Source organism: Sceloporus occidentalis, unplaced genomic scaffold (genome assembly GCF_023333645.1).
Source record: "Sceloporus occidentalis isolate IW3139 unplaced genomic scaffold, rSceOcc1.0.p SCAF_7, whole genome shotgun sequence".
NCBI classification, from domain to species: Eukaryota; Metazoa; Chordata; class Lepidosauria; order Squamata; family Phrynosomatidae; genus Sceloporus; species Sceloporus occidentalis.
The window spans coordinates 86419056-86563234 of NW_028316987.1; the positions used below are offsets into that span (position 1 = coordinate 86419056).

General features: G+C 39.6%; 2 protein-coding genes across 3 annotated transcripts; one reads left to right on the forward strand and one right to left on the reverse strand.

Annotated features, from left to right (window-relative positions):
- The first annotated feature begins 7201 nt into the window (after nucleotides 1–7201).
- LMBR1 (limb development membrane protein 1) lies at nucleotides 7202–80707 on the forward strand. 2 transcript variants are annotated; one of them, XM_089533565.1, is made up of 17 exons: nucleotides 7202–7589; nucleotides 25297–25369; nucleotides 29352–29391; nucleotides 32079–32218; nucleotides 34731–34834; nucleotides 50138–50264; nucleotides 50645–50713; nucleotides 51443–51507; nucleotides 52915–52987; nucleotides 58275–58355; nucleotides 59748–59824; nucleotides 60099–60176; nucleotides 62772–62845; nucleotides 63057–63147; nucleotides 64364–64430; nucleotides 76054–76215; nucleotides 77571–80707. In XM_089533565.1, exons 1-17 carry the CDS (start codon nucleotides 7527–7529, stop codon nucleotides 77654–77656), a joined length of 1470 nt encoding a protein of 489 aa, XP_089389691.1. In that variant the 5' UTR covers nucleotides 7202–7526; the 3' UTR covers nucleotides 77657–80707. The 2 variants fall into 2 exon arrangements, with proteins under 2 accessions (XP_089389691.1, XP_089389692.1); XM_089533566.1 differs by lacking the exon at nucleotides 7202–7589 and adding an exon at nucleotides 26281–26393 and having other exon boundaries at nucleotides 25299–25369.
- Nucleotides 80708–81688: 981 nt separating this feature from the next.
- Nucleotides 81689–104904, reverse strand: RNF32 (ring finger protein 32). Its single transcript, XM_089533568.1, has 8 exons — nucleotides 104787–104904; nucleotides 103974–104238; nucleotides 98960–99102; nucleotides 95871–95903; nucleotides 93375–93499; nucleotides 92403–92511; nucleotides 83627–83794; nucleotides 81689–82608 (listed from the first exon to the last, which is right to left on the reverse strand). The coding sequence occupies exons 1-8, from the start codon at nucleotides 104805–104807 to the stop codon at nucleotides 82372–82374; spliced, it is 1101 nt and encodes a 366-aa protein (XP_089389694.1). The 5' UTR covers nucleotides 104808–104904; the 3' UTR covers nucleotides 81689–82371.
- Between the last annotated feature and the right edge of the window lie 39275 nt (nucleotides 104905–144179).

Here is a 144179-nt window from a genome sequence, read left to right on the forward strand (position 1 = left end):
TTGGAGAGGTATTAAACTCATTTGAATTTAATTAGAAAGGAGCACCCTTGATTTAAGAATAAATCTTGCCTCTATTAATTGTAAGAATTAAATTGATTTATGGCCTTTAAGATTTCAAGCATTTTTTTTAAGGCGGGAAGGCTTTAATAAAAATGCATGGCTTATTCTCAAAAAGAAAATGGCAAAAAGATATTATGTAAACCCATTGGGGAAAGTACATTTTAGTTTTGTGTGTAGTGTCAAAGTCAGTTCTGAGTAATGTAGTTGTGTGAGTCGTATGTAAAGTTGGAATTGAAATTGCTATTATATGGGTCCCTGGAGAAGCACTTACTCAGATGGTAAAGGTAGTTAAGCAGGATGGGTGCACATGAAACATAAACACTTAGCAAGAAAATGATGTTATGGGCCTTTTTGCTAGTAATGCTGCCATCCCAGCAATTGCTGCTCCAGGTGGATGCAACTGTGGCATGATAATTACAGAACAAAAACCCAAATTTGGAATCTCCACCAAACCTATACCAAACTTTTGCAAACTGTTTTGCAGCAAAAAAAACCCTCAAATCAAAGCATTTTGCAATGCTCTCAAACAAAGTTTCCATGTAACCTTCCCATCTAGCCTTGTCTGATTCACTCCAAATCTGGGGCAGGTTTTGCAATGAAACATCCACACACACATTTTGCAATGCCCCCAAAATTAAGAACTTAGCATTTTAGGCCAAGATGATTAAGCTGAGGCAGTTCTACTTTGGCCACATCATGAGAAGGCACAGCTCATTGGAAAAGACAATAATGCTAGGAAAGGTGGAGAGATATAGAAAGAGAGGAAGACTGCATGGTAGATGGATGGACTCTATTAAGGTGGTCATGGGTATGAATTTGCAGGACCTAAGCAGAGCAGTGGAGGATAGGGCAACTTTGAGATGTCTCAACCACAGAGTCACCATGAGTCAACTCACAGGTGGTCAACAACAACAAACAAGATCCCTAAAGACAGCCAGCTTGGTGTAGTGATTTGAGCATTGGACTATGTTTCTGGAGATCAGGATTCGATTCTCTGCTCAGCCATGGTGCTGGGTGACCTTGGATGAGTCATACTCTATGATCCCCAGAAAACCCTGTGATAAGGCCGCCTTAGAGTCAGAAATGACTTGAAGACACACCACAACAGCAAAGCATATACTATAGCCTGATACAAAACATCCAAAAACCATTTTACAGTGCCTTGTCCTCCTTTGCAGTTATGACATCTGGTCACCCTGTCTGAAGTGGTTTTGCCAGTTCCTTCCTCTGAAATGTAGCCTAAAGCACCTGGCATTTGTTGGTGGTCTCCTATCCAAGTACTAACCAGGTTAGCTTTCATGATCAGATGGGATCTGGAGCCTTGAGAGTAGATCTGGTTAAATAGTTTACCTCTGCTGGAAATCTACAGGGGACAGAATCTTATTTATTATATTTATTTATTTATTAATTTAAAATTTAGAATCTTTTCTGTCTCTACTATATTTCTATTGTGGTATTATGCATTCAGAGGAACAGCACACCCTCACCAATACTATTTAATATATACAACATCTATTCTCAGTATTTTCCCATTACAACTTAACAGCTTGGGCCTATGTATTTTTACACAAAATACATATTTTTTTATATTTATGCATTATGTATTTTTAATACTGGATTCAATAAGATTTACTTCCTAGTTTGAGTGCTTAGTACTGCAGTCTTTAACATATGCTGAACCTACATAGGGATTGTTGGCATGGTTATTTTTTAAGACTACGGTCTAATACCTAGAGATAAGGCCCACTGAACATAATGAGAATTACTTAGGAGTAGATATAAATTGTGTTGTAGGTTACATAATGTACCAGTATATATTAGAAAAAACAGTGTGGTCATATTTAATAGCCAACAGATGAGATGGGCAGAGAACATAATCTCACAACACCTTTACCCTGATATAAAAATTTCATTGCCACATTGAACGTTTTCTCATACACTTCAGGGAAAAAACAGATTTCACTTTTTGCTGGATAATTCTGGCTCTCCAGCTGTTGTGAAGCTGCAGCTCCCATCAGACTTAGGACCATTTAGGCTAGTGATGGCGAACCTTTTAGAGCCTGAGTGCCCAAACTGCAACCCAAAACCCGCTTCTTTATTGCAAAGTGCCAGCATGGCAATTTAACCTGAATACTGAGGTTTTAGTTACATTAACATCTTTTATCTTAAAAACACAATGCAAACAGCTTTTTATTGAAAGGTCAAAGTTTGCACTTGGCATGCTTTTGAACAATTAACGAACAATTAATGGAAGGGGAAAAGAGTAATTGGAGGACAGGAGAGCCACAACAAACTGGAGCAATGGTGGGCGTGCCAACAGAAAGCGCTTTGTGTGCCCTCTCTGGCACGCATGCCATAGGTTCGCCATCACTGATTTAGGCAATGATGAAAGATAATGGGATCTGCAGTTGAGCGATATTTGGAAGACTATATTTGCTCACCCTTGCACCAAAGGATGTTCTTATGCAGTTCACTTCCCAGTTGAAGTTAATGGGGCTGGACAATAGTATGTTGTACCTAAAGAGCAGCAAATGAAGAAAAGGGGGTGCATTTTTTAAGAAATCACACTTTGGTTCCATTGACATTCAGTATGAACAATATGGAGGGAAGACAAAAATGCAGATATAAAAGATAAAGTGCTGACAGAAGGTACAGTGTTAAGTATGGTGAAGCTTTTCAGTTGCATCTTATCATGCAGCAGATTCAGGTGAATGCATAGGCCATGATGTGCTATCTATTAACCCAATGAAAATTAGTGGTTTTGGTGTGCTAATGGGAAACTTCCCTTAAAAATGTCACAAAAGCAGAAGAATGAGTAATGGGCACCTAAATGACAGATACAAACATCCCTTTTTTGAATCAAGACCAAAGATTGATTCCTCTCTCTTTCTCAACTTAAAATGCAATTACCACTATAGCAGCTGCCCACAAAATCTGAGACTTTAAAATTATTGGCCCATAAAAAATATTTAATGCACATGATTAGGATAGTGGAGAATAACTCAATTATAATTTGATATAAATTTAAGATGTTTCCTATTTGGCCATCTTTATGTATAATTAGGAAGATAATTCTTCTTCAAGGACTGAGTGCACGAATACAGTAATATACTACTTAAACATGCCATCACATATTCTAAAACAAAAGTGGGCTTTAGGAACATTTCAAGGTTCTAGTCCATTTTCCATATCAACCGGGGTTTATATGAAGCAGGGCTACATCTGCTTAGGGTGAGTGCTCTGACTTATGTGATTCTGCCCACTGGAGCACACAATAAGTATGTAAACAGTAAATAATAAATATGGATTTCTTCACCAAGGGCTATTTTCAACATCTGTTGGAATGTTGCCTGTATCTATATGAACATGTTACTACATGAGATACACGGTTAAACTGGAATCTTGTCCAGACTAGGGCAATGACTGAGAGCAAATCTGTCTGTGGTTCTCAACTTGTCCTCTAGACTAGAGAAAATGATGAAACACAGCTCCTAGTACAGTTGGCCCTCTATATCCACTGATTCTTTATCTACGGATCAAAACCATCCATGGCTTGACAATATATTTTTAAAAATATAAATTCTGAAAAACAACCCCTGTTTTTGCTATTTTATATAAGGGACACCATTTTACTACACCAAAGTATTTAATGAGACTTGAGCATCCATGCATGTTGGTATCCACAGGGGTTCTGGAACCAAACCCCAGCAGATACCAAGGGTCCACTGTATATATTGCAACATGAGTAATAACTATTCAGTGTTATGCACTCAGGAAGTGGATAGCAATAAGTTGGGCATTTTGCACTAATACTCTTCAAGTAAGGAGATTACCTCTAGTTGGTAACTGTGAATCTAGGAGGTGATAGCCATACTGAAACCGTGAATACCTCAGGTTGTTGACTATCGAGCCAAGCACTCCGTAGTGTCTCCTTCAAGTGAGGGCTAGTTTCAAACTTCGCTTCCTTTTGGGAGTTTTATCACATAAAGCCAGTACTTATCACACATCATTGGAGTTTATCCCATGGGAGGAATTTCTCTTAATTTCGAATGAAAAGAAAGTGGGGCCAGAACGCATTCACCTAAAGTTGCTAGTTCAGTGAATTTATGTGAACTTGAATTGTGTTCGAACTGACTTCCCATTGCCCGAAAATAGCTTGCCGTTGCCCGAAATTGCGTGTGGCAGTCTATCACGCAATAACGTTAAACCCCATGATTGCGTTTGGATTGCCATTGGATTATACTTCCAGTTTCCCTTGTCTGATAAACTCCATTGTGTCCATCCTGCTGCTGCTGCCTTGCATTCCATTCATTACTGTAGCGCATCTTTTGATTGATGGATAAAACCTGTCAAATAGGCTCTCATAAGACCTACCAGGAAAGTCAAATACTTAACAGTACTATAAAACATAGTCATCGGGACTGTGTTTGAGCAAAAGAAAAAGAAAGAAAGTATAAATCAAAAATTTAAATTTGGGGTTTGGTTCAGGGTTTGGGGGTCTGCAGTGGGGCGGCATGTGGATTATGGGCCATATTGTTCCCACCCCATACTACTGTAATGTGTGCTTTATGGGGCTCCCTTTGGGAAGCATTTGGAAACTTCAGCTGGTGTAGAATTCAGACTGTTGGCCAGAACTCACACCATCCATCAGCTCCACTTTAGTAGGGACAGTCCTATTGAATCTTCTGCTGTTCCACTTCTCTAGTGCTTTTAAAGGGTCTGCCCACACTGCAGAAATAAAGCAGTTTGACACCACTTTAACTGCCATTACTCTGTTCGACAGAATCCGTCGATTTGTCGACTGGTGAGCCACCATCACTCTTTGACAAACCAGACCGAATACCTTGCTGAACTACAAATCCCAGGATTCCACAGGATGGAGCCATGACAAACTGGCGTCAAACTGCCTTGTTTTTGCCGTGTGGAATTGCTGCTGGTTTCTGAGTATCAACTCTGGAGAATGTTACTGCGAAGTTTCATTAGCACATTAATTAATTGCAAAGGTATTGTGTTTTAATTACTGGGTAAATGAAGTGTTTCACAGAATATGTTAAAGGACCCTGAACAATGACTGTGAAATCTATCAAAATCATGGTGACGGCGAATGGAAAAGATGCCAGTACTTAGTAGTCTTATGGAGTAAATAAGGATACTACAAATGTACAGCGAGATAGGAACCAGTGTCCTCTATCTACTCAATGTAAAAATGATCACAGACCAATTCTGGGCTCAATAATTAGTAATCCTTGCTGGATGGTCCTGCGGCCCTTGAAAGAAAACCAGAACCAAAGGAATAAAGGGACATCTCAGGCAATCCGAGTTTGTCTGCCTGGAAAACCTCACTTTTACGTAGTAATCCAAACCCGTCCTTCGTAAATGTGTGAATGTGCTAAATTGTGACTGATAGGAATGTGACACAAACAGAAGCGCTTGATCCCAAGTGTCCCAGGGAGGAACAACGGGGAAACACTTAATGGAATGGGTTTTGTGGGGCTTGAGGGCTTTGGAAGAGCTTGTTCCTGACGGTTCCTCAGCCTCTGTCTCAGAGAGTTTCATTTAATGTTGTGTTAAACACACAGATTGTCATAGAGAGCAATGCGGAGCCTTGTTCCTTCAGGACAAGACAAATCAGCCAAACAGCAGGATCTGATGGTTTGTACTATTGAGACTCACAGAGACCTGAAGGGCCCAGGTCCAGCCCAGCCCCCTTCCGCCATGCAGCAGCTCTCAACCAAGGAAGGCACTTCCTGAGTCCCTCCTCCTCCTCCTCCTCCAGGGCTTCCTCTGGGCGCTGGGCTCCAGCTCCTCAGCCTCCTTTTTGAACTGCTTTAATTTGTGGGAAGCCGCTTTGAGTCCCGAACTGGAGGAAGCCCAAGGGCCCACCGCAGCCCCAAAGGCACCGCAGACGCCTCTTAGCCTTGGAGGCTAAGCAGGGCCAGCCCTGGTTGGCGCTGGGATGGGAGACCGCCAGGGAAGGACCAGGAGCCGTCATTGGACCCTTGCGGAAATAAAATGCGTGTATCTATCTGATATTTATGACGCCTTTCTCCCGAAAAGGGGCCCAGGCGGCTCACAGAATAAAAGCGTCTTCTAAAAACTTCACATTTAAAAATTAAAAAATAGTTAAAATTATCCAATTAAAACAATATCAAATTAGCATTAAAAATTAAAGTGTAATTAACCCCCCCGATATAGACCTTAACTGCGCACCTTTTGAACCCAGCTCCCTCCTGCTCTGTCAACCTTTCCCTTGAACCCCGCCCCTTGCCTACTTTACATCGCTAGCCCCGCCCATTTCCCCAAGCGCCACGCCCACTTCTTAAACCGAGTAGCTACGCCCCCAGGCTCGCGTGGCCCCGCCCCCAGTGTTTATTTACCGCCCACTTTCCCCTCATTTCAGGCAGGCGAAAGGGAGATATTTGCATAAGCTGCGCCCCCTCACTCTTATTGGTCAAAAGAGGCCCTCCTGTGAGTAGGCCCCGCCCCCTCTCAGGCGCAAAAGCACTTCGCTCAGAGACGCTGTTTCTCTTACGTCACGCAGAAAGGGGGGAGATGAGAGTTAGTAAATTGAGCCTCCTCACTCTCATTGGCCAAAGGCGGAGTGGGCCCCGCCTCCTTTCAGGTGGTGACGCAGGCGCAAAAAGTGTCTCACTTCCTCTCATATCATGCAAAGGGAAGGGAGAGGGGTGTGATTAAGCCACGCCTCCTCACGCTCATTGGTCACAAGCCGGGTGGGCCCAACCTCCTCAGGCAAAAAGACCTCTCTCTCTCTCTCTCTCTCTCAGACGCTAAGTGATTAAGGGAGATGTGGGAGTGATTAAGCCACACCCCGTCACGCTCATTCGTCAAAAAAGGAGTACGCCCCGCCTTCTTTCGACGAGTGGCGCAGGCGCACAAGGGACTCGCTGCCTCAGGAAGTCTGTTTCATGACAGGAAGAAGGGAGGGAGATGGGAGATATTAAGACACCGGCCCCTCACGCTCATTGGTCAAAATGAGTGGGCCCCGCCTTGTTTTGGTTGGTGGAGAGAAAGGAGGTAGACGGGAGAAAGGCGTGAGACGGGAGTGATTAAGACACGCCCCCTCACTCTCATTGGTCAAAACCGGAGTGGGCCACGCCTTGTTTCGGTTGGCGGCGCAGGCGCAGAAGGGCCTCAGGGTTTACCTCAGAGAGGCTGGGCCTTGTTTGGTTCCAGAGACGCGCTGACAGAACTAGAGCGAAGCGGAGGGAGGCGGAGTCGCTTTCGTCAGCGCCTGGAAGCGGTGGTTGTTGTTGTTGTTGTTGTTCTTCGCTGCTTTCGGTCTGCAGCGGCGGAAGGGTCAGGAGTGTCGGGCGCGCCCCCGGCCATGGTCCCCCCGGGCCCCTCGTGGCCTCGGAAGCAGGAGCGGCGAGGAGGGGAAACGGAGGAGGGGGCCGCGTTGCGTCGGCCGCCATTGCCTGCGGGGGCTGCGAGGCGGTTATGAGAGGATGGAGGCGGACGAGGTGACCATCCGCGAGCAGAACTTCCACAGCCAAGTGCGGGAATACACGGTGCGTAGCCGGCCTTCGGGAATGCCCCCCCGGCTCTCATGTAACATCACAGAATAATTACCCATGAAGTCAAAACATCGTTGATGACAATGGCCAGATAGCACCGAGGGCGATGCTAATAGTTGGGATGAGATAGTGATTCGTATCTCGTATTGCTTTATTATTGCGATTGTAAGCCGCCTCGACCCTTTGGGAAGAGGCGGGATATAAATAAAACAATAATAACAGTAATAATGATTATCATTGTATTCATCAATTTGATAATTATTATATTTATTCATTTAATCCATTTTATAATTATTATGTATATAAGTATTTATATTTATAAATTTAATAGTTATTATATCTGTTCATTTAATTCATATTATTATTTATATTTATCTATTATTAATTTATTGTTATTTTTACATTTATTAATTTAATTTTTATTATTATTGTTAATTTGTTATTATTTAATTATTTAATTGTTAATTTATTATTGTTGTTAATTTATTATTATTATTTATTAATTCATTATAAACAACTAGCAAAATTAAAATTAACATCATCAAATTAGAGTGTCGCTCACACAGCCTAAATGTGTTTATGTAAACGTAGTGAAGATTCGGTTATAACGTGATGATGTTATTTTTTTAAATTAAAATGTTTCAATTTTTAAAAATTTAAATTTAATTTTTAAAAAAGTTTCAAATTTTCAAATTTTAAATGTAAAGCTTTGAAAGAAATTCTGGGTCCTGTCCTTCCCCCCGACTGCCTCCGTGTGGTAAAGCATTTCAAAGGGAGGCAGGTGAGCCCTGGGCAGAAGGCTAAAGGCCTGCTCTGCAGCCACTCACTCAGAACCATCAGCTTCCAAGTTCAATACTGCTGTGTTTCCCTGAAAATAAGCCACTGCCTTCTATTTATCTTTCCTCAAGAAGACTCGCTATGGCCTATTTTCAGGGGATGCCTTATTTTTATTAAGTATGGCACAACAATCTACATTTATTCTAATATAGTTAAGTCGTCTTCTTCTGGAACATCGTCATAACTCTCCAAACCCGGAATTCCATCCTGACTTTCTTGCGACTCCATTCCCTTTAGAACCATTGGCTCCAATCTTTCTGCTCCCTTCACGCTGCCTTCCGTTCTGCGCTGGGTCTGTTGCTATGTCCTAACTTCGGGGTATGGCTTATATTGCGCAAATGCTTTGAAATCCTGCTACGGGTTATTTTATGTGTATGACTTATTTTCGGGGAAACAGGGTAGCCAGGGCTCAACCTTGACTCAGGCTTGCATCCTTCCAAGGAGGTCGCTAAAATGAGTACCCAGCTTGTTGGGGGCAGTTAGCTTACAGTTGTAAACCGCTCTGAGACTGCTTAGTTCAGTATGAAGCGGTATATAAATGAAGCTGTCTGTCTGTTTTTTTGAGTGCCACAGCCTGTTTCTGCTAAAAGGCAGGTGTTTGAGGAGCAGTGGTGTCACCCCCCTTAAGATGTCACCTGGTGTGGTCTGCACCCCCTGCACCCCCCAGAGATGCCTCTGCCCTTTGGCCCGTTGGGTATATCGCTCCCCCCTCAACAGTCCTGTTTTGGGGAGCAAGGTGGGATATAGATCAAATGAACAGTGGTGTGGTAACAGTGGCGTCCCTAGGGTTGGTGTCATCTCCTCTTCCCATTTCTCACCTTACAGAATCCTTAGCAGCACTTTTTTTGCACTAACATTACTCATAAATCTCAGTTCCCACATAATGCTGAATGTCACACTAATAATAGTTGTGACATAAACAAGTAGCAAAATTAAAATTATACCTTCAAATTGCATTATCATACGCACAGTCTAAATGTATTTACATATACGTAGTGAAGATAGACAGTCTTTGCCCCTCAGTGGTCAGAGCCACCTCTCCTCCTCCCCACTTCCACCTGCTCTTGGCCCGTTGGGTTTATCGCTTCCCCCCAACAGTCCCGTTTTGGAAGAAAGGTGGGATATAAGTAAACCAATAAACAGTGGCACTATAAGCTGTAGTAGCTCATGGTGTCACCTCTTATTATTATTATTAACCTTTATTTATATAGCGCTGTAAATTTACACCTCTTCCCCAACTGACCTCTTTCTGTACCACACCATACACAATCCTTGTGTGTGTTGTGTGCCTTCCAAGTAGATTCTCACTTACAGGTCCAAAACACACTGCAGAAATAATCCATCAAGAGACCACTTTAACTGCCCTGGCTTAGTGCTAGGGAATCCTGGGAATTGTAGTTCATTGTGGCACCAGAGTTCTCTGACAGAGAAGGCTCAATGGCTCACAAAACTACAGTTCCCAGAATTCTCTAGCACTGAGCCAGAACAGTTAAAGTGATCTCTAAATGGATTATTTCTGCAGTGTGTTTTGGACCCTGGTGAACCTAAGGCAACCCTATCATATAGTTTTCTTGGCAAGTTTCTTCAGAGCAGGTTTTGCCATTGCCATCCTCTGAGGCTGAGAGAGTGTGACTTGCCCAATGTCTCCCAGTGGGATTCCATGGCCGAGCTGGGAATCGAATCCTGCTCTCCAGAGTCATAATCCAACACTTAGAACACTGCACCAATAGGCAACAAGCAAAATTAAAATGGGAAGTGCAGCCATGAAAGAACTAGATAAAATCCTAAAGTGTAAAGATATACTGTACAACTGAACACTAAAGTTAGGGTCTTCCAAGCTATTGTATTGTCAATCACCATGTTAAAGGTGGACAGTGAAGAAAGCAGACAAAAAGAAAATCAGCTCATTTGAGATGTGTGTTAGAATACTGTGGACAGCAAAAAAACCCAAACAAACAAAATGGACCTTTGAGAAGATTAAACCTGAACTCTCCCTGGATGGCGAAACTGAAGCTGTTGTACTTTGGCCACATGATGAGAAGGCATGAATAATCGGAAAAGTCAATAATGATAGGGAAGGTGGAGGGAAGTAGGAAGAGAAGAAGACCCTGCACTAGATGGATAGACTCAAATAGGGAGGTCATGGCTATGAATTTACAAAAGAGGGCCATTTTAGTGGTTGCTCCCAGGCTCTGGAACTCTCTTTGTGGAGTTTATTTTACTCCTTGCTGTCTTTCTTCAAGCAGATGAAGGCTTTTTTGGTTTGGCACAGCTTTGAAGACTGACAGTGCAAGGTCCTTTCCCCTTGAGTCATGTTGTATTGTCTATTTGTTGCTTTTTTAAAAAAAGTGTATGTTTTTAATTGCTTTTAATTTTATTGATAGTTTAAATACAGTTTAGTTTTTGTATGAGGAATTGTTTTGGCTGTGTCTGTTTTAATTGTAAACTGCATTGAGTCCTGAAATGGGAAAAAGCCAGGAAATAAATATGTATTGACAATAATTCAGGCATGTTGGATCAATTGAATTCCATGAGATGCTTTGGCATTAGTCTTTAAACTGTCTAGTTCAGAGAATAAAATGTTTGAACGACTGTCATTTTATTCATTAAGTTTTTGTTTCATTTAGGAAAGCTTAGCATCTCTTCTTCATGTAATTGGTGGATAGATTAGGCGAAAAGACTTGCCGAGTAAGTTGTGGTTTCCAGGTACTAAGTTGGTACTAACTTATATTATCTCAGCTTCTTCCTCACATCTAGAATATAAGCTAGTAAATCATACTTGCCTTAAAACCTCTGGATAGGTATGCATTTATGTTTGATTTAAGATTATATACCTGGATTTACTTCATTCCCATATAATTACAACAATTGTACAATTTTAACTGGTAAGCCGCCCCGGTTGTCTCTGACAGAGAGGCAGGATGTAAATAAAATGTTTATTTATTAATCTTACATAGGTGGCATGCATCATAGGGTGTGTCTGTGGTACGTGTCAAACAGGAGAGTGTATACTGTACTTAAATGTCTTGTACTTCTCTCTCCCAAAACAGCAAGAACAAAGCGTGTCATGAAACTGTAGCCTCTCTAAATTCTACTCCTGAACATTTCCAATTAGAAGTAAATTTCATACATATTAGTTCTATTTATAATTTGTTTTATTTATATACCGCTATTCCAAAGATCATAGCGGTGAACAGCAAGTAAGCTAATTAGCAAGTAAGCTAATTTGCCCCCCCAACAGTCTGGGTACTCATTTTAGCGACCTCGGAAGGATGCAAGCCTGAGTCGAGCTTGGGCCCTTTTGCTGGTCCTGAACTCGCAACCTTGTGGTTTTGAGTGAATGGCTGCAGTACAAGCATTTAACCACTGCGCCACCAGGCATGTTGTTTTGTTGTTTTGTTGTGTGCTTCCCACATCATTTTTGACATATGGCTACCCTATCATAGGGTTTTCCCAGCAAGTTTCTTCAGAGGGTGTTTGCCATTTCCATTTTCTGAGGCTGAGAGGATGTGACTTGCCCAAGGTCACCCAGTGGGGTTTTATGCTTGAGAAAGGAATTGAACTCTGAGTCAAACCCTGAGGATGGCAATGTTGAACCTCCAATAAAACCATTAGAGATGCTGATTTATAAGTAAAATGGCAGCAATGTTTTGCCAAAACCACATGTTAAGTTTTATCGGCCCATATGTTTTTTCTGTAACTCTTGTCAAATTAACAGTATAGTGTGTTTGACTTAATCTTCATGACTCTTCTTGCATTTTAAATACACTGCTTGTGTATAGCCTGTGCCATCCAAAAAGTGTTTCCTAGCTCCTGACCACCATAGTGACTTTAACGCCAGTCCTTCTGTGTTGCTATGACTGTGTTATACCATATATACTCGACTGTAAGTCGACCTCATGTATAAGTCGAAGGCAGGTTTTGGGGTCAGAATTACAGATTTTGATATGATCCGTGGATAAATTGAGAGTAAAACCTAGGGATATGTAAGAAAAGATCTAAAGGATGAAGCAAAGGAAAACAATGTCAAATAACTGTAAAAATTCCAGCAAGCATAACGTTTGTGCTCACACTAAAGGCTGGATGGATGAAAGAACAGGGCGATGGGTCAGTGTTCCAAGACGGAGTGCACTCTTGCCTTTTCCAGGAGATGATTCCCTTTGCAATAAGAGTTCGACCCGTGGATAAGTCGACTCAGGCTTTTTTGGGTCAATTTTTTGACTAAAATTTCTAGGCTTCTGCATGAGTATATACAGTAATTGCTGCTTTTTGCTCACCCATCGTAAGACCAGCAACTACTGCACAGGCTGATTATTATTGTTGTTAACAGCCATTGGGTCAATCCTGACTCATGGCAACCCTGTGTATGAGGCATCTCTAAGGCCTCATACAGACAGGCCAAAATAAAGCTGCTTCAGGTCACTTTGGAGGTATGCTGTTTAAATGATGCATGCGTCCTAAGAGTCCAGAAACCTCGCCAAAGCCATGATCCTGTCCTAAATAAAGCAGCTTTATTTTGGCAGTCTGTATGGGGCCAAAGACTCCCTGTCCTCCACTGTTCTACTTGGTGATGTAAATGCATGCCCATAAACTCCTGAATAGAGTCTATCCATCTGACATGCAGTCTTCCCTCCAACTTTCCTAGTATTATTGTCTTTTCCAGTTAGTCATTACTTCTTATGATGCAACCAAAGAATGACAACCTCAACTTTATCATCTTGGCATCCAGGGAGATTTCAGGCTCGATCTGTTCTAGGACCTATTTATTTGACATTTTGGCTGTCCATGGTAGCCTCTGCATTCTTCTCCAGCATCAAATCTCAAATGATTTTTGTCCTATCTGCTTTCCTCACTGTACCATACATGGTAATAGGGAAAATAATGTCTTGTACAGTTTTAACTTTCATGCTTAGATGTATATCTTTACATTTTAGGATCTTCTCTAATTTTTTCTAAAGGAGGTTTTGGAGGAAAGTTGAGTAGTCCTGTTTTTGCCGTGTTAAATTTTAGGCAACATTGAAGCATCCATATTGAGATAGCTGAAAAACGTGTTGTACAATGTTCAATGTCAGAAGAGAATTCTGGAATGGAGAAATACAGCTGAGTATCTTTAACATGAAAATGATATTGAAAACTATACGAACTGATAAGATTAACCAAAGATAATGTTGTAAAGAGAAAATACTGTAACTAAGGGCCCAGAACAGGACTCTGTGGAATCCCATTCAAAAAGGGGAAAAAGAAGCGACATGAGCACCAGCTACCATATTGAATGACTTAGAGATAAGATGTGAACCATCTGAGGACCGGACTAGTAGATCATAAGTGAATCCAGCAAAAGATCATGATCATCTGCATCAAAGGCTGCAGAGGGGTCAAGAAGAATTAAGGACTGAATGTAGGCCTTTTGACTTGGCCTGAAAGAGATCATCAGGGATCTTTGTAAGAACGGTTTCAGTAGAGTGCAAGGGGCGAAATTTAGATTGGAAAGGATCCATTACAGAAATATGAGAAATAAAGTTGAGGCAAAGTACGGTATATAAATATCATGTTCCAAAACTTTCAAGAGGAAAGGCGACAGTGAGACAGGGCAATAATAAGAAAGAGAAGGTGGATCAAATGAAGGTTTCCTAAGAATTGGAGAAACAGTAGCATGTTTAAACTCAGAAGGAAACGAGCCAGTAGAAAAGGACAGATTAATAATATGGAGAAAAGAAGGGAGACTGGGTGGGGCAATAGTAATTAAGTGAGGAAAACAGGCTCAAGAGAGCAGGTAGAAGGATTTGAAAATATCAACATTGTGGATAGCTCATCTAACAAGATGGGGGGAAAGTAGAAAACATAAAAACAGGCATTTGATATGCTGGTAATGAAGATGGTTCAGAAGCAGCAAGATCAGAACGGATAGTTTCAATGTTAGTATTAAATAAAGTTGCAAATTCATCAGTGGAGAATGATGGAGAAACAAGTGAAGGACAGGGCTGTAAAAGAGAATTAAAGGTACAAATGAGATGCTGTGTGTTAGTAGGAATTGATGAAGTATAGTATTTTTATTTGACCAAAATGATAGTGTAGGAAGAAGAACTAAGAATTAATTTATAATGAGTGCAGTGTGCCCAATACCTGGTCTTCCTCCAAAAATGTTCAGCATACTTTCCCATATCAATTGGTAGGAGAATGCATAGTCGTGACATCTTTTATAATTACTGTATACAGTCATCCCTCCATATTTGCGGCTTTGATATTTGTGGATTTGATTATTCACGGATTTCATTAATATGTTCTCTCTAGGGATATCTAGGTCCTCCAGTGCAACTCTGTGGTCAACTTTAACTAAAAGTTGCACCGAAAGACCATTTGTAGCTACTCCAGTGCCATTTTATCTATGGTCAGTGTATGTTGGACATTGACCACAGAGTTACACTGGAGGACCTAGAGATTCCTAGAGAGGTGTCCACTCAGATAAAAACAGTGTTTTTGTTATTTGCGGTTTTTCCATATTCACGGGGGTCTTGTTCCCCTAACCCTAGTGAATATGGAGGGACAACTGTATACTCAACTATAAGTCAACCTCATATATAAGTTGAGGACAGGTTTTGGGGCCAAAATTATGAATTTTGATATGACACGTGGATAAACTGAGGGTAAAACTTAGAGGCATGCAACAAAGGATGCAAAGGATGAAGCAAAGGAAAACAAGGCAAAGAACATACAAATTTCCAGCAGGCATAACTATATGTGCTCATATTAAAGGCTGGATGGATGAGAAAGTAGAAGGGGTAAGTGCTTCCAGGGCACATTAAACTCTTGCCTTTCACCATGAATTAAAATACAGTCCTTACTTTGACCCATGGATAAGTCAACTCAGGCTTTTTGGGTCAATTTTTTAACCTAAATGTCTAGACTTATACATGAGTATATACAGTAACTTTGTTTTCTCTGAGCTCAAGGTAGTGTACATGACACCCCCCCCCCCCCCCTTATTACAGAAGTTTCATCAACTTTCTGAGGTAGTTTAAACCACTGCTCCTTAAAGTAGTGGTCTCCAGAATGGGGTTGGTGAATGAGCCATTGCCTACCAGTCTGCAGCAGTTTTCAAGAAACTGCAAATATGATAATATGGCACAAATATAGTACCAGTCCCTGGCTTGTAGGGAAGAAAATGCCTAGTCTTCTGCTTTAAATAACTTGAAACGCACGAAGAGAGGGACAGGTATGAAGTTACAGTGAACTTCTTCGTTCAGTGGGAATTTGAATGTGTGTCTTCCCAATTCTAGTCCGGTACACTCACTTCTAGAGCATACTAATGTTCTTAGGAAGATGTGAGTGCTCCTCCTCTTCTATAGTTGTATACATAGAAGAGAAGAAGAGGGTTTCTGTTATGGTAGAGTTTTTACCCTTTCATAAAAAAATACTTCCAAATTTTTCTGGACAAAGGATGCATTTATGCTTTGCTTCTTCCACTATGGAATTGCACACTTTGGCATGTTGTGTATGAGTCCATTTCCTTCCTCTGAATAAAATGGGAAGCAGAGATTTCCCTTTACCTCCAAAGGGACTGAAGCAGAGGAGAAATTGACGCTTAGTGGAAGAAGTGTTTGAGCTATCTCCCTTTCTCCCAACAAATGGTGCATTCTGGGGACAGAAAGGGGGTAGAGTGTTTCTAGCCCCCCATAACACCTTATAGTAGTGATGGCAAACCTTTTAGAGGCCAAGTGCCCAAACTGCAACCCAAAACCCACTCATTTATTGCAAAGTGCTGTATCCCTCTGGCTTTCTAGTAACAAACTCTTGGCAAACTCTGTGTTGGGGTGATGACACATGTGCCCACAGAGAGGGCTCTGCCACCTCTGGCACACGTACCATAGGCTCGCCACCACTGCCTTATAGCTTTTTAAAATTTATTAATTCATTTTATATTTATCTTTTCCAATACTGTGACCCAAAGTAGATCATAGCATGGTTAAGTAAAGGATACAATTAAAAATGCATTTAAGGAAGTAGATGAAGTCTACAAAAGCTTATGCTGCAACTTCTTTCACACAGTTAGTCCAAAAGGTGCTACAAGATCCTTTTCCATATTGATATTCCAGACTAACATGGCTATATCTCTGAATTAAATATGCAGTAATTTATAGTACTGTATTAAAATAGTGGTTTTCCACTTTTAATTTTTAGTCCTATATCTGGGGTAGGCTTCTGAACAGGGGTTTATTGCCATATGACAGTTTTTCTTTGGATTTAGTGTGAATTACCTTGCCTCATCTAATTGTTCGCTACAGCTGGGTTTTGTATAACAGATTAGTTGAAATCTTAAATTCCCAGCATGTGTAGGGAATAAAATTGCATATGAAATTGCAGTGAGGGAAGCTTCCCACATACCTTTTTAATTGTAGCATTCTTTTTGTAGCATTACTGTGAAATCAGCTCTTTAAGTGATTCCATGCTGAGGAAATTATTAAAAGGATGTTCTGAATCTGCCACTTTAGCATTTTTAAAGGATACATGATTATTAATTATGCATATTATGTTGTCAAGATGAAGCTTAGTTGCATTAGAACTGGAAGATGAAGATGAAATTGTTTCAGTAGATGAGTACAGTAAGATATTTTTCATTGTTGGTAAGGTTATTTTAAACAAATGTCTTGAGTTTGAGTATTGTCAAAATGTTGTTCTGTTGTTGTTGTGCACCTTCAAGTAGTTTCCAGTTTATAGTGACCCTAAGGCAAACCTATCATGGGGTTTTCTTGGCAAGATTTGTTCAGAGGAGAGCATGTAACTTTCCCAAGGGCACCAGTGGGATTTAAGGCCAAGTGGGAAATTGAACCCTGGTCTCCAGAGTTGTAACCCAACACTCAAACCATTACACTATGCTGACACTTATCTGTGTAAGTTAGTAACTCTGTGCCCTGAAAAGAGAATACAGTGGACCCTTGTTATATGCTGGGGTTTGGTTCCATGATCCCCCATGGATAACAAAATCCATGTATGCTCAAGTCCCATTAAATATAATGGCATAGGAAAATGGTGTCCCTTATAAAAAATGGAAAATCAAGGTTTGATATTTGAAATTTATACTTTTTTTTAACATTTTCAAACCATGTATGCTTGAATCCATGTACAGTGGTACCCCGGGATACGAATGCGCCGCCTTACGAAATTTCCGGGTTACGAAAAAAATCCATTCAATTAAATAGTTCCGGGTTACGAAGGTTATTCCGGGTTACGAAGAAAATTTTTGGTGCTTTTCGGCGCGATTTCGCACGAAATCGCGGCTTTCGCTATTAGCGCCTATGGGCTTTTCGGCTAGCGAAAGTTTCCGGGTTACAAAAGCGGCGGCGGAACGAATTAATTTCGTAACCCGGGGTACCACTGTACTGTATAAAAAATCAGTGTATAAGAAGGGCTGACTGTACAGTAGAATATATATACTGTATTTTTAGTGATTTCAATGCCTGCTGTGGGATAGATAACTGTCTGTAGATACTTGGTGCATAAAATCTAAAGTTTAGTTTCTTCTTTGTTCTAAGGCAGGGGTCGGCAACCCCCGGCCCGCGGGCCACATGCGGCCCGCCAAGGCCAGGGGACCGGCCCGCGGCCAGTGCTGCTGCCTTGGCGGCAGCACCAGGCCCTTGGGGGGGCGCCAGCCTCCTCCCTCTCAAGCAAGCCGCTGCTCGCGCGAGAAGCCAAAGGCGCCGCTCGCTCGCGTGAGCGGTTGGAGCCTTTGGGGGGGCCCGCTGGCCTCTTCCTTCTCGCGCGAGCCGCCGCTCTCTCGCGTGAGCGGGTGGAGCCTTTGGGGGGCGCTGGCCTCTTCCTTCTCGCGCGAGCCGCCAAAGGCGCCACTCTCTTTGGTCTCTCGCGCGAGCGGGTGGGGCCTTTGGGGGGGCGCTGGCCTCTTCCTTCTCGTGCGAGCCGCTGCTCGCGCAAGAGGCCAGGACTTTTGGAGGGGCCGCCGGCCTCTTCCCTCTTGCACGAGCCACTGCTCGCGCGAGAGGCCAAAGGCGCCGCTCGCTCGCGCGCGAGGCCAAAGATCTCGCGCGCGAGCGGGCAGGACCTTTGGGGGGGTGCTGGCCTCCTCCCTGTCGCGCAAGCGGCCGCTCGCGCGAGAGGCCAAAGGTCTCTCACACGAGCGGGCAGGGCCTTTGGGGAGCCGCTGGCCTCCTCCTTCCTGGACCTCTGCCTCCAGCAGGTGAGGGAAGTGAGGATAGGAAGGAAGGAAGGAGAGAGAGTGGAAGGGTGAGAAAGAAAGGGAGAAAGATAGGGAAAGAAGAAGAGATGGAAGGAAGGAGAGTGGAAAGGAGGGAAGGAAAGAAAGAGGTGTGGAGGGAGAGATGGGGAGAAGGGAGAATGAGAAAGGAAGGGTGGGAGGAAAAGGAAGAGAGAGACGGATGGAAGGAAAGAAAGGAAGGAAGAGAGGTGGAGGGAGGGAGAGAAAGGGAAAGGGGAGAATGAGAAAGGGAGGGGGAAGGAAAAGGAAGAGAGAGATGGGTGGAAAGAAGGAAAGAGATGAAAAGAAGGAGACAGAGTGGAAGGGAAAGAAAGAAAGAAAGAGCTGTGTGGAGGTAGAGATGAAGAGAAGAGAGCCAGGAAGAAAGAAGAAAGGAAGGGGGAAATGAAGGCGAGAAGGATTGAAAGATGTGTGGAGGGAGATATGGGGAAGGGAGGGAGGAAGACAGACATGAGGGAAAGGGGGATGTGAAGGGAGACATAGGGAAGGAAGGAAGGAGAAAGAGAAGGGGAGATGGGAAGGAAGAAGGGATGGACCTCTGCCTCCAGCAGGAAGGGAAAGAAGGAAGGAAGGAAAGAGGTGTGGAGAGAGAGATGGGGGAAAGGGAAGGGAGCTAGGAAGACAGGAGGGAAGGAAGAAGGAAAGAGGAAGAGAAAGGGAGAGGGAAATAAAGGAAGAGGTGGAATGGAGGGAAGGAAGAAAGGGGAAATAAAGGAAGAAAGATGAATGGAAGGAAAGAAAGAAAGAGTAAAAGGGAGAGTGAGAGAGGGGGAATAAAGGAAATGGAGGAAGAAAGGCATGGAAGGGTAGTAAGAAGGTGAAAGGGAAATAGAAAGGGAAGAATAAGGAAAAGGGAGGAAGAGAGAGACGGATGGAAGGAAAAAGAGTGGGAGTGAGGGAAGGAAGTGGGAGAATGAGAAAAGGAGATGGAAGAAGGAAAAGGGAGGAAGAAAAGAGAATGAATGTGAGATGGGGGGTGGCAGGTCTGGCAAAGAGGGCCAGGCCTCTAGTGCTGGTGCCCGCCGTTGGCTTTTTTGTGGGCCCCTGACAGGGCCTGGGGCCCGTCAGGGGCCCGGAAAGAGGGCGAGGCCTCCAGCACTGGCCCCGCCCCTGGAGGGTGGAAGCTCCACCCCCAGTGTGTGGCACCGCCCCTGGAGGGTGGAAGCTCCACCCCCCCCGGCTTCGGCCCCCCAGTTGTCTGAGGGACAGAAACCCGGCCCCCGGCTCAAAAAGGTTGCCTACCCCTGTTCTAAGGATCCCTCCCCACATAGTAGTAATTTAATGCGTTTAAAGATGTAATAAATCATATCAAAAATATAAAAAAAATCAGTACATAATTTTTTGATGATTTACAACTGTAAGCTTGCATGAAAATGAAAATATATGAAGGTGGTCTTGTACCTGAGAATAGTATGATGAAATATAGAAAATTAACATTTTTATATTAAAATGAGACCTTATGAAGCCTACATCTATACCGATCAGCAGTTGAAATGCCTATCTTCTCCCCTTTCTGTATCATAAAGTAGTTCTGTATCATAAATCAGTGCCTTAATAATTTTAATAATAAAGCTCTTAACATTAAAAAATGAATTATTGTTGCACCCTAGAGTTTGCATTTTTTATCAGTTAGCATATTCTTATTACAGTTTTATAAATTCTAACTGCTCGTATTATCAGTGATAAAGAGCAGGTAAAATTGACTAATCTTGTAAAGGCAGTATTCAGTTGCAGTAAGAAGAGACTAGAGATTCTTCCCAGTCATTTCTCAGGTTTTAGGCTTGGGACAGGTGATCCATTTACTCTTGTGGTATTGATTGCCCTCTTTCCTTTTGGGGGGATTTGCAGGAGGATCTTGTGAAGGGTAGAGTGCAGAAGGAATATATTTGGCATTTGTACCATGAGAAAATTCACTGTTCTGTGCTCTGGAGCAGAAAATATATTTAACTACCTGTATCTTACCTTTTATCCAACATCTCAAGAAGACTTCAGCCATCCTTTTATTGAATCCTAACATCAGTTCAGAAAATTGGAGCGACAGCATCCATGAGAAATCTTTCCTCTTCTACAAAATGTAACACAGTACTCAACTACACTTTTACTGCTATGGCTGCCTCCTATAAATTCTGGGGTTTGTAGTTTAGGGAGGCCTAAAAACACTCTGGCTGAGAATTTTAAATGCCCTTCCTTAAACAGCAAATCCCAGGATTCCACAGGAGGCAGCCATAGCAATAAAAGTGGAATAATAATACTCTAATAGTGTAGTACGGCACTGTCTGTAATGCAGCAGCATTGTGAGAACTCTACTCAGAGTAAAAAAAAAAAAGTCTTACAGCTCATGTATATCCAAATATGCCAAAATCCGAAAGAAAAAAAAGCACACTTCTGGTCCCATGAATTTCAGGTAAGGGATAGAATCATAGAGTTGGAAGAGACCACAAGGGCCATCCAGTCCAACCCCATTCTGCCATGCAGGAAATCCAGATCAAAGCATCCCCGACAGATGGCCATCCGGCCTCTCTTTAAAGACCTCCAAGGAAGGAGACTCCACTACACTCCGAGGAAGTGTGTTCCACTGTCGAACAGCCCTTACTGTCAGGAAGTTCCTCCTAATGTTGAGGTGGAATCTCTTTTCCTGTATCTTGCATCTATTGCTCCGGGTCCTAGTCTCTGGAACAGCAGAAAACAAGCTAGCTCCCTCCTCAATATGACATCCCTTCAAGTATTTAAACAGGGCTATCATATCACCCGTTAACCTTCTCTTCTCCAGGCTAAACATCCTCAGCTCCCTAAGTCGTTCCTCATAGGGCATGGTTTCCAGACCCTTCACCATTTTGGTCGCCCTCCTCTGGACATGCTCCAGTTTCTCAACATCCTTTTTAAATTGTGGTTCCCAGAACTGGACACAATATTCCAGGTGGGGCCTGACCAAAGAAGAATAGAGTGGCAGTATTACTTCCCTTGATCTAGATACTATACTTCTGTTGATGCAGCCTAAAATTGCATTGGCCTTGTTAGTTGCCGCATTGCACTGTTGACTCATGTTCAATTTATGGTCTACTTGGACTCCCAGATCCCTTTCACGTTTAGTCTTCTTCAGCCAGGTGTCACCCATCCTATATCTGTGCATTTCATTTTTCTGCCCTAAGTGCAGTACCTTACATTTCTCAGTGTTGAAATTAATTTTGTTAGCTTAGGCCCAGCTTTCTAATCTATTAAGGTCATTCTGAACATTGATCCTGTTCTCTGGAGTATTAGCTACTCCTCCTAATTTGGTGTCATCTGCAAATTTGATAAGTATGCCCCCAATTCTGTCCTCCAAGTCATTAATAAAGATGTTGAATAGCACTGGGCCCAAGACAGAAACCTGTGGGACCCCACTGGTCACTTCTCTCCAGGATGAAAAGGAGCCATTGTTGAGCACCCTTTGGGTTAGGTCTGTCAACCAATTACAAATCTATGTAACAGTTACGTTGTCTAGCCCACATTTCACTAGTTTGTTTGCAAGAATGTCATGGGGAACCCTGTCAAAAGCCTTACTGAAATCAAGGTATATTATATCCACAGCATTCCCTTCATCTACCAATCTGGTAATTTTATATAAAAAAAAGAAATTAGATTTGTCTGGCATGACTTCTTTCTCTGAAACCCGTGTTGACTTTTTGTGATTATGACAGTGCTTTCTAGATGTTCACAGAGTCTCTGTTTAATGATCTGCTCTAGAATCTTTCCTGGTATTGATGTCAGACTAACTGGACGACAATTGTTGGGATCCTCTTTTCCCCCCTATTTGAAGATGGGGACAACGTTTGCCCTCCTCCAGTCTGCTGGGACTTCTTCTGTTCTGCAGGAGTTTTCAAAGATTATTGCCAATGGCTCTGATATTACACTTACCAGTTCTTTTAATACCCTTGGATGTAGTTTGTCTGGTCCTGGAGATTTATATTCGTTTAGATTAACCAGATATTCCTGTACTAACTCTTTACTTATCCTGTATTGTATTCCCCTATTCTGTCCTCTGCTCCATTTTCCTCAGGTTGAACACCCTTTGCCTTCTCTGAAAACACTGAGGCAAAGGAGGTGTTGAGTAATTCTGCCTTTTCTCTGTCCTCTGTTAGCATTTTGCCATCTTCTCCACGCAGTGGCCCTACCATTTCCTCCTCCTTCCTTTTGCTGCAGACATATCCAGAAAAGCCCTTTTTATTGTTCTTACCTCTCTAGCAAGCCTGAGTTTATTCTGTGCTTTAGCTTTTCTGACTTTACCCCTATACATGCTAGCTATTTGTTTGAATTCGTCTTTGGTGATTTCCCCATTTTTCCATTTTTTATACATGTTCCATTTAAAACTTAGCTGAATTGAAAATTCCTTAGTCATCCATCCTGGTTTCTTGAGACAGCTCCCATTTTTCTTCCTCATTGGTACTGTTTGAAATTGTGCCTTCAGTATCTCCCTTTTTAGAAACTCCCATCCATCTTGAACTCCCTTCTCTTTTAGTATTCTTGACCGTGAGATCACCCCCAGTATTTCTCTTAGGTTTACTAAAATCAGCTTTTCTAAAGTCTAGAATGTGTGTCTGACTATGCCTGGCTTTTCCTTTCCACTGTGTAACAAACTCCAGGAGAACATGGTCACTTCCACCTAATGATCCCACCACTAGCACCCCATTAACCAAGTCATCCCTGTTGGTTAGGATCAAATCCAAAATAGCGGATCCCCTTGTTGCCTCTTCCACCTTTTGGACAATGAAATTGTCTCCAAGGCAAGTGAGGAATTTGCTAGACCTTGAGGATTTGGCTGAGTTTGACTTGCAGCAAATATCAGGATAGTTGAAATCACCCATCACTACTACAACTCTCCTTTCTGAGTGTGTGGTCATCTGTACTCAACCTGTACATGATTATTGAAATGATGGGGGAGTTACCTGAGGTCTATCCTGTTGTTTTGGTTCTTCCCCCATCTCTCAAAATTCAGTTTGCCATGTTAGCTTTTCCTCTGATCAATTGGTATTGTTTCTGAATACCTGGTCAGCCTGTAATAAACAACTACTGTTTGTGGATGAATGGGCCAATCTGGTGTGTATCTGGGTGGATGAGCTTGGAAGAATTGATCTCTCCCAGCGTTGTGCATCTGGATCCTTGATGCATTGCCCGCGGGGGGGGGGGGGGAGAGGAGTTGCTCTCATCCATAAGAATGCCATCCTTCTCTTGAGGAAACGTATTCATCAAGGCAACACTGTTGAGGGTTTGCATTTTGTGTTGGGCCAGACTAGTAGGTTTGTGGCTGAAATGAGATCTAAACAGAATGCCAGCGCACATGCACCAGCATATTTGGTGGCTAGCACTAAAGAAAAGTCCAAGTTCTTGTTTGTGGTCTCTGTGCCACGGACAAATGGATCTAGCACCTGCTATGGCAATGTTCTAGAGCTGAGTAGCCTTGGCAGATACCCTTCTCTGTCTTCTTGACCAGACATTCTTTAGTGCATCAAAGCTATTTTCTCCTCAGTTTTTCTCTTTGTCTACTGCAAGAGCAACAACGAATTGTTGTGTTCTTTTCACATTTTTTCTCAGTGCTTAAGCATCGTCCTCTCTCCATCTCGTTTCTATTTGTATTTTTCTCTCTTCTCTTTTCTTTCCATAGTCTAAAACACTCTGGTGAAATAATCTAGTATGAGACTGCTTTAACTGCCCTACCTCAGTGTTAGGAGATCCTGGAAATTATAGTTTATTGTGGCACCAGAGCTCTCTGACAGAGAAGGATAAAAGTCTTACAAAACTGTAGTTCCCAGAATTTCCTAGCACTGAGCCAGGGCAGTATGTTTTGGACTCTACCCCCCCCCCCCCCTCAATAAAATAAACGTAAAAACAATTTAAAAAATCCTTTCCAGTGTCCCATCTGGAGGGTGCTACAAGACAGGTGTAACAGTTCCTATCAAAGCTGGATTGAATATCATATTGTAGTAGAAGTAAAAGAAATGCAATGCTTTAAACATTTGAGTGATTTATCTTCATTTTTTTTAAAACTTCAAATATTTTGCTTCACTTTTTGTAGTACATTCTTGGTATTGTAGTTACATATTCATGTTTAATATGTATGTGTTTCTATAATTAATAACATGGTGTATGATTTAAAAAACAAGCCTCCTGCAAAAAATACATGTGCTTTTGTAATGAATTATGTGTCCATGTGTTGCATGATAGCTATGGTACCATCATTGCAATTGCCAGATTTGAATATCTGGAAATACGTTTTACAAACAAAATTAAAGTATTCTGGAAACCTTGGAAAGGGGAAGTTTTTTGTTTTGTATGTACATATACAATAGAGTTTATGAAAATTCTGATGCCTTTTCAGCTTGAGTCACTATATTAAATATATTTGTAGCTAATGAATTTTATTAAATATATTCACTGTAGTATCTCCTTGTCTGTGGTGTTTGAATTGATTGTCTTGTCACAGAAAAGCGGGATACAAATAACAGTTTTATTATTTATTATTTGAATGCAGTTAGTATTTTGGGAGAATCTCAGAAATAAAGTAAAATAGATTGTAACATGTCTCATTTTATATGTTTAAAATGTAATTGTTCCTTGTTATATGATGTAAATATTTTCAATTCTGAAACTTTTCTCTTTCAGATCTGTTTTCTTCTGTTTGCTATTCTGTATATTGTTTCCTACTTCATTATCAGAAGATACAAGAGGAAAGGAGGTATCTAATTTTTGTATTCATATCTTCATTGACATAAAAACGAGAGATAAGCAGTTGTGATGTGATGCAAAGTATGAAAATGGTGATTTGAGGTGGGAGGGTATGAGTTAGCTTGTGCAAAAACAGGTTACCCTAATGGAGATCTTGAGCAATTTGTAGCACTACTTCCTTACCTTTTTCACCATTTCTTGCTTGCATTATGAATATTTAATTGATTTGCCCACTGACCTTTCTATTTGTAATAGCTTGAATGCCAATAGCATAAGAGGGCTTGTACCTTTATGTTCTGCCTGTAGCTCTTCTTTTAGCATCTGGTTGTCTGGTTTGGGTAAGAATATGCACGACTACATTAGTTTGAATCAGCAAGTCTCTTCTTTTGAAACTAATCTGGTTTTCTTGGCTTGGTTCACAATTTCACAGAAATGCATTTGAATGTTTATTGATCTTAATTCTTTCTTATAGGCCATTAAACATATTTAGTTATAAAAGGCCTCACCTTCAAGCACTGGGAAGACTCTGTAACAGAAATAACCCCCTGACTTCCATTTGCTTTTATGTCTACAGCAGACAGACAGATTTCCTGTAGGGTGACTTGAAATTTGAAAAAGAAAGGAAACTTTGAAAAAGGAAAAAAAGGAGGGAGGGAAGAGATGAATGACACTCCTTATCTAGTCGACATTCAGCTGTTTTCAGCCCTCCTTGATCCCTCTTTTTTGGAAGGAGTAGACCAGGAAGCCCATGAATGAAGTGATTTCTTCAGTTGTTCTGTTAGGGTCATAATGGACTTTTCTATCCTACTTGTCAGTGCATAGCAGCAAAGGGATTCAGCATGTGACTAGGCAGATGTTATGGTGCAGAAGAATATTTTGCCATGAAATATATCTGGTCTCTTTGCTGTGCTTTCTTCCTAGGTATGTGAGCTGCTGTCATTTTCACTTTCTTTCTACACTGAAGCTCACTACAGCTTCTGGTGCCAAGAAGTCACTTCATCAGTGGAGCGCGAGGTCTTTCCTTCCCTTGGAAGGTGAAATAGCAACTCAGCTTTGTTGGATGGCTCAAAGCCATGCTTAATCATAGGTTTCATTTTAGGATAGAAGGAGAACCTACTCCCACTCATGAAACACTCATGTTTTATTGCATTGCTGCATTAGTGGGTGGCAACCCAATGCCTCCAACATTTCCCTTGAGCTGGAATGAGAATTGGTAGATTGATAAGGGATCCCACAGTAGTTTGGGAAACCATAGAGCTCCTGAGGTGTGTCATTCCATCACCATGAGATGAGGGCACTTCTCTGACCGTCTTTTCAATTTTAGTCATATTTAAAAGGCAGATGTCAACAACTGTCAGTCATGAGTTTCTTATTTCTTCCTTATTATTGTCAGACACAAGATAGGACACAGCAGTACTTCTGGCATTCAAAAGCAGTGGTACATGATAGTTCATGGTACATTATAAAACAACAAGAGTCCCAGTGATCATAGTCCTAGGTATTTAATATTGTGTGGCATCTTGCATTTGTGGCATAAATTTTATGTAGCAAAGATGTTCTTTTTCAGATGACTGTTCTTCAACTGGAGGGATATGTTTTCTCTTCTTTCTTCTGTAGCTGATAGAGATTAAAGTGTAGCTGGATGTTATTTCAGTATGGTGACCTTTTTGAACTTAAGATTCAATGCATGTTCCTGTCTCTCAGGAGTTATCTTTGAAATTATCTTCTTGATCCATGGGGAATGGAATTTGCCCAGTGCTAAATTACATATCCATGGAACAAATAGAAATTCACTATAGAAACATCATCATCAAGTCCTGCTTCTTGCTGTGAGACATGGCCTGTCAACTAAGTTTACTTCTGAAGGCTATCATGCAATTTTGTGACAGCATATAAAAATCTCATCCTGGAAGGCTCCTTACAGATATTAACATTTATTAGAGGATTTGGGGGCATGCCTGCCATTTATTATTAAATTGGAAGTAAATTCAACTGATTTTTTCCTTTATAATCTTCCTCTTATTGCCAAAAAATATAGCTGATAGTCTGTGTCATGCTGCCACCTAGCTGCCAGATTGCAACCATGTTGTCTGTGGATGTTTAATGACTGAGATTCTGCTGGTACTAATGGGTTACAGTCCAAATATGGCATGATTTAAGTTTATGGCTGTTGGATAGCTAATATACTTCTTACTTCTGTGACAATTACTGTGGGTGATATGTTACTGAAGATTTCAGTATTAATTATTATTTATTTGTTTACACTGGCCTGATAACTGCTTTGATGAAGGGCAGTTTTAAAAATCTGAGTAAATGTGCTAGTGAAGACTGCCCAGATGTAGATGTGGAGATCCATATGCAGATACAGGATTCCATGCATGTTTATTTGCTGGATTAGGAACTACAAGAATAAATTAGTTGTATATGTGAATGAGCATTTAAATCTAGATTTCTGACTGTATCCCATTACTTTCATTTGTATAAGAATTAAAATTTACATTCCTGTTTGCATTCTGATGCAATTAATGTGTAAATATGCATAATTATTTTATGCATAGTAGAGGGTGATGACTGTTGTAACCCTTAATTGATCCAGTGTTGAAAGGTTTTTTTCTCTCTGTTCATTATATTTCCACTTTTCCACTTTTTCTTAAATGGCTAAATTTAAGAGAAACCCTTTCTTTTACTTCCACATTTCCTAAGTAACTAAAAAATGGCATTTGTGCAAAGTGGCTGATAAACTTTCTTGGTCTGAAAGGAGAGTATCACATTTATATGAAGTGAAGCAATGCATTTTACGGAAAGTAATATTAGATTAGTGAAGTTTGATCAAAAATTATCTATTGCTCATATTCCCATCTTCCTCTGAATTTGTGCCTCTTTCCTCCAACCAATGGCTGAAAGGTTTCTGGAGATTTTTCTTTTTGGTGTAATCAAAATGTTAGGTTGTTATCATCATGTGTCTATAAAAGAATGTAGAAACTATAGAAGATTCTTTGGGGAGCTTTCTTCTATCATGTGGGAATACAAGGAGTGGCTATTTTGTTCTACAGTGGGCCCTCTACATATCGCTTGTGGTTAGGGGCACAGGACCTCATTAATGTGGAAAAAATAAAAACAAACAAACATTTTTTTAAACTTGAGAGAACACCTATGAACCTGTAAGTCCTTCAATGCAACTCAACATCATGCTGCGGGACCTACAAATGCCTGGAGACATGTTTTCTCTAGGAATCTCTGGGTCCTCCATCATGATGCTGGAGGACCTGGAGATTCCTAGAGAGAACATATCAATTAAATCTGCAAATAATAAAATCTGTAAAGGTCAAAGTCACAAATGTGAAGGACTGACTGTATGTTATAAATACAGGGACATCCAATATTTTAGCAAATTAGCAGGGAGGGAAGCATGAGTCAACTGTGCTTCCTCTGGTGTTTATGGATCTGAAGAGCAATTGAAAAGAGAGATGCCAATACTGTATGCTTAATGCTGAAATATATATTTGGTTCATGAACTAGAAATACATAGTATGCATCTTGGCATGAGAATATTTGTTTCCTTTTGTCCAAGTGTTAGAAAAAGCTGAATGGGAAGAGTGAGTGGCTCGCTGTCACTCGCTGCTTTGTAGATTAGTGTTCCCAATTTAGTGCTCCTTCAGCTTTTGTTCAGATTCCCGTTATTCCCAGCCAGCATGGTAATTGGGTGGGCAAAAGCTTGGGAAAGATTGTAATATGCTCTCTGAAGCATTGCTAGTTTATCAATAAGAAGAATACATACAAGCAAAGATTTGAGATTTGTAAAGGAAAGGATATGTAGTAGGCTTGAATTATAGCAGCACAAATACAGAGATCCCAGAGTAGAACAGTCATGTTCTGTATTGCCATATCTTTACAAAACTTCTATCTTGTCCTTTTACAAAACTTTATAAGATTGAAAGGTATCAAAGGTCTTGGTAGAAAAATGTACTATAAAATTATGCATTGTTTTTCAGATGAGCAAGAAGATGAAGATGCAATTGTCAACAGAATTTCGTATGTATATTTACAAGTTTTTATTATAATGTACATTGCAAATATAGAACCATTAATTATTATGTAGATATAAGCATCCAATTCTGTGAACTGGAATCCTGAAATGCATCTACTACAGGTTGAGTCTCCCTTATTGGAAATATTCCAAAATCTGAAATTTTTGGAGCTACAGCATAAGTCGTGTAATAGGTACATTTGCAAGGCAAGAGAGGGATGTGAGGCTGTAGATAGATGGGAATGGCTTACCAGGAGCATTGCCACCAGTCCTTCAAAGATGGTAGTGGTTGACTGGAGGGCTCCCTGGAGATCTCCTGTACAGTAATCAGGTCCCGAATAGAAAATAAAATGGTGTAGTATTTGGGCTGCAGGGAGACACAAGAGATGTAAAACTGCAGAGAAACACAGCTGGAGACAGATGTGAGGAGATTTCAAAAACCTGTTTTTAAAAAAATGCATGACACTTTTTGGTGACTGGGGTGGCAGCGGTAGCAAAGGAGGCAGTGGGAGTTAGGCTTGGAGGAGGCAAGTGGCACCAGAAACTGATAGGCAATAGGATTCAGGAAGAGCGGCCTTGGCAGTAGTGGTGGCCTGTTAATGGATTGGCAGCCCAAAATTCAAGTTGCTGTCTCCCGCTGTGTCTCTCTGCAGCCCACAAATACTGCACCATTTTATTTTATGTAAGGGACCTGATTACAAGAAATCTTCAGGAGGCCCTTCAGCTACCTGCCTCTGCCTTTGAGGTGGTGATCGTGGTATTCCTGGTCATTCATTTGCAGGGTAGAAGCAAGTGGCTGGCAAATACTCCAAAATCCAACAATATCCAAAATACAGAACACTTCTGGTCACAGGCATTTTCTATAAGGGGCACTTAATCTGTATAGTCTTGTATTTGGTGCAGAGGTTGTACCAGCAACCTCAGGATCTATTTGTACCACAGTCTTTTGTACCACAGCTATTTTCATGAAGGTTTGAATCATAAACACATGTGAAACGTGTAAGTAGCTGCATCTTGTGGAACACTTCATATCATTTGACGTTAATAGCTGACAACAAACTTGGATTTTGAAGATTTTGCTTTGCAGTAATGTGAGATGCTGTTTGGGAAATACAAACCCAGAGCTTCTTGTGTATGTCAAGCTGGTTACACATTTCTCTGGATACTGGTATATGTGGGACTATTTCTCTTGATTTTCATTTACCATACTAATGAAGCTTTTTCTGCATTGGTTCAGTTAACTTTTTTACCACATTTACAATACAGTACTTCTTTTCTGCAGCAGAGGGAGCACATTCATTATGGCTAATTTTACTTGCACTTTTTGGGGCTGAGACATTTTGTTTGGTTAGACAACATGTTTGGTTAATCAACATATATTATCTATGTAGAATGTAATGTTACACCACATATTGAGTTCTATATGTAGTAATTTGGTACTATGACTAAATAGTAAGATTCACTGAAATACTGGCCTCACAGCAAGGTTTTAATTTTAACCACTTTTGTAAATAGCAAGTAAGTGTGATCATATATCCTCTCACTTAACAAAATGTGCTGCAAGTATTCTTGAATAAGTGGAAATATGCAAGTATTGAGAGATCATACAAGAATTTATAAATTATTTTTGTTTTATTTTATTTTCATTATAAATTATTTTTGATACATTCAAAAATAATATTTTATTACAGTTACTTATGTGCTGCCTTTCAGGATACAAATTTATTTCAAGTCACATTGAAATAATAAAATCAGAATAATATTTTAAATAAAACACAAACTGTAACCAAGGATACAGATTACCTTTTAGTTGCAAATATTTTTTATTTAAAATATTGTTTGTTATGATGTAATTATTTTCTACAAGGTAACTGGTGGCAAATTACTTTGTTCAGTGGTATATCCAGCTTAAACAGCCTCCAGGTTCATCCTTATCTTTTGTTAAAATTCTGTCCTAGAATTCTCTTCTGGTGTGTTTAGGCATTCTAATTACTCTTTAGGCATTCTAATTAGAGTTTAGTTTAGGAGCCCATGGGATCTTCTTTCATTCTAAATTGTGTTTATGTGACACTTGCCCACCTTTTAAATCTTAAAAAAAAGTTGATATATTTTATAACACTGTTCTATTTTAAATCTAAAATGGCTAAAAACCTTGTCCTTACCTGTTAAGGCTCAAATTTGATGTCTTAGGTTTTCCATTAATGAAATGGCTGTGCACCTCAAATTTGTTCAGTGCTTTGCAGTGTACAAGAGGAAAACATCAACTATGAGGGGCTTCTGCTCAACACAGTGGTGACAATAGAAGCAAAAAAAGAAAGTAGAAATAAACAGGGGAGATATGTACTTAGTTCAGTTAGATATAGACATGCTTTTAAAGGATTGCTTTTCTTAATATTTTTCATTCCTAATAGTAATTTCCCCTGTTCTCCTTCACATACTCTTTAATTAAAGCTTTAACAAACTGTATGAAAAGTTGCATTGGGTGCTAAAATCAAACATTTCCTCCCCTCTGTTCTGTTTCTTAAATTAAACTTGACATGTTGGATGTAAAAAAATGAGAATAATTTATTCGTGTGTTGCTAATCATGTATTTAAGCTTTTTTTTTAAAAAAGTGCTGTTTTGCATTAAATTAATTTTAGTTTTTGAGCTGTTGCATCAACAATAACAATCATGCTTGTTTTTGACTTCCAGACTGTTCTTGAGTACATTTACTCTTGCAGTTTCAGCTGGTGCCGTCCTTCTTTTACCTTTCTCCATAATCAGCAATGAGATCCTACTCTCTTTTCCACAAAGCTACTATATTCAGTGGTTAAATGGCTCTCTAATTCATGGTTAGTACTGCATAATTTTAATATTGGTAGTTGAATTTATAATGAACAGTTTTTCATGGTTGTAGTGGTTTGAGCATTGGACTATGACTCCAGAGACTGAAGTTGGAATCCCAACTCAGCCATGAAAACTCACTTGGTGACCTTGGGCATGTCACACACGCTCAGACCCAGATGATGCAATTGCAACCCCCCCCCCCAAAAAAAAAAAAAGAAAAAAAAAAGAAAGAAACTTGGCAAGAAAACTCTGTGATAGGTTGCCATAAGTCGGAAATGACTTGTCAGGTACACAGCATCAGCAATAAATGGTGCAGTATGCAGTGTGGTATGAAGACTATTTTATTCATCATGGAAGGCAGGGTGGGAATGTTTTCCTTAGGAGAGTGATAGCACTAATGTCTTGTGGTGGTTAGAGTTTGTACATATAAGCTCTTAGATTCAGTTAAATAGTATTTTAAGTATTTTAAAATTGAAATCTATATAATACTGAATGCCCCTCACCGTAGAATTCTTACTGGATTTGTGGGGATATGGCATCACTAGTATACTATATTCTGGTTTCTTATGGGGAAAGAAGAACTGGTGTTTTGTTCTAATAATAAATTCCTTGGTTAAGTTTTATGAATCCACCAGAAGTATTTTGGTTTGCTGCTTTCTCAGTTCTACTGGTTTAGTGTGTTACTTCATCTCACAGGCAGCCCTGGATAACACATGTCTGCCTTTGAGAATCCTTATGCTGTGACATGTAAAATAAAGTACTGGTGTTGAGTTGGGAGGAGGAACATAAAGAAGGTGAACTTAGTTCAAAAAGGTTGAAACATCTTCTTGACGTGTGTTGTTTAATGAAGGATGTATGGCAATGCATGTAGAGACTGCTGTCACATTTGTCACTTCATGTTGCGGTGAGGTATTATGGTTATTTTACTCACTATGTAAGGTAGAAATTGTCTTCCTTGTTTGAAAGGTGATAATGTCAATGTATTGCAGTGGTTAGAGAGTGGGATTGGGATGGGAGACACCCAGTTTCAATACCTACTAAGCCAGTTCAGCTAAGTACAACTTGAAGTATTGTTGTGGAGCTAAAAGTAAAGGTGGAGGAAAGCGAAAGTGTATGCTCATTGAACTCCTTGAAATACAATAGTTTACTTGTGTGATAAATAAATCAGTGACTTGTAAAGAATAGCATCCAATTATTTCTTAGATCATGAAAATCATATTGTCAGCATATAGTTATGTGAATTAGTTGAATCACTAAGTATATTTCTACTAACAACTTGGAATTTCAGTGTAATGAGTCCCAGTCCTGGGAAAAGAACAGGATACAAACAAACAAACAAACAAACAAATGTGAGATGTCTCATCATTTTAATTTATATTAAATTATTTAAATGTTGAATTTGTCTTTTTGGGGGGGAGTCGTTAGTCATTCAGAGGTGGTAAAATTGTGGCATGCTATGTTTAATAATTATAGCCAAGGCTAGCATTACTGTTGTAAATGTTTGATATTTTATATCAAATGATGCTAGGACTATGTGCTTTCTTCCTGACACAATATTGTTGCAACTTACTTATATGGAAACGTTCTGTACAAATTAGCTGTTTCTGAATTTGTCATTGTTTTTAGCACATCTAGGCTTCTTCCCAGTGGAAATATCTAGTGGAGATTAAGCTTAACACAGTAGTGACTGTAAATCAGTCATTCCTTTGTAATGTTTCTGAGGTCCAAAATGGATAACCTTTTGAAGTGAAGAATAATCTTTAAAACATGTCTGACACCAGATACACTTGGCTCAGTTTCAAAACTGTAGGAAATGAGAAGTAGTTGAGGCATCCTTCAAGCAAGCTTGTCAAATGTGAAGGAGGCATTTGCGGTGTTGTGTGTGACCAGCAGGTGGTGGTAGAATATAGTGTAAACGACACACATACAAGACAACACAGGACTTGCTTTCTGTTCTTCAAAGTACTAAAGGCAAGGGTGAGGCTTTATCAGACTTGGGAAAATACTTAATTGCAGTTTTCTTAAATGATTTAAAACTGAGATAGTGTCCAAGTTAGGCTGACAAAAGTAGTGTTGTTGCTAATGAAATACCTCATACATTGTAGCTTCTTTCATCAGCAATAGAAAGAAATACTTAAGGCATGATTACTCACTCTTCTGTGGCAAATCCAAGCGAGGGCAGTTATTTGCCCATGTTCCAAAAGAGAGAACATGTTTGCCTTGTTTCAGAGGTCTTTCATATTGGCTGGCAAGGAAGAAAAATTTAATTACTTTTAAAATCCCTGTGCTGAAAATGTACCTCTTTTTCACCTATTGCAGACTTAATACATTTTAGAAATAAATATGTTACTATAGTTGAATGATGGTTTTGTGGAAATATCCTCTTTCAGAATCCTTTAATGCCTAATAATAATACTAATAATGATGATGTTAATAATAAGATTATTTTTCTATTATGCTTTAAAGGTTCTACAGCCATCAAATGTAACATGTACCTTTTTGTTTTGTTTTGTCTAGGTTTATGGAACCTCGCTTCCCTATTTTCCAATCTTTGTTTATTTGTATTGATGCCCTTTGCTTTCTTTTTTCTGGAGTCAGAAGGTTTTGCTGGCTTAAAAAAGGTACGTGGAAATAAAATTTACAAATGTGATGCCAAAACACAATGAGCATTCAGCAAAGCTGTGTTTATAATGTGAATGGTTGCTTTAAAAACCTATGCTAAAGCTGTTGGATGTATGCTAAATGATTATAGAAATTGACTTGGCAATAACAATAGACAAACAGGCATCCCATTTATCATTTTTTCAATGTGTGTTTAAACATTGTTGATTAAATACCAAGAGCTTTCATTGTGAATGCACTTTGACCTGAATAGCTAGTACCTGATCCTGCCTCACATGTAACTAGTACTTAATAATTTGGACCAGAATTTGGCATTGGGTTCACTTTGGCTTTGCCTTCTTTGGCCAAGGATTTATTTAGCTGAAGCTATTGTGTGTGTATGTACTTTTAAGTCACCCGTTGACCTATGGTGACCCAATGAATTTCATAGGGTTTCTTAGGCAACAAATACTCAGAAATATGGCCACCAGTGCCTGGGATTCTTTGGCAGTGTCCCATCCAAGTACTAACCAGGGCCAATCCTGCTTAGCTTTCAGGATTAGATTGGATCTGGTGCCTCTACAGTGGATAGAATCTTATTATTTTTATTTATTAAGATATTCAAAAGTTATATTAGGCCCTGCCAACATATTACCAGGCTGTAGCTCTGTTGCCTGGTTTATCTTGAGTTAGTTTTAATGACCCATGTGGGTGAGGTTGCCATAATTTGCTACCACCAAACTGGAACAAAATGTAGAAAAATGTAGGACAAAAATTAGGTCAAAATGTAGGACAAATGTAGGATAAAATTAGGCCAAAATGTAGGACATTCAGGAAAAATGGAGGACACAATCAACTAGAAGCCAAAAACATTAATATTTTGTTTTAAAAACCATTAATATAAATGCTTATATTATAGAGATCTTGTTGCACCTCTGAGACTAAATGCATTTGAGGAAGCAGACTTTAGGAAAGGTCATGCTGCCAACTTCTTTCTTTCAGTTAATAATAATAATAGAATTCAAAGACACAGAGATTTTGCCTTACCTCTGAGACTAAATGCATCTGAGGAAGCACAGCAGAAGGCAGCGGTGGAGGAGGACCACGGTTGATCCCTTTCTTGGGCATTAAAAAACCCACTGGGGTAGTCACACTCTCTCAGCCTCAAGGGAAGGCGAAGGCAAACCCTCTCTGAACAAACCAAAAGAAGAAAACCCTTGAGCAAGTCGCACTCTCTCAGCCTCAGAGGAAGGCAAAGTAACCCTCTCTGTACAAACTTTCCAAGAAAACTGAGCCACGCACCTAGATTGCCCAACGCTGCACTGAAAGCTCGGCAAGCTGTGACGGCGGAGGCCCCAACCTTCCCCCAGCCCAGATCTCCCCAAGCAGCCAAGAGAGGCTTCAAGGCTCAGGCCTTCTGCTGCCACGCCAAAAGCATGGCAAACGGCGGAGGCCCCAACCTCCCCACCAACAGAGAGAGGCCTAGAAGGCCTCTCTCCTCCCGCCGCCACCACTGCCGCACCAAAAGCACAGCAAATGGCGGTGGACTGGAGGCTCCAACCTTCCCCTAGTGTAAACATTCCAGTTTCTTTTTAGTTATCCAGCTGATACTTAATTGTGCATTGCAGTGGCGCAGTGGTTAAATGCCTGTACTGCAGCCATTTACTCAAAACCACAAGGTTGCGAGTTCAAGACCAGCAAAAGGGCCCAAGCTCGACTCAGGCTTGCATCCTTCCGAGGTCGCTAAAATGAGTACCCAGACTGTTGGGGGCAAATTAGCTTACTTGCTAATTAGCTTACTTGCTGTTCACCGCTATGATCTTTGGAATAGCGGTATATAAATAAAACAAATTATTATTATTATTATTATTATGTAAATGGCAGTGTGTATTCAGGGCCAGTTGTGGTGGATTCTGGGAAGAATGATCAGGTCTGTATATGCAGTGCCATACTGTCTTTGTGGTCAAGTATTTTCTGCAGTCCAACCCATTTAACCATGTTCTGTCTGGTATATACTTGGCAGTGTTTTGGATTTGGTGGTTCTGTAACTGCCCCCCCCCCCCCCCTTTTCTGGCTCTGTACATTGACTGCCTATCAGTTTGGAATAGTAGTTAATGTTTAGATAAATTGATGAGTAGACATCAGTGAATTAATTCATACACTAAGATGTATTGAGTTCTTCTTTGGTTTATTTTAGTGGTCTTCCTTTAAAATGGCAAAATAAAGGAAACTGTGATCTTGTTTTTTTATCATTTTAGTAATGTAAGATCGCATGCCTGGATTTATTTCTATTGTGTTCATCCTTGGAAAACTTGGAATGACTAATACAGGGGTCCTAGAGGCCTCTAACTCAGGTATTTTTAAGGTGTTACAGTATTAAGCTCTCCTGATCATTTGGAAAATGCTGCCACAGAATATATAGAAAACATTTTGAGATATAGTGTTGAAATGAATGACTTTTGAACTGACTAGATCAGAACATGATTTACTTTATTATAAGTAGCTTGATAACATTTGAAAAGCCCTTTATTCCCCTCTTTCTTCTCCTCCCCACCTTTGATTAATAGTTTGTAATCCCAAAACCTAGTATGCACTTTCCTTCAGGCTGACTTCTTTCTGACTCACTCTTTCTTCCCATTCAATGAAAGTAATTAACATAATGATAAAAATGATTCAAATCTGATAAGTGTTAAATGATAGGCAAAAGAATTAAGTCAGTTTAGAAAGCGTAATGCATTTGGCAATGTGGTGTTTTGTTAAAGGAACATCTTTATAGGCCTGAAGTGTGAAAATGTACAAAAAAATGAGATTTGGCACAGGGTTATGCTTTTGGAAAATATCTGAATAATCTAAAAGCCAAGACTGGGCTTGAGGAAAGCATCACTAGGTCTTGTACACTCCGACAAGAAAACTTGGCAATCATTATGAATATGAAAATAAGTATGGGTTTTTTTATCTGTGGAGTCAACTATCCATGGCTTGAAAGTGTGTGTGTGTGTGTGTGTGTGTGTGTGTGTGTGTAGTCCAAAAAGCAGATGTTTGTTTTCACATCATTTTATTCTGCGATTGCATTTAATGGAACTTGAGCATCGATGGATTTTGGTATCCACAGTGGAGTCCTGGAACCAAACCCCAGCAGATACCAATAGATATAACTGTAATTCTCCAGTTATATCTATTGCAAATGAGTCTCAAAAGTCTCCTGTTCTTCAATCAGGAACAAAACAGGCAGGCAGGCAGGAAAAAGCAGCTTGAAGCTACCTTTGAAAGTGTTCAAAGTCCCCACGAACCACACTGTCGGCTCCCAAGGCGCCTGGAGTGCGCATGTCATGACTGCACGGCATGGCTTCAAGCCACGCCACTGGGTACTTTTCTTTTACTGTTCCCCTCACCATCCCTGCGCACCATTGCAGGAGCAAACCACTGGTGACTGCCAGCCCATTAGACTGCCAGCCCTGTGAACCTGCACACATTTGCATGTGCAGTGCTCCACTGGGACAGGGAATTGGAGCAGAGGTGTGCCCATACAGATGCTGGCAAGGTAGAGTCATGCCTCTCTTCATCCCTGATTCACCCCATGCCCCCTCTTTGACTGTTTGTTTGTGTATGTTTTACTTATCTCCATGAGAGGTGTCACAGTTTCTCTTTTGGACATTGCCAACTTCACCACTTGGGTACGACGGCTCCGTCCCTTCTAAATGCACTTCTGTGATGGGGTGTTTATGTGCACAATTTGTGTTAGGGTTTGCATAGAGCCGCTCTGGCGCCGCAGAATTTATACGTATGAGCAAAGGCATGCACTTTCCGGGAAGAAACGGAAAAGTCCAGCTCCTTTTTAGTCTGGCTTTTCTCCCTGTGGCCTGGCTTGGGAGCAGTTTCTGTTGAGCTTGGAGGTGTGCGTCTTCTAAATGCCTCACCTTGAAACCGGCCAGAAACCTGCTTATTTTGACCACCTGTTTCACCCCTCAGTTTCTCAAAACTGAGGTTGAAACATATGTGACAAGGCTGATCCTCTAACCATGAATATAGAGAAGAGATCCTATTGAGGAATGTACATTTCCTGCAGAATTGCAGATTCCATTGCTCCTGCCTTATCATGAATGAACTTGCTCTTGCTCTTATGCTGGCTGTAAACATTGTCCCCATAGTGGCATCCAGAATGTCTCCTGGATAGTTAAGTATGGCTATATCTATAATGTTCAAGTTAGAATTAAGACTGGCAGAGACATTCACAACTGGTGAAGACTTAGGGGAGAAAATGTTTATCTTACAGACTTTTCTTAATCCCTTTACCATTGTTATTCAATAGGCAATGTTAAATTTGCAGTCGTGAAGGGATGTACTTTCTCTCCTTTGATTACTACCCAGCTACAGTCCTGTTACATTTTATTATTTTATTTCCCTGTAAATGTAATATACAGTATTATATAAGAAGCTGTAGCACAACTTGCCTACTGTACAGCCAGCCTTGGTAAAGTTTATGCCAATTAGACTAATATTTTCTGTTCTTTTTAATAGGATTAATCCCCCCATTTAGCTGCTTGTAACTTTATTGTTTTCTTTTTCTTTTTTCATTCTAATTGATGGCATTCATTCTTGATGGCATATGGCTCCTCTAGTAGGCTCCCATTTATACCCTTGGGCAAAAGGTTTGTTTAAGCACTTGAATATTACACAGAGATACAGATACGGAAATTGGCCATTCACCACGGATGGATTCAGCTCTTGTTCTAAAATTCAAACTAAACATAATTCGCTGTCTAGGGATTTAATTAAACCATTCTGTTAATTCAGACAGGATATTTTAGGCCCAAGGGGGTTAACTGCACCCCTTTAAAAGGGGGCTTGCTTAAATGGCCTTTCCCCATAGTCCACTGTTTAATTTTTTATTGGGTCTGCACTTTTCTCCATGTTCCTTAAACTGTAAATATAGACAGATCAATCTTCACTCTGAATGTTTATTTTCAGTAGTCATCTACCTTGTTAACAGTTTTGGAGTTTGTTATAGTCTTGGTGATTAGCCGCTGTCTTGATGATTGAAAGTTATCCAGTTATTTTACTTTGACTTATTTGTAGAATTCATCCTTTCACTTATTCATACACTTAGAATGATGCACAAAGCTTAAAATCCCATAATACAAATAAGGAGGAACTATATCCTGAAGGTCTAATATTTGCTATTCTAATTCTTTAGTTTATATCTGATATCTAATTCTTTAGTTTATATCTAATGATTATACAGTATCTGTATGCTGCAAGATTTTTTAAACAACTGCTCCTGTTTGGAAGAGTCTGCCTGTTATGTGAAATGACTGATTCTTGGTGATGAGTTGCAAGGTCCCTTGCAGAAAATGTCTTCCACAAATACTTCCACTTTTGCTAGAGTCAGAAAAGTGAAGATAAACCAAAGAGATTATGAGAGTAGAAAGACGTGTGACAACTGGTATAGACTCTTAATTATAATACAGTAATTCTTTGTGCAGTCTTAAGCAAGACCCTATGGAAGACAACTAGCAGCATGGTTTGTTTTGGTTGTCTGGATCCAGCACATTGTCCAAAATCCATGTTATAAAGATATGTAAAATTTCTTGATACAAGCATGTGAACAAACATGTTTCTCAAGCAGCAACAATCCTCCCTTCAGTCAACTATGCTTTATGGCAATTTAATTTTGAAACACCCTTCAATTTTAAAAATAGCTTATGATCAGTAGACCTGTAACAAAATATAGCAGATGTCCTTATTACCTGACACCAGTTCTTCTGTTTATAGATCCAACCAGTTACGATCTCTTCAACATATTATAAACTGTAAAGGGCTCAAGAAGGCCAGTTAACATCCTTGTTTGTATTCCTCCCCCACTTTCTTTTGCATTGCATTCTATAACTTCTGGAGTTATAACTCCTAGCTTATTGGAGTGTCATAGAGATGGTTTGTTTTGGGGTGGGGGCTCTTTTTCTGCTTACCGTATATACTTGACTGTAAGTTGACCTCATGTGTAAGTCAAGGGCAGGTTTTGGGGCCAAAATTATGGCTTTTAATATGACCCATGGATAAGCCAAGGGTAAAATTTAAGGACATGCAACAAAAGATGTAAACGATGATGCGAAAGGAAATGAATTCTGTCAGGCATAACTGCTCATCCTAAAGGCTGGATGGATGAGAGAGCAGAGGGGATGCATGCTTCTTTTTGCTGGTCCCAGGATGGACTAAGCTTTTGCGTTTTACCACTATTCAGAGAAAGGGAATGGCTCAAAAGTTCAGTACTTATATTGACCTGTGAATAAGTTGACCCAAGTTTTTGGGGTCAATTTTTTGACTAAAATTTCTAGACTTATTCATGAGTATATACAGTACAGTACTTCCTTTACTCCTCATATTTCTGCATATTTTGGGGTCCTCCAAGCAAAATGTTATGCTCTCCATATTTCTGAATATCTGTATCTCTGCTTTTTCTCTCCAGTCTTACTGACTCTCAATGACTTGAGTTAGCTGCTAGTGGGAGTTGTGATGTCAGGAGATGTGGATATGTTCTATCTGTTTAAAGGGAATAAAACATTACAAACCTACTGTGTTGGCTTAAGTAGCTCTTTGGATTGCAGCCTGTGTGTTGAAATCTCAATGGATAATAAAATAAGAAGTCTGTACATTCAGTTTGTGTATTATTTAGTTGTGGGACAGCTGCCATGCTTATACATAGCCTGGTTGTGGTTATACTTGAAATATTAACAAAACCATTACTCCTACAGTATTTTTGAGCTTGTTTTGCTGAAGATGTAAAGCCTATATTACCAGAATGTCAAAACTGATAAATAAATTTTACAAGATCATAGACCGTTATTTTTTTAAAGGTTTTATTCCTTGCTGTTGCTTTAATATTGATTTCTTTTTTGTTGTTGTTGTTTTTCTGGCATAAAATTTACTATGTGCGACAGCAACATCCTGAGCAATTATGTAAAGCATCCAGACATTTCAGTGTTTGGAACACACCAGAAAAAGTCTGTGGATTAAGAGGTTAACTTGGAGAACATCAAAAGAGATTCTTTGATAATAAAAGCAAATGGTAGAAAAATTTGAGGTAACTTCCTTGCTTAATTAATTAGGTAGGCCAGGTGGAAGTGAAGAGGCCCGTGTTGCTGCTCAGGATATCTATAAAGCTGAGCTACATGACAGCACAATAGAGGAGGAACAAAGATTGTTTTAATATACTTCTATCCTGTGTCACAGTTTGAAATTGTCCTGGTTTATGTCCCTTTTGGCAAACTTACATAAAAGTGACCATGTACTGTATTTTATGACCAGATGACTTCCCCCCTTGTGACTAATTTGTATCAGGCCCCCAATATTAGACACAGAAATGAGTAGGAAGTCTAAACCAGTATGTCTCAAGAACGCTTCATTGCATTCTTTCATTATTTTTTGCTTGGTTTTGCCACTGATCATCCATAAATTGTTGGAAATAAGTGATTGAGGAAGTGCTGCTTAGTGTTAGTGGCACATGGATATTCTGGGTGAGACTTTTTTTGTGGGTGAAAGGAAATCAAGCTCTGTGCAAACCAAAAGGAAGACTCCTGCTGGGAACCTTTCAAGGAAATTTAACTTGCATAATGTTTGATCTTGGTGTTCCTTACAAAAAATTGAGCAATATGTCACTTGCTGTTGTGTGTCAAGTAGTAACCTCATCACTACTTCTATCTCCTCCTTCCCGGCACAGAATTCTTTTAGTAAGAAAACTAAGTTTAACAATAATACAGGTTAGTCATATTTTTTAAGTAATAAGTGATAGAGTACTGTCCAAATACTTGTTTATGGCAGCAAAATAGATCAAATTACATTAACATTTCTGTAATTCCACAAAATATTCTTGTTTATATCAGACGTAACAGAAACATTCGCAGTGTAAGACTGCAATACCACGTGAGAACATACACCAATCAAAATGTTCTCGAAACTAACATTAAAATTGCCAGCTTCAGTGTAATCCCATTTTTGTTAACAAGAAAACTTTTGAATGCAGATTTGTTTTGCCTGACTTTCATGGTTCTACTCTTATTTTTAAAATCAGTATAATTAATTAGTATATTTTGTTAATATTTAATATATGCGAACAATGCACCATAACCTCTTAGAGGGTGTTTTCTGACCTTTCATGGAACTTATAAACTAGTTTATTTGAAAGTTTGGCCATGTCACAGAATGACAGATTTAGAAATGAAAATAGCACTACTACAGGAGAAGGTAATTCTTTATGGGGAGGCATCGCTTGATTAAAATGTGTCTCGTTGTCAAGAAGGATTTTTTGCAAGATTACCCAGATAAATAGTTAAATAGAATGATATTGGCTTTTAAGCTCATTTGCTTATTTTATATCTGTTTAAAGTATGATGCTAAAATAACCACAAACTACTGTGAATATTGGCTCTGCAAATATTCTTTGGAATGTGGTTAAATGTGTGTATTTATTTGGCATTTACGCTCATATTTATGTGTCTATAAAAATCATTCAGCACAGACTGACATTTTAGTGCCTGGATCTCAGTGAACTATTTATTGGTATGTAACTGAATTGTGCTATGTTACAGTCCACTTATTCTTTCATTAGAAAAACCAGAAGCAAAAGTTGTTTAATCAGTGACATCAAAGGCCATGCAGTTTTTTTCACATGTACCAATACCTGAAGTTAATATTTTCTTTAAAATTCTGCATATTTAAAACACATTACCATAACTGATGTCCTCCTTGGCTTAGAATTTTATTTGCAAATACTAACTAATGGATTTTATTAAACATATATTTGAAAAGCAACAAAAGACAAAATATGGTATTACAGCTGTATTAGTGCCCTGATGTTGCAGTCAGTAAGCATGATATGTAAATATTGTAATTCCCAAAGAAACATGCCTCCTCCAACATGGATAAATTATTTATTTTTTAAAAAACCAGATCAGTTTTGTCTTGTTTCCAAATCATCAAAAGGTGAGATGGGCTGGAGTTTCAGATGGTCTGTTTTTGTGCATTAAACTGTGCCCAGAATGAACTAGTAGCCAGTGAAGAAGCTGTGTCAAGAAGGGGATTATAGACAGGTTTTGTGCCTGCTCTACAGTTTCCAAATGCAGCCCTATGTACAGTGTGCTACAGTAATCCAAATTGGATGTAATGGGGCTTGCCTTTGCCGTCTTCTGAAGCTGAGAGTGTGTGACTTCCCCAATGGCACCCAGTGGGTTTCCATAGCCAAACAAGCATTCAGAACATGGTCTACAGAGTTGTAGTCCAATGCTCAAACCACTACACTAAACTATGATAATTCATATCCCCCCCCCAAGCAACATGTCACGAACACATTATTTCTATAATATAGAGTAACATATTACAGGCATACCTCAATTAACAAAGCCTCTGAGAAAGAAGGTTTTTTCATGCCTTCTCAGCCCCCTTTCCTCCTTGTCTAGCTAGAAGCAGCATTGGCATTTGGATGATGATGAAGGAGGACTGGAGAAACATAAACTTTTGGTGTTCAGTTGTAGATGTCTGTATTAAACCATGTAATAAAGCTTGAGCAGGGAAAGGGCAGCATTCTAATCTAACCAACCCAATTGTAGCCATGTATGCCCCTTACAACAGGCAAGATAGAAAAGTAGCTGCCTTTGGAATCCCTTACTGAGCTTGATTAACAGGAAAAGAGAGAGAAAATGGAAGAATAGATAAGCCTCAGCAGCTACCCAAGCATATTAAAAAAAGAAGCATACACCTATAAGTATGGCCGCTAAAATGGAAAATTAGACTGGTGAAAGAGAAAAAAATCATACTTGGAAGTATTTTGGAAGAAGCCTTGAGGTGCTCTCTTGAAGATTCCCAGTGTTTTTGTTTACTTATGCAATGTTTGTTTCATTTCATATGTGTATATCTTTAGTTCTTTAGTAAAAAGTCTGCTGAAACATAAGGAAACAGCTCTTTTTTATTTTATTTTTGTGATGTGATGTAGGAACCTATCCCTATTCGTTCCATGCTATTTCTCCCTCTGGTACCTACTTTTGTATTAAGGATTTAATGGCCAGAAGCATTTCTATTTCATTAACAATGGTATATCTGAGGAAATAAATTCTTTCCATTTCATGTAAATTAACAGTTAATTTGTTGCTTTAAAAAATAAAATTGCAGCCTCTGGAGGAAACTTAACTTTTAGTGTATCATTTTACAGACCTAATTTTGTAATGTTTTGCATTAGAGATGAGATCAAGTGTCAGTTCCATCTGATTTCTGTCTCTCCCTCTTTCAAGTGCTGGGCCTTCCCATTGCAGATAGGATCCAGATAAGATGAGAATGAGTTAAAAATAAAACAAAAATAAAAACGCCAAAACCTTTTTGGACTGGCTTCATAAAAGCTACACTTTCTTCTGAATGGACAAAGTTTATCTTTTACAAACAGCTTCTGGAGTGTTGTTGAAATGTTAAATTATCACGTGATATTCTCAGTAAATAATATTTATTTCAGTCTCTTCCCCTTTCACGTCTACAGAGATTATAAAAAGTAGTCAATAGATGTTAAACGTTTGAGTTAGATCTCCTTCACAATGGCTTTTCTAGGCATTTAGAATCATAGAATCATAGAATCAGTGATGTCGCTGTTTATTGCAATTGGAATAGCTTGTTGAACATTTTTTGGTTAAAATTACTAAGCACCACCTCTTTGTCAAATGAAAATCATGGGCTTTGTGTGCCATGAAAATAGAAATGTTTTCCAGGCCTGCCAGTTGCATTCAAAGGCAGTGCCTGTAAAAGGTAATGTTGACATACCTTGAAAGAGGGGTCAAGATGTTCTGTAGAAATCATGTATTATTAATTTCAGTTATGTGGAAACATGTCAGTTTATTGCTGTGCCCTCCTTACACCTGATCTACTTTTTTTTATGAACACAGTTTTAGGTTCACTGACACATAGTGTAGTTTAACTCTTGAAGTCCTGTTTAAAATTAGGAAAGTTAATATTAAAGAAAATTCATTAAATTTACAAAGCAACCTAATTAACATTTCAGTTATATGTCCTAATAACTAATGTTTTTACAAGCATTGTAATGTGATATAGGTTTGCTAATTTTTGTTTGTTTAGTAAGTTACATAAATCCAGTCTCACAGTAGAGTCTGTGTTGGATGGGAGGAGAAAACTTTGAAGTGTCCATTAAGCTAATATTCCAAAAGGGCTTTTTTCCCCTTCCAGCAGTATGTGAACATAATATGGAAGCTGTATTCATACTTTTAAAGTGTAGAGATTGTATAGTCTATTGGCTTTAGCCAGCCAACAGAGCTCCTTAGACATAATTGTTTTGCAGGCATTGCCATGAGGCAGCGATATGGGCTTGTATGAAAAAATTGCTTTCCTTTGCTATTAATACACACTTTCAGCTGCCTTCATAATATGTCTAAAATATATTTTTCACTTGACTCTTTTCATATAGCAAAATTTGGAAGCTGTAACTGTGACACTTGATATGAAGGCTTAGAGCAGGGGTAGGCAACCTTTTTGAGCCAGGGGCCGGGTTGCTGTCCCTCAAACAACTGGGGAGCCGAAGCTGGGGGGGTGGAGCTTCCATCCTCCAGGGGCGGGGCCGCATGCCGGGGGCAGAGCTTCTACCCTCCGGGGGCCAGGTCTCCTCCTCTTTGCCAGCCCCTGACGGGGCCCCAGGCCCTGTCAGAGGCCGGCAAAAAAGCCGGCGGGGGTTGCCAGCACTGGAGGCCTCCTCCTCTTTGCCGGCCCTTTTGCCATCGCTGGGGCCCTCCAAGAGGGCTCCGGCGGTGGCAGCGGGCCTCTGGGAGGCCCTTTTGCTGTCACCGGGGCCCTCTTGGAGGGCCCCAGCGACGGCAACCGGCCTCCCAGAGGGCCGCCGCCGCCGGCAGAGCCCTCTTGGAGGGCCCCAGCGAAGGCAACCGGCCTCCCAGAGGGACGTCGCCATCGCCGGGGCCCTCTTGGAGGGCCCCGGTGAAGGCAACTGGCCTCCCAGAGGCCCACTGCCGCCGGGGCCCTCTTGGAGGGCTCCGGCGGCCACATTGGGCCTCTCAGAGGCTGCCGCCAATGGCAGCAAAGTCTTGCACAACCTTTCTTGTGGTCGCGCGAGACTTTGCCTCTAGGCCGCCGCCATTTTGTTTTCAAAATGGTGGTGAAGTCTCGCGCGACCACAGGGGGGGTCGCGTGAGACTTCGCCACCATTTTGAAAACAAAATGGCAGCGGCCGGGAGCGGCGAAAAGCCGCAACCAGCATTGGCGGCGTCAGCGTTGGCGGCAGGGGCAGGCAGGGGGCGGTGGAAAGGCTTACAGGCAAAATATAGGTTGTTGTATTGTATAGGTTGGCACTGTGTATTAGGACAGTGGTGGCATTTGGCTGCCTAAAGAGAATCTAGTGGATTCTTCTGCCACTGTGCCTTTATGATAGGCCTTAGCTCATGCTGTGAAAGCTAGATTGAGTCTAATAGAGTCTGGTTTCATTGGATTACAAGCATGTGGATTTCAACCAGCAAATAAGCTGGTTCACAAAACGTCAGATGGAGAAACTGAATCTATTATGAGGCAATGGACTTATATAAATGGGCATAGTGGTCAGAAATTTTGTTAACTTTGTTTTGGTAATTTGCTTTCATAAACCAATGACTCATCTGAAATGTTTGTTTCCTGTATGTTGTTCAAGGTTTGAATAAGTGGGGAAATAAAAACTGCTTCTGTATTTTTTCCTAATTTACTGACAGCGGTACTACTGATACATCAGTTTAGCACTCCGAGGTGCATGTGCAGTTTACATGCAGTTTACCTTTGTTCTTTTCTCGTAATCAAGTGATTTAATTTGTTCTCCTTTAGTTCTTGACAGCCCAGGTTGTTTCAGGTACTTAATATTTGTAGAATTCTCCCTTGAGTTGTGCATTGCTGTTACTTATTCTAAAGTTTTCTGAACGTACACACTCCAAAAACTTTAATTCAAAAGAAGATGATCCAGCATCAACAAGGAACTGTCATCAAAAAACAAAACACACTCCATGCACAGAGAGAAACTATCCTCTAGGTATGAGTTGTAAACACATTTATTGTAGAGCATGTCTTAATGTGTTTCAATTGACATAATAATAATCTCCTTTAATACAGATTTATTGAGGAGGAGAGATTTTTTTCTTCATAATTATGCTTCGTGGCTTCCTTGTCTCTCATTGCAACAAGATTGTAAAGTCAGCTGTCATTCATACATGAACAGGGTTTCCTGCTGGAGAGTTACTTTACAGGCATGCTCTGTTTTTCAGGACGGTTAATTATTGCAGCAGATTGTCAGTAATGATGAAAAGAAACACAGCAGACATTTGGAAAATGGGTCTAGTTGTAGAAAAGAAGCTAAAGTGTATCCATCTTTTAACATTTCCAACACTTTTAAAGGTTTGTTTGGGTACATGGTTTTCTGTCTAAGATCAATTTAGAAACAATGAATTCTGTTTGATAGAAATGATGTTTCAGCGTGTTCGAGTCCCTGTGGTAAACAAAATTAATTACACGGAGTGAAATAGATTGCTGCGGAGTGTGTAGATTATACTTCTATGGAGGTCTTTAAACATGTTGGATGGCCATCTTTTGATGGGATTGGAATAGATGGTGCTTGTGGTTGTTTCTAACTCTGGATTCTTTGATTGTAAATGTCTCTAGATCAGGGTGGGCAGACTTCAGGGGTGTAACATCTACTGTCTATCCTAAAATCCCCTTCTGCTAGCTTTCTTCATTTCAGAAATATAGAATTATATATGTGTAATTATTGTTGCTATTGCTAAACAATTGAGAATTGGTGATCCTTACTAGCCACCCAGAGATCTATCTATACAGCTCATCCAGAAATTACATGACTGTCTTCTTGTATTTCTTGTCTTTTACCATATACAGATACCAAACTCTGTGCTAAATATATCATACTTTTTACTAAAGAGTAGAGATATACAACTGAACACCAAAGTTAGAATCATCCAAGCTATAGTATTCACCATCATTATGTATAGATGTGAGAGCTGGGCTGTGAAAAAAGCAGATAAAAAGAAAATAAACTCATTTGAGATGTGGTGCTGGAGAAGAGTGCTGAGGATACCATGGGCAGCCAAAAAGACAAACAAATGGGTCCTTGAACAGATCAAGCTAGAAATACCCCCAGAAGCCAAGATGACTAAATGGATGTTGTTGTACTTTGGCCACATCATGAGAGCACGGCTCATTAAAAAAGTCAGTAATGCTGGGTAAGGTTAAGGGTAGAGGAAAAAGAGGAAGACTGTACACCAGATGGCTAGATTCAGTTAGGGAAATGAAGGGCATGAGCCTGCAAAACTTAAGCAGAGCAGTAGAAAACAGGGAGTCTTATCTCCAGGGTTGCCATGAGTCGAGGTTGACTCGAGGGCAGTTAGCAACAACAGCAACCATATGTAGGGTCAGATTTAGAATGCCAGTTTCCTTTTTCAAATGGGATGTATTTTGTACTGAATGGCTTTTCCCTTTTTCACATGACTAATGTCCCAACTGATAATTTTGTTTACTGGTCTGGACTATAAGCCTGTTTGGGAAGCTCGAAACTGTCAACAGTTATTAAAATAGAAATATTCAAGCGTATCCGATTTTTATTATGAGTCTTAAAATAGACAAAGCTTTGTAATGTCTGTTTTCCCAGTTGCGTGATTATTTTCACTGAGCATATGAATGTCCTGAATAAAATATCAAAAGTCCTGAATGTCTGAATGGGTTATTTTGCAGTGAAAAAAAAAATCCTGACAGTTTGAAGAAAACAATGTCTGTCTCTCTGTTATAGAGTATAGAGTTGCAAGATTTCAAGGAAACGTTCTAAGACCTTTATTGCTGGGTTTATCTCTCCACCTACATGTGAAGTATCTGAACTTGTGTAGCATACTTGGAAACATCTATGTGTGCAAGTATATTATTAGTGTGTTATGCTGTTCAGAACATTCTAGATTGTAAAGAACAGAATTTGAAACAGTGGCAATGGAAACTGTATTTGAATGGGATTTAAGTTTTGTTACTTATACCTAAGCAAACTCTAATTTTTTGGAGAGGTATTTACCATAACTAGCTTTCTATTCAATTGGTTGGAACTGGAGATAAAATTTCCTAATAGTCTTTCTCAGTTGGGTGTATTAATAAAAATAATCCTTCTTTTTAAAATGTTGCTGTAGATAATATGTAAAGGTATTTGTGTAAAGTAGCTGCTGCTACAACTTCTAATGTAGATTCTCAAAAACACACTTAATATATAAGTGCTAAACAGTGGTATTTCTCTCTGTAATACAAATTATTATTTCTTCTAGGGGATCAAAGCACGCATTCTGGAGACCGTTGTAATGCTCATTCTTCTAGCACTGCTCATCCTTGGAATAGTGTGGGTAGCTTCAGCTCTCATAGACAATGATGCTGCGAGTATGGAGTCTTTGTATGGTATGAAATGTTTATAACATAATTTATTATCTTTTAAAATGTTGATATGGATAACTAGCATCTAAAATTTCTATCCCAATTATATGTTATTTTTTAAAATGTGATTTGCTTAAAGCAACACTGATTGTCTTTAGTTAATTGGGTTTGCTGACATAATACCCAAGTATTTTTCTTCCAGAAAATCATAAGGATTGTTGTTTTTATTAAAATTAAGAATAAGAGAAGATTCATTTTATTAAGATTTATTACCAGAGAGATTGTATATAGTATTCAATTTTATATTGATTATAGCAATAGACATTGCCCTCTCGCTTCCCAATTCTGCTTTGGTTTGACAAGATGGTGCACTGACTGAATCCTTGTTACATTTTCACTTGCAGATCTTTGGGAATTCTACCTCCCCTATTTATATTCCTGTATATCATTGATGGGATGTTTGTTACTTCTGTGTAAGTTTTTGAATATATACTAGAAGAAGAAAAAATATTTAACAAATATTGAAAGTATTGTGGCCCTTTTAGTTCAGATGTCTCTCTTCATGCTTGGCTCTTTGCATTTGTTTATACTAGTTAGATATGTATAACAGCTATGACCACCTTTCAAGACTACATGTTATAAAAGGACTCACTAGTTTTGAAAATTACTATGTTGGATTAACTCTCTTTTGGCATTCATAAGAGCCTCTTCCATGTGTACATGATACAGTATGTTTTTAACGTCTGATCTCTAATAATTAAAGATAAGGTAACCACTACTCTGTTTTTTTAAAATGTTGTACATTTTACAAAAAGGGAAACTGAGGGCCAAATGACTGAGAATCAGCTAACATGTCTTAAAAATATTCTGTAACTTGAATACTTATTTATACCTTGCTTTTTCCTATATTGATTGTCCATACTAGAAATCCAGCAGAGACATATCTATTGCCAGTGTACAGCATTTAGTTATTTCTGGGGGCATTTTGTAGAATATGTTAATAGAGGCTTCAGTAGTCAGCTAAAAACCTAAACTAGCTGTAGTTTGTAAAGTCTGAGTCATTTTGATTCAACCATTACCTTATTGAGACAAAAATACCCGATTTTAGTCTCTTTGGTAAAAATTAAAATTGTTGAAATGTAAAAATTTTTTTTGATAAAATCTGTGCATCTAGGTTGGCTGACATGTGTCTTCCTCCACAGTATGTACGCCAGTGGGACTTTCACGAATGTTTACAGTAATGGGTCAGTTGCTTGTAAAGCCAACGGTAAGGGCTGCATTATTCTAACAGAACAAGTCCAAACTAGCAGGTGATATACACCAACAGCCTATATTTGATGTGATCTCTTAAGGAGGCTGAATTGTAATACCACTGTAAAAACTCAGCCTTACTTCTCTGAACAAAAATATGGCATTTAAAAAAAATCTTAAGAGAAGATTTTAAAGGTTTTTTTATTATGTTAGCAATAAGGAATATGTTACCAGATGTTGTTGGACTCAAATACCTATCAATTTCAGCTAGTATGATCAGTGATATAATAGCAGTTGTAGTCCAGTACCAACAGGGGATCATCCTAGTTACCCACCTTTGCCTTAAATGCTGTAAATACAAGGCTACACTTCTGGTCAGTGGTATACCAAATGAATGAATTTAACCTGATTTATTTACTGTTACTGACTTTAGTCAGTTATAGTAAAGTGTAAACTAATTGACAATAAAATAGTGGGTGCATTTTATTTTGAATCCCAGGCTAAGAAAATACTTGTTTAGATACATTTACCAGCATGCAGATACCTTCCCATAACCCCCCATACCTAAAAGTATAACCTTTTAAGTAACTATTGTGTAATAGTTTTTGTGGGTTTTTCAGGCTATGTGGCCATATTCTAGAAGAGTTTCTTCCTGACGTTTTGCCAGCATCTGTGGCTGGCATCTTCAGAGAATACTTGCCTAGAAAGGACTTGGGTATATATATTGTGTGACCTGGAAAGGCAGGAATGATTTGCATGTGTATTGTTCTGTTGCTAATGGCAGGCCTCAGGGTGAGTCTTGCTATTTTTCAGGATTGGTAGCCAAACCTTGTTTACTTTCAGGGTTTCTTTTAAGGGTTTGGCTACCAATCCTGAAAAATAGCAAGATAAAGACTCAACAAATGCAAATGAGAAATCTCCCAGCAAACAATGAGCACTATCAAGCAGACATTAATCCTCTTTTGCAGACCCTCTCACCCTGAGGCCTGCCATTAGCAACAAACAATATACATGCATATCACTCCTGCCTTTTCAGGTCACACAATATATAGTATATACCCAAGTCCTTTCCAGGCAAGCATTCTCTGAAGATGCCAGCCACAGATGCTGGTGAAACGTCAGGAAGAAACTCTTCTAGAACATGGCCACATAGCCGAAAAACCCACAAAAAACTATGGATGCTGGCCATGAAAGCCTTTGATTTCACAACTATTGTGTAACATTTGAGACAATTGAGGGCTAGTCCACACTTGGTCAGTTGTGTATGTTAATTAGCATGTGTATCTGTAGATCCATTTGGGTCAGTTGTATAAGTTCATTAGTGTGTGTATCTCTGTAGATTATAGGTATGGCATACTGTATGTGAACTTGTTGCATATTTCCTAGTAAATGTTTTATTCAGTTTCAGTATTTTTGAACTTAGATCCTTGAAGATCTGGATGAACAAATATATATTATCACCCTAGAAGAAGAAGCTATCATGAGGAGGCTAAACGGTAAGTACAGACAGAGGATGATAGTATATTTCAAGTGTGGAGACAAAAACCTGCTCCAGAGGGTTTCCCCGCCCTTCAGAGCATGTAACCTGTAGTCATATTTTCGTGGGGAAGAGGGTTTCACCAATTCTGCTTCTGATGGAAGCAACGGGAGTAGTGGAAGTATACAATTAGATTTTAGCTCATGTTTGATATTTATTGTGATTTTTATTGTTCTTGCTGCATGTGGTCATCAACTAACTTGCTCAGGCCTTGCAAACTCAAAGCTGTGACTTTCTTCATTGAATCGATCCACCAGTAATGCAGTCTTCCTCTTCTCCTACTGCCTCCCTTTTAATATTCCTTACCATGTTTTCTAATGAGCCATGCCATCTCAAGATCTGGCCAAAGTATGATAGTCTTGGTTTGGTCATTTTGGCTTCTAGGGAGAGTTCAGGCTTAATTTACTTTTGAACCCATTTATTGATCATTTTGGCAGTTGGTTGTATCCATAGAACTCTTTCCTGGCACTGCATTTCAAATGAGTTGATTTTCTTTCTGACAGCTTTTCTGACTGCATAGCTTTCACAACCATACATAGAAATCGAAAATATGGAATGAACAATCCTGATTTTGTTATTCAATGATATATCTTTACAGTTGAGGAACTTATCTAGTTCCTTCATAGCTGCCATTATCTGGATGGCACGGATAAGCAATCCACAAATTTGGGTTATTCCCTTTGTGTCACTGGTATGGTAAGTACCAGTATCTCATTCTCTGAGTGTCACAAATAAGCAATCTACAAAGTTGGGATGTACCCAAGCTACCTCACTTTATGAAGGGAAATGGTTTTCCTATCTTACAAATTGCAGCACTAGTCTGCCCAAAAGCAGCTTTGTGGGTTGCTTATCTGAGCCATCCAAGAATAAATGCTCACAGTAAGTATAAAACTCTCATTCCAAATTATAGTCTTCTTTTGATTTCTTGACTACACTCTCCATTTTCATTTATGACTGAGCCTAGGTATAAAAAGTACTTTTAAAATTGGATGGTTTAATTCTTGTTCATGATTGGTTTAGAATTATGACCTCCAGGGAATACAATGGATAATTGAACTATATTTCTGTTATGTTTACCTGTACACCTGAGTACTTCTGGGATTTATTTTAAATTTCTGTAGCATGTTTATTTCATGTGCGACTTGCAACAGTCCCCCCCCCCCCCCGAAAGCAGTTCTCCTTTACAAGGTTCAAACCCACAAACCATAGGGAAGGCTATTTAAATTTTGTTTCGTGAATACTAAATAGATACTATATAGTATATATGATTTACAGTGGGGACATTTGTTGCCTGCCAGTAGTTTAATAACAGCAAAATCTGTTGCTGGCTTGAAGTGGGAGAGGAGAGGACACCATGCAACTAATACGCTGCAAAACTATCACCCAAAAACCACTGGAAATAATTCTTCATATGATGATCTGTTCCCACCATTGCTATTAAATATAAAATTAGTCCTCATTCCATTCTAATGCAGAGTTTTCAATACCAACACTGCCATTTTTGGAAAAAAAATATTCTTCTTCTATACTATGGTATCAGATATTTCAAATTATGATACTGCTGATGTAAGTCAACATGTGAAGGCCATTTCCAGCAGGCACTACGTCATGTGTCTATGCTTGAACTATACTATATATTATACTGAATGCCCGACTGCATTTCATTTATCCCCATATCTTTTAGTTAAACAGCAGCTGAGGGAGAAATGTTTTCTTTAGTTTATTTTAACAATTGGATAGCCTGGCATAGAGCCTCTTCAGAAGCTTCCTTAGCCCGTGGAACAATTATTTCAGTGATGCTATTGCATTACATCTGTCACTGATTTATTCAAGAAAAGCAATTCTACTTTAAAATGAGAATTTGGCTGGTGTTTGAGTGGCTGTAGTAGCACTTGGGCAAGCTCCTAAGTAAGCAGCATAATGAAGTCATAATGACTTGTGAAAGTTCTTGTACTAGTACAATCAAAATATTAACACTGACAAAAAGATGACAGGGGTGTTTTTGGAAATTAGAGATGACTTGTGCTAGTGGAATGATATAGTATGCGACCTATAGTGTATATCAAGAGACCTTGTGTGGTTTGAGCATTGGACTATGACTGGAGATCATTTCGCTGCTTGGCCATGGAAACCCATTGTGTAAACTTAGCCAAATCACTCACACTCACCTGTAAGATAAGTTCGCTCTAGGATCTTCATAAGTCGGAAACAACATGAAGGTACACAACAACAATAAAAATCAAGACATATTAAATAATGAATGTCTAGGATTATACTGGAGAAAAGCACGATGTGTTAATCACAGTTTTGGTAGATAAGTGCTACCAATTAGGGTTGGCCAAGTGAAATGAGGGACAAAGCTTCTGTTGCTTTGATGGTTGTGTAGAAGCAAGAATTTCAGCAGGAGTTGCTTGACATGCAAACACCTGATAAAACTCCTGCTTCTACACAACCATTAAAAGGACCATTAAAACGCTTGGCAACCCTTCAACCAATTGAAGAGTCATGCAGTTTATCCCTAATCTTGAAATGCAGGAAAAACCTTGGCAGTTTGAACATTCATGCTTTCTTAGGTAGAAGATCTGAATGGGCAATATTTTTATTTTAGGGTAGACTTAATAGTTGCTTCTAGGAAACTACAAAAAGGTTACTATTCATCTTTTGGTTTTTCCCATTCCTGATTTTAAAAAGATAGCATAAAATATTAAAAACACTCATACCATTGAATTGTAAATTTTATATAACTTTTATTTGTGCAGGATGTGATGGTCATTCACCCTGCATTTTCATTGTTTTTATTTTGGAAAGAGACAGTGAGATGGAAATAGTGTTTCTGGCATATTGTATTTCAATACCCACATCATTCCTGCAGCAAAAGAATAAAGCTAGGACCTTCTTTATATTAAAAAGGGAAATCTGCCGTTAGCTATTAGTTTTCCTGAATCCAAGGAGACGGGTGGGGCAGGATCAAAAATACTTATTTGATCAAAGTTATTGGCTCTGAAGGTATTCTAACCTATGCGAGAAAGATGAAAGGTGTTGTTTTTATTGGACACTAGTAACAGTGTAATTTTGAACTAATTGGTGTTGAACTGCCAATCACCTACAGGGAATGCAAATAGATACTCCTACAGTTTCCTTTGAGGTACTGAAATATTATGTTGGGGCTGGAAGAAAAACAAAATAATACTGTTAAATTGACCTTAAATGAGCTGTTTTGTGGTTTTCTTGGAGAATCCCTTCTAACTTTTCATGACTAGTATGAACAAGTTCTGTCAAACAGTTTGATTTATTGGCTAGACAATGCCGACATTAAACTTTTGTGCTTGTTTGAAATAAAGTTGAGAGGCTATGGTGCTTTGAATAGTTTGTGCTGTCTTTCAGAGATCCAGTTTGATTGCTCTGAAATGTTGCCTTGCTCTTTGGGAAAAGTATTGGGATTAAGGTTACCCTGTTATCATCTTGGAGGAAGTTGTAAGAGTTGTCATTTCCTTGTCAGTGCAAATATTAAACGATTTTATGTATTTCCTGTCAACATTGATGTGAAAATTACTGCAGATGTAGTGAAAGTGAAGTGCATCTAAATTCCTGTACTGAGGATGTACAAAGGAGCCTTAAGAAGCCAGTTGGTCCTTCTAGCCCACTTCTCTGTGCTTAGAGTAACAGCCGGTCTTTAAAGTTGTCTGATAGTTCTCATAGTTTCAACTGGAGATGCCAGTTGTGAGTGAGTAAACATGGTCCATCTGGATTCATAGATGGTTCTGTAGCTGCTGATCTATGGCCACTTAAAAATATAAAATCTGGTTGAATCTGATTTTCATTACGTTTTGATTGCTTAATTTTATTTTAACTTTTGTATCTTATGGATTTTAACAATATGTATTTTAATTTGTTGTAAGGTGCTTTGAGTCTTAAACTGGAACAAAAACAGGAACAAACAGGCAAATACGTACAAATAAAAATAAAAATATGATTGTGGATGCATTTAGTTTTATCCTGCTACTGCTGTAAATTCGGAATACAGTTCCTACATTTTTCCATTACATTTTGTAATCATTTTTGGGAAAACCTGTTGAGTAGTTTGGGCAGCGCTAAAGCATATAGCTTTGTGGACACTAACATTTCACTATACTGAATCAGAAGTTCACAAGAGGCCATAATAACTTGTACTTGAGACACAGTCACACCTTAATCAGTCTATGCAGATCATTCCACTGGTAATCAAGCCCAATGGAGAGTAAAGAAAACTAAACCACGGGTATATTTCATGTAACCTACAAGAAATCATAAAGGAATAGCTCTCTTCTTGATTGCATAAGCAACGAAGAAAGATACATTTTGAAGATAATCAATAAAATGCTTTGATTACAACTAAGTTTTCAAAGTCTTATATACACAAGTAGGCAAGTCTTTCTTGTTGCCTCTCTTTTTTCAGTTCTGGCAAATTATAGCGTGACCTTGATCCTCACATAATAAATCATGATGCTTTCTTTTACAAGAATATAAACCTAATTCACACCTATTTTATGGACTTCAAGTAAAAATGGAATTGGAGTGCTTTCAGTTTAACAATATCTAGATGAACAATTGCTTCTTTTGTTTAAAAATAGGCTATTATTTAAATGCTAGCAAAGCAGAGATTTGTATTGCATTTCTGGACTTCTAGAATCTGTGTTTTAAGATACAGTCATTACTTTTGAGCAGTGGGAAATTTGTGGCTTTCTGAATGTTGTTGGGCTGCAATTCTTTAAAACCATTGTTATGGTCGGTGCAGGCTAGGCCTGCTGGAAGTTGCAGTTTATCGACACACCTGCTCTGCAGAGAACAAGCATCTTATCTAATTGTCTTTAGAGGTTGCTTCATTAAATCATATATCAATCCCTTGATTATAAAGATAAAGTGGGTTAAGGTTTGGTAGCATGCTGTTGTTACAGTGTAAAATTTCTTTGCCATGCAAAGACACAGTTTATTCAGGGGAATGAAGTTGTGGCATAGTCCATCTTGTGGTTTCTTTCAGCATCATTGAACACTATTTTTACTTCATACATGCTTGGAGAGGCAAGAAAAAATTTCATGGGGCATTCAGTGTTATGGGACAGTTCTACTGTAGAAGCCTTTATATTTTATAATAACATTTGTCTTAATTTATCTGGCTCGGACTTTGCAGCTTGTAAAATAGTAGCATGTTACATGAGGGTTGTTTTAATAGTCCAAATCCAAATGACAGTATCTTTGTCCTTGAACAGGGATTTCTTCCCCAGTGGAGAATAACACAAAACAGCTGGAACAGGAGCTGAATAATGTGAAGAACATGAAGACAAAACTGGGTAATTACATCAGGTCTTTTGTGTATGTCCTGGAGCTCACTTCTAGATGGTGTAAGCAGCATTGTGTATATATATTATCAGAGGTGGTTACCAAATCTCTATTGATATATACAGCAGGAGATCATATTAGCAACACAGAAAATTTGTTTGCATTTTGTGAACTTCCACCAAGTACTTAAACATAATTGTGAGCTGTTTTCTTTAGTTTTTAAATTAACATTTCATCTGATTATGGGTGGGGAAAACAGTGAAGAAGGTAAAAAGAGCCCTTTTGAATCAGACCAAAGGTTATTTGAGTTAACATTCTGTTTCCATATTGAAAGTAGCTTTAACCTTTTGTTCTCCAGCCACTGATATCCAGAGGCATCTTTCTTCTGAGCCTTGAGGTAGCATCCAGACATCCTGACATGTAGCCGTTAATAGCCCTATTCTAGCTGTGGCTGTGTCATTGTTTTCTTCTGTATTCTATCCTTTCCCCAAAACTGAGAGTCAAAGAAAAAATTATCTGTTGTTTATTTATGCATCTTACCTGGACTTTCCCTGAAAAAGTGGCCCTCAGCATGGTTAATCAGCATAATTAAAACAAATTAGACAATTAAACATTTGAAGTCCTCATAATAATCTCTGCAGTAGGTGAAGGCATAGTTTCTTTTGTTCTAATCTCTTATTCAGGTAAATTGAATGACTGTGGGTTCTAGAATTAGGAATGAGAGAGAAGTCTACTTTGATAATTTATATTTACATTGAAATTTTAGATGGCTTAAGTTTTTTAGCTTACTTGCCAAGTAGTTGGTTTTTGGAAGGTTTTGTGAAAATACAAATTTTACAAATAGAAATCTATATAATTTACTAGGGATGGACCCCCCCCCCTTTTTTTTTTACATTACCGACATTTTGCACAAATGTTGACTGCCATGAAAATCTTGTATTATTTCAGACTCCAATTGACAGATGTTTGGATAATTGCCCACACGTATTCACCCCCCCCCCCCCCCAGTATATCTTTCAGCCTTTTCCTAGTCATGGCAGGAACCAATTCAGTACTTGTAGAAAATGTCTTTGCAGTTTGTAGCTGGCAGGGTAGGATCTGTAAGTTCCCTCAAGAAAGCATGCATATACTAAGAAGTTGCTTTGAAGTTTTCTGCAGTGGAAATTCATACAGCAGTGCCTCTTAGGTTGCCTGATGTAGGAGACTGTCACTCACCCTAGAGTTGGATACCAAATTTGCGTCCATTTGTTACAACTGTTTTCTTTCCCAGAAACTCACTGTGGACTGGCTCATTGACTGGCATGGCCTATGGACCTTGTGTGGCTGCACTTATAGAGCTTCTGATATTCAAAATGTTTGTCTGAAGTCGCTTTACCTAAGTTTTGTTATTTTCCTTTTAAAAGAGCGGCGGAAAAAGGCTTCTGCATGGGAGAGGAATCTGGTATATCCAGCTGTAATGATATTGCTGCTAATTGAAACGGTAAGCGCTAACTTCCTTTCATTATTTAAATCTCACCTTTCTTTCTGATATTAGTGATCTTTCTCATCTTCCATTTGTGAGCTAGGTATCAGAAATATGGAGAGCTGCTGATTCTTTGTCTCCTTACACTGCTACATTTATATTTTCTTCTTCGTTACAGTGGGAATTTTTCTTTTAAAACTCATAAATGCTTGTCATTGTGTAAAGTACAACGACATTTTAAAGCCTTCACATAGGACTGGCGTAGATGTTTCTGTTCTTTTTCTTTTCATAGGCAATCTCAGTCCTTCTGGTTGCTTGTAATATTCTTTGCCTGTTGGTTGATGAAACTGCAATGCCGAAGCAGTCACGGGTAAAGTATTGTTGGGGTTTTTTGGTGTTAACTGCAGTAAAAGGCACAGTAATTACACATCTCAGAAATAATTTGGTTTCCTTCTAGTAGTGGAGCTTTAGTCCTGGAAAGTTGGTATAGAATTGCACTTTGTTTTTGAAAGGATGACTTATGCCCTCTGATAGCAGCTGTATGTTTTTGCTTAATAGCCATACTCAAAAGAGCTTTGTACATGCTTTGTATCATGAAACATGCCTAAATAGAGAATAGGAAAGAATCTCAGTAACCGTAGTCTGAACCAGCATTATTTGGACATAAACAGTGCACACAGTTGGGCTTGTTAGCTGTCACCATCTAAATGATGCTGAATAAAACTGTTCAACGTCTCTTCCACCTGCATTGTCCAAAAGGTGGAAGAGGCAACAAGGGGTCAGCTATTTTAGATTTGATCCTAACCAACAGGGATGACTTGGTTAATGGGGTGGGTTCATTAGGTGGAAGTGACCATGTTCTCCTGAAGTTTGTTATACAGTGGAAAGGAAAAGCCAGGCATAGTCAGACATGCATTCTAGACTTTACGAGAGCTGATTTTAGTAAACTTAGAGAAATACTGGGGGTGATCCCATGGTCAGGAATACGAAAAGAGAAGGAAAATGGAGCAGAGGACAGAATAGGGAAAATTCTGCAGAGAATAAGTAAAGAGATAGTACAGTAATATCTGGTTAATCTAAATGAATATAAGTCTCCAGGACCTCATGAACTACATCCAAGAATATTAAAAGAACTGGCAAATGTAATATTGGAGCCATTGACAATAATTTTTGAGAACTCCTGGAGAACAGGAGAAGTCCCAGCAGACTGGAAGAGGGCAAACAGTGTCCCCATCTTCAAAAAGGGGAAAAAAGAGGATGCCAACAATTATCGTCAGTCTGACATCAATACCAGGAAAGATTCTGGAGCAGATCATTAAACAGAGAGTCTGTGAACATCTAGAAGGCAGTTCCATAATCACAAAAAGTCAACATGGGTTTCAGGGAAAGAAGTCATGCCAGACAAGTCTAATATCTTTTTTTGATAAAATTACCAGCTTGGTAGATGAAGGGAATGCTGTGGATATAGTATATCTTGATTTCAGTAAGGCCTTTGACAAGGTTCCCCATGACATTCTTGCAAACAAGTTTGTAAATTGTGGGCTAGACAAGGTAACTGTTACATGGATTTGTAGTTGGTTGACCGGCCGAACCCAAAGGGTACTCAACAATGGCTCCTTTTCATCCTGGAGAGAAGTGACCAGTGGGGTCCCACAGGGCTCTGTCCTGGTCCCAGTGCTATTCAACATCTTTATCAGTGACTTGGATGACAGAATTGGGGACATACTTATCAAATTTGTAGATGAAACCAAATTAGGAAGAGTAGCAAATACCCCAGAGGACAGGATCAAAATTCAAAATGACCTGAATAGAACAAAGCTGGGCCAAAGCTAACAAAATGAATTTCAACACGGAGAAATGTAAGGTACTGCACTTAGGGCGGAAAAATGAAATGAATGTATATAGGATGGGGGACACTTGGCTGAACGAGACTACATGTGAAAGGGATCTAGAGTCCAAGTATAACACAAGTTGAACATGAGTCAGCTGTGAGATGCAGCAGCTAAAAAGGCCAATGCAATTTTAGGTTGCATCAATAGAAGTATAGTGTCTAGATCAGGGGTAGGCAACCTTTTTGAGCCGGGGGCCGGGTTGCTGTCCCTCAGATAACTGGGGGGCCGAAGCAAAAAAATAATTAAATATTTTTTTTTTTAAAAAAATTAAATATATAAATAAACCAGGACAAATGTAGGACAAAATTTTCAAATAGAAGACACTTTTTTTTTAAAAAAATGGAGGACACGTGAAAAAATTTGCTGATTTTTAAAAAAATGTTAATATAAATGCATGTTTCTGAGGCTTCTATAGACAATTGCCCCCCAAAGGCCACGGTGGCAATCGGCGGCAGGACCAGGCTGGGGCCGGTCCCAAGGCCTTGCTGGGCCACATCCGGCCTGCGGGCCACAGGTTGCCTACCCCTGGTCTAGATCAAGGGAAATAATAGTGCCACTCTGACCCTATACAGACAGCCAAAATAAAGCTGCTTCGAGTCACTTTGGAGGTATGGTGTTTCAATGATGAATGCGTTCTAAGAGTCTGGAAGCTACACCAAAGCTGCACTCCAGTCCTTAGGACTGGAGCGTGGCTTTGGTGTGGCTTCTGGACTCTTAGGACGCATGTATCATTGAAACACCATATCTACAAAGTGACTTGAAGCAGCTTTATTTTGGCTGTCTGTATCAGGCCTCTATTCTGCTTTGGTCAGGCCCCACCTGGAATACTGTGTCCAGTTCTGGGGAGTGAGCAGTACCCACCTCTGTATTCTCAGTAGAAATTCTCTGGTCGATCCTGCCCTATATTTTGGAATAGCTGGCTTGCATTTCTATCCTTATTGTGCACAATTATTAATGGCCAAAGAATAACTCTGCATAAACAACTTTTGTCTAAGGAACTTTCTGTTTTCTAGGTAGACAAGAACATTTCTGTATAATTACCTCCTTTTTTCTCTTTTTAAAAATTCTTCCAGGGCCCTGGCATTGGAAGTGCCTCTTTATCCACCTTTGGTTTTGTTGGCGCAGCACTTGAGATCATTTTAATTTTGTATCCTTTCTTTCAGTAGCTATTCTTGTATGTAAGTATACTCACTAATTTTCTGGAGCACTCTAATATGCTACTATGCTGGTGTAGAAGAGAGAAAATGACAGGTCAACCATTCTCATGCACTTAAAAGTGGTCATCCCTCTTTGCCTTCAAGATGTTCGAGTCTGAAACATGGATTATTCAGGGGTTCTTTTTTCCTTGATTCTCACAGCTATCTTATGGTCTCCTCTGTAGTTGGCTTCTATAGCCTGCGCTTTTTTGGAGATTTTACTCCCAGAAAGGATGACACAACTATGACAAAGGTAGGTTTAAAAAAATGTGCCATTATTGTGCTTTCTTCTTCCTCCTCCTGTTCCTCGTTCATTTCTACCAGTCAAGGCAAACCTGACTGTGGTTGCTGTAAATGACGCATTGGTAGTGATTAGTTTTTGTAAGTTGTTTAAACAGACTGGAAGAGTTTCACACTGCTGTATGGGGCAGAGCAGAGAGGATGAGGAAAGAAAGGATGTGTCCTGTCTAATTTGAATAGCATCCATTCATACTGAATATTCCTGGAATTGCATAGCTTGTTAACTAACCACAGAAAATCTGGGGAAGGGCTTTCTCCCCTCTCCAAAGAGAAACATATTACTAATGAGTAACTTTAATTATGTGGACTTTACTTTAGGGGTATTCTTGAAATGTGAGGAAATTGGTTGCTACAAGTCATGCAACATTACGCAGGCAAATTCATCCCATTTAAATAGCCACTTAGGAAGTGGCTCTTTTCAGCAACATACTTCATTCTGATGCTATTCTGACTTTGCAGAATTTTATGGTGGCTTTAGAGGAATTAGTGACACATTCCCTGAAAAGATAGTCCTATAAACCAAGCAGCCAGAAAGGATTCAGTTTAACTTTCACATATTTGAGATTTTCCACTACTTTATTTAAAGAGGGTTTTGGGGTTTTTTTGGTATTCAGTGAAACCAGGGGTTGCTTTCTTTCATCTTGCCAGGGGTTCCTGGAAGTGGGAAAGCAAACAGTATAGAAAATTCTTGATTAATACTGTTGAGGAGTCCCATTATATTTGCTCAACCCTTTCATGTAAAAGCATTTTGGAGAAAGGGCATTGTAAGCCAGTAACAGTGCTTAATTTTGCCTGCTATTGGTGTGTAGACATCTTTTAGAAGGTGCCCTCAATTTTTTTCCTTCTGGTTTTCTTCCTTGTGGCAGAAACTGATGCTAACCATGCTTCATGTGTGTGTGTTTGTCTATTATAGCTTATATTGCTGTCAAACATCCTTGTGATCTTTTGAGAATTTTAGAGGAAATTAATATATATTGGAAGGTAGTACTACTGGAAGAGGGCAGAAGGAAGAGCCCTTTGGTATGGGCAGGCTGTAAAACTAATCAGATTAGTAAAAATTTGTTTATGTTTTGCATGTTTTCCATCCAGTTAGTAAACTTCACAGCTTTCATTCAAAGCTCATTAGTGTTGTTAACTTTAATTGAAATAACATATTTTTGTTCCAACAGATAATTGGAAATTGTGTTTCTATATTAGTCCTTAGTTCAGCGTTGCCAGTTATGTCAAGGACACTGGGCAAGTATTATTTCAGTTTTTAAAAAAAATATTTTAAAGTGTTTTCCACTTGGTATCACTGCAACAAACAGTAAATTGATTCAGTTATATGTTCAAGAAAGAAAATGTACACATATTGAGTGTTTTATCTATGCACTAGATGTGCTAGAATAGAGGTAGGCATAGTGCAGCCCATGGGTGGCATGTGACTCCTGGGGTTACTTTTGTGTCCCCCCAGCCCTCCCATTCTTTTTTTAAAAAATGCTGCAGTTCTGAGTAATTGTTTTGCCCCCAAACTACAAGAAAGCCCCTCAAACACATCAAAGCATGCAAGAATGCCCCAACAAGCACCCCATAACACCCATCTCACCCCTCAAAATCTCCATTTTCCTGTACAGTCGGCCCTTGCTACACACGGATTTTTAATACACGGATTCAAACATCCACTGTTTGAAAATGTTCCAAAAAAGTATAAATTTCAAATATCAAACCTTGATTTTCCATTTTTTATAAGGGACACCATTTTCCTATGCCATTATATTTAATGGGTCTTGAGCATCCACGAATTTTGTTATACATGGGGGATCATGGAACCAAACCCCAGCGTATAACAAGCGTCCACTGTACAATACCTCTCAAAATGGGGAGGGAAGAACCTCTACTTTCTCCAAGCAATTTTTCCCCACTTAAAGAAAAACATTTTAAAATGTCAACAATAAAACAGCAAGACAGTAAAAACATGCAACAGTGGATAAAGCTATTTTCAACAAAAAGACTGACCTGAGGGGGAAAAAGTGCTTGAAAGATTTAAGTACTAGGTGAGCATTTCAGAAGCAGGGCATTTAACTGGGGAAGGTCTTCTCCTTGCTAGTCATTCACTTGACCTCTGAAGATGGGAATGCAGTTTAGATTTTCAAAAGATGATTTAGACTTATTGGCTGATTTATGAACTGGAAGGCAATTGTTGAGATAGAGTAAAAATAATCGTCAGTACAGTCGGCCCTTCTTATACACGAATTTTTAATACATGGATTCAAGCATCCACAGTTTGAAAATGTTTTTAAAAAGTATACATTTCAAATATCAAACCTTGATTTTCCATTTTTTATAAGGGACACCATTTTGCTATGTCATTATATTTAATGGGACTTGAGCATCCACGGATTTTGTTATCCATAGGGGACCTTGGAACCAAACCCCAGCATATAACAAGGGTCCACTGTATTTTGATTTGATTCCAAATAGGGATTGGTAGTAAAATGTACTCTTATTGGCTGCTCCCATTTAGTGGCATTGCATGTGTATTTTGGACTAACTCTAGTTTCCAAGCAGTCTTCACAGGCAGTCCCCCATGTATTAAAGTAGTCTTATCTGGAGCTTCCTACAGGATGTATGTCTGTGTGCAAGCTTTTGTTGTCCAAGATTGGCTGCAATTGGTGGAAGGAGTCTTTTTGTATTTCTTGTTATGGTTTGATTAGACAGCACCCTAACATTGTAAATCTGATATTTTAAAGCGAGTCAGTCCTATCCAGGATAGGTTAAACACTTCAGCAATTTCATCTGAGCAAAACAAAGTCTCACCCTAAATTTTCATATGACCTTCTTTAGTGGTGTCACATAGATAGTGAAATATACGAGACATGAAAAAGCCTTCTGGAACCTTATACTCTAAATGCATAGAGCTGAGTAATAGTTTCCTATCAGCATCGTCTGGGACTGGCATTCCTTTCCAGATAGGAATGGAGCTACCAAATCACAGTGCCCCAATTTCCATAACCTCCAGAAGTCTAGCAGATTCAAAATATCACCATCTCGCATTCTCTTGGTGTCAATTGGGATGACTAAGGCAATTTGAGTACTGCAGCCACTCCTGAAAACAAGTTGAAATGGGAAACTTGTCCAGGAGTGTTGCCTTCCACTTTGAATCTAGAGAACTAACTTCATGGTCCTTTATACCCATGAAAGCTAGAATGGATCTTGGCTAAAGCAGTTCTCTCTCAAAAATAGAAAATAGTCAGAATAGAAAATGAAATAAGTTACTTATTTACAGATAACAAAAAACTGAAGGGGAAGGGGGGATTCTTAACTGATATAACTGAAACAAACTTTGAACTTGGACTCCTGCCTGGCTGGTTGGCATGCAGGGTAAAATCCTCATGTAGTGGATTGTTCCACCTGCCACCCCTGGGATAAGTTATTTATGGAATACTGTGTCCAGTTCTGGGCACCACAATTCAAAAAGGACGTTGAGAAACTGGAGTGTGTCCAAAGGAGGGCAACTAAAATGGTGAAGGGTCTGGAAACCATGCCATGTGAGGAGCAACTTAGGGAGCTGGGGATGTTTAGCCTGGAGAAGAGAGGTTAAGAAGTGATATGATAGCCCTGTTTAAATATTTGAAGGGGTGTCACATTGAGGAGGGAACAAGCTTGTTTCCTGTTGCTCCAGAGACTAGGAACCAGAGCAATGGATGCAAGCTTCAGGAAAAGAGATTCCACCTCAACATTAGGAGGAACTTCCTGACAGTAAGGGCTGTTCAACAGTGGAACATACTCCCTCGGAGTGTTAGTGGAGTCTCCTTCCTTAGAGGTCTTTAAACAGAGGCTGGATGGTCATCTGTCGGGGATGCTTGGATTTAGATTTCCTGCATGGCATGGGGTTGGACTGGATGGCCCATGAGGTCTCTTCCAGCTGTATGATTCTATGATTCTATAGCAGGCAGACTTTTCCTATTGACATTAGAAAAATAGTTGGAGCCAATATATTTGGGTTCTTAAGAGTGATCTGGAAAATACAGATTGTTCAGGATCAGGATACAGTTGTGCATTTACCTGTGTTGGAAGAGCTACACTGCCTGAACATCTCTTGGTTCTCCAGCCTTCTAATAAATGGTGTGTTGTGACTAGAGATATATTTTAGCTATCCTTTATAGACTTTGGAGGTTTTCTAGACATCTCAAGAGGTGTGAGATACAAATTGCATAAATGAATGTTATGATGACATGTAAATGGAGTATATGCAAAACTGCAGGTGTACTCATTTTGTTAGACAAGTGTAGTAAAAAAGAACGAATGCCTAAGACTCATAAAGAACAACTTTGGGCACACTATAAGGCCTGGACATGCCCAGGAATATCTTTTTCTTTTAATAAGCAGACCTCTATCACAACACACTGAGATTCAAATGAAAAAATATTAAACATAAAATTAAAAATTAATATGGTGTATACCTAAAACAAACTAAAAGCAAGTCTCTTTATTTTTTTTCTGCAGCCCACAAATGAAATTTCTATATTGTTTGCTATAGAGATAAAGGAAAGACTAAAACAGAAAAAGATGAGCAGTTACAACACAGCTAACAAATGCACAGACACAGCTGTCCAAACAGGATTAATAGCATGTATTAGGGTACAGTGAATCATGTGGTGCTTTGCAAAATATCAACATGCATCACATTGGAAGTTATGCCCAATGGCACTGGATGGATGAAAAGAGAAATAAAATTTAATTAGATTCATAGAAGTATTTCATAGCATTACTAAAGCAAGTCCCTGGATGATAAAAGAATCAAGGCTGCTCTTGTGATGGGAAAAGCAAACGGAAAAGCAAATTCACCTGTTTAAAACTACTACTGATCATTTTGCTGAAAGCAAGATGGGGCTTTATAAACATTGCATCATTGTTCCAGTGGCTTATGAAGTTGTTCCTCTTTCAAATAGCTGGAAGACACCCTTGCTGGGCAGATATTCTGAGCTTATTTCATATCTTTCTTTTACACTCTTGCAAGGGAAAAGAGGACCCTGGTTTTTCTGTGTCCACTTTGCTTGGGTAAGAGCTTAAAATTTTAAAAGTGGGAGTCACTTCTTTTGGTCACTGGGGGGGGGGGGGGGGGAGGAGCTAGAAGAATCATTCTGTGTAACTGCTGGTAGGGGACTTCCAGAAAATTTTCTTTTCACATTCATCTTTATTTTTTATAGTCAATCAGGGTTTGAAGTTCAGAGGAGAAGGTCACCTGGGCACAGTGTTGGAGGACATCTCCTTCAATTTTACACTTTACTTTTCACTACTCCATTAAGGGGCTTGTGGGGACTTGCTCAGAGGAAGTCAGTCAGAGACTTGCCTTTGGAAGGAACTAGTAGCCAGGAGCTCTGTACATAACTATAGCCCCAGTTGATTGAGCTCGCTAACAGAGTTTGGGGACAAAGGCCAGGCCCATAGGGGTTCTTTACACTGGTGTTTGGCAAGGGAAACCCACAGTCTTGTTTCAGTGCCTCCTTGAGACTTCTTAGTATGGACACTAAGGGACCTGCTGCAGTCACCTGCAGCACTTGTGGGATGTTTGTCTTCTTGCCTACAGATGTGGGGAACTTCACCTGAACTAAGTGCACATTGGTAGCCCTCTTAGAAGAGAAAGTACAGCAGCTGGAGGCCCAGGTAGCTACACTTCGGCATCATAGGGAGCAAGAGGTTTTCCTGACCAGAACGGACCAGATGGTCCTGAACGGGAAACACACAAAGGAAGTTGCTGGGGAGGAGGAGGCCACTTCACATACAACAGAAGTAGATAGTTGGAGGAATGTCACACAGAGAAGTAGGGAAACCAGGGAACATTCTGTAAGCTTGCAACTGCAGAATCAATTTATTATTTATTATTATTATTATTATTATTATTATTATTATTATTAACCTTTATTTATGAAGTGCTGTAAATTTACACAGCGCTGTACATACAATCTTTTTAGTTAGACGGTTCCCTGCCCTCGGGCTTACAATCTAAATGACACAGAAGGAGAAGAGAGTGGTGGAGGGAAAGGGAAGAGGTCCAGCAGTTCCTCTCTATCTCCAAGGCCTGGACCAAGGCAGATGGACTGGAGGGAGGGCTTGGGTTCTTAATGGATGGTTAATCATTTTCCAGGGAAAATACATACTCTCTCTCTGTTATGAAGGATGACGAGGAAGGGCAGCAGGGACAGACTTCAGGGACAGAGCAGGGGACCCTGGGAGTAGCACCAAAGGGAACAGCCACTGCTAAGCCTCGGAGGTGGCGTGCGGTGGTCATGGGGGATTACTTGCTGAGAGGCACTGAACCAGTGGTTTGTGGGCCTGACTAGATATCTTGGGAGGTGTGCTGTCTCCCTGGGGCAAAGATCCGTGATGTCACAGAGAGGCTGACAAGACTTATTAAGCCTACTGACCGTCACCCCTTTCTTTTGGTTCATATGGGAACCAATGATACTGCAAGGCACAGCCTTCAGAATATCATAAGGGATTATGAGGCTTTGGGTAGGAAGTTGAAAGAGATGGATTCACAGGTTGTCATCTCATCTCTTCTCCCAGTTGAAGGGCATGGTCCAGGAAGGGAGAGGAAAATAGCAGAGGTGAATAACTGGCTCCGCAGATGGTGCCACAAAGAATGGTTTGGATTTTTGGATCATGGACTGAGGTTTCATGAGGAGGGACTTCTGGCATCTCATGCCAGTTGGCAAAAACGTTTTTGCCAATAGTCTCAAAAATTTGATCAGGAGGGCTTTAAACTGAGTTATGTGGGGGAGGGAGATAGTATTCTGGAAGGCAAAAAGGATGGAGAAAATAGTCAAACTGTCATAGAGGGAACAAGGCAAACAGTGCAAGGACCCAAAAGTGGGAAGCAAAAAAACTTGTACAGGCAGCAAGTAAAGGGGACCCATGGTCTAAGATGTCTCTACAGTAATGCACAGAGCATGGGAAATAAGCAAGATGAACTTCAACTCCTAGCACAACAAAGCAAATATGATATAATAGGCCTCACTGAAACCTTGTGGGATGAGTCTCGTGATTGGAATGTAGAAATAGAGGGATATAACCTTTTCAAGAGAAACAGGCCAAAATGGAAAGGAGGAGGAATAGACTTATATGTCAGGGACAATTACACCAGTGAAGAGATCCAGGACATCAATACTGGAAGCCAGGTGGAGAGCATCTGGATAAAAATTAAAGGGGAGGGCAACAAAAGCGATGTTATTGTGAAAGTCTACTACAGACCCCCAAGTCAGATGGAGGAATTGGATGATGCCTTTCTAGAACAGATGATCACACTCAGAAAGGAGAGATGAAGTAGTGATGGGTGACTTCAACTATCCTGATATTTGCTGGAAGTCAAACTCAGCCAAATCCTCAAGGACTAGCAAATTCCTCACTTGCCTTTCTATATTAGTCCTTAGTTCAGCATTGCCAGTTATGTCAGTTTCATTGTCCAAAAGGTGGAAGAGGCAACAAGGGGATGAGCTATTTTGAATCTGATCCTAACCAACAGGGATGACCTAGTTAAGGAGTGCAAGTGGTGGGATCCTTAGGTGGGAGCGATCATGTTCTCCTGAAGTTTGTTATACAATGGAAAGGAGAAGCCAGGCATAGTCAGACACGCATTCTAGACTTTAGGAAAGCCGATTTTAGTAAACTTAAAGAAATACTGGGGGTGATCCCATGGTCAAGAATACTTTAAAAAGAAGGGAATTCAAGATGGGTGGGAGTTTCTCAAGGGGGAGATACTGAAGGCACAATTTCAAACAGTTCCAATGAGAAAGAAAAATGGGAGATGTCTCAAGAAACCAGGATGGATGACCAAGGAATTTTCAACTGAGCAAAATTTTAAATGGAACATGTATAACAAATGGAAAAACGGGAAAATTACCAAACAAATAGTGAGCACATGTAGGGGTAAAGTCAGAAAAGCTAAGGGCTTTTTTGGATATATCCGCAGCAAAAGGAAGGAGGAGGAAACAGTAGGGCCACTGCGTGGAGAAGATGGCAAAATACTAACAGAAGACAGAACTACTCAACACCTTCTTTGCCTCAGTTCTCAGAAAAGGCAAAGGGTGCTCAACCTGAGGATAATGGAGCAGAGGACAGAATAGGGGAATTTCAGCACAGAATAAGTAAAGAGATAGTACAGGAACACCTTGTTAATCTAAATGAATATAAATCTCGAGGACTAAACGAACTACATCCAAGGGTTTTAAAAGAACTGGCAAATGTAATATCAGAGCCATTGGCTTTGATATTACATTTGAAAACTCCTGCAGAACAGGTGAAGTCCCAGCAGACTGGAGGAGGGCAAACATTGTTCCCATCTTCAAAAAGAGGAAAAAAGAGGATCCCAACAATTATCGTCCAGTTAGTCTTACCTCAATACCAGGAAAGATTCTAGAGCAGATCATTAAACAGAGAGTCTGTGAACATTTAGAAGGCAATGCCATAATTACAAAAGTTAACATCAGAGTAGCCTTCCCAGGCATTGCATAATTGTCGCTTGCTATTTGGTGTTCTTTTGTTGTCTGTTTATCAAACCATTTCCTGTATTGCTATGTACTGTATATGCATTATCCTACTTGAGAATATGTATTTTCCCTGGAAAATGATTAACCATCCATTAAGAACCCAAGCCCTCCCTCCAGTCCATCTGCCTTGGTCCAGGCCTTGGAGGTAGAGAGGAACTGCTGGACCTCTTACCCTTTCCCTCCACCACTCTCTTCTCCTTCTGTGTCATGTCTTTTTAGATTGTAAGCCTGAGGGCAGGGAACCGTCTAACTAAAAAGATTGTATGTACAGCGCTGTGTAAATTTACAGCGCTTCATAAATAAAGGTTAATAATAATAAATAAGTCATGCCAGACAAATCTAATCTCTTTTTTTGATAAAATTACCAGCTTGGTAGATGAAGGGAATGCTGTGGATATAGTATATCTTGATTTCAGTAAGGCTTTTGACAAAGTTCCCCATGACATTCTTGCAAACAAGCTAGTGAAATGTGGGCTAGACAAGGTAACTGTTAAATGGATTTGTAATTGGTTGACTGGCCGAACCCAAAGGGTGCTCAACAATGGCTCCTTTTTATCCTGGAGAGTAGTGACCAGTGGGGTACCACCAGGCTCTGTCCTGGGGCCAGTGTTATTCAACATCTTTATCAATGACTTGGAGGACAAAATTGGCGGCATACTTATCAAATTTGCAGATGACACCAAATTAGGAGGAGTAGATAATACCCCTGAGGACAGGATCAAAGTTCAGAATGACCTTAATAGATTAGAAAGCTGGGCCAAAGCTAACAAAATGAATTTCAACTTGGAGAAATGAAAGTTCCATTTAGGGCGGAAAAATGAAATGAATGTATATAGGATGGGGGACACCTGGCTTAAGGAGACAACATGTGAAAGGGATCTAGAGTCCAAGAAGACCATAAATTGAACACGAGTCAACAGTGCGATGAGGCAGCTAATAAGGCCAATGCGATTTTAGTTTGCATCAATAAAAGTATACTGTCTAGATCAAGGGAAGTAATAGTGCCACTCTATTCTGCTCTAGTGAGGCCCAACCTGGAATACTGTGTCCAGTTCTGGGCACCACAATTCAAAAAGGACATTGAGAAACTGGAGCGTATCTAAAGGAGGGTGACCAAAATGGTGAAGAGTTTGGAAACCATGTCGTATGAGGAACGACTTAGGGAGCTGGGGATGTTTAGCCTGGAGAAGAGAAGGTTAAGAGGTGATATGATAGCCCTGTTTAAATATTTGAAGGGGTGTCACATTGAGGAGGGAACAAGCTTGTTTTCTGTTGCTCCAGAGACTAGGAACCAGAGCAATGGATGCAAGCTTCAGGAAAAGAGATTCCACCTCAACATTAGGAGGAACTTCCTGACAGTAAGGGCTGTTCGACAGTGGAACATACTCCCTCGGAGTGTTAGTGGAGTCTCCTTCCTTAGAGGTCTTTAAACAGAGGCTGGATCGTCATCTGTCAGGGATGCTTTGATTGAGATTTCCTGCACGGCAGTGGGTTCGAATGGATGGCTCTTGTGGTCTCTTCCAACTCTACGATCCTATGATTCTATAGAAGATTGCAGCACTAGAGTCTGCAAAATAAAGGACACTTTTGCTGTGACTAAGGGCCCATTCAGACCACACTTTATCCCAGATCAGAAATCAATTCTAACACGTTAAGTTCATATTGGCCCCAATTCTGTTACAGTCCATTTCGAGGCATGCACAAGCAAATGCCCTATAGTCTGGGTCATCCAGATTTGGGGCAAAATCCGTCTGTTTTGAAAAAACCCAGGTTCCCTGAAATATGAACTTGCCCCCAATCATGATCGGGTCAAGTTCAGGGGAGGGATTAAGGTCAGAGGGTGGGCAATGGGAGGATCATGTCTCTCCTCTCCTGCCGGCTTTTTGCAAGCGGCTCCCCCCCTTTTTGTTGTTGTTGCAATGACAGATGTACATCATGTGGCTCTTTCTTCTTCTCTTCCCTTGCCTTCTCTGCCTTCCCCCCTCCTCTTATTCCTCCCCCTCCTGTCGCTGCTTGCCCTCCTTTTTTCCTCCTCTTCCTCTTCTCCGCTCTTCCTCATTCTCATTCTCCTCCTCCTCCTCCTCCTCCTCCTCCTCCTCCTCCTCTGCCAATGCCCCCCCCCCGCGGGCTCTTTCTCCTTTTCCTCCTCCTGACCTCTTTTTCCTCCTCTTCCTTTTCCTCTTCTTCCTCCTCTCCCTGCTTCCTCTGCACCTGCAGCTGAGGAAGAGCAGAGTAGAGGAGGAGGAGGAGGAGGAATGCATAGGAGGCGGGGTGGCCTAGAAGAGACCCCTGGGAGCCAAGGACCCTCGGCCCCCAAGGCAGGCAGGCAGGTAGGCGGGCAAGTATCTGCAGTGAGGGAAGGAGTGTGTGTGTGTGAGGGGGGAAAGAAGGAGGGAGGGAAGGAAGGAAAAAGGGAGGAAAGGTGGGACAAGGGAGAGAAGAGGAAAGGAGGGAAAGAGAGAAAGAGAGAAGGAAGGAGAACATGGAAAGAGGGAGAGAGAAGGAAGGAGGGATAAGCAGTGAGAAAGAGAGTGAAGGAGGAGGGCAAAACAGAGGGAAGAGAGAGAAGGAAGGGAAGGAGGGGACCAGGGCAGAGAAGAAGAGGGAGAGGGTCTGTCTGCTTCCGCCGTGGGCCTCTGGTGTCGTATCCAGCAGGGCTTCTGTGCTGTCAACGCGCAGGAGGCAGAGATGCCCAGGACCCTCTCCTCCTTCCCTCCAGGAGGGAACCCACAAAAGCTCCTCTGGAGCACTTTCTCTTTTTATTTTTGACAGTCTATGCACATGATTTTTTGGGTGACATACAATGTGTGTGTGCTTGTGCTACTTTCACTTCTTTGTGCTCCTGGAACAGCACCTTATAAGAGCCTTTATTATTATTTATTTGTGTTATTTGTGTTATATGCAGATGCTGCAATGCCTGAGACATTTCCTTTTCATTTCCTCTTGCTCCTGGAATTATTTGTTTAAAATGTGAATGCTACGATGCCAATGTTACAAATGTTTCCCTTTCAATTTGGGAAATTGATACTTGATAATTGAATGCTTTTGCTTTTGCTGAACACAAGACATACACCAGAGGTTTTTAAATTTGACAGCATCTGCGCACCTTGCCCGCCAGACTTAAAAAAAAAAGGAGGGGGGAAGCCCCCATCTGCTTAGCCAATGGCTGCAAGAAACGTCACATTTTACGAAAGCAGAACTAATTTGATTTGTCAGGGATGATGGGAGTTGTAGCTCTTCACGTCTGGCTCGAACTCACCACCTTGTTACGCACCGGCGCTGACCAGTTTTGGTCAGTGGTTAAAGCTTTGCTTCAAAAGCAGCAGAGTTACAGAGAATAGGCTGAAGACCCTGACAAACTCTCCAAGCCTTCTCACTCTTGCTTCCACAGAAGTCTTCCCACTTCTTCAGGATCCAGCTGGCTCTTGTATCTTCACTCAAGACACCAGACAACTCAGTAGTCTTATATAAAAGATCTACTTTATTCTACTATATACAGCTCCAACACAACACCACACTCCTATCCACTACTACTACCCACAACTACTACCCACAAAATACATTAGGATTCATAGCCATTATTATAGTCCTTGGATCATACCACCCACTCTTGTCAGTTTCCACCCAGTGGGCGTGTACATTCTCTCTCATTGGTTCTCTTGTTTCATCATCTCAGCCTTGACCACTTAACAATTCTCAGGTGTGTTCAATTATCCACTTTGCAATTCTGTCCTTGGCATTCAGGACTTGTTAATTGCATTACCTTTTACACCTGTGTGGCTCCTAATTGCTTCTGCTGAGTCACCCTGACTCTCACATACAAGTTTTATTTCAATCACTGTATGTCCCATGTTGCTTTTTCCTTAACATGATTGACAGCAGAGCACTCTTCCTTTTAAACCAGTTTAAAGAACTGCAATGGCTCCTGGGGCTAAATACCCCGATTGAGGTATTTATCGTGGGCACTTGCTTCCGGAGGCATTCGGGGGGGCTGAAACCAAATCTTCCCAGTTCCTTCCAGGGCAAAACCGCCAGTGAGAATAGGGCCTTAGTTCCCTTTTCTGCTTCAACAGACAAATCTTACAATTTATGATACTGCCTTAAAGAGAGATTTAAGACAAGTGATTTTCTGCTCTCTTTAAGATTTTTAACATTTGATATAAGTATATAATATTTTTGATAATGCATTCATGGAGTTTTTAATTATAATGTTTCCTAAGTGATTGAAATCTGTGTAGAATTATACTCAAAGCGCTTTCAATATAACCTTAAGATACCACTTTTGATCTAACATTATCTGAACTGGTCTTATTTCTTATTCTCTCCCATAGGCATTACAAGGTTTGATCTCCTTGGAGACTTTGGAAGGTTTAACTGGTTGGGGAACTTCTACATTGTGCTATCCTACAACCTGCTGTTTGCCATTATGACAACCCTTTGTTTGGTTAGAAAATTCACTTCAGCAGTTAGAGAAGAACTTTTCAAAGCACTAGGTAACATGTTTTCCCTTATTTTGGTACTTGTCATACTTTATATGGTCTGAATTTAAACTAATTTTATATATTAGGGAAAATAACTGGCTGATGGGGGTTTTCAGTTTCTTTATGTGAAGCTTAGGTCAAACCAACCATTTAATGACCTTCCTCTACCTGGTATGGAAAGACATATCTAGTTTTGTATTTGAATTCTTGGTTCTTTTTGAAGAAAATAATTTTTGTAGCATTTGTGTTACATTCATCAAGAAAGTTAATAAAACACTACACATAGCAACAAGGCATGTTGAGCACATCAGTGAAATCAGTAAAACTGGCAGAACAAGGGCGAATCCATGTGGCCATTCATATGTTGATGAAGTGCAACTTACAGTAACTGTACCAAATGGGAGTTGCAGTCCTGCATCTGGAGGGCTTCATGATTCTTACTCCAGCCCACTTAGTATCTTGACCTGCTGGTGGAAAGTTATCGAAGATGGTGTAAAACAGGCCTCTGTGCTTTAAGTTCCTGCTAGATGTGCTTCAAGCAGTGGAAAGAAAGAAGGGCTTCCTGAGGATCGTGAAGCCTGGACTGGCTTGTATGGAAGTTTGTGGTCTTTAAGATAACTTGTTCCCAAATTGTGCAGGGCCTTTCTAGGTTATGACTGGCCCTGTGAATTGTATCTGGAAAGATTGGTAGGCAGTGATGCTGTTGAAATAGGGATGTCTCCATTACTGTACTAGTTCATTCTTACACCATGTTACAGTAGTTCAGATGGTATAACTAAGGGACACTGCACGGTGATCAGGTTAAACATCCACATTTTTAAAGCTTGACTTATGCCCATTAGGTTGGTCTGTAACATGTTGCTCAGAATTTCAGTGGTAGGAATTTAAACATTACAGGTAAATCAGTTTAAGTTTTCATTGAAAATAAATTAGACAATCCATGTAGAATACCTTCTTTTGCTTCAAAGTGAGGTGTGATGGAAAACTCATGTACAGCCTCCTTTCCTACTCTGTAATAACTGAAAAGAGCTGATATTTTGTCATGATACATAACATCCCACTTTTCCCTGTCAGCAGCCAGTGATGTGGAACAGTGCTGAGGAAACCCAAACTCTTTGATATAACACAAGGCACATTTTGTTAGATGGAGGCAGTTAGGTTATTTGAGCAAAATGTACCATGTTTGCATGGGTAACTTGAAGACTAACAAGTTCTATTTAGCATACATTTTCTTGCACTCTAGCCATGCATTTGATGAAGTCAGCTGAACTTTTTAGTGTTAAAGGAGCCTAAGAATTTTTGCTTTTAAAACTGCTGTTTTAGATTAAATAAATGATTTTTTGCATTAAATTCCTCATGTTTTGCAGGTTTGGATAAGCTTCACCTCTCACATAATGCAAGAGACTCTGAGACAGCAAAGCCCTCTGTGAATGGGCATCAGAAAACACTGTGAAACTCAGTGACACACTGGAACTCAGTTCTTCAGCTTCATAACATTCCTGTCACTTCATCACATTTGTTTTTTGTATTGCTTTTACCTGTTTGTATTTTGGGTCCAACGATAAAACTGTGCCCAAGAAAGCTGGGTGCATCAGGCACTACTCTTCTTTCTTGGATTAGTCTGTTTTCCTCCCAGCATGTCTTTCAGCTGGTTCAGAAGTGTCTCTCGAGACCTGGAAGCTGAAAAGAAAACTGCAGTCCTCTTGAAGAGAGACTGTATTGATCTGACAGTGTATAGGGCCAATAATACAAAGTCGGTGTATTTCCAGTAAGATTGCATTATGAAAACTTGCTAACTTGCAGTGTAGAAAGGCCCAGAATCAATTAATTTGCCTATTAAATTTGTATTGTAATTGTCTAAGATACAAGCAGTTTTAGCTCTAAGCTACAAACTGTCCTGCCCTGGAGACAACTTCCATTGTGATTAATGAATTATGCAGTAACTTAACCTCGCACTGCTAAAGCTGAGCCTGAAAAACTGAGTAATTTCATAGACCTCTGATCATTGTGCACATAATAATGTATATGGAATAGGATAACACAGCAGTCACTTGCTCCACTAAATATTATGTACAAAAAGTTCTTTTGTTTCCTTTCTGTGAAATATGTCACCTATGTTTATAAGCCGTGAGGAAAGGAGGTAATGGAACACAGCTTTCACAGGTGTCTTAAAATGACTTTTAAGGCAGGGCATTTCATCTCATTGAAACAGGCCATTTTCCCATCAGTTTCTTTAGCTGACTGCATATGTGCCTATAACCTCTTGGGGGAAAAAAGGAGTAATTGGGTTAGTAGATAATATTCCTCAGCTTTTGAAGCACAAAAATTTAATTCCTGTTTAGATATGGTTGTATTAATAGAGCATGCAATTTTCTTTAATACTGCTACACTTTAAAATTTTAGAAGCCCCGTGTGTGAAATCTAAAGCTGGAGGAACTTCAAACTGATTTGAGCTAATATACTGTGAATAGAGGTGGGTAGTTAGTTTGTAAAGATCAATGTGAGTAACTGCCAAAAGATTGCAGTTGGATGACATGACACACTGTGAATAAGGACATTTTATAGGTTTGATAGCATAGCATTAACTGGAACTTCACAATTTGGATCATTTTGCCTCAGTTTGAAAATATTAGTATTATTCAGTCTCAGCAAATCCAGTGGTTCTAACTTATACACTGGGTTTTGATGTGTTGCAAAGTATCCAGATAGCCTCACAAGTCATTCAGCTTTTCAACAGAGATCAGTGTTGATAATTTTATTAAGGTTTCACAAGGAAGAGCCTTACTCCTTGACCTCATTGTGGAGCTTGCGGACATCAAATACATTCAGGTTAACCATTTCTTGATCAATTTATGTTTTCCTTAAAAAATTTGGAAGATAAGTTTCTAGGAAATAGATTATAGCAATTTTAATAATAGACAGTTGAAGTGGTCCATAGAACATACAGAGAGAACATAATTTAATTGGAAAATACAGGAAGGTACAAGTACAGAGAATTGAATAAATTGTAACAGGGAACTGTTTGCCATAGCATTAGCTTATGGCAATCAGTTCACTCTAGTTTCTCTGTTCAAATGTCCATCTCAATTTGAAATTAGTAATCTCATCAAGAGATTTGGGTGTATCTCATCATCATTGAAATTGCATAAATGTTTATTAAAGCATTTAAATCATGTGGGGCACATGCTTTTAGTGACCTGCCACCTCCACTGACACCAGTAGCATACCTATTCAAAATCAGGTGAGTTCAGTATAGTAAATGCATATCCATACAAAACTAGGTTGAGTTGTAGACTGAGTTGGCAAGTACATGGCTGCATGCAGAGCAGAGTTCTTTGAATAAACATGATGATTGTCATTGGGCAAAATTGCTACAGAAAATGATGTGAATTTAACCCAAGAGCTAGGCCCTTATTTCCTCTTGAAGTCACCTGTGTAGTTGTTGGAAAATGTTTTGTTGGGGGGGGGAGAAGAAGAGAGAATGGTTGAAATTATGAAAATTGTATGATTTTAGACACATTTGTAATAGCACACCAAGAACAATCTGCTGTGTGGATACTGCTCAAGTCTGTGGTCAGTTCACTATGAACCGATTGAGTACATGGTATGGCATGAGATCTCCTGTTTTGATATCTAGGATATTATCTAGGATCAGGTGTGCTTTTTAGTCCATGTATTATTAAGAAGCTTTATGCCCTCCAAAGAAATGGGAATGTTTACCTGTGTGTCTGTTGCCAATGCAGCAAACCATTCTTCTGTGAAATTCAAGAAAAGTATAGTTCAGTAGTCCCCCGCCCCACCCCATTTGTGATGCACTACTATGGAAATGATTGTGAGATAAAACACACCACAGTTGTTCAGTGCCCTTTCCTTGCTAGAAATATTATGGTATGTGACTGTCTCCTATGTGTCTTGGCTTTGTCCATACGAAACAGTCATTTTACCTTTCGGTGCAAAGTATTTTATTAAAAATTATACTTTCCAATGTCATTAAAAATCTCCTACACTTACTTAAAATGTATACAAGGTTAAACACCTCTAAGGAAGTAGTTAATTTACACCTGGATATTGGCGACACATTCCTCGTTGTATGACTAACATTCAACATTCAGTACCTTTTTAAGGTACAGTAGACTCTCAGCATCAACCATCTGCCTCATTTATTATGAGGCTTAAGCACAAAATACATGAACTGAGTATATATCAGATCAGACCAAAATGTATGTAAGTAAAGTGTCTTAAATGAGCCAGTGTTTGGGTTTCTTTTCCACTGAGTAAAAGCAGTGTTAACACATTGTGACAAAAATTTTGTAAAGTCTGAGCACATATTTACTATTCAGCTTTTAAAAGCTAAATTCAGGTGGACAAGAGGTTTAATTCAGAAGTTGGATTTGCTAGGACACTGTTTACAGATATGTAATGTGATGTTTATCAGCACCTCTCTTTGTCCAGTATCTCTTACAGTTGCCTGTTTTACAGTGTTGATTAAAGGATTTGACAAGTAGTTGTGTATGACTTGGTGTTTCATGCAGATCAAACCTTGTCATGGAGTACATTGATGCAAAGGCAGAATATGAATCCCATTTGTATGAGATTTCAAGCATTTGGGAATTAAACTTTACATAGGTACTGCCTAGATGTTGGGACTCTTCATGAAAATGAGATTATTTCTTTGCCCACCTAGAAAGCTGGGGACTTTTATCCAGGAATAGATGGTTGTATGGTAGTGTGTGTAGCATTTTGCATAGGTAATGTCAATAAGTGTGGACATGCCTCCTTAATAGCTTTTGTCTAAATGGAAAATGGAAGAAGGGAAATCTAAGTAGGGGAAGAGCTCTTTTAAGATCAGTTGGGCAAATGACAGAAGAAACAATGGCGGCTCAAGCATACATGCTATTTACGCTATGCCAGGGAGGGGGTTCCGGAATGGATACCTCACGTAAGGTAAGGGTGCACTGTATATACATCGTGTCCTTTAGCCTGCAGTTACAGACTGTTCAGTGTCCATGATCACAATCCCTGAGGTCATTCAAGTCCTGTTTCTTATCTAAAGCACAGTGGAGAAAACAGCAACAGCATTTTGGGTGATTTACCTGATAATAATAATAATGAGTAAGGACATAGGCTGAGAAGTAGCAGCAAGTCTCCAACTAGAGTTATTTAATGAATAATATTTGTTACTAGAAAGGATGGTTTCAATACCCTTGGACACCTAATTCCAATGGCAATAGCATTGCACCTGTGGGACTCATCTGCAAGTAGTCAGCCGAAGTGAGACTGGAAGGAATGGCAGTATTCCCAATGCCACGACCCTTTAATGCAGTTTCTCATGTGGTGGTGACCCCCCAATCATAAAGGAGCGGTGTCTCGGTTCCTAAGTCCATTGGAAATATGTGTTTTCCGATGGTCTTAGGAGATCCCTGTGAAAGGGTTGTTCGACCCCAAAGGGGTCCTGACCCACAGGTTGGGAACCACTGGTCTAGAACATACAGTCCGCCCTTGCTTTATGCAGGGGATCTGTTCTGGACTCCACTGCGTAAAGCAAATACCGCGTATACTCAAGCCCATTTAACTGGGGCTCGTGCATGTGGCGGCGCGCGCCCCATTAGTTACAATGGGATGCACCACCCCTTGCGCTCCCGCATGGCTTTCACTATATGCCGAAAACCTCATACAGCGCGCTTGCGCTTAACGCGGGCATACTGTACTTGATTGCTCAGACAGAAAACAGTATGTCTGGATTACTTGATATTTTATTGATCAAAAATTTCCTTGGATTACTTAAGAAATTGGGGTTTGAGCTTTCTTGAACATATCAGCACTCCAATATTGGGAGCTCTGTGTGAAGAGGAATTTTAGAGATCCTGGCTTATTACTGCTATGACATTATCATCTATTTCTTGCATAGACTTGGACAGCTTTCAGGGATATGTCTAAGAGCCAGTGCCCACAAACAAACCCCCCAAACTTGTATCTCCTCATTTCAATGGTTATGTTAATGATCCACAACAACCCATGATACTCCATCTTGCCTTAAGAAAATTACAGCTCTTTCCAGAATTGCACATATATGCACACAAAGGGGATTGGCTTAAACAGGAACATTGGATGAAAAATTAGTATATCTTTTAATGCTTTATATATACACATTTATTTTGTATTAAAATGTTAGTTGAGAATTTTCTTTTGATAACAGGAGCGGCATAAAGGGCATGCAGGTCTTTCCCCCAAGGAAAACTCTTCAAATGCTTGAAGACAAGTACAATGAAAAATATGAGAACAGGAAAGCAGAACAATCTGACGGAAGTATGTTTGGCAGCTGTCTTGGGACAGTTCATCCTGAAGAAGAGGATGGCTGAGTGGCATAATGCAAATTGGGCAGTCAACTATATCTTGCCGAAAAGCCTGGGGGGAAAAAGTGATATTAAACTTGGAAAACACTACATTATTGAGCAAAAAATCTGAGTGGCCTTGCTGGAAGTATGACTCAACATGATGAAAAGTAATATGCTTTGGTTTAAATTGAGCTATATATCCCGACTAAAGCAGACCTACTGAATCAACTGTTGACTTGCCAAATTCCCACTGACTGAATAAGCTACTTTAGCTAGATTATGATCTGGATATATTTAGCTAGATTATGAACCTTTGAAATTTGCATTTTTGTATTAATCCTGTGTGTGCTACAAAACACACTACCAATGATTTTCATAACTTAAGAGTACAGAACAGCCCTTGCCCATTTCTGTTGGATCATGTCCCTGATAGATTGCTAAGATGTCAATGCTCAGCAGGACTGACACAACTAATGAGGTATGTACATTCTTCATTGGCCACAGGTGCTAGACTGTGATGTTAAAGCCCAAAGAATTCATTTCAACTGCTTTCCACCACAGGAATCTTGATCAGTTGGCATGAAGGGAAAACCCATGAGTGTGGATTGTTCAGGTCATCCAGAGAATACCACATAAAGAATAAAATTACAAAATAGCAGGAATAAAACTCAGTTACAGAAATTAAAATACCTTGACATAAACGAACATTTGACCAAAATGAAAGGCTCAGCATCGATCACCTCCCATCACAGCAGTCCAAAGCTGTTGTGCTACCTCACAGAAGGTGACCCCCATTAGCTGGACTTGCTGCCTGAATAGGGCACGCTGTATTGTGTGCAAATGTGTTAAAAGGCTTGAACCTGGATCAGAAAAAAAAAAACTTCCTGCTCAACCACTAAACTCACTCGAATGATCATACAAATGTAATACCCACTCAGTGAGGGTAAAACGACCATTACTGTGCACCACGCTGAACTGATGTGAATAATGAATACATAAAAAACTGCCATCTGTACACAGCAATGAAATACAAAAATGTAAAGTACATCTCTGCCTGAGCCAAGAAACATTTGTGTCAGAAAACCAACCTGCATCTGTATCCTTTCCCACTCATCTTCACTTAGGAGTGTGCCAAACGTCTTGTCTAGTTGCTGAAACACATCTTGACTTGCAGCTACAGTAGAATCAATCTCAGAGAAGAGTTCATCTATGTGGGTATCATAGGAATCCAACAGTCGTTGGCAGATCTCTGTAAACTGAACAGTTAAGATAAAGTATTTTAGTCTTGAAAGGGGAATGTAATTGGTTTGACACAGATAACTGAGACCCCATAAAGAATTCATGTAACTGTTATATGCAGGAAAGTCAGATTCACCTTAAATCATGAATCACAACCAGCCTAGAAGAATCTTACTCTTTGCTGTTTTCAATACTGGTTCCCCTGAGGGGAAATTATTTCTTGATCTGTTACGGTAATTAGGCTTTTCTCTGGCCATGCCCCCCCCCCCCAAATGTTTTGTGCTACATACAACTCTCAGCTGCCCATGCCTGAATGGCCAGAATGGGGCTATGGAAACACTTGTCCAAAACACCTGGAAGGGAATGTAAGCCAAGGCTTTGGACGAGAAATCAAGTATCTATCAAAACATACCATAAGTACAGGAAATATTTCTGTTTCTTGCCATTATAAGTACTAGCATTTTGGTGTGGGGTGGCGCTTTATCTTATTTTCTAGATCTGCAGCGGCCTATAGCATCAGAAACTTTGTTCAACATCTTTATCAATGACTTTGATGATAGAATAGAGGGCACGGTTGTCAAATCTGCAGATGACTCGAAATGAAGGTCAAATGACCTTGACAGATTAGAAAGCTGGGCAAAAACTAACATAATGAATTTCAACAAGGGGAAATGTAAGATACTACACTTAACTTAGGCAGTAAAAATGAAATGCACAGGTATAGGGCGGGTGACACTTAGCTTGTCAGCAGTACATGTGAAAGAGATCTAGAAGTTTTAGCGGACCACAGGCTGAACGTGAATCAGCAATGTGAGAACGCAGCTAAGAAAGCAAATGCAATTCTAGTTTGCATCAGTAGAAGTATAGTGTCTAGATCAAAGGAAATAGCAGTACCACTCTCCTTTGGTCAGACCAACTGGAATGCTATGTCCAGTTCAGGAAGCTTAATTCAGGGAGGATGTGGACAAGCTGGAACATGTCCGGAGGGTGATCAAAATGGTTAAAGGTTGAAAAACATGCCTTATGAGTGGCTTAAGGAGCTGGCTATGTTTAACCTGAAGAGGAGAAGGTTAAGGGGTGATATGATAGCCCTGTTTAAATATTTGAAGGGGTGTCATATTGAGGATGGATCAAGCTTGTTTTCTGCAACTCCAGAGACTAGGACACAGCAATGGGTTCAAATGACAGGAAAAGAGATTCTACCTCAACATTAGGAAGAACTTCTTGACAGTAAGAGGTGTTGGACAGTGGAACCCACTCCCTCGGAGTGTGGTGGAATCTCCTTCTTTGGAGGTTTTTAAGTAGAGGCTGGATGGCTATCTTTCTGGAATGCTTTGACTGTGTCTTCCTGCATTGTAGGGGTTGGACTGGATGGCCCTTGTGCTCTCCTTCCAACTCTATGATGTTTATCACACTATACTCTTAAAATGCTACTATTCCACTTTGACTCCTCTAGCTGCCTCCTGTTGCATTCTGGGATTGGCAGTTTTAAGGAGAGGTATTTAGAATTCTCAGGCAGAGAAGTTTTGCCTCCTTAAAACTGCCAATCCCAGAATGCAACAGGAGGCAGCTAGAGGAGTCAAAGTGGAATAGTAGCACTTTAAGAGTATAGTGTGATAAACATCTATGACTGTATGTTACAGAGAAGTAGTTGTGTTACTCTATTGCAGAAAAAACAAAGTGATGTGGTATATTTAAGGGTAAATGTATCTAAGGCACTGAGGATTTTGTTTGTTAATAATGAGTGAATGTATTTAAATATATTACATTATATTTAATGTAGAAATAATTTTTAATTTCAACTGTTTTACAAACTACACTGGGCCCTTGGTATCTGCTAGGGTTTGGTTCTAGAACCCACCATGAATACCAAAATTGGTGGATGCTCAAATCCCATTAAATACAATGGCATAGTGAAATTGTGTCCCTTATATAAAATAGCAAAACCAAGGTTTACTTTTTAGAATTTATATTTTTTTGGAATATTTTCAAGGCGTGGACGGTTGAATACATGGATAAAGAATCTGTGGATATGGGGGGCCAATGGTATTTCCCATCTATGTAGCTAACTGGTAATGTATAATTTCAGAATAATAACCCCCATAAAAACCCCAAAAGTGCTCGTCTCAAACACAAACCTGAAAAGTAGGCCCTGGATCTGCAGCAGTTGCCCAATCCAGCTAAAAATGCAGCTTTGATAGCATCTGCACATGTCTATGCCTCCTGATTCAGAAAGTACTATGTAGGAGGAAGACTTTCAGAATTACCTTTGAAACTAGACCTCCATAGGTGTTCCCTGCTCCTCTTGAGTCAGGAGAAGCTTTCCTATTTAAACATGTTACTAATACTCTGTAGATTAGCATTCACACTGCTATAAATTAAATTGCCTTGAGTGACACAGCGTTTGGCATATCTCATATCACCTTAAAAAATGAAAAAGCTCTTCTGGTTAGAAAAATATACTTTTTTTAAAAAAAAAAATAGCCACTACTGAATTCTGCATCAAGTTAGCATACAACTGTGGTGCCATTATGAACTAAATTTTTGTAATTTGTTTTGGGGGCCATGTCAGGAAAAAGGTGGGGGTATAAATTAAGTAAGTTACTTGTGAAAATGTCTTTGTAGAATGGAGGAAAAAAACTATTATAAACTTTTATCTTACAAGTTCTACTAAACAACAAATACTTAGATACCAACTTTTGTTCCATTATCATGCAAATCTTTCTTTCCTACTACTGCACCCTGATCCCTATCTGGTGCTGCTGATTAAATGACAGATGGAAATGATGTAGGATATGGTGCAGGGCATTAAAGATGAAGATGGAAGTTGGCAGACCTTCTCCCCACACGAACAGCTGGACAACATAGGATCCATGTTATTTGTTCTTCAAAGGAAAAGGTAAAACAAATAAAAACCCCATTTTAAAAATGGGAAAATTTAATTTCTTAGAAGAAGGCTGTTCTATATTTGTGTAATTTATTATATGTCTGCTCTGGCGACCTCTCTGCCCTTCAACTTGAACAACATGACAAAGTGAATGCATTCTAAATATTTTTATCTATATGTAAAGCACCATCAGTCACAGGTTTTAGGCGATGCCCAACAGCATGATTAAATAAAGACGCACACAAAAGCACTGAGATGAACTTTGCCAAAGGGGAGCCCCTTTAAAGCGATCCATCTTTATGTCAGCAAATTGCTTACTAATGTGTTGACTTAAAAGTAAAATGAAAAGGCTGGAATTTACAGCGTATCAATGAATCAGTTGATAAGCTTTTACTGGTTTAATATCCTTCTAGCCTTGCTGCCTGGAGCTACATCAAGTTAGCAACAGAATGTTTGCCATCTCTATGTGATAAAGGAAGTCAAATGGCTAAACAAACTCCTGGACCATTATGCTGTTTGGTGAGATTTAAATTAAAATTGTTGGGAAGAAGTCACGTGATGCAGAAGGCAGCTACAAGAGGGAGCTAAACTATTTTACCAATAAGATACCTAGCTTCCTTAACAATGGTCTGCATTGCTAGCAAGGCAGAAGATAATGTAATGCATTTGAAAAGATTTAATTACAGCAGTAAAAGACCTTACCTCAAACAGATGACATATACAAGCATAGTTTATAGATGAGGATCAAAGAAATTCACTACAGAACACACTTAATTCTAGGCAACACTTCACTTGGTGTATACATTGGTGTTAAAAATTAGCATAGCTTGGTAGCAGTAACCTTTTGCTGTCTCTTTGATCTAAGTTAGTGTGATCTTCAATGGATTAATGTAAAAAGACTACTGTACTATTAGACAATAAAATGCACTCTACTTAGCATTGTCACTTCAAATACAAGGTTCTAACACTGGAATTTTTCTAACAGGACATCATCTGACCCTTTTGTGTCTTTGTCAAAGGAGGAGGATGGATATACTCTATAAAAGATAAATTTAAAGTAGTTACCTATGTTCTTAACTTCAGTGCTTTTATTCCATTGCCATTTGAGAAGATAAAATCTCTAGTTTAAACACAGATTTGCAATCTAGAAACATATCCCGGTTTCACAATAACAGCCTGATAACTGCACACCTAAGTATGTCTACTCATAAGTTAGTCCCATTGAGACCAAAGGAATTTACTTCCAGGTAAATGGGCAGAAGATTGTGCTCCACATACTTAAAAGTGTGGTAGTAAAACCAGAAAAACTGAAAATTAGCTGAGTTAGCCAGAACTTACACTGATTAATCCTTTTTTTCTTCACATTTAATACAGATCTGTGTGGCTCAAAAAACCCTTTTTGTTCAGATACTTTGATCATGAAATTCAAGTTCTTGCCGCATTGTTGTGTGCCTTTAAGTCATTTCTGACTTATAGTGATCTTATCACAGAGTTTTCTTGGCAAGATTTGTTCAGAGGTTTGCTACTGCTTTCCCCTGAGCCTAATAGTATGTGACTTTCCCAAGGCTGGGTTCCTTGGCTGAGCAGGGAATCAATATGCCATTGTTCTGCTCCTGCATGAATATACCCACTGATACCTTGTCATGATTTTACAGACTAGAGAAAGTGGACAAAGATTGGGAGATGCAGATAAATAGGATGTAAGGTGTCCAAACCTAATTTGGGATACAGTATACACTGGTGCTAGCTATGGCCTTTTTCATCCTTCCTAATTTTCATGTTGCAGGTATCTGCCAATGAGATTTTGAAGGACAGAAATAGCAAACATTATATTGCAAATAACAAGCATTACAGTATCAAATCACAAAAGATACATAAATAGATGGTTTGTTTCAACTGGCTCAATAAGCCTATATAAAATGCCTAAGCGTATGGACAGGTTTTCACCTGGCATCAAAAAGAATATAAAGTGTCAGTTGCATCTCCACGAGGAAAGTATTCCACAACTGGTGTCCTGCAACAAAGAAGATTCTCTCCCTGATGTTATTTAAGGTACTAGGAGAAAACACCAGAATTTTCAATTGGTCTCAGTGCAGCTCTTTTAGAGTAATACGAATTCACCTATCTGGCTGTACAAATTGTAGTCCTTGTTGTCATATTCTGTATTAGCTAATGATTCCTATCTACAATGCATTACAGTAATCCAAATGGTTCGAAGGTTCCAAAACATGAACCAAAATTGCTAAATTATCTCCTTCAGGCTGGTGACCCACACAGAACTAAAAGATTTCTAGCCACCAAGGCTACCTGGACCTCTAAAATGAGTCAAGGAATTCTACTAGGCTATGTGCCAACTCATTTAAAGGGAATCCAATCCTTTATAATACCTTATTTCCAAGCATAATAACAACCTATGCACAGATACTCCACCTTTTTGGAATCAACCCTCTGTTTACTAGCTTTTGTCTAGCTAAACTGAGGCTGGAAAACCATGGAAATGAGTGAGGAAATTGATTCAAAAATGCAGACCTGTAGCATGATTCACTGGTACTGTTGTCTATGAGGAAAGAATTAGAAAGTGGTTTCTTCTGCAGATAAAGATTATTGGTTACCTTGTTAAGGAAAAAGCAACATGGGATATACAGTGAAAGAAATAAAACATGTATGTGAGATGACTCAGCAAAAAGCAATTAGAAGCCACACAGGTGTAAAAGGTAATGCAATTAGCAAGTCCTAAATGCCAAGGACAGAAATGCAAAGTGGATAATTGAACACACCTGAGAATTGTTAAGTGGTCAAGGCTGAGATGATGAAATCATTAATTGTGGGATGAACCAAGAGAACCAATGAAAATGGTTGTACATGCCCACTGGGTGGAAACTGGCTAAGTGGGTGGTGTTCTACTATGACTATAATAATTGCTATGAATCCCAATGTATTTTGTGGGTAGTAGTTGAGGAGTATTGTTGGATAGTTTTGGAGCTGTATATAGTAGAATAAAGTAGATCTTTTATATAAGACTACTGAGTTGTCTGGTGTCTTGAGTGAAAATACAAGAGCCAGCTGGATCCTGAAGAAGTGGGAAGACTTCTGTGGAAGCAAGAGTGAGAAGGCTTGGAGAGTTTGTCAGGGTCTTCAGCCTATTCTCTGTAACTCTGCTGCTTTAGAGCAAAGCTTTAACCACTGGCCAAAACTGGTCAGCGCCGGTGCGTAACAAGGTGGTGAGTTCGAGCCAGAGGTGAAGTGCTACAACTGCCATCATCCCTGACATACCTGCCCATCAAACTTGATATGCCAGGAAGATGGGGCACAGACACTTTCTCCCCCATTCCAGCATTCTAGCTTACTCTAGAACATTAAGCAGGCAGGCAGATGAAAAAAACCTTTATATATAGAAGGAAATAAAGGAATATCCCTTTCCTGGATGACACCATAATAGTAGCAAGAAGTTATCACAGACATGGGACTATTATGAAGGAAGGTCAAAGACGAAAGTGCAAATTACTTAATATTGAACATAAAACAAAAATAATGACCATAGAAGAAATATATAAATTCAGCCTAGACAATAAAGAAATCAAAGAAGTTAAAAGAGCTCCCATACCTAGGATCAAACGTTGACCAAAATGATGACTGCAGTCAAGTCATAAAAAGATTAGGAATGGGAATAACAGCTATGAAAGAACTAGACAAGATCTTAAAGAGTAAAGTTATACAACTGAGCACTAAAGCGAAAATTGTACAAGCCATGTATACTCCATCACCATGTATAGATGCAAGAGCAGGACAATTAACAAAGCAGACAGAAAGAAAATCAACTTATTTGAGGTGTGGTGCTGGAGAAGAGTACTTAGGATACCATAGTCAGGCAAAAAGACAAACAAATGGGTCCTTGAACAGATTAAGCCTGAAATCTTGGAAGCCAAGATGATCAAACTGAGGCTGTCGTACTTTGGCCACGTAATGAGAAGGCACAGATCACTAGAAAAAACATTAATGGTAGGAAAAGTAGAGAGTAGTAGAAAGAGAGGAAGACTCATGCCACATGGATAGACTCACTCAGGGCGATCACAGGCATCAGTGTGCAGGAACTAAGTAGCTGTTTAACATTTGTGTGTCTCTGCATTAGTGAGAAGGGGAAATTTTAATCAAATTGGTTTGATTAAAAAAAAAACAACAACCACAAAACCAGAAGAAACTTGAGGGAAGAACAATGGAGAAGACACAAGCTTTACATTTTGGAGGATCAGTTAGTGGTGTGGATGCTCTAGATGGGTATACTTCATGGACTAGATTCCCCCCCCCCTTTTTTTTTTCCCTTACTGGAAATCTGAGATCCATTAACCAGAGCCTGGTGCAAAACATCCCTTCTTAGCTCAGAAATTTGTTTTAAGTGTTGGAACTGAATGAAGCTCATCAGCCTTCCAGGCAACAGTCTAATCCTGGTCATCCTGATTTTGGTAATCTCAGCATAAGATTTAGGGTGGATAGCGGTTTATTGTGCAGCCATGATTAAACTGACAGTTTTAAATCCCTGCTGATCTACTGTAAATCACCCAGAGATCTAGCAGTAGATCCTGATCTATCTTCTACCTGCCCCTGCCCAAGATCATAGCCATCAAATACCCTTCTTTGTATTCAGCAAGTAATTACTCCTAATTCTCCTGGTGCACCTTTTCAAGTTCTACAGATTTCCAGTTGGGATAAAGACTGTGGTCTAATTAACATGTTACTTTTTGGCATGATAAGGTCACCTTGAGGTGATTTTCCCATACAATATACGTTTTCTATGATAAATATATTGTTTAAATATGCCCTCACATGGTGAAAAATGGTATTTACTCTGACAAGACCAAAGCATTTGTTTTTTAATTAGATGAGGAAATATTTAAACAACATATCATACCTTATGACTGATATGGTCTATGCATTGAAAAATGACTTTCATAGATCCAAAAGCAACCTAAATCAAAACCGGAAAGGTCATAGAAAGACAAGAACAAGCATGGTCTGAGGAACACTCAGCCAGAGGTGATGGATTTGTCTTAGTGCAGTTTTGATGTGCTACACTACAAGGTTCACGGCACATTTAAAATCCGTAACTGATAAAAGTTGTCCTCTAAAAATGGGCAAGAGGCAAATAATTTTGTGGCAGAGTCGTAACACAACCAGTAAAAATGGTTAACTAGCAGAAAAATTTTGAGAAAACATAAACCACGTAGAGAAGAAATTCTCCAGCTAATAAACCAGATTGCGTTGTATCCAGGTTTAGTCAAGCATAGAGGAAACCCAATGAAGTCAATGGGACTTAACTCCTGTTGACTTCATTGGTTCTACCCTAATTAAAGCTGGATACAAAACATTACATTTTAAAAAATAGTGGGTTGCATCTGCACTGCAGAAATAATCCAATTTGACACCACTTTAACTGCCATGGCTTAATGCTATGGAATTCTGGGAATAGTAGTGCTCTCTGACAGAGGCTAAATGTCTCACAAAACTAAAATTCCCAGAATTCCATAGCACTGAGTCATAGCAATCAAAGTGGTGTCAAACTGGATTATTTTTGCGGTGTAGATGCAGCCTTAGTGATGTATGCAAGATAGAAGTCATAGACGTTTTCATGCTTCTGAGTAATCTGATGAACAGTAAACTTATTTTATTTCCATAGCTCCATCATACATTTGGGAGAATGAAGATGAAAATCATAGTTAAGAATAAATAATTGTCACACATACCTTTTCTTCAAAGAATCTCTTTCTTAACTTGGCATCTTTTGGAGGCACAGTTTTTCTCAAATTTTTATACCATTTTCTAACAATGTATCCCCTCCAGAAAGCTTGAATTCTGAGGCATGAAAAGATAAGGATCTTTCACAACTCCAAAACAGTAACATGTGCAAATGTAGTTTTTAAACTTTCAATTTATTTTTGAGGTGGTTCCTAGTTTGCGGGGGCAGGGGAGTTGGGTGAGAAATACTCTGTCAGATGCATCATGATACTAGTTATAATGAATGAATGTAACATTGTCACCATGCACTCAGAATACATCTCAATAATGGTTTTCCATCATTACTGAAACATGACAGGCATGTTCTCCTGAGCATACAAGAGATAATCCTAGGGACTGAGACTAAATACTTTGTGATTTTGTTACTTTACACACCAGTTATTACTACTGAAGTGTTAGAAAGATTTGCAGTGGGTAGCAACATTATGAGAACCAGGGTCATATAGTGGTTTGAGGGTCGGAATAGGATTCTGGGAGATGAAGGTATATTTTTTAAAAGTACTGGAGTTAGAGTTGTGTTTCTGGTAGTTTGTTAAGTATCCTTGAAGTTTTTGCAACCACAATCCACACAACAATGACAAACATTTACAGTGAGGGGAATGGTAATTTCTAGCATTTTACCAGTGTGAGAAACTAACATTCCCTACTACCCACCACCTCACCGCATCCCATGAAGGCACTTGCACAAACCATTTTATATGGCATGTGACTAGCAAATCACCGCCTGTTTTCTGAACAACCTCCCAATGATTTAAAAATAATGCATGGCTATTTGAACAGATGATTATCAGATGACAAAATAAAATATAATTCTCTAACTTTGGGGTATTAATACTACACCCATAACCCATTGCATAGTATCTTCTGTGCATGTACCTTTCTTGCTTAAAGCAGTTTTGTAACTTGTGAATCATCCTTACCTTGTTGCACACTTTATTTTAAACAGATGTGCTCCATCATGAATTACTCGAGTCTGATATTGGATTCTTCTACACATTGGGCAGGTCTTCTTACCTGCAAATCTTTCAAAAGCTTTCAGACATGCCTTTAAAAAAAGGTATTTAGTTCAAAATTAATTTGAGAATAGCACTTTCTCTGTTTATCCACAGTATTTGTGCATGCAGGGATATGCAGTGACCACACAAGAACTATCACCATGAATAAGGAAAGGTTCATGATGCTATAATTATACATTTTAATCCAAAGGAAGGGGCTGAGGGATGGAGCTGAAGAGAGCTGATCTATCACTACCCTTCCATTTTCTCCAGGAGCTTTAAAGGAGTGGGAACATGGCTCAATCTGATAATTCCTATCTATCTTATATTATTAAGGAAGCTAGACTTAACATAAACATCAGCATGTATTAATAAATTATTGTAACTAAACATCTATGAAGCATCTGGCATTTCTCACTCCTTATATGGCAAAAGTCTTTGTTGCAGAGTTTTGAGCATTACTTTGCTTGCATTACCCTACCTAGTTCTACTCCCCATTTACTGTGACTTATGTCACTCTGTCCACCAATTCTTCTCTTAAATTTAATGAGAAGAATTAAATTAAAATTAATTAAAATAAAATCCTTGCCTCAAGAAGAAGAGCCCTCCCTCCATGACATCATCATCAGACCTGGGAGGGAATGAAAAAGAGAGGCCCAACTTCCATCAGGCCTAACTGTGAATGTTCTCACTTCGCTCTCTTTAATTTTATTGTATTTTATTTATTTATTGTATTTTATTTTATTATCTTTATTTTTACTGTTGTAACCCGCCTGGATTCCTTGTGATTGGGCGGGCTATAAATAAATTATTATTATTATTATTATTATTATTATTATTATTGAAAAGTAATGCAATCTGTGCTTACTGAATTCCCTGGTGTCCCCTTTCTGGGCAATTGGAATTTATATTGACCATTTCCAATCTGTGGGCCATTCTTTTGTTTTCCATATTGGTTGGCAGATTTTAGTTAGAAAAAGAGTAGATTGTGTCTCTGTACCTCAGGGCAGCTCTATCAGTATGACATCTGTTTTTGGTGATTTATTTCTCCCAAGTGCTCTGAGTGCAGCTTCCAGTTCACGTTCTTTTACTGAATCCGCCATCCTTTCATCTCTTTTATATAGTTTTTTGGTGCATTATTTCCATCGACTTTTTATTTGTACTAAGTCATATAATGTATTCTCCTACTAGACATATAACATACCCTCTCCTAGTTTAAATTTTCCTTTGATTTCTCAGATTTTGTGAAAGAGGTCTCTTGTTCTTTCTTTCTGGTATCAGCTTCTATATCTCTGTATTGGTTATTATAGTAGTTCCCTGTGAACAAGTTGCTGAACAGTTGCATTTATGGTTCTGACCTGATTTCTGCCACCTTTTACTTTTACTTCTCGTTTGTCCTTAACTGCCTGAAGAATTTCATTTGTCACCCACTTTTTAAGCACAAATAGTGTCTTTTGGCAAGCCTCCCTGACAAAGTCCCTGGCTTCAGTCCAGAGTTTTGCCTACAGGTAAATTAGGCTTAATACCACAAATCTTTTTTTTTAACATTATCTTTAAATTCTACAGAGACGTTCAGGTTGTATTTTGACATGATGGTCAAAACTTACTATTCTTCTATAACTTTACTTTATTTTTTTATATTATCCGTTCATGTTCTGTGCCACAATTGCCTCCTGGCCTTATTTTTGCAGTGAGAAGGGAGCATCTCCATCTTCTGCTTCCAATTATGTAGTCTATTTGATTTCTATATTGGCCATCAGGTGAGTTCTATGTATACAGTCAACTCTTTGATTGCTTTAAGAATGTTTTTGCATGGAAATAAGTCTCAGTAAAATAAATGGGCTAGGGTTTAAATACTCGAAATGTAGTAAGTATAACTTGTCTGATCTTGTAAGGCAAGCAGGGGGAGCCCTGATTAGTATTTGGATGGGAGAATGCTAATGAATACTAGGTATATTTACATTTCATGAAGGAACTGGCTAAACTACCTCTGAGTCTTCCTTGTATAAGAAAACCCTATGAAATTCATGGGGTCACCACAAGTCAACAGGTAACTTGAAAGCAAATATGCATACAAATACACAAAATAAATGGGACTTACATCTGAGAAGACATGTAGAAGAGTCTGGTAGTTATTAATAAGGGGCCTACAATCACTTGCTGGGTTATACGTGCCTAATATTCATTCATATAACTGAGATTTTAGGATGGATGACTTCATGTACCCTTAAATGACATATACATGAAAACAGTTCAAAACAATTTAAAAGATATTGCCTGAAAGCAGTATTCTGAAATTGTTTTAAACTGTGAAACATCAGAAACAATACTTAAATCCAACATCTTAAATTTACATTATAAATTAATGTGCAAGTTCAATTTGATACAAATTTCACTTTTAATTGATAAGCATTTACTCACTCTGTGGAATACATGAGAACATGAAAGCAAAACCTGTTAAGAGACAACAACAAAAAACCCTTGTAAAACTCATCACGAAAATGTCTACTATTTTAACTATTATTTTAATTGTAATATTGGTTTTTTATCCTATCTTTCCCCCATTTTGGAATCAAAGTGGCTCACAATAGCTGAAACAAACATAGCTAAAATCTAACAATATACACAAGTTAAAAATGTAATTAAACTATCAAAAAATAAAATTAAATTAAAACCTGTTAAAAACATAAACCATTAAAACCACGACAGTGATGAAAATTGCCAAAGACACATAACATGCTTTCACTGCACAAACAGAATATTTTAGAGTTTAACTGCAATTTTTAAATTGTTCTTCAAGCAAAGATTACAGATTGTTGGAGAATAGTTTGCCATGTGGGTTTGTTTTAATGGGGATATAATACAAATCTTGGTTGGGCATTTGGGGTCCTTAGACATCAAGGCCTGGCACCTCTTTGCTAGACCTCAGGCTGAGGGGAGGAATCTCAGGGTGAGAGTATTACCTTGAAAAGTTTGTGTGCATATCACCACCTTAATTTTCAGACATAGGCGGGTTATAAACTGCCGCTTTGAGGCGGTCTGCCGCCGCCGCCGTTTGCTCCGTGCGGGAGCCGCAGCAGCCACACCGCGCGGCTCCCGCACGGACCGAAAAAGAAGCTCCAAAATGGAGCTTCTTTAAGCGGCGCCTCTGTGATGTCGCGAGGCGCCAGGGGCGCATTCGCGACGTCGTGACACGTTCGGACGCACAGCATCCGATACGTAAAGATGGCGCCAGCCGTGTGGAACGGCCGGCGCCATATTGTACGGACAGAGTAGAAGAGACGCCCCTTTTTTTAAAATGGGACGTCCCAAGTGGCGGTTTGTAACCCGCCTTGGTGTTTTTGCTGTGAATGACTGTGCAACTATCGTTGAGGTTTACAATATTATGCTTGACCACATCAATGGTTGCTCCTTGTAACATCATCAAAATCTGCCTCATGTGACATCTCAAGAGCTTATCAACAGGTTGATCAACAGGACTAGGTTTTGGTTCTCTAATCTCAAGGCCTTGGGTAGTCCTGATCTGGCAACCCTTATGGGCATGGGTAAATACTATATGGTTCTCTATATCCTGAATGTGTTATTTAAGACAGGACTTGATAACTATTAAAAAAGCTTTATCCTATATCTTCCTGTGCCAATAAATACATATTTTGGTAGGGCATACTTATACATTTTCATTGTGCTGCTATGAAATATGATGCCACATTAGTTCTGTTGGCAGAAATGATGACCCATGTTTGTTGTTATTGTTGTGCGCCTTCAAGTTGTTTCTAACCCATGATGACCCCAGGGCGAATATATCATAGGCTTTTCTGAGGCTGAGAGTATGTGACTTGCCCAAGGTCACCCAGTGGGTTTCCATGGCTGAATGGGGATTTGAACCTTGGTCTCCAGAGTCGTAATCCAATACTTAAACTACTTAGCCATGCTTGTTCTGTATTTTACTTAAGAACAATAAAAAAGGCCTGGCAATTAAAGCTCTCCAAATGTTTGGGATTCCAATTCCCATTAAAACCAGCCAGCATGGTCAGTGATAATGACAATGGGTATCACAGCTCATTATCTTGGGGGACACAGACACAGACTTCCCCATTCATCTTATTTCAAATACGGTACTGTAGAACATTTCAAGATGCAGCTGTCTAATATTAGCACTTTTTAGTCATCCTTGCACACATTTATGAAATTTCATTTCTACAGAATCTAAATTCCTAAAAAAAGACAATCAATGATCAGCCATTGCTTTTAAGAACATCAACAACACCATTAAAGCATCCATTTATATTAGGAAATGATTTAGAAGGAGTGAAAGTGGAAACTGTGCACTCTTAAACTGGAAACACCAATGGGTATCAAAGCAAAAGCTGGGAAAACCAGAAATATATTGAATTAATTTTCATCCAAGTTAACACCAATAAAATCATACAACGGGCGGCAGAGGAGGACAAACGTGCAGCCATTTCCCCCCTTCTTTATTTTTGGGCTGACTATGAAGAAAATTCTCCTGTTATAAACTTGACCCTATGGACCATTTAATGATGAGATTACTGGAATACAACTGGGTTTATACAAATATAGCTAAACTAACCATTCAAAGGAACCTGAATGGCCCTACCTTTGCTTTGGATACATGACAGGACTGAATCTGTCATATTTCTAAGAGCTCTGCAAGATTAATGCATCAGAATATAAAAAGATGCAGCCATATCTTTGCTTGATAGAATATGTGTTAGAGAAGAACAGAGAACAGTTCCATTTTTGTACTGGAAATCCTCTTTATAGCCTTAGAAAATGGCCCAATGCTTTGTATGCACAAATCCCAACACATGCATGACATCAAAAAATATATGTATAAATATATACCAAAAAAAATTGGCAACACTGATTAGAGAAAAATCGGTGGACAATTTTCAAAGATTGGGAACTATTTTGCTATATATGAAGAAGAAAGGAAGATTCTGGTTGCAGACTTGGAGATCTGTAGCAATTTTGTTTATTTTTGTTAAGGTCCAGAATAGAAAAAAACCTTGGTCTTTTTGAGAAAATATATATATTGAGTGTGAACATTTTTAAACTAGAGAAGTGGGAAGTCAATCTTTGTATTTGTTGTATTATTTAGGTTGTGTTGATGGTGACATAATTTTATTGTTTCATATTTATAGTTTTAAATAGGCGTGGGAGTTGCAGAGATTAGGGGGCGGCGGTAGTTTAGTTCTTTTGGGTTAGATTGGTATACCTTTTTAAATTTATTTTTTCAAGGTGTGTTTGCATAGGGTTAGGAATTTGTATGTTATGTTTATGTTGAATTTTTTTTCATTTTTGTTTTATATATATATATATATAGAGAGAGAGAGAGAGAGAGAGAGAGAGAAAGAGAAAGAGAAGAATATACATTATCAGTCCACCCAATATCAATTCAGCTAGCATCCTGCAACTGGGCTTGTACAAGCTTTGATTCAGTTAATATTTACAGAATATCTACCACACAATCAAGATAAATAAAATACCTGTGGCTGAAGTGCAAATTCTTCTCTGCATATGGCACAAGGTTGAACAGAATCTCCTTGTTTTATGGATCGCTGCTTCACCTGCTCCCATTCTTCCCTGGTTAGTGGCATGGCAGGGGGCTCCACCAACCCAAATCTTTGAGCTATGGACAGAAGTCTATGTTACTATAACTGATACATAATGTTTCTTCAAAGACACTTCCCACTTGTATAAAAAGCTTTATACAAACAAGTTTTCTCATTATTTAACTATACACTGGAGTCGTTGGAGGATAGCTTATTACTATGCTCATAATACAATATGAAAATGAAAATAATGGGCCAAATGAATACAGACAGTCTATCTATAAATGAAGCTAACTTTGAAAAGACAACTTATTAAGTGCTGTATATACTCATGTATAGAAATTTTAGTCAAAAAATTGACTCCAGAAACCTGAATCAACTTATCCATGGGTCAACGTAAGTCCTGTATTTTAACTCTTATAAAAAAGGGAATCATTCCCTGGTGAAAGGCAAAAGCATAATCTGTCCTGGAAGCACTGACTCACTTCTGTTCTCTCATCCATCCAGACTTTAGCACAAACAGTTATGTCTGCTGGAATTTTGTAAGTTCTTTAGCATTGTTTTCCTTTGCTTCATCCTTTAGATCTTTTGTTACATGCAGTTAAGTTTTACCCTCGATTTATCCACAGGCCATATCAAAATCCATAATTTTGGCCCTAAAACCTGCCCTCGATTTATACATGAGGTTGACTTATAGTCGAATATATATGGTAGTTGAATAATTCTTGAGGGTTGCAAACAGCTTGACTTTGATTCCCTTAAAAATTACGAGACATTAATGATGGGGGGTAAAAATTTGCCAACATGAACATGCAATGTTTCTCCCATCTACTAGAATTCAAGATATGTGTGTTCTGAATTGTAAAACATAGCTTTAAATGAAACAACAACAGTGTAAGCCTATGAAGATTTACTTAAAGGTAAGTCCCACTGTGTTTATCACAGCTGAAAAACAAATGTCTAAGGATTTAAGCCTAATTTGCTTTATTTACTCTTAAGCCTTACTTGAATAGATAAGATGATGTAGTATATGGGAGAGGAATTTAACATGTAAGCTATATTTTTCTCAGGCAAACAGCACCTCATAGTCTTTCATTGAGGTTACAGTGCTGGGTGGCAAACAGCAAGAATAAAAACATTACATTATTGAAAAATCTTACTCTGTGGACTTCAAACCTTACCTCTTTATTTATATTTGTATTTATTGACTGCAAAATGTTAACTACTGCACATATTCTGCCTCATAGAAAGTGCATTTAAACTGTTAAATGTATGCAGCCATGTCAATATGACTAGTTAAGTGAAGAATTTGGTCTCCTATATTGTAACCTGTGCTGCAATCCTATGCTTTCCTGAGGATGAGCTTTCTCTCTCTAGACTGGTACAGAATTTTATTGCTGGTCATCAAGTCAGTTCTTCCTTTGACCTGTAGTCCTGTTTCATTTATGAAAGACCTAATGTATCCTAATATCTGAATGGCATCCTCCGTTATGGTCTATATTTACTGACTGACTTTCTTCTTAAACAGTACAACCAGTGACAGCTCAATCAGTTTAGGCATATAAAGTGTGACTGCAATAGAGGTTTTGTGCTGGATATCAATCTGAAACCCTTCCACCCCCGGCAGCTCCATAACTCAAAGATTAGTTGGGAGAAAAAAGCTGAACATTCAGTTCTTCGGTTTAGCGCCAATATGTAACCAATTCTCAATAAGAATGCCCTTAGCACCAATAAGCCACTTTTCTTTAAAGAGCCCAAGGGACTACACATCCATAATTTCATCACTTTTCCTGCCAGGCAAATATTGGTCTGATTAACACTGATCAGAACACTAATTACAACATATGGTTGCATGATGCCTTGGGCATTTGGTATGCGGTGGAAATTTGGTATGCTGATACTGTATTTTTAATAAACGAATAGTTGTAAGATAGCTGCTTATAAAATGTGGGGCTGCAACCCTACATTAACTTGCCTGGAAGGAAAAAAATAAACTACTAAGGGATTACTTCTGAGTAGACATGTATACTAATGCACTGTATGAGATGTTCACAGAAAGGATACTGCAGCAGATGAATTCAAGTTGCTGGTGAACTGTAGGGACTAAATCCAATTATTAGTCTTAATTAGAGTAGACAAATTTAATCAATTGCAGAATAACAATTTAATTTATGTAAATCCAAATAGTTTATTAAATCTACTGTCACTGGGAATATAAACCAGAGTTAGCTCTAAGTGTGTAGGATGGACTTTACATGAAAGAGGTTCACAGTGCAGAAGTCAAGAGCTGGCAATCCCTGAAGCAGTATTATCCATCGTAGTGTTGTGCAATGTAAATTACTGAATTATAACAGTCCCTTTGCCCAAAGATGCATAGAACTGTTTATCTCCAAAAATTAATAACAATCAAATTAACCGTCTTTTCTGTCTGCATTTAACTTTTCTTCTTGGGAATCAGGAAATGGGGCAGTTTCCAACAAACTTTAAGATTATCATTTTGTTAATTTTGTATCAGCTGAAGAACATACCTCTTTCTGCACATTTATCCAAATGCTACACAACAATGTATAAATGACAATATTAACTGTTGCCTTTACAACTCTTATTTTGTAAGTCAGTGATTCTAAGCTGTTATATCCATGCATTTCACTTGGAGGCATGTCTGCTGCTGCTTGATCTGACAAAGGTATTTAAACTACAACCATTATTCATGGGTTTTGCTGCTAAATCATTATGAATACATAAGTTGAGAAAAAAATATTATGCCTAAACTAGTAGCTATATTTTGTAAATAGTAGTTGTCCAAGTGCTTATCCCACTTATAATAAGAATACAACCCTAGATGGTGCTAATGCAGCTTAACTGCAATGCATCTTCAGTCACTGATAATTTTTTGTTCTCAAATGGCAAAATTCTTTATTTTGACTGACTGATCTTTTGATATCTGGTATCACAGTAGAAATCAATGTATGTATAAAAAACGGAAAAAAATGAATTATTTGGGGCATTAATAATTCATTAAGACGGATCTCTTCCGGCAGGCCTTCCTGGAATAAAATACTAGGCCACGAATAAGGATTCCCATCTATTGAACTCTGCCCATGATGATTATTATTTGGATTAGTCGGATTTTAATATGCAGTTTTAATCTTATCTTGTTTAATCTTGTTTTAAGGGGGGGGCATTATGTATATATGGATGCATTTTAACTTGTTGTACGCCGCTTTGATTGCCTGGCAAAAAGCGGGATAGAAATAAATTTTTTATTTATTATTATTTAAACTAAAGCCAGAATTACTTGATTTTGATTTTTTTATGGATCAATTTATAAAATACATTTTTACACATCCACACAACCCTAGTCTTCCTGAGAGTATCTTTCATGATGAAAACTAGCATTTTGCAATGGTTTCAGTCCTCACTCAGCCATGGAAATTCACAGATGACATTGGGCCAGTCACACTCACTCAGCCTCAGAGGAGGGAAATGGCAAACCTCTTCCGCCAAGGATAGACAGATTTGCCTTAGGGTCAGCATAAGTTGGAAATAACAAGCAAACATGACAAACAGAAAATCATAGTCAATGTCAGCAATGTCTACCTCTGAGGCTGAGAGAATGTGACTTGCCCAATGTCACCCTGTGGATTTCCATGGCTGAATAGAGATTGGAACTCTGCTCTCCCAGAATCCCAGTCCAATACTCAAACCATTACAACATGCTAGCTCTCATCATGAAAGATCCTCTCAGGAAGACTAGGACTGGGTTCATGTATGCAAAACATATTTTATGAGTTGATCCATAAAATAAGCATGCTGGCATTGTTCTAATGTTTGGCATAAGCATGCTGGCATTTTTCTAACCTTTGCAATCAAATAAATATATGTTAATGATAACTGTAAACAACCCAGCTCATACATTATATTTGTTCTCTCATCCAAAAAAGTTTTGCTCCCAACTCTTGGAATGACCTGAATGAGACTTCACAGATTAATTCCACATATTGGATTTAGAACCTCCATGTTCAGAAGCATCATACCTTGCAATATATACTTAGACAAACTATTTGTAAACATCTCATTGGTCACTGCTTGGAACAGGTGCTCTAGTGGATTGTGTGGATCAACTTGTGAGAACAGTAGGGTTTGTTTTTTCTGTCATGCTGTATTATGAAGAAGTGCATACAAAGTGCTTGAGGCCAGTTTATTATTTGAAGGACAATCTTCACTTGTAGCTGCACATCCAGTGTGTATGTACTGCATTCAAGCCATCAGTCAACTTATGGTGACCTCATAAATTTCATAACTTTTTTTAGGCAAGGAATATTGAGGTGGGTTTGCCAGTTCCTTCCTCTGAAATACAACCTATGTCATCTGGTATTCACTGGCAGTCTCCTATCCAAATACTAACTACAGCTGACCTTGCTTAGCTTCCAAGATCAGATGGGACCTGGTGCCATTAGGGTGTTTAGGCCAGGCCCTAAGTTTATTCACTAGGTGTTCCTTCAAATGAGATGAGATGGATAAATATCAGAGGCCCCATATGGGCATCCGTCTTGGGTTCCTTCTGGGAGAAAGGCGGCATACAAATGAAGTAAATAAATAAATAAAAGTTGTTCAGTCTCTTCCACAGAAAACCTTGCCTGGCACCTATGTAATGATCTTTTCAGATCCAGATGAGGATCTCTTAAGAACTATTTTTAATGCTTCCCAATTTATATTTATTTTATTGTAAGATTTATTTTAGTTTCATGTTTTCATTCTTCTTAGCCCTTGCTTCTGCATTCATGTTGATGTTACGTTATGCAGTTTTAGCACTTAATATTGTCCTTTGCTTTGTTTTTAAATCAAATGAACACTGACCAGAAATTACCAGTTAGCAGGCCATCCAAGAAGGCAACAAACAAAGACATAAACACAGATATGCACACACTGAAACACAATGATTTACCTAAAGTGAGGGCTGGTGGACATGGATCAAGGACATATTCATCTTCTGGATCTTCATTTTTTTGTTGGCGGCGGCTCGTTTTCTTTAGTCCAGTATCTACTATTGCTCTGATTGTCTCTTTTTTCACAGGTCTGTAAGTATGCTTTTTACTTCTTAACTTAAAAGGATCTGCTAATGAAAGATTCTGGAGCTGAAGATTATGTAAAATGTGATCTTGCAATGCAACGGCAGTAAGCGCTATGGACTTCTGTTTCCAGGAACTCCCCTAAATAAAGTTTCATAATAATTATTATAAATTCCTTCTGTATGTGTACATGATGTACAGCATATTAAACAACAAAAGAAACTCAGCCCTCAGCCAATGATTTTTTTTAACATGACAGAGGCTTCATATCTATACAACTCCCATGCTTGAAGTCTTACTAATATACAATTACTATAATATGAAACATAAGATTGATGTTTGACACATCCTAACTTTAACTTATATAAAGGCAAAAAAATATCTTTGATTTATTATTTATATTAAATAAAATAGCAGCAATTTTTAAACTTTTAATTACTGAACCCATAATTATTATGTGCAATAAACTCATTATGAACTATCAAAATTTGACATGCCTAAACACATTTTATATCATTGTAATTAAAAACAAAACCTAAGGCTATTCTTGCCTTCCAAAGCAACTGCATATTTAAAAAAAAATCATGTCAGTAGATAATATTCTATACACATTAAGCAGGCATGTTTATTACACCTTATTTTAAACAGGACAATTTTTAGCGTGTTTTACAACTATATGATATGTGCACCTTGCAATAATTCTTGTGCATCACGGAACTGGAGGCAGTGATGATTTCCTTATCTTCAAAAGGGAATGATGCTCCAATTGCTGGCAGTATACTGTGTATAATACACACTGTCAAAGTCTTGTAAACCTAAAACAGCAAAAGTAAACATTAGAGGAGTAACTGGAAAGGCAAAACAAAATTTAGATGTTGATATAACACCTGAGAACCAGCATGGTGCTGTGGTTTGAGTGTTGCACCACAGGATCAGGGTTCGAATCCCTGCTCAGCCACAGAAACCCACTGGGTGACCTTTGGCAAGTCACACTCTCTCAGCCTCAGAGGAAAGCAAAGGCAATCCCCCTATGAACATATCTTGCCAAGAAAACCCCATGACAAGGTCACCATAAGTAGAAAAGGACTTGAAGTCACATATCAACATATAACATACGGTGTGCGTACTGCTTTTCCAGACTAATACAGCTATACTTTTGAATATAACACATGGTTAAACACGATGACCTCTGAGATTCCCTCAACTCAGCAAGCTTATTTGAGCTCACCGACACACCAAGCTGAAAACCTCACCAAACTACAAATCCCAGGATTCCTTTAGGGTAAGTCATGGCAGTTGAAAGTGGTGCCAAACCACTTTAATTCTGCAGTGTGGCTGCACTCTCTATCCTCTTGCGCTTTCAGCTCGAAGTAACTTCCGTCCAAAACACACCGAGGTCGTCATGTTTAAACCATGTGTTATATTACAAAAGCATAGCTGTATTAGTCTGGAAAAGCAGTACGCAAAGGGATCTTGTAGCACCATGTTATACACACCACAGAAATAATCCAGTCTGATACTGCTTTAACAGCCTTGGCTCAATGCTGGGGAATTCTGGGAACCGTAGTTTTGTGAGACATTTATCCTCCTCTGTCAGAGAGCTCTGGTGCCACAACAAACTACAATCCCCAGGACTCCCTAGCACTGAGCCAGGGCAGTTCAAGCGATCTCAAACCAGATTAACTCTGCAGTGTGTTTTGGACCCATGTTTTCTTCAAGTTTCTCAACATTTCTTCCCCTTCACTTCATCAGTCCTCAACAACAATATATATATATTGTTTTGCTGTATTCCATTCTACACAACCACTTGTATGGTTGTTTGTTGTTGTAATTGTTTTTATTGTGTTTTGTAATACTGTTGGGGTATGGGACTGTGATGGTTTTACCTGTTTTTATCCTTGTTGTACACCGCTGTGATCCTAGGAACAGCGGTATAGAAATAAAATTTTATTATATATATAGATATAGAGAGATATATATAGACACACACTTACTTATTGATTTACTCACTTATATTTATTTGTATGCCACCTTTCTCCCAGAAGGGACCTAAGGCGTCTCAGATAAAAACATTACAAATAAATAAATAAATAAATAAATAAATAATTAATAGGGGTAGTTGGAAGGAAGCTGGGATATATACTACTACTACTACTACTAATAATAATAATAATATAGGGGTAGTTGTAATTATATACTATAATAATAATAATAATAATACGTTTTATTTATAAACCGCTATTCCAAATAGATCATTATTAAGCTTTATTTATATAGCGCTGTAAATTTACACAGCGCTGTACATACAATTAAAATAGATAAAATAAATCTGTCTATGGCGAACATTCGACACAAATAATTAAATAATACGTATTAATTCATGTTAACATTCAACAATTCAAAATAACATAACATAATATTATACACATACATATAAATCCTGGCATCTTTCCAACTACTCCTATTATTATTATATAATATGATACTACATTAAATTATTTTCTAATTAAAATAATAATTGTAAGCCGCTCTGAGAGCCTTTAGGGCTGAACGGCAGGGTATAAATACTGTAAATAAATATATACACAATATAAATATACCGTACATATAAATCCCAATGCCTTTCCAATTACCCCTATATATATATATATATATTTATTCATATAATATTCATATAATATAAATCCCGGCGTCTTTCCAACTATTTATTTATTTATTTTTAATTTATTTAATTATGTATTTTTAATGTTTTGTGATACGCCTCGGGACCCTTCTGGGAGAAAGGCGGCATACAAATATAAGTAAGTCAACCAATAAACAAGTGAGCAAATATCCCCCTCCCTTTCCAGAAAAAAAGGGGCGGGGAAAAGGCAGGTGTCGCTTTTGGCGCGCAGCCATTCCTTCGTTAAAAAAAAACCCCCACCGATTTTCCCCATTCGCCTCACTCTAGCTTCTGCCTCTGTCCGGGTGCAGCGCGCACCGCGTTGCTAAGCAACCAGGCTCACGCGCCGCGGCCCTTTGGAAAAGAGAGAGAAGGCAAGGACTGTTGGCCACAGCGTCGCGAGCGCGGGCCACGCCCACTGGCCGCCTGGAATTGAAATGGCGGGCATTTTGTGTGAGTGGCGCTGTGGGAGCTTTCCTGCAGTGAACGAGTGAGAGGGCCAATGCGCATGCGCTAAGCACGGACCTGGTGCCCCTGTTAACAGATTTATCATGTCGTCTTTTCCCCAGAAGGGGCCCAAGGCGGCGGCTCACAGAGAAAAACATGTATTTGTTTTAAAATAAATTATTTTATTAATAATATAACACACATAAAATAAAGAAGGAAAAGAAAAGAACTCTTACACTATTACGTATACAATATGTTATAATGCACATTAATGCTCTATTCTTAATTATTTTATTGCAGAAAGGCAAACAACATTTAATTTTTAAAAAATATTTTTATTAATAATATAACCCACGTAAAATAAAGATGGGAAAGGGAAAAAAAATGTTCCACATAGTATTGCATTTTCTTTTTAGTGTTTTGAGGGTTTAAATTCCCATTTAGCCATGGAAACCCACTGGCTGACCTTTGGCAAGTCACACTCTCTCAGCTTCAGAGAAAGGTAAAGGCACTCCTTCCACCCACAAATCTTGCCATAATAATAATAATAATATAAACCGTGATAGGTTTTCCTTAGGCTTTCTGCAATGTTGTTGCATATCAGCTAAAACCAATATTTATTTTCCAAAAAGATACCTTCTGCAGAACCTAGTAACCAACTGTTTTCCTCAAAATGTACATTCTGAGAAGACTGAAGAAAAAAAATCACCATTGGTAGTACCTGAGGGAGAAGCTGTATGGGCTCAGGCCCTACCTGCCGGGTACTCAGTGAAGGAACAGAGGTGGGCGGGGAGGGGGTGTTGCCTTGGTGCATAAGAACACCTTGTCTCTAACCAGGAACCATGTGCGTCAAACGTCCTATATTGAATGTATTTACCTGACCCTGAAGGCCAGAGACAGTCTAGGGATTCTGTTGGTCTATCGGCCACCCCGTGCGCTAACAGACTCCCTTAACGAGCTGACAGTTGGTCTCGGAGCTGATGCCGGAGTCCCCCAGGCTTTTAGTCCTGGGGGACTTCAACATCCCCCTCGTGGCCAACTATGTTCCATCCGGTGCGGCTCGGGAATTCATGGAAACCATGACAGCCATGGGCCTGTCACAACTGGTCTCAGGGCCTACGCATTCTGCGGGTAATGCACTCGATTTGGTCTTTTGTACGGACGTGGAAATTCCGTGGGCGGAAATATTGAATATTTCCCCCTTGTCATGGACGGATCATTTCCTGGTGGAGGCAAAAATCAAGGCTTCTACCCAGATCCTCCCCGGGGGTGGCGGACCTATTAAAATGGTCCACCCTCGAAGGCTGATGGAACCCAAAAGGTTCCAAGAAGCCCTAGAGGGGTATACGGTTGGAACCGACGGCGACTCTGTTGATGCCCTGACTGGTATCTGGGATACCAACCTTTCCAGGGCTATACACAGCATCGCTCCCAAGCATCCTCTCAGACCTGCTTCCAAAAGGAAGCCCTGGTATACGGAAGACCTCCGGGCAAGGAAGCGGGTTTTGCGACGACTAGAGCATCGCTGGCGGAAACACCAGCACTTATCCGACAAGACTCTCCTAGACCACCTTTTGGAGGACTATGGAGAGGCGATACGTGCAGCTAAGAATTCGTTCTATGGTGCACGTGTCGCGTCCGCGGAGTTGCGTCCGGCAGAGTTGTTCAGGGTTGTGAGGGAGCTAACCCAGCTCCCTCCTGCCCCGAACCAGATCCTTGAACCTTCCAAGGCCTGCTGTGACTGATTTAACAACTTCTTCGCGGATAAAATCTCTCGGATAAGTGAAGGTCTAGATGCCAGTGTTAAAGCAGAGACCAGAGTAGAGGTATCCAGAGCTTCCGTGGACTTGGTTAAACTGGATCACTTTGAGCCTGTAAGTACCGAGGATGTGGACAGGATCCTTAGGAGTGTTAGGAAGACGACCTGCTCCCTCGATCCCTGTCCCTCATGGCTGGCGGCTCAGGGGGGACCGGTGGTAACTTTAATGTTACACCGGATTATCAATACATCTTTCAGGGAAGGGCAATTTCCATCGAAATTAAAATTGGCCACTGTGAGACCTTTACTAAAAAAGCCCTCCCTGGACCCCCTGATGCACAATAATTATCGGCCTGTATCACTATTGCCATTTTTGGGTAAGGTGATCGAGAGGGCGGTTGCGATCCAGCTCCAATCGATCCTGGATGATACGGATTATCTAGACCCATTTCAAACCGGCTTTCGGGCGGGTTACGGGGTTGAGACTGCCATGGTCGCCTTGGTCGATGACCTCCGTCTGAGCATCGACAGGGGAAGCGTGTCCCTGTTGGTGCTCTTGGACATCTCAGCGGCTTTCAATACCATAGACCATGGTATCCTTCTGGAGCGCCTGGAGGAGATGGGGATCGGGGGCACTGTGCTTCAGTGGTTCTGGTCCTACCTCACTGGGAGGTTCCAGATGGTGCAGCTGGGAGACGTGTGCTCCGACAAGAGACCCCTAACATCTGGGGTCTCTCAAGGGGCCATTCTGTCTCCCATGCTTTTCAACATCTACATGAAACCGCTGGGAGAGATCATCCGGAGACATGGGGCGCGGGGTTATCAGTACGCTGATGACACCCAAATAATTTTCTCTATGTCTCCGACTGATGCAGTGACCGGGGATGGCATCTCTCCTCTCGTGGCCTGTCTGGAGTCGGTAATGGGCTGGATGAGGGAAAACAGGCTCAGCTTGAATCCAGAGAAAACGGAAGTACTCGCGATAGGTTCTCCTGGCCCAGGGATGGCGGTGGTTCCACCTGTCCTGAATGGGATCACGCTCCCCGTGAAGGACTCTGTACGCAGTCTGGGGGTGCTCCTTGACTCGTCACTCCACCTTACATCTCAGGTGGATGCGGCGGTCAGGAGCACCAGTTATCAGCTTCGGCTGATACGCCAGCTGCATCCCTACCTGAGCCGGGGGGACCTAGAAACAGTAGTACACGCTCTGGTAACCTCTCGGTTGGATTTCCGCAATGCGCTCTACATGGGGCAACCCTTGTACCATACCCGGAAGCTGCAATTAGTGCAGAATATGGCAGCAAGACTGGTCACTAATACACCTAGGACCAGTCATATAACACCAGTCTTAAAGGACCTACATTGGCTGCCTATTCGCTTCCGGGCGCAATACAAGGTGTTGGTTATAACCTATAAAGCCCTAAATGGCTTGGGCCCAGAGTACTTGAAGGACCGCCTCTCTCCGTACAATCTGCCCCGCACGCTCAGATCCAGCAGGCAGCAGCTACTAAAAGTTCCAGAGGCTAGATTGAACAACACCACCAGAAGGGCCTTTTCGACCTCGGCCCCCATCCTCTGGAACGCGCTGCCTATCGAGCTCCGTTCAGCAACCTCCCTGGCCCAATTCAAGAAGGAGCTAAAGACGCTTCTCTTTAGGCAGGCTTATCCCTAAGCCTCTGCCTTGTGAGCCCTTCCCCCCTCTGTTAAGTCCCTGTTAAGTCCCTTTGTTAGTTCCCCTGTTAGCCATTGGTGAGACATCTGTGATTTGGCACAGACTATTTTTACTGTATTGATGGTTTTAATATGTTGTTTTAATAATTGTATGGATGTCTGCTGTGAACTGCCCTGATGTTTCGAAGGGCGGTATACAAATAAAGTTTTTTTTTATATATTTTATTTATAACTTAAGTTTTAGATGTTTATGCTTTTGAAAGGGGCTCATTGCTAGAGTGCGAAGTAAAGCTTTAGTTTTAAACATCTCAAGCGTCAGAGCTGAGACTGAAAAAAGGGAATTCTTTCCCCTGGTTAATGAAAGCAATTTCTTGTTTGCTTTGCTATGTCAAACAAACTGTGCTATTTGTCACTGTAGTTTGTATATGTGTGTTTCTTCTTTCTCTCCCTCTCTTTTCAAAAAAGGCTTTCAACTTTGATCTGAGGCAAAGTGCACTGGTAGCAAAGATGACAGAAGTAACAAACCTGTAGTGTCCGTTGTCACTCAGACAAACTCTTTAAACCAACAAAGGACAGGATTTAGAGGTAGAAAACCGAAGGACCCGAGACGAGGCTTGTGCATGCTTGTGAGAAAATGCAGACCTTTGCCTTCCTAGGTTCAGACAAAGGTGTGGGGAAATTTATTAGTCAGGGATTCAGCTCAGTATGTGCAATCAAAAGGTGCCTCTTCTACTCCAGAGACTGGCCTTTGCTTGCATTTCTAAGCAAACAATCCCATTTAAAAGGCAGCACCAAGCTAGGCTCAGTGGCACGTAGCAGCTGCTTTATTCAAACTGTCATCGCAGTAGATCTCAGAACATGCTTTCCCTGATTCCAGCGATGTCTGTGTCTTTTAAAATAACACTGTTTGAATGATCTTTACATTCGTTTTCACGTTGTTCTCTGCGTGTTTTTCTTTTACAAAATGGTCCAAAGTACCTGGTCTAGTGTGAACCAAGAAGAATTAATTAAATCATTAAATTCAGAAAGCCCTTTCCTTAAAATTTCATGTTTGAATCCTGCCTTGTTTGTTGGGAAACAAAGTAAATTTTGTATGCCCTTTGATGCCTTAAGCTGCTTTGGGTCCTATATAGCATATAATTTAAATAAAAGACTGCCATAGCCTGTAGCAGTGCCATTCGATGAAGAGGATTTACAGATAATTTTGAATCAGAAAATTTTCCAATGCCCTAAATAGAGCATGCTTATCTTACTAAATATATTACATTTATTACTAAAAAAGCAGGAGGCCTAAATACTGTAAAGGTACCAGATCCCATCTAGTCTTGACAGCTAAACAAAGGTCAGCTCTAGTTAATACTTGGATAGGAGACCACTAGGAAGTATCAGGTGCTGTAGGCTATATGTCAGAGACAGGAACTGGCAAAACCACCTCTGAGTATTCCTTGCTTAAGAAAACCCTACGAAATTCATGGGGTCACCATAAGTCAACAGGCAACTTGAAGGCACATGCTCACACACCAAAGAAATGTCCCATTAAAATGGTCTATAATTATTTGTACTGAAACATTTGCATTTGGGAAGGCCAGGGTGGTATAGTGATTTGAGTGACTACAACTCTGACAGGCCAAGGTTCAAATTTCAACCCAAACCATGGAAACCACCCACTGGGTGACCTTGGACACTCTCACAGCAGAAGGCAATGGCAAACTTCCTTGGAATAAATCATCACAAGGGCCCGGTCCAGATAGGCGCGATTGGGCACCCTCGTCACGGGCGAGGGGCAGCGCTTCTAGATGCCCCTCGCCCCTCCCACATGATGAAAGCGTCAAAATGGCAGTGCCCTGTACAGATGGGCACCGCCATCGTTACGTGATGGACACCTAGCGCCCACACGTCACACCGCCATTGTGACATCGCAAATGCTCCATTGGCGCATTGTGGCGTCATAATGGCGCTGCAAGAAAACCCGCTTTTTGCAGGTTCTTTTTGGTCCGCGGCGAAGTCCCGCAGTCTGGAGGCTGCAGCTTCCCCATGGACCAAAGCTGGGTGCCGAGAGACCGTCCTTTTTGGATGGTCTGTCCCGTGCCAAGAAAACCCAGCATAGTGTCTTCATAAATCAAGAGTTGACTGGAAGGCACATAACAAGCAAATTTGGATTTGAGACTCTTTCCTTTTGTATTGGTTATAAAATGCTTCCATTGACCAGGAGGTTAGATTGGTGATGAGCCCCTTTTAGTCCTAGATCCCTGTTATCACTGAGTGTTCCTAGATGGAGAAAGCATTGACTAAACAGTGGCCTCAAGACTTGCTCTTCCTGGGTTGTTGTTGTTACCTGCCCTCAAGTCGATCTCAACCTATGATGACCCTATGGATGAGACATCTCCAAGACCCCCGCCTTCCACTGCTTTGTTTAGTTCCTGCAAACCCATACCAATTGCCTACCTAATAGAGTCTATCCATCTTTCTTGGTGCTCTGTTCTGACAATGGTCTCTTGTTATAAGTACAGATTTCTCATTAGGACTATCAGATGTGTTGGCACTCCCATGTCTTTAAGGGTATTCCATAGCCTTTCATGATCAATGCCGTCAAAGGCTTGGTGGCAAACCTATGGCATGCGTGCCAGAGGTGGCACTCAGGGCCCTCTCTGTGGGCACACATGTTGTCGCCCTAGCACAGAGTGTGCCAGACTTTTTTACTAGAAAGCTAGAGGGATGTGGCACTTTGCAATAAATAAGTCGGGTCTGGGGTGCAGTTTGGGCCCTCGGTCTGTAAAAGATTCACCATCACTGTACGGTCTATAAGGCTGATTTTATCTTCAAAGTTGTCTACTGGCAAAGCCTAGTCCAGCAGCCTTTGAATCTTTATATCATATTTCAGCAACTGGTTTCTTTGGGGGACAGGGTGACCAGATGTCCTAACTGAAAAGGAGGCCAAGGCACCACAAAAGGTAGGGCATTCAAGAAAAATATAGGACATTACCAAAGAAAAGCTAAAAACGCTCATAAATATAAACCAATGCTTCCTATGCTCAAAATGGAGGGCATTTTGGAATTTTTCTTGGACCGAAGGCTGGAATGTAGGGTATGTTTGGGAAAGGAGGACATCTGGTCACCCTGTCTGGGGAATCACATTCAACCAAGGAGCCACTAGTGCCTGGCTCTTACCTAAGAGTCCTAAGATTGTTTGGAATTCTTATTTAATTGGTAAGGTCAGTTAAAGGTAATTGCTTTGGTGTCTTTCAGGTCTGTATCCTAATTAGGGCTCTTTGTCTCAAGATAAACCTGTAACAGAATTCTAAAACATTAGTGTGCTCTATTGATGTAGATCTTTCCTTTTTCAGTTTCATTCTAGAAAGGTGATTAACAGGAGCTGGTTGAAAAATTGAAGGAATGTATTGAATGGTGGCCACAAATAATTTCAGAATGAAGGTTGGATTGATGAATGAAAACGTGGGAAGTTTTTCTAGTTGTGAAAGGTCAGGATTCCCCCCACCCTACCCTCTGAAGAAGGAAGAACTGAACTGAGATTTCCAGGTGCAGTTGCCTTGAATAGGTCACTTGATGTAGCAAAAGTGTTACTTGTGAATGGGGGTTTCATGCTTACCCACTTCTGTTCTTACCAAGGTCTGTTTTGTAAGAATCATTATTTGTGAATGTTAATCTCTTCCCACTTTATCAGCAGAGGGTGCTATGGCTGTTTTGTGGTCTGCACAACTTGTTTCTTTATGCATGATTCAATTTAATTTGAGTAGAATTGACTGGTTTGAATGGGCATTAAGCATGCATTTGCATCATATATGGGAAGGTGTGCCATAATTTAGCAGCATACCAATTCCTTAAATTGATTAGTGTCGACAGAAGCATGCATTTTTAAGTGGCTACTTTTGGATCCCAAACTCATGTCCTCACATCTCCTTCTAAAATGAGTTGTTCAATCTATTCTTAAGAATGTCTTTTTTCCAGCATTGCCCAAGGGAGTGCTTGCATCTGACTTGAGCATACATTTATTAAATTGACCGTATAGATGCTTTCATATTCATTGTTTAAAATTAGTATTTTTAAAGGCTTGCACAATAAAGGCATAATAAATTCAATAAATTCAGCAGAACAGATCCCTCCAATTTCTGCTTTATATTAACCATCAGCAAGGATTAGAGGTCTGAAACGATCCATTTTTAAAAAATTGTGGCACTAATATTATCAAAGGAACCAACTTTTAAACTGAATGTAAGACAGAAACAAAATCATTCATCATCTTTAATAAAGCTTATATTGATTTATTTAAATTTGCATTCCTGGATTTAAGATTGTATTTAACATATTTGTTATGATAATAGCCTTTCATTGAATTACATTTTAAAAGTCTTATTTTAAATGTGTAAGGCAAAAAGAAGTAACCTTTGTTCTTGGCATTGATATTCAAGCTGTACTTTTAGGTTTCATTAACTATTTTAGGCCTGCTACATACCTGTCTCTAAGTCAGAGGCTCCATGCACTCAATACATAGGCTTGAATCCAGTTATTAGTACTAAATACAGTGGACCAACTGAATTGATAATCGTGGACCAGTTGAAATTCATTTGATTAAATGGATTGACATTAATTTCTAGCAAAGGCTAACAATTAGTCCACATGTTAACAGTATATATCAGGAACAGTCAACTATACAGAGTTTCAAAGCAATCTAGAACAGGGTTCTAGAACAGACTATTAAACAGTTGGAGAGTGAGTGAGTGAGACACGAACGCTGTGATTAATAAAATTACCATGTGTTCCTCAAAAACAAAGTCATGCCAAACTAATCTCGCTTTTGTTTTTGATTAGAGTTGCAAACTTGATAGACCAGGATGTCATGAATGTATTGCATCTTTGATTTCAGTAAGGTTTTTGACCCTTTCCCTCATGCCATTCTCGCTGACAAGAGGATAAAATGTGGACCATGCAAGTATTAGATTTAATCTGGTTGACAGAAGAAAGTGATCACCAGTGATCCCTCATTATCTTAGAGGGAGAGGCACTGAGTTAAAAACAGCAAGTTTAATGCAAGGCTTGTCTAAACAAGAACATTTTAAAAAAAGACTCCAGAACTTGGCAAGTCCTTTCATAAGAAATTTTATAGTTTGAGTGCTGGCATTAAGAATAATATGCTCTTAAAAAAAAAGCAAGGGCCCATGAAGCATTGCAAACATTAGACAGAAGCAGGTTGATGTAATGGAGTGCAGTGGGATGTGGGATGCAATGGAGTACATGGTCTGGATTTAATGGGTTGGTGATGTAATGGAGGGTAGTATGGGACAGATAAGTGTTACTGAATCTGGTGGTCCCTGGACTGGTGCTAGTCCCAGCCCTATTGGCTGCTGGTTTCTGGTGAGTTTCTAGGAAAGAAGAGATGTAGCCAATGGGCACAAATATTGTGTTGCACACTGGGGAAAAATATTGCTAGCTCCCCACTTCAAATAGTCCGAGAAGCACTGGCATAGACAACATGATGCAAGCTCTCTTGTCTTAGGAAATTGTATGAGAGGCAAGGCCCTATTAGGGTGGATAGGACCTTGTAACAGTTCTTTCCCCACATGTTTGACCTCCTCTAGAAGTGATAGCATAACAATTAAACAAATGCATAAATAAATAATAGTAGTAATATATTTTTTAAAAGCCCAGAGTATTCTAGACTGGTGTATCTCAATCTCCCTGGCATTCCTGCCCCTCCAGTGTGCCAGGGACTGGTATCATATTTGTACCCATTGGATACAACTGTTTATTTGTTTCCCTGGAATTTCTTCGGGAACTTGCAGCCAGTGATGGATCATCACTGATCCACGGACCATCACTTTGAGTAGCCCTGCACTAGACAGGAGGACAAACACCTTCATTTATGAACCCATTTTCAGCCATGCAACTTCAGTGAGACTAACAGTCAGATCCCATGCACTCATCCCATGTACCCATCCCATTCAGGACTTTTCCATAACAGGCTTATAAGCTGTCACAATCATGTTAGTCTAGGAAATTCAAACATACTGGGTTGGGGACAGTCATTATTGCACAACTCTTCCAAATTGCCATGGTGCTGTTTCTGTTCCAGCCTCACGTTGGCCTCCATAGCCTCACCTCCCTGCCCTATCCACTTCCCAGCATGTCTTTCAGTCTGTTTTTATTTTTAATGCAATTGTGTGATCATGGCAATCTATGAAGTAAATAATAAAGAAAATAAAAAATATATATTTTTTAAAAGTAGTAGTAGAAATTTATTGTTAAAAGCTAAAAGCTGTCACAATATAAAATATATCCAAACCAGTAAATACAAAAACAGAGTTTTTAAAAAAAAACAAAGCATAAAAATCACCAAAAACTACATGGTAAAGTTAATAAAAGAGATCCATCAACAAAAGGCCAATAATACATCATAAATGATAAAATAATATAACCATAAAACTAGACTGGAACTAGCCATCATTCCCATCAAGAAAGCTAATTCTAATCTTGCTAGCAGCTAAACCAAATTTTGCTACCATAGAAGTAACAAATGCATTGTTGCTAGCCAAAAGGACACAAGTCTGCTGAAAGCAAGATCTACCGGAAAGGGATTTCAAAATACAATCAAGAAACCTTTGTCTAGGAGAAGTATACAGAGGGCAATGTAGAAGGTAATGTTCTATATTCTCCACTTCCCCCGTTTTGCAGATACATAGTCTTAAATGCACAGGAGTGTTGTTATATCTGCCCGTCAAATAGGCAGAAGGCATACACTGGAATCTTAGAGCAGTAAATGCTTTTCTAGCAGGGGCCAAAGTAAGATTAATAAAGTAATACTCTAACCCAAATGAAGTCTTGTACAATGGGTACCAAAGAGAAAAAGAAGAACTCGAAAGTGAAAGAAGATCGGCCCATTTGGAAGCAAGATAAATTTTCTCCTTGATCAGTTGCTTGACTCTACGGGTGGCATAATTTGGAAGTGAGTCCACATTAATCTCATAGCTCTGTAATATTGTTCTAACTATAGATACCCAGGAGTTTGGAGAATTAAGAGATATTTGTTCTGAAAAACATTTTTTGGGGAGCCTAGAATCACTCATGGATAACAACTTTAACCAGTAGAAGGCAAGAGCAGTATGTGTACCAGCTAGAAGAGTAGACTGGCCTGTTTCTGCTCTCAGAAAGGAAACAGGGGTACACTTAGGGACAGCCAACAGGGATCTTAGAAATAAGTTCTGAACAATTTCTAAATTTGAGACACTGTTGTATCCCCAAATTTCTGCTCCATATAATAACTGGGGAACAATTTTTCTTTGATAAACCTCGATAGTAGGTGCTACTAAGTGACCTCCTTGAAGTCTATGAAATTTCAACAAAGAATTTATAGAGAGGGATGATTTTAGCTTAGTAGCAACAAAATGAGTTTTCCATGACAAATTAGATTGAAATCTTAAACCCAAGTAGTTGTAATAGGATTGTTGATCAATAGATTTTGCCTCAAAATTCCACCGATGAAGTTTTTTTTTTTTACCAAAAACCACAACTTTGGTTTTAGAGTGATTGACTATTAACATTTCCTTTGTACAGTATTCATTTAGCTTCTTTAAGAGTCTGCGCATTCCAATTAAGGTGACCAAAATAAAAAAACAATATCATCAGCATATAACAACACTGAAAGTTTAACATCCTGAACAGTAGCTGGGAAAATTTTTGATCCTTTTAAGGCCTGGACGACATCATTAATATAGAAATTAAATAAAAAAGGTGCCAGAAGACAACCCTGGCGTACACCTCTATCTGTGGGGATGCTATCGGATAGAACCCCATTTGCCCCAAGTTGAACCCTGATGGTAGTATTATGATGTAACATTTGAATTAGAAGGAGCAGTCAATATTTGCCGCCACTAACTTTGACCAGAGTCGATCTCTGTTGACTAGGTCAAAAGCAGAAGTAAAATCTACAAAAGCAGTGAAAAGTTCTTTTCTATCTTTTTGGGAGTATTTTTGAATCACATGGTGTAAAACAAAGCATTGATCTAGAGTAGATTTACCCTTCCTAAACCTGGCTTATTCTTCTGCAAAAATGTCCTTTTCCATAGCCCAGACCTCTAGTTTGCCTAACAGGTATCTTGCATAAAGTTTAGAGATAATATTTAATAGGCTGATGGGTCTAAAGTTTTTAGGATCAGCCATAGAGCCCTTTTTATGAACAGGAATTACAATACTTACAGCCCACCTTTGAGGAATTTTGCCATACTGGTTTATATAAGTAAATAATGAAGCAAGAGGAGGAGCCCACCAGTCTAGATGTGATCTAAATAATTCACCGGGAAGCATGTCTTCTCCTGGTGCTTTACCACTAGGGAGAGATTCAATCAAAGAATTAACTTCATCAGTGGTTACTGGATCCCAAGCAGGACAGCAGGAAAATGATGATATATCCAGTCTAGTAGAGGGACTCTGTGTTACATCATGGTAAGGATGGGAAAAGAGGCCAGAAAAATGGTCTTGCCATTGAGAGGAAGTGATCTGATTAGTGGTAATCCCTTGAGAATTTCTAGTGCCTTTATTCACTAGAAACCAAAATCTAGGGGAGTTCTTCTTCACGAGAGCCTGACCTAAGTCCAACCAAGACTGTTGTGTGAATTCTATTTTTTTTGCCCTGAGTAAGTTTTTATACTACCTTTGATGATGAATATAATACATATAATTCTCTGAAGAATCTTCCTCTCTTAGCTTCTTTATAGATCTAGCTAAAATGCACTTCTGAAAGGTACATTGTCTGTCAAACCAGCTATGATTATACTTGTTGGTAGAGCATGTGGGATTAGTGCTTACCAAGAAAGGCTGGATTCTTGGACTATATATTTTTTTAAAAAAGAAAACCAGCCTGCTTGGGAATAGCGAGGGAGAGAGAGCATAGTCATGTCCACTCACACCATGTGACTGCCTGCATTTCAGAACTGCTTCAAGAGGAACATATCACACTCACTCAATAGTGGAAAGCAGAGCGATTGGGAGGCATTGACAGGTTTTGCTTATCAATGAATAGGAGCAATCCAGTAGTGAATGGACTACAGACTATCTACTGGACAGACTCAGCATCATGGGATAAGGTGCAGCCACAGTCACTGCTATCCTGCTCTTATCCCACTTTTCAATCTTTTATCCAATATGAAGAAAAAGTTCTGTTACAAAAAATAATACACAAAATACTGATGACAAGAGAAACACCAGGAGATTCAGGAAGTGTCTGATTCAGGAAGAAGAGGGAAGAAATGACAGCTTTTTCCTTCTGGCACTGGGCCCCTGGCCAGTGGGGGGGGGGGGGTCATAGAGTACCAGTTAAACCATTGATGATCTATTGTGAGAGGAGGACTGGTTTAAAGTTGTGGGGAGAAATGCTAGTGTAACCATAGAGAAACTGGTAACTTCATTTTGTTCTAAATCGTAATTCACTGTCAGTTTTGACTTCCCCCTCCTCCTCTTGGCCCTCTACGAAACTGCTTAGAGACAGTAGTTTGAAGTAGGCAATTTACTTCAAAGAAGCAAATTCTAGCACCGCTCTTTCCTGCCTTCCTTCTCTTGTTCAAAGACCTCATCAGCCGTCTCTAGAATGGGAGAAGTGTTTTGAAAAGGTTAAGTGATTTCTCCCCCCTACCCCGACACTTCTTAATTGAGTTTAGACACATTCTGTACATTTTTACATCCGCATCAAAGGTAGCGTCCTCCCAAAGATAAGCACCTTCTTCTCATGTTTCAAAAAAGAAAAAAAGGAATAAAGAAAGAAGGAAAAGAAATGAAAAGGGAGGGAGGAAAGTAAAACAAAATAGATTCCATCACACATTTTCATCAAGCCTTTAAGACTGACAGGTACTGGATATCACTGTCATCATCAATGAAACAAAACTAAGCTAGAAATGGGCAAATTTGGTAAATCAGGAACATGGGAAGGTTTTTTTACTGGATGTCAGTGAGCATCATTCAGTCTTGTTTCTCTTATTTATCAGTTCAAGTTATTTTGATTTGCCTTCTGAAGATTCATATAGATGCAACCTTTGGTTTACCACTTTGGAGCAGTAGTACCGCAAATTGGAATTAGAATTGGGCTGTCAAATTGAGGGCAACCGCTGAGTGGGATCCATAGTTGGTGACAGAACATGTAATTGGAATGCACAAGTTCCCAGTTTCAGTCCACGCACTAAGTTCACAACATCAGGTAGGCGAGGATTAGCAAGTGACTGAAAAACATTTATGGAAGCACTTATGGAAGTGAACAACAACAGGATAGTGAGGAAACAAGGGTGGGGCAGATGGACAAATAGTGTGACTTGGAATATAATATTTTCTCTGTTTTTATTATACTCTTGAGAATTTCTGGTTCCTGGAAGCTCCAACACTGTAGGATGAAACTGATTATATTTGGATTAATTTCAGTCTGATTTTTGGTCCAGATTTGGAACTGAAGCGGTCACTTGCATGGATGAACTCCACTGAGACAGAGAGACATTTCACCTTCTCTGTCAGAGAATTCTGGTGCCACAACAAACTACAGTTCTCAGAATTCCATAGCACTGAGCCATGGCAGTTAAAGCGGTGTCAAATGGGGTTATTTCTACAGTGCAGTTGAAGTCTGTGGTATTTGCTACCATAGACCATAACACTTCTGGATAGACCATCTGGACTGGAGACACCACACACCACTGTTTTTTCTTCCTACTTGGAATGCTGGCTTCAGAAGATCAAACTGGGAGACTTTATTTCAGCCCTGTGGCATTTATGTTATAGAATCACCCTGGAATTCTTTCTATCTTCCGTGTTATTCAGCATTTCTGTGACGCCATTGGATGAGGTCAATATGTTGATAACATCCAGCTCTGTCTTTCCCAGCTGAGTGAAGAAGGGCAGAAAAAGTGCTTCCCAGGTGTATGAACTCTAATAGCCTGAATGGAGAACAACAAAATGAACTGCTTGGCTGGGAAGGCAGTGTTCTGCCAGCTCTGGAGAGGGCAGCACTCCTCTTAAGAAATCTGGAAGTGTTCTTAAATGGAGATGGACTTCATCCAGGCTCTAAAGTTGCTTTGTGGCCCCTGGATCCCTGATGCTTTCTGCTGGGAAGAAAATCAATGTAGGAGGAAGCTTCTAAGGGAGGTGGATTTGCAAGACAACCACTCACAAACTGGTTGTCCTGCAGAATTACACCCGTTCTTGTTTTTTAAAATGATTGTTGGTATGCTGATGGTAATGAGGTTAGGAGCAGATGCACGTCACACTAGAGATAGGGCATTAATGTGTGATAACATGAACACCTTGCCAAAGCTTCAAAAACATTCATGGGTTATTGGGAACCTGAGATGGGTGGGAAAAGCATTTGAGAGGTACCAATATTGGCAGTATATCTGACAAGGAAGCAGACAGTATTATTATCAAACTAAGGTCAATATCACACTACACTATTATAGTGCTATTATTCCACTTTAACTGCTATGGTTTCCCCTTGTGGAATTCTGGGATTTGTAGTTTAGGAAGGACTAAGTGCTCTTTGGATGAGAATTCTAAATGTCCCTCCTTAAACTTCAAATCCTAGGATTTCACAGGAGGTAGCCATAGCAGTTAAAGTGGAATAATAGTGCTGTAACAGTGTCTATGATACACAGTCATGAATAAATTGTTAATTTACATTAGACAAGAACAACTGATACCTACTGAGAAACTACCACTGATCTGGGGTATAAGCAAGGAATAAACTGCAGCTTCTGTTTGGATTTTTTATTTCTTTCTTTAATGGGTATTGCATATGTGGCTATGTGGATGCTTGATGAAGCATCTGTGCAGCAGGAAAATATGTTTTAGAGAAACTTCTGACCTGCTTCCCACTGGTGGGCATCTCCTTCTCCAGGTCATGTCCATTTATGCCTTCTTCAGCAGCTTGTGGTCTTTTACATTAACAGGAATAAGACACTATTCTAGGGCTGAGTAATTTCTAGTGCTGAGAAATTCTAAATTTTCATATCCCACACAGCAATGGAAAGCACAGATACTGTTGAAGATCTTGGATTCCCAGTGGGACAGAACATGATTTTGTTTCTATAATCCTGCACTCGGTATTATATTGTATTTCCATTCTAAATCGGGATTGCTTTCTTTTCCTTTCCATTCACCCCTGGGTCTCTGGGCATGTAACGTGCATTTGTCCACTTGCCTTTTTCTCTCTTTGCTAGGGTGACCTTTTCCAGTTGAAAAGGATTTTGACTCAGGAGGCTGTATTTCATTTACGTGACATAAAGCACTTCAATGCAGCAGGGACAAGTTGACATTCGTAAAATATCTGGTTGTTCTGGTGCCCACTGGAAATGTCACCCATTGTCTAATCAGCCACATTTAGTCTGTCATCTTCCCTTACACTCATCATACCCACACTGCTCTCTTTTTATTTTCACCGTCATATGCTTGTCTTTTCGCTCTTGCTTTGAGAAAGAAGACTACCTAAGGATTTTCTCAGTGTGTCTGTGTATGTTTAAGAAAGTGCTGTTATGTCCTGGGATCACATTTTAAAAAATTCAACTGCTGTCTTCGTTTATTGAGTATAAAACTGAAAGTCTCTCTAAATTAAATGAGTTTTTTGTGAAGCAGTTGGCTGCTTCCCAGTATTACGTTCCAAAAGAAACTGGCAGCTGGCTAGTGGAGGGGAAAAGAGAAACAAAACCAAGAATCCGGCATCAAACGCCTGACGAAGGAGTTTCCCTGGCTCTTGTGACTCACTGCTATTCATATTTCTCCAGCTGGAGTGACTCCTCACCCTCTCTCCCAACACGTTTTGGGATAGATGGATGACGAAAGCACTAATACCTTTCGTGCAACTCTCATCTGTGATGTCAGAAGGGAAACTGATGCACTCTCCTGCCATAATACTGAGAATTTTTAAATTAATTATCCTTCTTTAACATACTTTGTGTTAAGGCTCCCCATTCTCTTAACATTTACATATAGACCCCATAGCATATCAATATATCTGTTTTATAATGAATGAGACCACTGGTACATCTAGCTCACTGTATAGTCTGAGGAGTTCATTTAGTTCCTCAGCATGGCTGTGGCACTCCATGGCTTGAGACCAAAGTCTAATCCTTTTAAATGGTGATGTTTAGGATTGACTATGAGACCTTGTTCATGCCAAGCGTCTGTTGTAATCCTGAGCTATGGCACCTTCCCATGTTGCTATGCTTACTCAAATAATAATAATAATGATAATGATAATGATAATGATAATGATAATAATTGGAAGCCAAGTGCGTTATTCATGGGACAGGATGAGGTAAGGTCATTTGATGGGCAAGTTGGTGGTGATCCATAGCTAGCAACTTGAAGCTTTTATTGAAGACTTGATCCCCTGTGACCTATCCCTTCTTTTTCCAGAGCTGGGGCAGATAAGCAGTGCACTGGTTTAATTTCTCCTTGATATTAAACTTTGATTGTGCATTCCTGCATGGCAGGTGATTGAACTGGATGCCCCTTGCAGTCTCTTCCAATTCTATGATTCTGTGGTTACACACACACAAACACACACACATTATTGTGTTGCTCTGCCCTAGACATGTAATGAACTACATCCAGAGGGTTTTATTTGAACTGAACAGACAGTATTTCCAACTTCCACCAATTCAGCTGTTTGCAAGAACATTTTATTAAGAACAGTGCTGTCCCCCCGGTGTACTAAACTAATACAGAGAGATGGGCAGACTGCAGAATATACTTCTGTCTCTTAATATGGGTTAGCATTCCTTCCCCTTCCCCTTAATATGGGTTAGCATTCACACATTTTGTGTCCCTGACTTCCAGGTATGATATACTGCAGGATACATTATCTATGGAAACGCAGATTGGCCTTTAACAGCAAAGTTCTGCCCCTGTGCTGCATTGGCCTACAAAGCCCTACCCTCTAACTCTCCCAATCTGGCTGGGTAGTCCGGGTTAATTCTCTATCCATATTTTTCAGCTGCTTTTAAAATGTCCCAGTTTTTCTGACTTCCTTCCACTTTCCTCCTCCCTTCTTCTTTTATTTCAGTTGCTGCAGAACCAGTTTGCACTCAGTTAACTCCAGGCAGGGCTGGGCAGAGGATAAGAGAGAAAGGGTAGAATTCTGTACCCCTTTCTGGCAGGGTCAGGCAAAAGTGAATTTCTGCAGCCTCTCCTGGCTTGTTTGTTCATCTTCATTAATAATTTTTGCCATCTTGACTACACTCTGATAATCGCTTGTCCAGATGTGTCCCAATTTTCATCTGTGAAATGCTGGAGGGTATGCCAAGACTGTTTTTGATGCTTCCAACCATCTCCCCTGCAGAGCTGTTTGGGACCCAGGATAAGCCTTTTTTTAAACCAGGTGGTGAATTGGAAGTTGACCTGCCATTTAGTTTCTGATTACAAAAATACATCTCCTGGGCCTAAAATGGCTTAAGAGAGGCCAAAACCATAGGGAAAACCAATAATTTTAAAGAGTTCTTTTAAAGTTAAGAAAATTGGAGATAGGGCAGCTCAGTGTGAGAGTTGCAACGTTCCAAGGACCTGTGGCAGTTTGTAATTACAGCTTTGAAGTGAATATTTTTGATTTTGCTACATGTCTAAAAACTCCCACTTAACAATGTTTCTACTAAATACTGAACGGTCCAAATTTAAAGCCTAGGTTTTAATTAATAGAAATGCAAGTTTGCCATTATAGCAGTTTCTTTTATGGTGCCATTAAGTTGACAAAACCAGTATTTTAATGTAATTTTTATGATTACAATTACAGATTAACTTCATTTTATGGGACGATATGCAATGCAATTTTTATGGAAGCCTAATGGTAAAGTTCAACCATTTTTCTTGCATTTAAAAAGGTGTGTTTATGCTGGCATAATATTAAGTGCTAGGCTGTTTGATTTGAAGTAATGCTGTTGCCTCCCATCTAGATCAAAATGCATCTATCCTGAGAAGTGTATGCCTAGAATGCCGTATTATTTTCTTCAGAGAGATCCATGGATGGAAAGCACACAGATGCTTTAAGATCTACTATGACTCAGTCAAGGAAGCCACAACCCTGAATTTGGAAGATGTGAGCAGGGCTGTTAATCACAGAGTCTTCTGGAGGTTTCTGCTTTGTAGGGTCACCATAAGTTGATGCTAGCTTGACAGCATATAACAACAACAAGAAAATGTTCTTTCTTTCTTTGGAATTGAATTCAGTGAGAGGTATTGTTCTTTCACAGGCAAACCAATTAGCATCTTGTTGTTTCAGTTAAGAATAGCTCAGAAGTATATTTGTTCAAATACTTTCCCCCAAATGATTTCATTAAGCCATTATGCTAATTTCAGGGTGTTAAATTGAACAAGAATACTAAATGCTTTCTACTCTAAGCTGCTCTTCTACAGGTCTGTAACTTGATGCTTTTTGGGGGGTTGATCTGTGACATGTTTTTTAAGCTACACCTTTCCTCTTCCTCCACCCCAGAACAAGTTAATTACTTGCTGATAAGCTGCGTTGTGTCCATCCTCTACAAGTTAATGATGGGCATTTTTAGGTACTGTAAGTTCCCCATTCTAGTAGCACCAGGAAATATAACATAGATAACACACTAAGAGCCCAGAAATTAAAATATTGTTTCACACTTACAGAGATTATACATTGTTTTGAGTTCCTCCAAGAAACTCAAGGACATGGTCTTTCAACAAGAACACCATGATGTAAATTAAGCTGAGGTTCAATGCAATCACGTTACCTTAAAGAAGAAGGGAGATTTGAATGCACATCTCCCTGTTCCTAAGGCAACATTCTACGCACTATGCTATTCCAGCTATCTACTACCTTATTATTCGGTGTGTGCGTGTGTGTATATATATATGCACACTTTGCATATGCCATAATTTGCTATTGAGTCGATTTCAACTTATGGTAACCCTGTGAATAATGAGAGACCTCCTAGATCTCTGGTCATCAATTATCCTACTCAGCTCCTGTAAACTCATTGCCATGGCTTCCTTGACTGACTCAAGCCACCTGTAGTGTGCTCTTCCTCCTTTCCTATTACCTTCCAGTTTACCAGGTATTATCATATTTTTCAATTAGTCATGTTGTCTCATGATATGTCCAAAGTACAATAGTCTCAGTTTAGTCATCTTGGCTTCTAGTGAGAATTCCAGCTTGATTTGCTTCAAGATCCATTGATTTCTCCTTTTAGAAGTCCACAATATCTATAGAACTCCTCTCCAGCCCTGCATTTCAATTGAATTGATTTCCTTCCTGTCAGTTTTCTTCACTCTCCAACTTGCACAACCATAGATAGAAATGAGGACTACAGTGGCACAGACAATGCTAACATTAGTATTCAATGATATATCTTTATAGTTCAGAATCTTGTCTAGTTCCTTCATAGCTGCCCTTCCAAATCTTAGGTCCAAAAACACACTGCAGAAATAATCCAGTTTGAGACCGCTTTAACTACCCTGGTTCAGTGCTAGGGAATTCTGAGAAAACGAGTTTTGTGAGACATTTAGCCTTCTCTGCCAGAGAGCTCTGGTGCCACAACGAACCACAGTTCCCAGGATTTCTTAGCACTGGGCCAGGGCAGTTAAAGCAGTCTCGAACTGGATTATTTCTGCAGTGTGTTTTGGACCTTAGTCTTCTCCTGATTTCTTGACTGCAGTCTCCCTTCTGATTAATGGCTGAGGCAAGGTATGGAAAATTTTAAAACTATTTCAATGTCTTCATCATCTACTTTAAAGTTATGTACATTATCTGTGATCATTATTTTTGTTTTCCTAATGTTCAGCTATAAACCTGCCCTTGTATTTTATTCCTTGAATTTTTTCAGCAATGGCTTCAAATCTTTGCTATATTTTTGCTAATAGTATCCAGCGTGTTATAGTGATTTGAATGTTGGACTAAGACTCTAGAAACTAGTGTTTAAATCCCCTTTCAGCCATGGAAACCCACTGGGTGAACTTGGATAAGTCACTCTCTCATCCTCAGACGAAGGCAAAGGCAACCCCTCGCTAAACAAATATTGCCAAGAAAACCCTGTGATAGTTTTGCCATAGTGTTATAAGTCAGAGATGATTTGAAGGCACACAACAACAACAAAGTGTTGTGTCATTTGCTTATCTATCCGTCATCATCATCATCATCATCAATCCATCCCATCCCATCCCATATATACATATTCTGAGCTATCAGAAATATGGTGGTATGTGTATTAACTCCCTTAACAGATTGTTAAAATGGCTGTTGGGTTCTTGTATGTAAACTGGTTCAAACTCTAAAAGGCCTGCAAGAAAAGAACTAATGTCTCAGTAGAGACATGTTGCTTCAGACTGGCTGCTGCTCTGTAAATAGGGAACATATATGGATAGTAAACTCTGTTCCCTGGATGCAGATCCTTATGTAGCCAAAACCCATGCACAAGAATGAAGTATCAGCAGGTTTAGGGCAATCTTAAAGTTTGCAAAAGTGCAAAAAAAAATCTTTAGGGGGTTAAAAAAAAGCTGCAGGGGCAATTGCCCCTTTGCATGAAACCAGTACAGTAAAAGGAATGTGTATGTTCAGTGGTGAACGAATGTTGTTTGACTACTGAGATGGGAGAACAGAAAATTTTGGGAAGGAGGGATGGAATGGAATAGCCAGGAAATGGGCATGGCCGGCTAGCTGGCTCTGAACAGGGGTATTCTGAATTGTAACATTTTATTGTAGGGTCCATTTATAATTTTAAAAACAGTTATTAGTCACTGGTAAAATGCCTGTAGTTATGAACGGCTGTCTGGATGAAATGGAGCACTACTATCACTTCATATGGAATCTCCATCAGTGGGCACAGACCATCTAGAATTGGGTGAATTGGATTTTTTAATTCAAGGGTGTCAGCAGATGTAGCATTTGTAGATTTTCACTTAGGAATGAATAAAATCAACATCACACCTGCCAAAATTAAGACACCACCAATATGATTGCCCATGAATCCAGCACAGAACAAACTCAAGGTGTTTGGCATTAAAAAGAAAAAGAACACGACAGGAAAATCCCTGCAACATAATAAAGATCAAGAGGAAAGGAAAGTGTCTTGAATTAATGTTTGTAAAACAGAGCACAGCATACACTGCTATCAAGTTGTCCCACAGTCTCCCAGCTTTTCACCTTTAAGGGGAATACGTGAAATCCAAAGAGTTTAAAAAACAATAGGATATAAGAATTTAAAGCAGTATTTGTACTAAATCAATTAAGCTGTTTGTAAACATGCCTTCTCTAGCTCCTAATTTAACACGGACAAAGAAAGTGCTTTGTTGTTCTTTGCCGTGTTTGAGTTAATTCAAATAGGACAAACAACAGAACAGTGTTTCCTCTTTAACTGCCTAATGGATGTTCAGATGAAATCTGTAAAGGTCAGGAAAATGAGTTTGAAATAAATAAATAAATAGCTGAAATTCTTCCTCTCATTTTCTTTGGCTCAAGTACTTCTCTGTCTTCTCTCCTTTTCTTCTTTTGTTCCTTTCCATCCTCATAGAGGGAACTTTGGGTTCAAAGCAGCTTGGGCATAGAGACAAACTCATGAAAGAAGAATTTCCCTATACTCCTGCCTTGTCACTTGTGAAGAATAAACTCTTGCTGGCTAAGTGGCAGTGACACATCATTTGTGGCAGGTTTAGCATCTCAACAGAAAAAAGATTAATGTTGCTATCAACATTGCTGAGCTGAGGGAAGCTTGCTCATTACTTGATTCCAGTTAAGCGGCTTTGTACAAACTGGGAGATCCCCATTTGGAATAGCTGACTGCAAGGCATAGACTTCCTCTGACTGTATGTGCATAGAAAAGAAATATACAACTTTTGCGATGTTGTTTACACGTATTTTGATGCACTGGGTAGGGATGAGTGAGGAATCCTGCCCATTTGTTGGGTTTTTGGAAGATTTCCTCATCAAGTCTTAATCCGTCTTAACCAGCAAGACCATGGCATTTGTAAATCTGTTGATAGCAATAGCAAGTACATTTCTATACTGCTTATCAGTAGACTTAAGCACTCCCTAAGCAGTTTACAATGTGTAAGCTAATTGCCCCCAACAAGGTGGGTAATCATTTTAGCAATCTACAGAAGGATGCAAGGCAGAGTGGACCTTGGAGCCGTGCCTGGGATCGAACTCACAACCTTGTGGCTGTGAATGGCTGCAGTACAGGCATTTAACCACTGCACCAGCAGGGCTCCTTATGGTAAAAAGGTCCGTTCCAGAAATCTGAAAAGAATGTTCAATACATTGCACATATCTGAAACACATACATGATTATGCACATGTACATGATAATACTAAAATATACAAATATACAAAGGTACTGATCAAGCAAAAGCAAGAGGAACATTTGAAGACGTTGCTCTAGAGACTAACATTGGAGTGAAACATTATGGTATGCAATAACATGGTAGGTGTACAAAATATACTTTGGAACATTGTGCAAACAGACATTTTAAAGTGAGTCATCCAGACTCCTTTGCTGTTATGAACTCTGAAACATTCCTCAGTTTACAAAGCAGTTTGCATATGGCTGGAATGGCTGTTCTTTAAGATACACAATCTCTTTAGTCACACTGAGCAAACTGTACATGTCTTTGAGTCTTATTTTGTATTTTTTCTCCTGACAATTTTGTGTTTGTTTTGTAAGCTGCTAGAAGCATTTGTCAGAGAATTTAAAAATCTAAATAAATAATCTGTCCAGTGAATACAACCTTTGCACCTCTTTTTTTGTTTAGCAAGTTGAGGAACTCCATTTGTCAGTGTACTTGCCTATTTTTTATGTTTCCAAATATCACAAAAGAATAGTGTGTCTGCCAGGCTATGGCATTAAACATTAAAAAAAAAAAAACACCAGCAACTGCAAATTGATCAATACCTGTGAAAATTTGCTTTCTTTCAAAAATATGTAGTTACAAACTAACAAAGAAGGGAAAAAAAAAGAATTCTGACATTTCCTCCTTTAGCTGTCTTTTCATTCAGGAGGCCAATTCATTTCAAAAAACACCCCAAACCACTCCTTCTATGAAAGGGCTGCTGATTGAAGATCAAAGGTGTTAACAGTTGGTGCCCTGGCTCAGTGCCAGGCAGATAATTGCCCTCTGCCACTCTCAATCCCACTGTAGTTTCATTATTTAGATGAATTGTTCTTCATGTTGCATCCCAAATGATTAGAATAGCCTTCCTGTCTAAAACCTTTTATTACCTCAGATGTATTCTTGCTGACACCTGCTTTTCACAAGGTCTAAATCTCCTGGTGAGTCTCAGCTAGAGTAGACCCACTGAATCTGTAGGATTTAGATGAGTGTTGCTATATCATGCAGTATATAATTCAGTGGGTCTACTCTAGTTGGAAATCATTATCATCGTTGTCATCATTGTCGTCGTCGTCGTAGTTTTATTTCATACCCATCTCTTCAAGGCTCGAGGCGGAGTACAACAAAGATTAAAATGCCATATATAACCAGGGGCCAGAGTGGCATAGTGGTTTGAGTTTTGGACTATAACTCTGGAGACTGGGGTTTGATTGGCAGCTTGGCCATGAAACCCATTGGGAGACCTTGGGCAAGTCACACTCTCACAGCCTCAGGGGAAAGGGAACAGCAAACCTCTGAACAAATCTTGCCAAGAAAACCCTATGATAGGTTTGCCTAAGGGTGACCATGTCAGAAATGACTTGAAGTCATGTGTGCGCGCACACACACATAACTTACCATTAAGCACATAAAACACATACAGGATTAAAACGACCATTACATGTTAAAAGAATCCAAATTAAAATACACAGATTTAATATAGTTTAAAGTAGACTGGGCACGTCTGCCAGAAAAGATAGGCCTTTAATACTGTTTTAAATTCAGACAGCATATTTAGCTGTCAAATCTCTCCCGGTAGGTCATTCCACAGTTCAGGGGCGGCCGATGAAAATGTAGGTCTGTCCAGTTAAAGTAAATGTTTCCCAGAGGACCTGAGCGTATGGGACAGATCATGCAGATTATCCACCTAGCGCTCGGATATAAGCCAAAATCATCTTAGACCCATTTCACATATTTGGGGGGGGGGGGTCCACTCAGTCTTTGTGGGGTTGATCCACATTCAGAGGGCAGGTAGGAAGTTTCTCTGTATCAAAAACTCCACATGGAAAGTAAATGTGCTGCGGAGAGTCATATTGTTTTGCTTGCAACGTGTTAACGTTAAAGGTACAGGGAATTATGAAGGTGCAAGAACATTCAAATAGTGCTCCTCACGTAAAACTTTATATAAAGTCTCTAACTGAATCAATAAATATAGCTGAAACAAGGTCCCAGACCCTCCGACATTTCATTGATGAAAACCAGGACACATGTGCAACCAAGCAACCTCAGAGTGTGGTCAAGATGGCAAAAGCTATTAATGAGGAAAGACACACAAGCTATGAGATGCTGCAGCACTTTGTTTTTGCCTGAGCTTACAGGGAAGGACAATATCCTCTCTTTTCCTGTCCCCTCACACTAAGTTGATTGCAAATTATTTTTGCACTTTGTCCTCTTTCTGCAGTAATTCAGCTAAGCTGGGGACAAAGGGGGGAACATGGGAGGAGGAGAAAACAGAAACTGGGATATTTTAAAAGCAGCTGAAAAAGTGGGTGACATATTAACAGGGACTATCCCTGCCAAATCAGGACAGTTGGAGAGTATGAGGTCCAAACCTCCTTTTTTAGATACATACTTCTATGAGCACAGCTTTCTCCAAATGAATGTCTATTGCTAGACTGGCAATAGGATAGTATAATGCACATGGCAGATAGCAGGAAAATATGGTGGCAAAGGGAATTGCTCACTTAAATTTGACAAATGTGTACATTAATGGCAATGGTAATAATTAGGAGGGCTTTGTGTATAGGCAAATGTGGGAAGGACTGGCTTCTGTTCTGCAATTTTTTTGTAAAGTAAGAAGTAAAAAAAAATTGCTCTTTTTAAAAAACTGTCTTATTCCAGTGTTTTATTAAAAGGGCAGCTGTTTTGCCTGAACTGGTGCTGAGTTGCAGAGCTAAGCCAGAGAAGTCTAATCTAAGTTTGTTTTTATCTTAATATCTAATCTAATCTTTTACAAATCTTTTAGAAACACATTGACAAGAGGCTTTATAATAAAGCAGCATATCAATTCAAATAATTTAATAAATTAATAATTCTTTGCTGAAGGCAAGTGCTGCTAGCCCAATATTTATTGTGCCCAGCTTTCTTTCCATTTTCTAATTTGCTTTCATCCATTTATTTTGATGTCCTTCCTGTAACCTTGTCTTGCTTGTACATGGCAGTGAAACATGGCTTATGTTTCAGGGTATGAGTTTAGCTGTTTTCTATCCTGGTCTTTTTAAGGGCAGAAGAATATTCTAAATTATACTCAACCAGCACTTGTACACAAGCTTTACATGATTTGGCTTGAGAAATTGTATCCTAGCAATTGTAAGCCCTGTACATATGTGTCTGTGTAAAATTGTCTTAGGGTATATCTGCATTGTAGAACTATTGCAGTTTGACACCACTTTAACTGTAGAATTCTGGAATTTATAGTTTGGAACTTTGTCAGAGAAGGCTAAAGACCTTGTAGAACAACAAATCCCCACATTCCATAGGTTGGAGCTACAGCACTTAAAGTGGTGTCAAACTGCATTATTTCTACAGTGTAGATGCACCCTTCACTTGCTTACACAGGGTTGCTAGCCTGAAAACTGAAGAGGGCTCTTGTACATTTAAATGGTGGCTAGAAGAGGCAATTTCAGTATGTGTTGCTTATTATGCAACCAGGTAACAAGCAACACCTGCTGAAATTCCCTCTTCTACAGAACCATTAAAATTACAGGAGCCCAATATGTATACTACTAGGAAATACAAGAAGGCAAGGGGCAAATTAAATACACTTAGCTAGTTAATGCTTTGGGAACCAATTGGGTCCTAGAAGATTATCGCACCAGGGTTAAAACGTTCCCCAGTGCGTTCTAATGGGGGCGAGCACGGAGTGTGACGGGAACGCAATGGGGCCCAGAACGCTATTTTACCACACAGTGGAACGCCGCCGTCGCCACCAGGCATTCCCATCGCATTCCCATTGAGTTCCAGGGGACGCCATTTCTGGGGACGCTTTGAAACAGTTCTCAGAAATGGCGTCCCCTGGAACTCAATGGGAATGCGATGGGAACGCCCGGTGGCGATGGCGGCATTCTGCTGTGCAGTAAAATAACGTTCTAGGCCCCGTCGTGTTCCCGTCACGCTCCATGCTCGCCCCCGTTAGAACTCACCAGGGAATGTTTTAACCCCAGTGCGATAATCTTCCTTGTGAAGTCTGATGAGAACCAATGTGATGTAGTGGCTTGAGTGTTGGACTTTGACTCTGGAGATCAGGATTCAATTCCTTTCTTGGCTATGGAAACCCACTGGGTGAAACCGGGCGACTCACACACTCTCAGCCCTAGAAGATCCCATGATAGGTTTGCCTTTAGTGTCACCATAAGTCAGAAGTGACTTGAAGGTATACAAACACAACAATTAAGTGGCTACAAGATCATCCTGTTAGATCAAGGCTGGAATTCTATTTGTGAGATACGTGTGTATCGGTGCAGCTACCAATGTGTATTGATATGTACATACATCTAGAGTTTGTGCTAAAGCATGTGTACAGTGGACCTTTGGTATCCACTGAAGTTTGGTTACAGGACCCTTTGTGGATACCAAAATCCATGGATGCTCAAGTCCCATTATACACAATGACAGAGTAAAATGGTGTCCTTTGTATAAAATGGCAAAATCAATGTTTGTTTTTTGTTTTTTTGTGTGGAATATTTTCAAGTTGTGGATGGTTGAAGCCATGAATGCTGAATCTGTGGATACGAGGGGCCGACTGTATCTCTGATGTAGGATCAGATCCACACAGGGCTTACTAGTTTCTTTCACATATTTCTTCATGCACTCTGCCACCACTGAAAGTATCCCACAACTTTGGAAGATATGTACCTATCTGGGGACAAATGATTTAATCCATGGCCCATTGAAAGCATTTTATTATTTCTAGAGGAACTGAGAGCAGATAGGGAAAGAGCTTATTTACTTATTGCTTTTTTCACCCTTTCAGTGGGTGATTTTTCAAGTTGAGTCAGTGTGAGGATCAAATTAAATACCAAGGGAGTTTGAAGATAAGAGTTAGAGGATTGTGGGCATTTCTAGTTTCAAGGTGACAAAGAATCATTTTTGACAGTAGAGGGGGAAACAAGTAGAATTCATCTTTGTGTTGGCACATTTCTCAAGTGGCTGTTGACTCAGAGGCCATCATTTGCCTTTACCATTAGGAGTGATGCTGATACAACAGTATCATGACTCCATGGCATCACAGTGTGGGAGAGGGAATGCAGAATGGCTATAAAATTTGGCTGAACTTTCAAAGTATCCTCTTTAGAGCTTGCTTGGTCCAAGCTCTGCCTGTAGCCAGATAGGAATTTTTTGTTTTCTGAACTTGTTTGTTCTGATGGAAAGAGTTTTTTGCTTGCCCTACAGGGATTCATACATTGAATGGGAAACACTGGTTTTTGGGTTGCTCTCACTCGGCAGAATATTGCTAGGGGCAACAATTTTGTAAGTACTTCTGATCACCAGTGGAATCCTGAAATCTGTAGTTTGGTGAGGTGCTACATCTGTGTGGCTGAGAACTGTAAATACTGTGTAAATCCACCCTGATTTGCAAATCCCAGGATTCCATAGGACAGACACATGGCAGTTCAAGTGGAATCATAGTACTATAATTGTTTAATGTGAAAGGGCTCTTGTTCGTAAAAAGCTGAATAACATGGTCAAATAGAATTATTGCATAAGAAATCATAGAGGAAATAGAACCAAAATGTAGTGGCTTTCTCCATTCCTTATGACATAATGGCGCAGTACAGACTGCCCAAATGCAGCGTTCTCCCAGCAATACTAGGTTTAGGGACTGCGCACCAACAGCACAGTCCCTAACCCTAGTACGTGTGGAGGAGGTACCATCGTTATGTGGCGCTGTCCAGATGGTGCGCGGAATGATGATGCCATGCACACGCTGCATCCAAACAGCGCACAGCATGTGATGTCACTGTTGCCCCAGATCACTTACAGCGTCCTGGCGGCGGCACAGAAAAAAAACTCTGAAATAGAGCTCCTTTTGGGCCCCCACATCGTTGGCATGGCAACCAAACGGCTGCACCAATGATGCAGAGGAGAAAGGGGCCACAGTGGCCACCCCTTTTTTCTCTTTAGAGCTGGGGTGCTGTTGGCGCCTAAGATGCAAGGGCACCCCTTTTCCAGGCCACTTCTCTTTGGCCTGGAAAACTGGCAGATTGGCGCAGCAGGGCTGCCGGTGAGGCTGCCCTGGCCCCAATCTACAGCGAAAAGGGGCCAATGTCATAGTGCTTCAGTTGTCAACCTGTGTGAGATGGTTTTAAAAGTGTGTCTTTTATCAAACTGATTTTTCCAGCTAGAAAAAAGATGTACCTTTAAAACTGTCTCTGAAGAGAAGAGAACTGAGGCATGGAGAAAGCCGCTACTCTTTGGTTCCATTTCCTCTTTGATTTCTCATGCGAAAAGGCTCCTAGTTATACTCAACTTGGTTTTTCACTTCTAGGGGCAACAAAGACAGTTTCAGTAGGCATAGTTCAGACTTTCCTGATTCTGAGGGAAATTTATTTTCTTTTACTCTTTTCTCTACCCCCATGTTATTCTCTCTGCCAGCTGCAAATCTGTTTCAGAGAGTTTCTTAGACCTAGAAAACAGGTTTTGAGAATGCGCAGGGGGCTGTGAGGAGAGGGAGAATTCGCCCCTTGGCTCTGCTGGGAGAAATGGTGCTATTTGACAAATAATAATAATAATAATAATAATAATAATATGTTTTATTTATAGACCGCTATTCCGCGATGATCATAGCGGTGTACAGTAAAATCGTAATACAATACAAAATACAGTTAAAGGAGGGAGAAGTCTCGTCCTTCAGGCAGTCCAAGATGTTGCTGGGTCTGCCTGATGGCTCCCTCTGAGGCTGAGATGACAGTTGAGGAGGGAGGGGCCTCTTCCTTCAGGCAGTCCCTGATGTTGCTGGGTCTGCCTGATGGCTCCCTCTGAGGCCGAGATGACAGTTGAGGAGGGAGGGGCCTCTTCCTTCAGGCAGTCCCTGATGTTGCTGGGTCTGCCTGATGGCTCCCTCTGAGGCCGAGGTGACAGTTGAGGAGGGAGGGGCCTCTTCCTTCAGGCAGTCCCTGATGTTGCTGGGTCTGCCTGATGGCTCCCTCTGAGGCCGAGGTGACAGTTGAGGAGGGAGGGGCCTCTTCCTTCAGGCAGTCCCTGATGTTGCTGGGTCTGCCTGATGGCTCCCTCTGAGGCCGAGGTGACAGTTGAGGAGGGAGGGGCCTCTTCCTTCAGGCAGTCCCTGATGTTGCTGGGTCTGCCTGATGGCTCCCTCTGAGGCCAAGATGACAGTTGAGGAGGGAGGGGCCTCTTCCTTCAGGCAGTCCCTGATGTTGCTGGGTCTGCCTGATGGCTCCCTCTGAGGCCGAGGTGACAGTTGAGGAGGGAGGGGCCTCTTCCTTCAGGCAGTCCAAGATGTTGCTGGGTCTGCCTGATGACTCCCTCTGAGGCCGAAATGACAGTTGAGGAGGGAGGGGCCTCTTCCTTCAAGCAGTCCCTGATGTTGCTGGGTCTGCCTGATGGCTCCCTCTGAGGCCGAAATGACAGTTGAGGAGGGAGGGGCCTCTTCCTTCAGGCAGTCCCCGATGTTGACAGCACTGGATCCTGCTCATATAAATAATAACATTACAGTTAAAATCTAAAATAGATCTGTTAAAACATACACACAATAACACCAATGGGAAAGGAATAATGGCACTCACCTGGTTAAAACCTGATTATGCTTCATGTTGTTTTTCCTGCACTGCCATGCTGAGTTTCCAACATAATGAAGGGTGTGGTATAAGTGCATAAATAAATAAATCTTTTTTAAAAAATTATAATTTGTCCACTGACATGACTGGAATAACTCAGATTTGCAGGAGTATATACTGAAAGCTTACAAACAATTATGCTTTTGCAATCATATTGGACTGCAAAAATGTCTGAGGACTGAATCAATAGGCAATCCAAACATGCCTTATTAAAGGACAACATAGTTTTTATGCTTTTCAAACACGGAAGAGATCAATACAGTTTGGCTAAACTTAGTGTATACAATTGTGAAACTGATTAATATTATAAAGAGGTAAATGAAAGTGCCTTGGAAATTTAATGTAACATACATTAGATCTGTCATTATAAATCCAGGAATATGTACCCTGTTCCCTGGAGAATCCACGAAATTGTGGCTTTTTGTGTGTACATAGTCGTATTGCTTAAGAAAATGGTATGTTAGTACTTAGTACTGTCTCAGTCTCTCTTATTCAGGACTGTGGATGGATGGTGCATAGAAAAAGGCATTAAAGCCAAACTTTAGCTATTGGTGGAGACTGACTGCCAGTAATCCCAGATCCCAGCAACATCATTGATCATCCTATAAACTATAAACAAAATCCACAGCAGGCCATGAAGTTGGCTCCTGAGGGATGTGATTCAACTTCTGTCCTAGGTCCTAGCTATGGCTAAAGCAGCATCAGCGACATCATCAATAACTCCTTCCATCCTCTGTGAAAATGTCTGTCCATGGAACAGTGTGATGCCAAAGGGCATGATAGAATTCTGCTTCTTTACATTGATGTAGATCTTTATCCTCTTGCTTGGATACCTTGGGAGAAACCTCTCTGGGTTTGTGTTTGATTCTTCTTTGTCGTTTGTTCCTCAGATCCAGGCTACAGCCAAGTTGTGCCAATTTTTTCCTCTATAATTTAGCTAAAATTAGACCTTTTCTTTCAGAATCTACCGCTAAGACTTTGGTTCATGCCCTGGTTATTTCTCACCTTGACTACTGCAGTCTTCTGTTGACAGGGCTCCTTCTGTTCCACGTTGGTCCCTTGATTTCTGTTCAACATTCTCCTGCCAGGATTATTTTTTCGGCTCACCATTATGACCATCTCACTCCTTTGCTGTCATCTCTTCATTTTAGGATTCGTTACAAGCTCCTTCTCCTAACTTCAAAGCCCTGCATGGTCCCCCTCCCCCCCCTTATTTTGTCAGCTCTTGCTTCCTCCTACCAACCTGCTCATGGTTTACGTTCTAGGGACTCAGGGCTCCTGACCCAGCCAAGGGTTTCCTCTTCCCCAGCTTGGATCCACCCCTTCTCTCTTGCCTCTCCTCATTCCTAGAATCTTCTTCCCAAACATTTACGGATTATCACTTCCTTTGTTAAGTTTAAGTCCGAACTAAAGATGAGTTTGTTTAGCGAAGCTCTTCAGCTTACAGCTTGATTTTGACCAATAGATAAGTATGTATTAGTGTGTATTGTTTTTAAAGCCTACAGTTTTAGAGTTATTTTTTCATGTTAAGATGTTATTTTATAATTTTGTTGCTTTCTGATTTTAGATTGTATGCCTTAGGCAGGTTTTCATCTGTATCTTGTTTGATGACTATGTAAAGCACCGAGTAAAATTTATGGTGCTATATAAATAAACTTTAATCATCATCATCATCATCATCATCATCATCATCATCATCATCATCTGGGGTATTTCACACCAATGAAGAAATAAGAATTCTTGCAATATGGCTCATTGGGTTTTGCTGTTGGTTATTGCCTCCATATCCTCTCATTCCATTCTGTTTGGAAGAGCCTTATGATGTCCTGTTAAGAGATTTGTGATTGGATTACTTCTTTTTTTAAAAAAAAGGTTTAAATGCTCCCACAGACACATTGATGTGATGGAATTTATTTTTCCTGTGCCTTCTGCACATGAGACAAAATAAACATATTTTATATAATTATGATGATATATGGCAGTAGTTGCTACCCTAGGGAGGAAATGAGGCGGAATTTGCCCCAGTCCTCCCTCCAATGGGCTGTAGCTGCCTTAAGACTGGATGTTATGTGGCTGAAAACAAAAGATGTGATTTCCAATTTCTAATTTGGGTTATTGTGAATTCTAGCATTGCATGGTAACTTTCTGCTAAAGTACTGATTACTTTGATTCCAGTGACCCACTTCTCCCTCTTGGTTAGGATCAGGTCCAAGATTGCTTATCCCTTTGTTTTTCTTATTTTGAAATAAGAAATTATCTGCAAAACATCAGGAATTTGTTGGATAGACTATACTTAGCAGAGGCATTAAACACCTAATTAATTGGTGGTGCCCTGAGCTTTCATAGATGACAGCCTGTTTCATAAGATGCATGGAGTAAAAAAGAAGACTCCCCAAACCACCACCCACCTGGAACTATCATTTAGGTTTTTTTTAATTTAGTTTTCGGCATCATTAAAGCAAATTATATCTACTGTTAGTTGCTTTTTTTTTGGGGGGGGGAGGGAAGGCATATCACAAAAGATGGCATAGAAATTCTTGAAATGAATAACTATCTATCTATCTATCTATCTTTTGTGGGTGGATGGGTGGGAATGAATGATGCTTGAGAAATACTTCTTGGGAGTGAGGAATTGCCCAGTTGTAATAACATGCCAGGGAATGTTATTAAGGCCTGCCACCTAACATTTTATTGATTAACATTGATTCAGGTCTCTCATGAATCAATTAAAACATATGGCTACAACATAAATACATATCTTGGAGTTTGCTGTCATGAATACACAGATGATTATAACAAATCACAACATCATAAGAGATGCATGGGATTAGTGTCATTCTAGTTGCTTGACATGCCTCACTTTCCTAAACGCATCATTAGATAGTTTTAGTTAATAATATACAATAGGCTGTAGGGCCCCATAGGGTCCCTGTTAGTGACCCGTTGGGTCAGAGCCTTTGTTTTATGGACTATTATTAAGTCATTAAGTCCTTCCTTGGACCGACCCACAAATCTTTCAGAATGATGTGTAATAAAAGTGACCTTTGTAATCCTAATGGGTATTATATTTTATCTTTCAGATTTGTCAAGAAAAAGTTAAACAACTCAATAACATCATATAGATTTTTGTCTTCTCCAACCACCATTTCAAAAAAAAGAAAGCGATATTTTCTTATTGCTTTTTGTGTGTGTGGAGAAATTAGCCTGAATTTGAAGGCTGCTGTTGGATTCTGGACTGTTTTCACACGAAGAACATACTAAGAAGTGTAACTGTAGTACCTCAGTTTCTCATCTTTAAAAAGGAAGAAATCAAAATGATTTTTGCAGATCTCTGGAATGTATAATATGAAGCATAAATTGTAATTGCACTTCATTTACTAAGTGGTGCATTACCTCATCCTTTAGTTTTAACAATGGATTTTCCATAAATCTTCATATGGTTAAACATGATAAAGTGCTCAACATATCATAGAACATGGCAGTGCTTATTAGCACTTGAGAAGTTATTGATTGCTTACCTTGATTAATCTTTTATGGGTCTCCGTAGTATTAATTCCACAGGAGGGGGGGGGATGATAGCGTTAGAGGCTTGGTAGCATTAGTCTCCTCATTCATTCATAGTTTCAGCTTCAGTTACATGAAATTCTCTGACTGATGTCATTATGCTAATTATATTATTATTTCTGCAGCCATTTGCTTTCTGTTCATCAGCTTGGGGAACTGGAATTTCAGACGGTGCACATGCTCTGAAGGAAATGTCAGGGAGATTTTTAAAAAAAATCTTTTTGAGAGTGAGAAGGAAAAGGAGTTTTTGCATTTGTGGCACTGGACCAAAAGTAATTTTCGGGGTATATTTTCTTTATTTACATGTCCTGCTGTTATGCCCCAGTAGCTGGTATTCCAAAGAATACTGTCTCTTTCTCTGCAAGTAGCATATAGGGTGCATCTACAATAGTTCAACACCTCTTTAGCTGACATGGCACCATCTTACGGAATCCTGGGATTTGTAGTTTTGTATGGCACCAGCACTCTTTGGCAGAGAAGGCTGAAGACCTTGTAAAATAATAAATCCCACGATTCCATAGAATGGAGCTACCACATCTAAAGTTGTGTCAAACAGCAGTATTTCTACAGTGTAGATGCACCCATAATAATCATTCTTGTGGGCAAGAACAAATGATTTAACCATTTCCTCCCTGCAGCATGAAAGTCCCCCCAAGCTGCAGTGTTTTTGAAAACTTTTTGCAATTTAAAATTTTTAATGTAAATTTCTGCCCCCTCTGAAAACAGAATTTACCTTTCTTTCTTTCTTTCTTTCTTTCTTTCTTTCTTTCTTTCTTTTTGTTGCAAAAAATAGCATTTTCGCATCACAAAATGTGGCAATGAATTCCATAGCTTAAATGTGCAGTGTGAAGAAACCGTTCTTTTTCTGCCTTGACCCTCTTATTATTCAACTTCATTTGATGTATTAGGTTTCAGCATTATGAGAGTCAAAGGAAAATGTCTTCTTACTCTCTTTCTCCACACTGTGCATAATTTTATATACCTCTATCATGTTTCCTTCTCCCCCAAGCTAACAATCCCTCAGTGTTGTAACTTTTCCCATATGAGGATTTCTTTAGCTTCTTGTTCCTTATAATTGCTCTAGCTGTTTTGCTCTGTCCCTCCCCCCCAAAGTTAAAAAGAATTGGCCTCAATATTTGGAAGATGCCATTGTTAACAGCCCTTTGTCGTGAGAAACATGGTTGATCAGTCAGTCAGTCTATCTATCATCTATCTTCTTTTAAATTGTATTTATATCTCATCTTTTCTCTTGTATATATTCCCATTATCTGCTTCCAGTTCTTTAGCCAGTTATAGATCTATAAGGGGATCTGGTCTCTTATCTTATGGGTACTAAGCATAATCACAAGCATTTGATAGCAAAACTGTGTGACCTAGATTAGCCAGGAACAGATTTTACAGAGGGTAGTGGTAATATCTCATGACATTCTGAGGAGTCTGCATATCCAAAAAGCTTTGTCTTTCATAATGGCCATGAATATGCTTGGAAGTTTAAAATTCGACTCTGTGATGTATTTACTTAGTTACACTTCTCCTATCTTTGTGTAGTAAGGACTGCCCAATGGTATGATTTACTCAAATATAAATTGCATCTGGAGATTACATATAAAGAGCCAGATTAAATCTCATATGAGAATGTACTCCCTACAGATTTCAACTAGTGGTATCTGTTACATCTATTGGAGGGAAAGTTGTCTGGGCTTCCATATAGTTCTCACTTCTGTTACCATGGGACCAATCCAATAGAGCTTTTCCCTCACTATGTATTTGCTTCTACAATTGTACCGCAAGTGCAAACATCTGCATGCAACAGACACCCAATGGGTGAGCCAAGTATAGCCCTGGGGGTAACATATGCCTCTTTCAAGTTATTTTTGCAGACAATGAGCCCCTCTTAACTTTCCAGAATGTCCTTTTCCTGGCAACTAAAATCCAACCAGTTCCCCATCCATACATCCTACCAATAGACCACACTGGTTCTCAAAAAGTTAATCATTCCCTCTCCGAGAACTGTATTGTATGAGAGACAGGGATGCTTGCTACTGTATTAACAAAGAGGCAAAAAACAGAAGATCGTGCAAATTAATATGCAGAAAGCCAACAATATAAGGGTTGTTGAAGACCAGAAATCAATTATATTATTCTGTTAATAACATTTGCAGCAAACACTAATGAGCTCATCATGTCCATTAGCCCAGGAAGCTCCTTCAACATGTTTATTCTGTTGTCAGCACAAATGCACATGTGTATGATAGCAACAGTATTCTGTTCAACTTTTATTTTGTGATAGTCATATGGCTTGTGGTCTAATTGAAATCTCTTAAGGGTCCTGGCTTTAATCTGTGATTTTATTCGGAAGTTATATTTGGCCAAATGTCTTATCTAAGGCATATTGCTCCTATCCTATGTTTCCATTTGTTCTTCACAGTTCTCCCTAAGACAGAGGGGAGGAAATATCAGCCCAGTAACTCATAATTATGTTAGGAGTGGAACAGTCTGAAACAGAAACCTTTGAGCTGTTAGCTTGAGTGTTTAATGTCCTTGTATTCTTACGCTGCAGCTTGTACAAGCTTTTATACAGTCTGTCTCATTTAACGGTAGGAATTCTATCCTACAAAATTTAATACATCATAGAGATATAAGCCCACTATTACCTGTATAGCCCCATCTCCTTTATAATCTGAGCCTGGGTTTTGCTTCTTCTTATGTTAATGGAAAGCTGGGCAAACCCTAGGGTTCTGGGAGCTATTTTTCTGGTCCCAAGACTCTCCAGGGCACCACCAACCCCTGTGTCCCCAACCAGTAATAGCCAAAAGTTTAATTCCTTTTTGAGGAGTGGGAAATCAAAATAATCCACTCCCATTTGGAAAAAAAAGTGTCATAGGTGAAAAAAACAACAACACCTGGTATTACATATACGAACGACATATCCGCCAAATTTCACAGATTAAAACCAGGACAAGCAACGTCAGTGTGATTAAGATGGCACATATTGTTATTGAGGAAGAACAGACAATTTGGAAGAGCCTACTAGGAAGAG

What these genes read in the sequence shown, in the direction of transcription:
- LMBR1 (XM_089533565.1), top strand. Translation starts at nt 7,527, where the DNA reads ATGGAGGCGGACGAGGTGACCATCCGCGAGCAGAACTTCCACAGCCAA. An exon ending in GAACATGAAGACAAAACTGG is followed by an intron (nt 58,356 to 59,747) that starts GTAATTACATCA and finishes TCCTTTTAAAAG; the next exon opens with AGCGGCGGAAAAAGGCTTCT. An exon ending in TATTGCTGCTAATTGAAACG is followed by an intron (nt 59,825 to 60,098) that starts GTAAGCGCTAAC and finishes TTCTTTTCATAG; the next exon opens with GCAATCTCAGTCCTTCTGGT.
- RNF32 (XM_089533568.1), bottom strand. Translation starts at nt 104,807, where the DNA reads ATGCACAAGAATTATTGCAAG. An exon ending in TCCACCAGCCCTCACTTTAG is followed by an intron (nt 99,103 to 103,973) that starts GTAAATCATTGT and finishes TTCTGTCCATAG; the next exon opens with CTCAAAGATTTGGGTTGGTG. An exon ending in GTTCTCATGTATTCCACAGA is followed by an intron (nt 93,500 to 95,870) that starts GTGAGTAAATGC and finishes CTTTTTTTAAAG; the next exon opens with GCATGTCTGAAAGCTTTTGA.